The sequence below is a fragment of the Rattus norvegicus genome, chromosome 16, assembly GCF_036323735.1.
Source record: "Rattus norvegicus strain BN/NHsdMcwi chromosome 16, GRCr8, whole genome shotgun sequence".
NCBI lineage: Eukaryota > Metazoa > Chordata > Mammalia > Rodentia > Muridae > Rattus > Rattus norvegicus.
Window position 1 is genome coordinate 74,236,804 of NC_086034.1, and position 144,179 is coordinate 74,380,982.

The 144,179-nt window shown below is 43.5% G+C and overlaps 1 protein-coding gene and 1 long non-coding RNA gene across 3 annotated transcripts; one reads left to right on the forward strand and one right to left on the reverse strand.

The window, feature by feature from the left end:
- Positions 1 to 21,228: 21,228 nt before the first annotated feature.
- LOC120097515 (uncharacterized) lies at positions 21,229 to 119,602 on the reverse strand. Of its 2 annotated transcripts, XR_010058470.1 has the most exons (4): positions 119,471 to 119,602; positions 113,964 to 114,061; positions 22,294 to 22,390; positions 21,229 to 21,842 (listed from the first exon to the last, which is right to left on the reverse strand). It is a non-coding gene; the product is annotated as an uncharacterized LOC120097515 (long non-coding RNA). The 2 variants fall into 2 exon arrangements; XR_010058469.1 differs by lacking the exons at positions 113,964 to 114,061; positions 119,471 to 119,602 and adding an exon at positions 112,845 to 113,949.
- On the forward strand, positions 61,541 to 62,834 carry Tcim (transcriptional and immune response regulator). Its single transcript, NM_001115043.1, has one exon. It carries the CDS (start codon positions 61,579 to 61,581, stop codon positions 61,897 to 61,899), a length of 321 nt encoding a protein of 106 aa, NP_001108515.1. The 5' UTR covers positions 61,541 to 61,578; the 3' UTR covers positions 61,900 to 62,834.
- Positions 119,603 to 144,179: the final 24,577 nt, after the last annotated feature.

Consider the following 144,179-nt stretch of genomic DNA (forward strand, 5'->3'; position numbering starts at 1 on the left):
GATAGTGCTCTGTGCAGCATCCTGGTAAGGAGCATGAAATGCAAGGCCCCACTGTGATAGAAGAACCAAAACCTCCAGAGGCTGCGCTGAGCATAGGGCAGCTCTGGACTTGAGCCCCACCCCACCCCGGCACTGCAAACATAGAACAAAGCAAAGGGCCACAACCTTAAGCCCTAAGAATCTATTTCAGACAACATGGATGTGAATGTCATATTGCAAACCAGAAGACAATGGCTATGTCTTGGAAGGGGTGGGATTGGGTCCGGGAGGGGGTTTTGTGGCTTTCTGTGTTATTTTACTGTGATGAATATGGTACCTGTTTCCATCTCATCAAAGAACATATGCGTGGTTCTTTTTTTTTCATGTCTTTAACACTTCCCGAGTGTTTGCATTTTACAAAATGAACGCAAACTATGCCATACTAAAGAGTCAGAGAGAAACAGAAGAGTGTGGCACTCCTGTGACTCCCTCAGGTGTGCCTTCAGGAAGCAGCAGGTGCTCGGAGAACCGGACTCACGGTTCTCTAATTTTCCCCTTCTTGATAAACATTAAAGCTAACAAAGCTACCCCCAATGGTCTATCCTCAGACCTGTTGATCATATCCTGTTTATCTGTCATCTGAAGCTTCCATTGCCTTGGGCTTGGGAAGTCTCAGTGAACGTTGTTGCCTGAGCCATTTACAAAGTGTCATTAAGTCATTATAAACCAAATGGAGACATGTTCATCTAAAAGGCTGAGTGTGAGATTGATTTCTTAGATGCAGCATCAGAAGATGTCTCTCCCGTCTCCTGGAAGGCAGTAGAATAGATGGCAAACCTTGTGCTGACTGTGCTTTAAAAGCTTCCCGGAGCTCTGTTTGTTCTGCAAGGCAGTTGCTCTTGCTGGGCTAATTCCTGTGCTGGCTGACTTTGGCTGACCTTGGGCTTTCTCTGTTTATCCCACTGAGAGGAGTTTCTATGTTAGGAACAGCCTTGCTCTTAAGCTCTTGGCTTCTCCTCCTGATGGTGTTTGCCTTGCTTGCATTCCGAAGTCCTTGGAGGGAGTGAGTGGTCACCACAGGCTGCTTCCCACCTAGGTTTCTTTTGCTTTGAAATTCACAGTTTAAACCAGAAGTCAATGGAAACAGGTAGCTTCAAACACACCTCCCATTTTCCCTGGAAGCACGTTTCTCAGGTGTATCAAATGGGTAATCTTTCCTCCCAGCTCTCCCTCCCTAAAAACACTATCAGTTCCTTGGAGTTCATTCCTTGCCCCTTTTGTCCCGTCATTTCTCTTAAGAAGCTTCCACCCTGGTGCTCCAGGGAGACGTCTGCCAGTCATTAAGGATCAAAGCATACCACACACTCTCAAAACCTGAGTCCCTGCCCTCCCTCCTCCCTGTGGAGAGTAGAGCTAATTCTGCTGTTCACCCTTTGAGTGTCTTCTTGCTCTGAAGCTTCTGAGTACCACATAGGTCACAGCTGCTTCTGAGTTTGTCTTCTCGATTTCCAGTCAAGTATATGTATGACCTTAAGAAGTCCCACAGGAGGGAAATGTAAGGGGTTTCAGTGTATGTGTGTGTGTGTGTGTGTGTGTGTGTGTGTGTGTGTGTGTGTGTTGGGGGGGGTGTGCTGAATTCATCCTCTGGCACCAACAAAGAATTGAATGACCCGGAAAGGGAAAATTACAGCTTTCCACGCTTGGGATGGGAGAAATCAAAGGCTGGAAGTTTGCAAAACAGCTAACTTGGGTCCCTCTCTTCCCCCTACTGGACCTGTGGCTTCGTACCAATTTTGCTTGCAGTTTTCCGGGAACCAGAAGCAGCTACCCCAGGAAGCCTCCCTACATTTTCCCTACCTATCTAGCTTCAATTTCAGAGGTAGCTTATCCATGTTTTCAAGTTTGGGAATAGATAGGTGAGAATAAAGACAATGTTTTCATTATGGAACATACGTGTGGATTGGAGAAGCAGGTAATCAAGTAAGAGGGGGAAAAGTATGCATTAGTGCGTGCAACAAACAGAGGGAGGCACCCAGCTCAGTGTCCTGAAATCAGAATTTTCAGACACCAGAAGCGAGCACTTGGGTATGACCAGCAAAGCTCTGGGAGCCTGAGGCCAGCACCAATCAGAAGCAGGGATTAAAAAGTCTGCAAGGATGGGACAAGCTTCTAGAGGCTCCAGGCAGCTCAGTAGACATTGGTCTGCAGTGAGCCTTAACACGTGTGGGCCACTATACTAGCAACAAGGGACCATTCCAGTGACCACGTCTCCCACCAGGACCTCCTGCCTCTGGCTTAGCATTGACTTTGGTGACCATTGGATGTCCTGAACCCTGGTTGACCTGACTAAGCATACCTGAGACTGTGGCTAGCTACCCCACCAGTGGGTGTGAACAAGGTGGCCTACTGTGCACTAGGCAGCTTGTTGCCCCTCTACCTACTGTCTGTGAGTGCACTCAGCCTCCGGATATTGATGGCATCTCTTAGAGCTAGACTGTTTGGTTGTGGGGTTTGTTTGCTGTGAATTGCTTCCCTTCCCCTGATGTGTGAACAATAAAGTGTGTATTTGAAAAAGAAACACCCAACTGTAGGGGTTTGTCTGGCACTGCTTGTATTCAAGTGCTAAACTCTATAACCCAACTCCTGGTTTCTCCAAGACAAGCAGATCCTTACCTACACCAGCTTTTGTTGTGTAAACCATAATGTAAAACTATTGGTTGAATAAAGACGTCTACAGTCTGTAGCTGGGCAGAAGAGAGGTAGGTGGTAGGTAGGGCTTTCGTTCCTGGGTTTGTGGTCTAAGGCCAAGAAGAGAGAGGAAGAAGAAAGAAGTTGTCATGGGGTAGGTGGATCCTGAGTACATGGCCCTGAGGACCAGCCTGTTGGAGTGAGTGGCCCAGGTGGAACATAGCAAGTGATGTTTCAGGGTTACTGACAAGAAAGTAGACAGAAATGGAGAGAGGATTGATATCAGCCCAGCTCTAATGCTTTAAGGGTTATTATAAGTATAAAGGTCTTGTGTCTTTATTTGGGAACTAAATGATCTAAGGTAGTGTAGAAACCCCTAAATAATGTTTACCACAACACCTGACTGTCTGCCCCTCTGCGTTACATAAATTATGCCTGAGGCTCTGTGTTTGTATGTGTGTGTGTGTGTGTGTGTGTGTGTGTGTGTATGAGAGAGAGAGAGAGAGAGAGAGAGAGAGAGAGAGAGAGAGAGAGAGAGAGAATGGACATAGGCATGCATGATTAACATATAGAAATCAGAGGACAACTTTTGGGGGAGTAGGTTTCAATTTGCGTTCCAGGGATGGAGGTCAGAGGTCAGAGGTCAGAGGTCAGGCTCATCCAGTACCATCTCACAGGTATTGGCCCCCAACTATTGCCTATTTATTTATATTTTTTGAAAGGGTCTCACTGTGTAGGTAGCTGCAGCCAGCCTGGAACCCACTGTGTTCCCCAGGCTGGCTTCCAAGTTGTCTCAACCCTGGCGCCCAGTGCTTGGATCACAGGTGCATGGCATTACATTCATTTCAGCTTTGCTTTGTTGGGGTTTTTGTTTGTTTGTGTTTTTTTTTTTTTTTAACAACAGTCTGAAATTCTAGACCAACCCGTGGGAAGTGGGTGATATGGGGAGAAAATCTGGCTTACAGGCAGAATTGAAAGAGCTTAGGCCAAAGTGTAGAGCAACAGCGTAGAGTTAAGCTGTGGTGCCCACGCCCCTGCTTTTGAGAGGCTCCATTCCCAACTCCTAGAATGTGCAGATCATTAGTAAATGGCAAAGGAAACATTCCAATGCTTCTAAGGCCTTCCCTTCTCGTCTTAAAGCAATCGCCACAGTATCTGAACCTGCTTTGAGCAGTCCTTGGCTCTCTGTTTCTGCTTACCCTTTCACTAGGGACACTAGCAATTGATGGGAGAACGCTACATTTTAGTCTCCTTCACACTTGGTGTCCCACTCCATTAAAGTCCTGACTAGTTGCCATAGCTTTACAAGAAACTAGATTTTAATGTAACTCTGCCCATCCTGGCTTTCCAATGTTGTGAAGAATGAATTTGAAACATGTGCACTGAAACATTCGCATTCGTTGGTACAATTTGTATTTGTATTTTGTATCAGTTGATTCCTCCTTTTGACATAGAGTGTATTTTCAGGCTGAATTTTTTTTTCCTGCTGTGCACTGTATTATAGAGAGATGCACACATTAAGTACTCATAAGAGTTGGTAGTAAATCCCATGAGGATGATCTTTTACAATATTTCTGAAGGTCAAGGCACTTCTCTAGGTCAAATAAGTCTTCCGTTTACAGCATTGCACGCATTGTTCCGGGCATTGCATGTGGCCCTCCAGAGCGTGGATTGGTAGTAAGGGTTGTTGAGACTGGTGGCTTTCCTTTTAATGAATACCTATAAGTTTCAGATGAAAGCGATCATGTCCATTCGCCTTCTGCCTATGATAACCACAGCCATGTATCTGTCGGTGTTGTCCGAGAAGCTTCTAACTCACGCCTGTGTTGTGGAGTGAGAAGAATCCATTTTCATCTTGACTTGTGTATTCCTTGGTCACTGGGACACTAAACACCCATTTCTCCTGTAATTTTAATGACGGCTTACGTTTCTCCTTTCTCGTTTCATTCTTTCTCTGTATTGCCAGCTCATCTGTGAATCGTTTGAACACTGTTTACTCTCTGCAGAGTTCTAGGGAAATCCTTTTTGTTATTTTATTACAGAATTTTTCTATGACTTAAAATTATATTTCTATATCCCGTGTTCTGTCCTACAAACTTTAGAGTTAATTGAACTTACCAAATGCACAGGCATCTTTCCCAACACCATTGAGTGTAGAGTTCACGTCAGGTAAGAATCTCTCTCGGAAATTGGGGCTCTGCTTCTGAACACCAGAAGCCCTACAGCTTCTCTACAGCCCTATTGGCGTGTTTCTCATTCCCTGTTTTGATATTTTAAAGTTTGAAATACGTCTCGACATTTAATAGGATAAGAATTCTCCTGGTTTTTGTTTTCAAAGTTTCCTTGGTGATTCTCAACATTTCTCTTTTATTTGAAGTTTTAAAATAATCTGTCAAGTCCTGCAGGACTCTCTCCTCCTTTGCTCATGATAAATGTCTCTGCTTGATAAACTCCTCTTCAACACAGTTGCCAAATGTGTTTGGGTAATAAACCTCAAAAACTGCAGCTTTTCTGGGTACAGAATTATAAACCAATTAAATCTTTCAGTAGTTAGACATTTCCTCTAGTTGAATTTAGCTACTTTTCTTTTTTCTACTGGATATGTTGAAATGTTTCTAAATGTACAGGCAATGGAATTTTTACTGTGTACCTTTAATTATTATTATTATTATTATTATTATTATTTTATTTATTTTTTTTTTTAGGAGCTGGGGACCGAACCCAGGGCCTTGCGCTTGCTAGGCAAACACTCTACCACTGAGCTAAATCCCCAACCCTTAATTATTTTTTAAACTTGACAGACAAGTTTATTTTGGCAGCTCAAAATCTTGGATTAGAAATAAGGGTAAGCACACAAAACCAAAAAATACAAATTTCTTTGTGTGTATATTTTTACACCCAGAGGCTTTTCTTGACTCTTCCCACTGACGGTTTATTAGGTCATTGATTATATCAATAGGAACATCTACCCTATTTCCAGATCTTCAAGTTTAAACAAATTTCCAGCAATAGGAACTAACCGAGGGAATTATTTTTACTCAGTTTCAGTGACTTCCATCTCTCCTTGGCTGAGTCCATCACGGTCATCATCACTGTGGTGACGCAGAAATTCTTGGTGCATTGGGGGAAGCAAAGTTCTTCATCTCGAGGTAGCTTGGGGATAGGGGTGGGGGAACAGAGACAGAGACAGACAGAGACAGAGAGATAAGGACAATAAGGAAGAGTATACCCTCCACAGGAAAGGCCCACCCAAGAGTTCATTCAGCTATAAAGTCATCAGAGAACTAACTCATTGATAAAGTTATGGCTGCAGAATCGGCTCACAGACTTTTCACACTAGTACAGTCAACTGGGAATCAAGGCTTTAACACACAAGCCTTTTGGAACATGCTTTATATCTAAATCATAATGTTCCCCAAAGAAAAGAAATGCTCAACCATGGGGGCACATTTGGAGCCAAAGTGCAGCTTGGTTTTCATGTGGGTCTTCTACATGAAAGTAGGAGTGGAGTGGAGGCTGTCTTGGTCTCTGTTCCCTGCCATTGGATCTACTTACCCCTACCTAGGTTGCCTAGTTGGGCCTCACTGGGAGAGGATGTGCCTAGTCATGTTGGGACTAGATGCCCCAGAGTAGGGTGGTATCCATGGGGGTTCCCCTTCTCAGGAGAAGGGGAGGGGGCAATGGGGGTGTAGGGATTTGTAAGGGTGGAGCTGGGAAGAGAGGAGGGAGGTGGGCTGTGATCGGGATGTAAAGTGAATTTTGAAAAGCAGGAAAAACAGAGAAAGAAGAAGAAAAATGAGAAAAGAAATGCTCAAAGAATGATAGGACATGTCAAGATAACATAAAAATTAACTAAAAAATTTCCTTCCATCTAATTGGATCCAATGGTAATTTGAGAAATTGAGTAAATTATTATTTAACCCCCAAGAGGAATCATAAGAACCCATAAAGACTACAACTCTACCTCAAAAATGAAAAGGAAAAGGTGGATGAATGAGTTAGGAATGTTCTTGTTGACAGAAGAATGGCAATACCACATACAGAAGTCGTATGCTCAGGAGGTCACCCTTGCATCACTATTGGAATAATTGTTTTAGTCAAGAATCAATACTGGTGGGGAAAAAAAGGTGATCAAGATTAGCATGAGCATGAGACAGGTGTGGAGAGAATGACAGCACTGTGTCTTGACATGTAGCCCAAACACTTTCCCTGAGTCCAGCCAGAAAGCAGCTGCAGGAAGCCCCATGCTGAGTGGCCATGACAGAGGGCCACTGCTCTTCCAAAGCGTAAGAATCAAGGTGAAAAGAAAGTGTGGAGTCCTTTGAATTAAGGGAGTATGAAGACCCAGGGCAGAATTCATTCCACCTTGGATCCAGGAGGAGGGGAAATGGAGGATACTAGAGCAGGGTAGAGCTCTTGCTTAGCATGTGTGAGGCCCTCAGCTCATTCCTTGGAACTACCAAACTAGACAAAGAGCCACCATAGTGTGAATTCCCTGATATGAGACACTGTATTCTTGTTTTATAAGGGAACATCATCTTGGCAACTTCCTCTCTAAGTGCAGAAAGCCACGTACAGTAAGCCAAGTAAGGTAGCATACCTACCTTACGATTCCAGCACTCGGGCGGCTAAGGCGAGAAGGTCAAGGGTTCAAGGGTGACCTGGGCTACCTTTGAGATACTGCCTCAAAGTGGGTGGGCTGTGCTTCTGCCTCTTATGTGCAAGGCCCTGAATTTGATACAGGGGAAAAAAAAATCAAGTTCACAATGCTTTTATACATGGGTGGTGGGAGGAGCCTATGGCGGGCACGGTGTAAGCCTAAGATTATTTTAAAACAGTCAAGACAGATTCCTATAATGGGCATCATTGGCCAGTGTCCTCCATCTAGGCACAAGAGCCAAAGTATGCAGATGGTGAAGTTCCCGGCACAAGCTGATGACCAGAGGCGGAATTACATGCTGTCCCCCACCACTGAAGGATGATGGAGTGAGCTTAACAAAGGCCAGCTTTCAGAGATAGGATCGCCACAGAATGCTGGCAGAGCAGGGATATGGTTTGAACAAAGGCGTAGCTCTGGCATTTGCCCTCTGAAGACAGGCAAACAAATGCCTTTGTAACCCTGTCTCATTTATAACAAAGGAGATCCCAGAAAGGTCTCAGGTCAGGCCCGTCTGCTTCAGAAAGCTCAACCAGTAAGTTCACGTGTCAACGAGTCAAGATCCACGTCCAAATCTAACCAAGGCTTTCCCATACCCCAGGGCGTGCAACCAAGTGAGGTTCTAATGAAACTCCCCTGTGGTGTTTCAGAAAACCGAGGAAGCATGGCGAGGCCTTGGGGACAAGTCACACTAGTGTGTCCTGTCTGAAAGCAAACAGAAATGATGAGTGGGCTGCCCTTAGGGGAAGCCAGCAAGATGGCTACATTTTCTTCTTCTTCTTCTTTTTTTTTTTCTTTTTGCATCCAGTGACAGTTTTACGTAAACAGGAAATGGAGTTGTTGAAGTTTTCTTATTACTGGAAATGTGCACATGATTGAAGAAAGATGTTCGCTGATTGTTTTTCCCTTGGGCTCTAAGAAAAGAAAATTATTTTCGGCTTGTGTCCTATGACATTTTATCGTCCATAAAGGGCTGCTAATGAAGGTTCCGTGTTTATGAAGGCAGTCAGTTTTATAAAGTCCTCTTTCACTTTCTTTGCCTTGACTCTGTCAAAACAACCGAGTTCGGCTTCTGAAGAAGTCAGGGGCTCTGTGGGAACCAGCGGCAGCTGACCCCATAAAAACCTCTCTGACCCAATTCTTTGCTCTGTTGCCCCTGCTCTTTCTACTCAGTGCCTCACGTCTGCATTCATTTACTGTGTCCGGCCATTCATTTAAGGGTTCATCTATGTTCAGCAAGTAAAGCATTTACAGACCACCTACAATTGCTCACTACTGCTAGGGATCCACTACAGGGAAGGAAGAGCAGCCCTGGTGGTGAGCTTTCTCATACTCTTATGCAACCTAAGAGAAAGGAGAATTCCCTGTTCAGAACTCATTAGATTTCTAGGTTCTATGAACTCAAGCAGGTGAGAGCCCCCAGCCTGGTTTCTTTCCAGAGTAGGCTATTTAAAAAAAGGAAAAGAAGGAGAGAGGTGGGGTGGTTGGGACTGGCATGGGGAAGTGGCCGCTCCCCTAGAGTTTGACAGCTCAGCGAGGTTTGGACAATGAGACAGGAAAGGCATAGTCCAGACAAGGAGGGCAGGACAGGTACAGTGGTCGACTGTTGATAAATTCAAAAGTTGTTTTACAATCACCATTCGTGGTTCCATGCTGGCATTATAAAGACGTTGACACAAAGACCTGGCCTCTCTTCTCTCCCCTCTATTCCCTGACTTCATGCTCTTTTCCCTTCTAACCCATTGCAGACAGTAGACACACTGTGTGATATTATTAAAGGTTTTATATCATTTTACTGCAACCTGGGAATTAGCTTGTATAAATGAGGTACAAGGTCACTCCTGACCGTGACTGTCCCCTTTGCTATCATGACCAGTTCCTCTAGGATTTGATAGCAGAGGGACCTAGCTGGCTCCTGAAAAGTTTCAAGTTAGATAAGGGTTAGAAGTTGATCTTCTCTTTCTTCAGCAGTGAGAACCACCCCTTCCTCTTTAGATAGTCAGAAGCCTGTAAGCCAGCCTTAGCACACACTTGAAATAACGAGGAGAGACGGAGCTCGGATCCTATACGATCGGATGCAGAACTTGGGTTTCTATCCTCACACCTTTGCCCTCACCTTTTTCTGTATACGTGGACAGCCTTTGCTTTTATGCCTAATTTTTGTGGATTTGAATGGATTCTGCCGCCGCGTTAGACTGTACGTCTGCCGTACCACAGGCCACAGCCCATTCCCTGCCAGCGTCTCCAATAAAGTCCAAGTATTGTCTTTAAACAATGAAGTCTGGAGTAGAGGTAGATGTGGGCACAAGGCTGCTAACTGAACATCTTTCCCATGTTGGAAAACAGTCCCATCCTCCCTGTGGTCAGTTGCTGGTGCTAATTTGTCAGTTCCTATCCTCTGGAACAGACGTGTGGTCACTGTGACACTGACGTCATCGTCACAGTCCCTTCGGGAAGACTTGCAGAGAGAGAGAGACTTTCTATTTTTTTTATCCCAGTTGATTACAAACTTTTTAGTAGTTTTTTTTTTTTTGAAAGATTTCAAGGGAAAACTGCCTTTTTGAAGATTCATTCGCAGGTTTGGATATGTTTCCCCTTGTTTTGAAACTGTGTCTTCCATAGGGTTTCCCCACAGTGTTTAAGGCAATATTTTAACCTTTAGTAACCACAGAAGGCTGAGCATTATCTCTTCAAAGCAACCCCTTAGGGCTTGCTAAGTGGGAAGGGGTTGGGAGTTACCAGATGTAATATTTGATCTGAGACCGTCTCGACTGTGGAAAGCTACCATTCCGTCCTCATACTTAAACATCTCTTCTTTGTTTCTGAGAAGCGTGGGCCCGGGCGCCCTTGGCACCCTAATTCCTTGGAACAAGCTGCTATTGTTTTTGAGTGTCTACTACTCTGGAATCCATAGTCCATAAATTAAACACAATAGAGAGGGAGTGGGCAGATGACTGGAACCATTTTCTGAATCCTTGGAACTGCGTACAGCGGAAGAGTCCTGACTATTAATCACCCAAGCTGGCAAGCAGTTTGAGCTCCCTTTATAAACACCCCACACATAGGTGTACGCGGCCTTTGTCTAGCTGCTCCTCGGAGTGGAAGAGTCCGCACAAGCAGCTGGGAACACAGTGAACCCTTCTTGCCTCTGAGACACGTGAGGTCATATTTTGTTGTTGTCTCGTTCTGTTTTAAATGGGCTGTTTTAGAACACTGAGCGATTTACAGAATGCCCAAAGGCAATTTAGATACTCACGCCTGTTCTCACCCAGCTCCCCACCTTACAGAGATTTCCTATTGGCAGGTGTATTTGTCACCATTTACGAGCAGCATGAGCATTTGGACTGCCTTGCTTTGTATACAGTAGGCAAACTAAAGAGTCAGTTGACGAGCTTTTCTGTATGTGCAGACGCTGTTTTAATCATGTCCACCCACCCGTTCTGCACCTAAGAACACCTCCCCACACACACATCACCTTTTGCTGTCCCTTACAGTCCCCCTTCATTTCTTTTGGGTCCCTTTCCCTTCCCAGCACAGCTGACTGCCATCCATACACCGGCAGTTTGTCTTTCTGGCTCTCTCTAATTTCACTCAACATTCCATTCTCCAACTTGATCCATCCGTGTTGCAACCTACGACAGGATCACATCATTCTGTAGGGAGGTGTGCTTCTCATCGAAATGATACATGTATCCACTCATTCACGGAAGGGCATCTGGGTCAGTTCTGTATTTGGGCCACAGCAAAGAGTACTCAAGGATCGGTGGACGGGAGTGCTGCTTTGGTCTAAAGCTCTCCTCCTGTTCGAATAGACACCCTGGAGGAATTGGTAGACTTTTAGAGGACTGAGAAATCTCCATACTATTTGCAATACACATACATCATCATTAAGTGAAGACAATATTTGACTGAGATTCTTTTAATTCCCCCAATGCTCTGAATCTTTAGACTCCAGGATAGGTGAAACTTGATGGTCATGTTCTTCTTGGTTATGGTTATTTCTAGAAATTTCTTTTCTTTTCTTTTAAAGTGTAGCAAAATCGGAAGTTGCTGCTTTCTCTTGCCTTGACTGATCATGCATTTCAGGACAAAAGACCACAGCGATTAAGAGACTCCACAGTGTACCTTCCTGGTCATACCCTGTGAAGGAAGCACACTGTGACATTACTTACTGTGACTGAACCTTGCCCACCTGGATTGAGGGTTTTTCTGCCTTCATGGTGCTCAGCCAGCTGCCTCCTCCCACCCCACTACCTGGCACTCCCTGGGCAGAGTCATTATGTGCCCCACCCTGACAATAAAAGCATGAGGCAATAGGGGACACCCATTTAAAGTTGAATTATCTGCCAGGTTTACTGAGAGTTTGTCTTAGTTAGGGGTTCATTGTTGTGAAGAGATACCATGACCACAGCAACTCTTATAAAGGACAACATTTTATTGGGGCTGGCTTATAGGTTCAGAGGTTCAATCCATTATCATCATGGCGGGAGGCACTGTCTAGGCAGGCATGGCGTTAGAGGAGCTAAGAGTTCAACATTGTGTTCTGGAAGCAAACAGGAAAAGACTGGCTTCCAGGCAGCTAGGAAGAAGCTCTCAAAGCCCACACCCACAGTGACACACTTTCTCCCACAAGGCCACACCTCCTAGTAATGCCACTCCCTGGGCCAAGTATATTCAAATGGCCACAGAGTTCTACATAGAAAGTTTTATTTCTTTTTAGTTATTTATCCAACCATTTGTTACATACTTGTGAATCTGTGGATAGTTAGTTTTTTTTATTTTTTTGGCTTCCACCCAATACTACTATTTATTTCTTTGTTTGCTCAAATGGCTGTAGCACAGTGGTTCTCAAAGGGAGTGACCCTTTGAGAGGTCAAATGACCCTTTCATACGAGTTCCCTAAGAACATTAGAAATATAAGATATATGTATTATGATTCATAAACTTAGTGAAGTTACAGTTACGAGTTAGCAATGATTTTATGCTTGGGGGGGTCACTATAACATGAGGAACTGTATTAAGGGGTCTCAGTATTAGGAAGGCCAAGAACCACACAGTAGCCTTTGTTCCACCAGTATGGGATTTTTGGTTCATTTGATAATTTTTCCATTTTATAGCACTACAAAGTAATCCAGGCTCACCTTGTTTATTTTCTACCTCAGTCCAAAATTTCATTGAGGATTCCTGGTTCCTTCTGGAAAATGCTCTTGGACACTGGGGGTTGGGTGTACGTGTCCTCACATGCATTGGTTCAACAGCATTTGCATTTCACATGAAATTTCTGTGTCACTTTATTAAAATGGAAACTTGTCCATTAACTGTTCTCCAAAACTCTACCAGCTCTGGGATTTCATACAATGCAAGCCCTGTATTATCATCTGTTCTAAGGTTCTTAAAATAGCTGGGGAAATCCAGCCCAGTCTTGGCCATGAGTTGAAAATAAGAAATTCACAAGGGTAGTATAAGAATTTCTCTCTCTCTCTCTCTCTCTCTCTCTCTCTCTCTCTCTCTCTCTACTTACCTATCTACCTACCTACCTACCTTCCTAGTGTCTCAACTGCTACTAGTCTAGCTTCAAATTCCTATGTAGCTAAGACCAGCCTTGAACTCTAGATTCCCCAGACACTACTTCTCAGAGACAGGGATTATAGGCATGTACACCATGCCTGGAATTTTTTTTTTGGCCTCTGTGTGTGTGTGTGTGTGTGTGTGTGTGTGTGTGTGTAAGACAGAGTAGTACAATATAGTTCCTGGTTCAGTATCCTTCCTGCTGGGGTTATAGAAACCTGATGCCTAGTTTAAACTACTCTTCTGTACCAGCAGTCAGCAACCACATTTCCTTGACTATAATTTTTTAAAATATCCTTTTCACCAAAGTCAAGATAAAGTGAACTTGCTTTGTATAGTGAATGCTTTCATTCCTTCATTCTAGGGTCAGTCTGGAGGTGAATAGAATAGGGTTTGGTATCTGATCACCCCCATCTCCCATCCAGACTCCCTGATATTTATTCTTTTACTTAATAAGTAATGTTTAAGCACTCATTGTTTTGATGAAGACAAATCGGAATGTTCAGAGTTCTAGTTAGAGTTGCCACATACATAAAGCTTTCTTGTACACACAACAATCATTAATTCTTCTCACTGTATCGAGTGTCAGAGATTCAGAAAGGTTCAGTATAGGTTCTTCCTGGAGGTCTTACATGAATTCATGGAACTGGCAGCTCGTTCCTGCTCAAGAAATGGAGTTTCTGGGACGGAAAACTTGAAGAGCCATCTCCTTCCTCCCCCATCTTTTATTCTATCACCCCCACCAGAGCTCCAGGTTCTGGAAGATAATCAGGGGCAAGAGAAAAATCTGTCCCAGCATGATAACACACCAGACAACAGATGATTATAAGTGACCACAGGCAGCAATAGCTGACACTATAAAGTTCAGGAGCAGCCAAAGGATTCTTCAAGCACCAAAAAAATCTATACTATGGCCATTTTCAATAAATACAAACAAATCTAGATCATCCTTCATAGATGATTAATGGATTTCTCTAAATATCTTGGGTTCATCTGTGCATTTTTTCTCTTTGCTTTTCTGTTTATAATACAATGTTTCTTAAGGCTATTTCTATTGCATGCAAGTCTTTGCCCCTTCCTCAACACCCAACACTCACTTCTGAGATATAACTGACTTGTCTCCCTTTCTTTCTTCTCTTCAGTTGGCTTAAGTGCCTCATATCATCACTGAAAGCTAGTCCTGCCTATTTCTGGATTCCCCTTTACTATATTTTAAGGTTCAGTGAGTACATTTGAAAACTAATTTAAGACAGCATAAAACATCTGTAAATGTTCTTGAATAAATTCCCAAAGGGTTTGTCTGTAAGTCATGGGATTCAATAACATTTTGGTCAGTCCTTTTCAGCCACTGGATTTGTTTCTAAGTTTGGTACTCAGTTTAAGCCTTGGGGCAGCTGAGCTTTTATTTGATGCAGTGTTCGTGCATAAAGGTTTTCAGTGTGTTTCTCTTCTTTCTATATCATTGAAGTTTACTTGTGTATGTGTGGAGGGGGTTCAGGTGCGTAAGTGCCCTCCCATGTCTGTGGAGGTCGGAGGACAACACTGAAGTCATTTCTCCTGATGGGGCTTAGGCTCCAACCCAGGCCTTTGGACCAGCATGAGAGCACATCTAGCTGCTTCTGGGTCTTCTACCTACTCTTTTCCTTCTACTCCAATTTAGAAACAAATTTAGATCTTTCACTTTTAAAAGATGTGCGAGTCTAACACGTGGTTGTACCGTGCCAGTTGGACATCAGTGTTTGAAAGAACTACGCTGAAGACCAAGGGGACTGAGATGACCTAGCAAGCAGTGGGGAAGGGCAGTGGCAAGCAATGGGGGTGGGAACAGCTGTACCTTTGGCAACCATTGCCTGAAGTGGGGAAGGACAGTAGCAAGCGATGGGGGCGTGTACAGTTGTATCTCTGACAACCATTGCCTAGTTGTTTTACTTTTCTTATTTCCCTGGGCTGGAGAATGACTCAAGAACATTTCTTTACTTGTGGAACTTGGAACTTGTAGCTCCTAATATGAAGTAAGTAATATGTTTCTATCTAAGAAAATGTTCTGACTTAGTAGAGGCTATCTAAGAATAAAGGAAACTCACTTCTCCTGGAGGAGAAGCAGACTAGCCTTGAGCAGTTAATGCTCATCACTCCTCTTAAGGGAGGTCGCCAGCTTCTAGTGTCATAGTCACTTGGGGTGCATCTTTCTCAGAACTAAACTATGACTATGTGATGTCTGTTTCTTACTAGAATATCAGAACTTTCCTTTGGGGGTTACTTTTAGCATCTCTCTCTCTCTCTCCATCAATTTCACTGTACCAGGTGTTCAAGCATTTGATGATAGAATGTTATATCTATAGACACCCTATTCAAGGAGTTGATGAGACCTCTGCTCTCTAGGATCATTCAGCACACAGTGAGATGGTCCTGTGAGTGAGGAAAGTGTGACTAAAGATGGGAGTCACAACACTGTAGCTACACTGGCACTGTGACACACACACTTTCCACAGCAACCAGGAGTAAAACGGAAATGATTCCCCGATTTGTCTCCCTAAGCATTAGTGTGCACGCATGTTCCAAGTGGCAGGTCACGCTCATTCCATGACAGCGCTGCTGCTGCTATTACAGCTACTGCCCATTGCATTCTTGTGGAGATGTAAATGAGACAGAGGGAAGATTCAGACATCGAGTCATATTAAAAGTTATGCGATGAAGGAAGGGAGCAGAATAGAACCCTGGGGTGGGGCCAAAGGAGAGAACTCAGGGGATACCCAGCGATGAAGGGGGATGATAAGAAAATGGCCGCACTTGAAGGAAGTGGCTCGCAAAGCTGAGCGCCGAGCATCTGGGACCTGGAAACTCCGCCCTGCACCAGCCTGTGCTTTCAGTTCAGCTTCCTACGGCTCAGTCCTCAGTCTGTCTCTTACTAAACCTGCTACTAAAACAGCGAGCCAGCCGCTCCCGTGAAAATAACCGACTAAGCAGATGCACTGCGTGCGCAGTTGCTTCCTCAAGCCTTGTGTAGACTGACAAAGAAAGGGACCCGGCCCCCGGAGAGCTCTCCGTATGAGGTAGCTCCGTCACGCAGTCATGGTGTACGTGAAGTAAAAATAACACTGAAGAGGACAGTAAATGACAGTGAGGAACGTACATACTCAACAAGAGCTAACCTGGTATGAGCCGAGCTCTGAGGTGCACACCAGGGAGATGCTGGGGTTGGAGTGTGGCAGGGGCGCGGAGTGACACAGCCAACGCTGGCCAAGCCTTCCTCTCGGATGGTGTGAAGGTGAAGCATTAATTTGTTAATACCTTAAGCAGGCTCCCGCATCTTCCAACCCGCCATCTTTAGAGGCCTCTGCCAGCTCCCATCACGGCCTTCAACAGGGGAGTGCTATGGCATTTTGCCAGGACAAAGCACACCTGCAGAATATCTTTTTCCTCCTCCTCCACAGTACTTTTATAGCATCATTGCCATAAGTGCTGTGACTGAGCACAGATCCCAGGGTTAATGCCTCCGAGAATATTACGAGTGTAACTCCACATGCGCCTAGCCAACAGGTATTGGTCTGAAAAGAAGGCCCAGCAGAGAACTGGAGAGACAACTCCCTCCCCTTGCCTTTAAATGCAGTGAACCCAGCAGTGAACCATTTCCTCCCTGGAGGGAGCAGTGTCCAACTTGTTCCAGAAAATTGAGGATGATAAGCATAGAGTTCTCCCATCAGGCAAGGAGCATCACCAACTCCAATGGAACCAGAGTCTTTGCCTGTGATTCCAAATGGTGCTGTCAGTTATTCATCTTAAGGAACACTTCGTGGGGGCATGGTTTGGTAGCACTTCCAGAGCATCACTGAACACTCAGAATACAAAATAAAATAAGAATGTGTTGACAGCAGAAGCCAGCACCTGGAAATGAGAGGCTGACAACAACCAGGACCAGGCAACAAAATGTCTGAAGGGCCATAAAATCTCAGGCACATTGGTTTCTAACTCACCTCAATGCTCTATGCTAGCAACAAGGCACCCTTCCAGTGACCATGTCTCCTGCTAGAATCTCCCGCCTCTAGCCTGGCTCTGACCTTGGTAACCTTTGGCTGTACTGCACCCTGATTGATCTGGCCAACCACAACTGATGCTGTGACCATCTAGCCTCCATTGCTCTCAAGGGAGATCTGCTACAGAACCAGTACCCACTCACTGTCCTTCCCCCCCAGTCAATATGAACATGCTGACCTGCTGTGCATTGGGCAATTGGACGGGGACCTGCTGGTGCTGCTATGAATATGAATGAACTCTGCCATTGGATATTATGGCATCTCTTAGAGCTAGATTGTTAGGTCGTTAGCTTCAGTTGCTGTGAATTGTTTCTCTTCTCCTGATGTGTGAACAGTAAACTGTGCATTTGAAAAAAGAAACACCCGACTGCTGCCTCTATATGACAAGTAGGTTGAGTTTAAGACAATAGACCTTTTTTGGGATTTCTAGCAACAACGATGTAGCTTTAATCTGTTACTCTGGGGAAGCATGCAGTTACTCAAAGTCTTGTCTAATGCTTATTTTTTATTTTTTCCTATTGGAGCAAGTTGTTATGTCTGACACTGTATCTCTCATGGTTCACTAGTCCCTATGAATTTGTCAAGCAGCTCTCTTTAGCTTGCTGGGTCCTCTTCCCTAGGTTATTGCCTCCTATTTCCAGTCATTTACAAGATACACATTAGGGTATCATCTATTAGGGGTATGCAATTGTGTTACCACCTCTCCGCCTTCTGTTTAGACCACTATCTAACCTTTGGTAACTTAGATACTGTTGGGGAGGCAGGGCTTTTAGGGTGGGCATTAAGAGGAAAGAAGTGGATTTGGGCAGACCTTATCCAGTGTGCCTGTTGTCTTGAGTTATGCAGGAGGAATTTTCTGTTTTGACGCCAGTGTCTTTGCTTGTGCACGGCCCCATCTGAGGTCTCCTGTTGATGCCTTCAGACAGTGTCATCCTGCTAGCTTAGACAAGGAGGAAGTATTCAGATTGTGATTTATGAAAATACTTCAACTGCGTATTACTTCTACAAATGTACCCCTTCTCTACAAATGAGCCCAAGATGTGTCTGGATTCCAGAAATTATTTAAAGTGGTAGTCAGGTTTGGTGGCTCACACAGGAAGTCCAGCAGCTGAGAGGCGGAAGCAGGAAGATAGTGAATGTCAGAGTAGCATGGACTATAGTGCAGAACTGTATCTCAGAGAGAAAACAAAAGCAAAATGAAACAAAAACAAACGAATAATTTAGATCAGTAATTGTATGGAATGAGAGTCTTCTATTTTCTTTCTTTCTTCTTTTTCTTGAGACAGTCTTGTTATGTTAACCCAGGTATCCAGGTTGGCCTTAAAACTCACAAGCCTCCTGCCTCAACTTCCTCCCAAGTGCTGAGATTACAGTCATGTACCACTACTCCAGTTCAGTGTATTTTTTTTTAATTACTTCAAAACTCATTTTCATTCTGAAGTGAACATCTCCTTTGAGAAACACTGAGTATCAGGGTGAAGCACAGATTCTAACTGCGGTTTTGTTTTCTGTTTTTGGTTTTGGATTTTATTTTGCACAAACAATGGAATAGAAAAGAATCACGTAGTTTCTTTGAGAGCCATGGCCCTTCTGACCCCCAGCCTTAGGCTGTAATGACACCTGTGACCTAGAGTTGCTGAGGAATAAAGGAGCTAACAAATACAGGGTGTTCATATCTGTGCTCATGACCATGTACTCTGCTGCTGTCACTCCAAAGCTAACGAAGGATGAATAAAGACCCTCTCCCATTTCACCCAGCCCTTCACACATCTCACATCCCTTCTTGACCATTCATACCTCGTCAACACTTGCCCTCTGATGACTCTCCAATGACATCATGCTAAACAAAAAAGGCTTGCACACCTGGACAGACTAGCACAGTTGTGCAACAAACAAACAAACAAACAAACAAACAAACAAACAAACAGTGGCGAGATAGTGAAGAGCCTCCAGTGGGTTGCTGTGGGTTTTACTGTGTTGTGTGTAAACCAGGAGAACTCTAGAAATCAATCCACGCTGATAATGAAGGCTAGAGTAGTGATTGGCACAGATGAAGAGTGAAGACTGGTCCTCCCGATTCAGACACTAACACTTCAGATCAGCGCAGAAGCCACTGAGACAAGGGACTGGATGGGTCTCTCCATCAAACAAAATTCCATATTTCTGACATAATTTATGTCACAGATTATGAAGCTAGCCAGTTGTCTCTCTCTCTTTCCATCTCTCTCTGTCTCTCGCCTTCCCTCCCTTTCCCCCTCCCCCTCCCTCTCTTTCTCCCTTTCTTTCTCCCTCTCTTTCTTTCTCTGTTGCATAAGGGTTTTATTAAATAGGTATAAAAGCTAAAAGGAAAAGAATGCAGTAGGAAAAAAAAAGACAACTGTCTTCTCTCTTCCCTTCTCTCATTTATCAATCCAAGTTGCAGGAAGAAGTCTCACCTTAGCAATTTAAATATGCCCGCTTTTATTGTCAGTGCATTCTTAAAGTTTGAGGAGCCCTTCAAATAAAAACTCCAGCTATGAAAAGAGACTCGGGTAGTAGTCAAGGATGTGACCTGCATTTAAAAGAAGCAGGAGCTCCAGTCAAAACAGAATCCTTACCTTTACTTGGAGGCTCTCCTTCCCTATGCTCTACCTTACATCTCAAAGGCTTCACGGGCTGGGGACACTGGAGTCATAGCTGTCCTTGCTAAAGACAGGCAAGTCTTTAAAACACTAACATACACACACACACACACACACACACACACACACACACACACCACACACACACACACACGCACAGACACACACAGACACACACACAGACACACACACAGACACACACAGACACACACACAGACACACAAACAGACACACACAGACACACACACACAGACACACACATACAGACACACACACAGACACACACACACACACACACACACACACACACACACACACACACACACTGTTTTCTCCTTTGGAATTCTCTTCTAAGATGCTACCTATCACTCAGAGGCCAACAGAAGCTAAGAGTCACCTACCAAGAAAAGATATATCTTGCTTTATATTTTGAGATCCTTATTTATTTATAAGTCGAATCTGTATTTGAGAAAGCGTCTGTCTCTAGAAGTCATTGATACTGAGGCACAGAATGTAGCATCATGCCTGTCCTGGGTACACAGCTCCTCTTGAACCTGCTAAGTGAAGTGCTGTTCAGTTGCTACATCTCCTGCTCATGTGATGGACACGCTCTATGGGCCTTTGTACGTCCCGTGTTTCCTCCTTTATAACTAGGGGTCAACACAACACCAGAATGTGCAGGTCTCTCTCACATGCTTCTTCTTCTTTGTGTTTCCCATGTTCTGCAACCTAGAAAATGTGTATGAACTGTTATTCCAGATGCCTGTTAGGGAAGAACAAGAGGAGGTTGGTTCCATTTCAGACCCAGGATATTTGAATGTGAAGTTTATCAATAGAAATCAGAAGAATTCTCATTTTAGTACGAGTTATGAAAGGCTCTATGGTACCAAACATCTTTCAGTTTACCTGTCAAACTTTGGTTTTCAAACATCCCTAGTTAAAGCTTAAATCACCCTTTCTGGGATGGGGAGGGATGGTTTTCGACTTTAGCGGTGAAGTTAAAGAGCAAAGTAATATTAGTTCCATGCTGGACTCTTAGGAACTCACATCAAAATGAAATAGAAGAGATCAACCTGCTCATGATTTCCCTGAGGACCAAAGGCCTGGTAATTGCTAAAAATGACTCCCCCGCCTCAGCACAGACATGCTCAAGTGCCAGGAACTCTCCCCTCAATGCAGTGACTCCTTCTACAGTTACCCCACCAAATGGTGTTTGTTTTTTAATAATTACTACACTGGCTGCCAAATTTGATATATTTTTTTAAATCTCCACTATTTAGTGATATATATTTGGTGACCAAGGTCTAGCTCTGTGTAACTCCTCCTATCCTTCAGTTTTACCTTATTTGCTTCAGAACCTAAAATGGTAAACCCTTCAGGTGTTCAAAACATACCCTGAAGATCCACAGAGTTGACCTGGACGGGGGCAAGAAGCACTGAGGGGGGAGGGGCTGCTGATCTACTAACAAACGTGTGCACAGAGAAAAAAATGAAAATCCAGTATGCATAAGATTTCTGTTTGAAGCTTGAGTGAAAAGAAAGAAATCATCTTACTGTACATGTCTACCAAGTGAAGATCAGTTAAAAAGCCCAGTGTGTGTGTGTGTGTGTGTGTGTGTGTGTGTGTGTGTGTGTCTATATTATGCCATATGATGCAACTACCAATCGAGAAGGCAATAGCTTACTAAGTGGAAACTTCTTTTTTAATTAATTAATTAATTAATTAATTAATTAATTAATATTTCAAATGTCCCCCTCCAGGTTTCCCTTCCCAGAATGCTTCACCCCATCCACACTCCCCTAGTCATTGCGTCTGAATGTTCTTCCACACACTCACACCCATCCACCTCGCCCCATCTTCTCCTCCAGACATCTCTGTTCTCTGGAGCATCAAGTCTCTACAGGATAGGTGCACCCTCTCCCACTGAGGCCAGACAAGTTAGTCCTCTGCTACGCATGTGCCACTGACGATGGAGAAGCTCATGTATGCTTTGGTTGGTGGGTGGCTTAGTCTCTGTGAGCTCCCAGGGGTCCAGGGAATGTTCTTCCTCTGGGGTTGTCATCCCCTTTACCTCCTTCAGTTCTTCCCCTCACTCTTCCATAGGAGTGCTTGACCTCAGTTCAATGGCTGGCTCTAAGTATCTGCTTCTGTCTCAGTTAGCTGCTGGTAGAGCCTCTCAGATGACAGCCATGCTAGATTTCTTATATAAATTCATGTACATCAAATGGTTCTCAACTTGCAGGTCGAGCCCCCTTTTGGTGGTTGAAGGAAACTTTCAAAGGGACTGCCTAAAGCTATTGGAAAACACACAGATAATTACGTTACAATTCATAACAGGAACAAAATTACATTTATGAGGTGGTATAAAGAATAATTTTATGGTTGGGGTCACCACAGTATAAGGAACTATGTTAAAGGGTCACAGTATTAGGAAGGTTGAGACCCACTGAGGTATATTATTTTGAAGGAAAAGATTTATATACATTGTGTTGGTTGGATTTTATCAACTTGACACAAGCCCAGACATATCTGGGAAGAAGGCACCTTGATGGAGAAAACACTTGCAGAGGACTGGCCTGTGTACAAGTGTATGTGTGTGTGCTGGGGGGGGGGCTTTTATTGATTAATGATCAATGTGTAGGGTCCAGCTCAGTGTAAGTGTCTTAGTTAGGGTCTTATTGCTATGATCAGACACCATGACCAGCATGTTTTATAAAGGACAACATTTAATTGAGGCTGGCTTACCGGTTCAGAGGTTCCATTATCATCAAGGTGGGAACGTGGCAGCATTGCGACATCCAGGCAGGCATGGTGCAGGAGGAGCTGAGTTCTACATCTTCACCTGAAGGAAGCCAGGAACAGACTGAGCATCCTCAGGCAGCTAGGAGGAGGGTCTCCAAGCCCACCCCCACAGTGACACACTTCCTCCAACAAGGTCACATCTTCTTTTTTTTTTTTTAGAGAATACTTTATTAGTTTTTGTAATCAAACCCACGTAGATAAGACCTTACATATTTAATACAGTGCGTTACCCCTGTACAAATGGAAAAAACTTAAGTTCAACATTTCTAGACCAATATGGCTGTTAATTTCTGTACAGTGCCAACTCAACACAGTAAACGGGGATACTTTTTTCCAAAGTTGACAGCACAGCTAAAGTTTCCAAAAATTCAAATTATATATCTGTATATATATATATATATTTATATTTATATAAAAAGACCAATAATAGCAGTGTGTTATGCATCAACAGCAGCAACAGCTTTTCCAGGTTCTGCAGTCATCTGAACAAAACTGTAGAGACATCCAGCACACTCCATTAAAAAAAAAAGAAAAAAAGTAAAAAAAACAAAACCCAAGAAAACAGCACAGTTCTGTTACTCTTGTGGTACCTGGCAGCATTTTTTTTTAAATTAGCTTCTCAGTCATCATCTGGAAAGAAAACATTCTGAGCAACATCATTAAAAACAGCTCTGATAAAGCACGGTCACTACTATGTATCATAAAGCAGGTACAAGCTATTTTACATCCACAGAGGTATGATACAGTACTGTCCTACATCTATAGTACTAGAGGATACAATTTAAAAGGCATTATTTGAGACTTGATTCTACTTTTCCAGCAGAGGGCCCAAAGGATGGTGTGACACAGCTTTGTAAAGAAACATACTCTAGACAGGATTTCCTTTCACTAGTGGCACAGTTCTAAGGATTCATTCTCTCCATGAATGTCAGCTAAAACCGTTATTAAAAAAATGAAATATCCCTAAAACAAAACCGTATAACCACCGGATTCACATGAAGATGACCTAGTGGAGACAAGCTGGACCTCACCTTACCAATAAGCTATCAAATCTGTTATGTTTAAACAGTGAGACCTCCAAGGAAGGAGATGCCAAGTAGTGCTTCAAAGCTTCGGATCACAATCAAACACAGCATCATTTTCAACAGAAGCAGAAGCTCATCTGAATATGCTCAAGGATGCTGACATCAACATTTAATCATCTGCTCACTCATCCAGGAAGAAGGGGAGATCAGTTACTACTGTACTTTATTGTGTTCAACCAAATCACCATGTTACAAAAATAGCAAGCTGCCATAATAAAAAATAAGGCTCCTCTATCCAGCACCAGATAGCATCATTTTACTTTCAAGCCTAGAAATTGCACACTTGTATATAAACCAACCGAAGATGAGGATTAAGAGTTCATCTTGGTGGATTTTTCCTTTGATGAATATGAAGTGTCCTTCCTTATCTTTGTTTGATGACTTTTAATTGAAAATTGATTTTATTTGATATTAGAATGGCTACTCCAGCTTGCTTCTTCTGACCATTTGCTTGGAAAGTTGTTTTCCAGCCTTTCACTCTGAGGTAGTGTCTGTCTTTGTCTCTGAGGTGTGTTTCCTGTAGGCAGCAGAATGTAGGGTCCTCATTGCGTATCCAGTTTGTTAATCTATGTCTTTTTATTGGGGAGTTGAGGCCATTGATGTTGAGAGATATTAAGGAATAGTGATTATTGCTTCCTGTTATATTCATATTTGGATGTGAGGTTATGTTTGTGTGCTTTTCTTCTCTTTGTTTTGTTGCCAAGACGATTAGTTTCTTGCTTCTTCTAGGGTATAGCTTGCCTCCTTATGTTGGGCTTTACCCTTTATTATCCTTTGTAGTGCTGGATTTGTAGAAAGATATTGTGTAAATTTGGTTTTGTCATGGAATATCTTGGTTTCTCCATCTATGTTAATTGAGAGTTTTGCAGGATACAGTAACCTGGGCTGGCATTTGTGTTCTCTTAGGGTCTGTATGACATCTGTCCAGGATCTTCTGGCCTTCATAGTTTCTGGCGAAAAGTCTGGTGTGATTCTGATAGGTCTGCCTTTATATGTTACTTGACCTTTTTCCCTTACTGCTTTTAATATTCTTTCTTTATTTTGTGCGTTTGGTGTTTTGACTATTATGTGACGGGAGGTATTTCTTTTCTGGTCCAATCTATTTGGAGTTCTGTAGGCTTCTTGTATGCCTATGGGTATCTCTTTTTTTAGGTTAGGGAAGTTTTCTTCTATGATTTTGTTGAAGATTTTACTGGTCCTTTGAGCTGGGAGTCTTCACTCTCTTCTATACCTATTATCCTTAGGTTTGATCTTCTCATTGAGTCCTGGATTTCCTGTATGTTTTGGACCAGTAGCTTTTTCTGCTTTACATTATCTTTGACAGTTGAGTCAATGATTTCTATGGAATCTTCTGCTCCCGAGATTCTCTCTTCCATCTCTTGTATTCTGTTGGTGAAGCTCGTATCTACAGCTCCTTGTCTTTTCTTTTGATTTTCTATGTTGAGGGTTGTTTCCATGTGTTCTTTCTTGATTGCTTCTATTTCCATTTTTAATTCCTTCAACTGTTTGATTGTGTTTTCCTGGAATTCTTTCAGGGATTTTTGTGTCTCCTCTCTATGGGTTTCTACTTGTTTATTTATGTTTTCCTGGAATTCTTTCAGGCATTTTTGCGATTCCTCTCTGTAGGCTTCTACTTGTTCTCTAAGGGAGTTCTCCACGTCTTTCTTGAAGTCCTCCAGCATCATGATCAAATACGATTTTGAAACTAGATCTTGCTTTTCTGTTGTGTTTGGATATTCCATGTTTATTTAGGTGGGAGAATTGGGCTCCGATGATGCCATGTAGTCTTGGTTTCTGTTGCTTGGGTTCCTGCGCTTGCCTCTCGCCATCAGATTATCTCTAGTGTTACTTTGTTCTGCTATTTCTGACAGTGGCTAGACTGTCCTATAAGCCTGTGTGTCAGGAGTGCTGTAGACCTGTTTTCCTGTTTTCTTTCAGCCAGTTATGGGGACAGAATGTTCTGCTTTCGGGCGTGTAGTTTTTCCTCTCTACAGGTCTTCAGCTGTTCCTGTGGGCCTGTGTCTTGAGTTCACCAGGCAGGTTTCTTGCAGGGGAAAAGTTGGTCCTACCTGTGGTTCCAAGGCTCAAGTTTGCTCGTGGGGTACTGCCTAAGTTCTCTCCGCGGCGGCAGCAACCGGGAAGATCTGCGCTGCCCTTTCCCGGAGCCTCCGTGCACCAGGGTTCCAGATGGTGTTTGGTGTTTTCCTCTGGCGTCTGGACGTGCGCAGAGTGCAGTCTCTTCTGGCCTCCCAGGCGCACCCGCCTCTCTGAAGGTTCAGTTCTCCCTCCCACGGGATTTGGGTGCAGAGAACTGTTTATCCGGTCTGTTTCCTTCAGGTTCCGGCGGTGTCTCAGGCGCAGGGGTCCTGCCGCTCCTGGCCCTCCCCTACGGGAGCCCAGAGGCCTTATACAGTTGCCTCTTGGGCCAGGGATGTGGGCAAGGGTGGGCAGTGTTGGTGGTCTCCTCTGCTCTGCAGCCTCAGGATTGCCCACCTGACCAGGCGGTGAGGTCTCTCTCCCCAAGGTCACATCTTCTAATAGCGCCACTTCCCGAGCCAAGCATATGCAAACCATCACAGTAAGTCAGTGCATACCTGGGTGGGTGGTCCTGGGTTCTACAAGAAAGCAGGCTGAGCAAGCCATGGGGAGAAATCCAGTAAGCAGCGCCGCTCTGGTGACCTGTGTATGAACCCCTGTCCTGACTTGAGCCTTGGAGGATGGACCGTGATGTGAAACTGAAACTGTAAGCTGAAATAATCACTTTCCTCCCCAAGTGGCTTTTGGTCACTTTTTAAAAATTCACAGCAATAAAAATAGCGAATAAGACATACATTTTTCGGCTGGGGATTTAGCTCAGTGGTAGAGCGCTTACCTAGGAAGCGCAAGGCCCTGGGTTCGGTCCCCAGCTCCGAAAAAAAGAACCAAAAAAAAAAAAAAGACATACATTTTTCTAGATATACACAGAGAGATAGAAAGCTGACTGTGAATTATTGGTGTATTTGGCTGATGGGATAGTAAATGTTTTCTTACATTTTTCTTTTTTCGGTTTTTCAGCTGGAACATTTTATCCTTTTCTCCCAAACCAATATATTGTTTTTCAAATTAAGACAAGAAAGGGGTTGGAGTGATGGCTCTGCGGTCACTAGCACTGGGCAGATGCTCTTCCAGTGGACCCGTGTTTGATTCCCAGCACTCACGTGACAGTTCATACCTGTCTTTAACTCCAGCTCCAGGAACTCCAATGGCACATACACACATGCAGGCAAACTATGAATACACATTGAAAACTATTGATAGGCTAATGGAAAAAAAATTAAAGAGTAAGACACAAAGAGGTGTTTATTGCCTCATGGCTATTCCGAGTGCATTTTAAAAAATGAATTCTGAAGATGAAAATGTAAAATACTCAAGTAAACCCTTTACGATCAGGCAAGGAAGGTTTGAATGCTGGCATAGGTTAGCAATTCCAGTTCTTGGAGATCACAAGTTCCAGGTTATCCTCGGCTACAGATTAAGGTCAAGACTAATGTGGGCAGCTAAGTAAGACCTTGTCTCAAAAGTTAAAAAAGAAGGATACAGACACACACTTATAGGGGGAGGGAGAGACAGAGAGAGAGAGAGAGAGGGAGACACACACACACACACACACACACACACACACAGAGAGAGAGAGAGAGAGAGAGAGAGAGAGAGAGAGAGAGAGACTGTGGGAGACTGGGAGATTGGAGAAAGAAGGACAGAGGCAATAGGGGAAGTAAAAGGAAAAATATTTTCAGATTAATCTGAAAGGAGCAATGTGCCACAGGTTAAAGAACATGTCAAAGGTGATAGGAAAATTGAAGATGAATGCTTGTAGCGGAGTCAAACCATTAGGAAGCATCAAGGGCCTATTGCTTGGGGTGTGTATAAAATGCAAGATGTCTGCCCTTGTGAAATGCTCTATGTTGTAGCCTTCCAGGTTCTAAAGGTTGGCCCGACAGCACCCACCTCTGTCCCTTTTCCAGTTGAGAACACTGGAAAGGTCAGAATTACATGTCAGATTTTCCTTCCCCATGAGGCTTGGGCTTAAAGGGAAGATCTTGATGGGGAAGGTGACCACCCACTGGCATACTGTCCCCTCTCAAGTTTCCTCTCAGGAAGCTTGTGCTTTGTCAAATGCCAGCCTGGGGCTTTGTGGCCAGCAGCTGCACCCCAGACTGTGAGGCCCATCATGGAAAGCAGAGCCTGCATTCGTGACATGTGGGCTGCATTTAAGGCGTGTGTCAGGGCCTCATGCCTGTGTGTAGGTTGTGAGAAGGTCAGGACACATCTGGTTCCAGTTTGTCCTCTCAGCCTGAGAAGAACAGGAAGAAATGATGCTGGAAGTCACCACTGCCATTATTAGGAGAAGAGTGATGGAGCCTCTCTTACAATGAAACTCAATATCTCCTCTCTCTCTCTCTCTCTCCCTCCATCCCTCCCTCCCTCCCTCTCCCTCTCATGCATATATAATTGAAAGTACTTTCTATATAGTACATTTTGTTCATGGTTTCCCAGTCCTCATCTTCTTCCAGATTTTCCCCACCTACCCAACCCTATGTTCTCTCTCTCTCTCTCTCTCTCTCTCTCTCTCTCTCTCTCTCTCTCTCTCTCTCTCTCTGGCAAACAAACAGACAAAGAAACAAATACTTCTGAACAAACCAGAATCCAAAATAAGAAACAAAAAAAGGACCCTTTCAAAACACACACACACACACACACACACACACACACACACACACACACAGAATTCTGTAAAAACAAAAATTGGAAATCACCATATATGAGGTTTGCACTTCTAATTTTCATTCATGAGAGTTTATGAAACTCAATATTTCAAGGTACAAACATGAAGTTAAATCTTTAGGTTTCTCCTGGTCATTACCAGGGCAATGCTATTTGGAAACATGCCTCTTAAGCTGATAGTCTTACTTAGGTTTATTATTTCTTTCTTTTTTTTTTTTAAAGGCAGGTCTTTATAAGGTTTAATAGAATTATATCTTTTGATTATAATAGAATTTTATAGGTATAATAGAATTATATCATTTGAGTATAGGAGGAAATGATTTTGGAGCAGAAGAGTCACAAATCAAAATTAGACAAGATTACCCATTTCCCCTTGACAAGTTTACAGGTAGAGAGGGCATTTAGTCCTTGAGGTACGACAATCATGCCTATCGTCCAGCAATCCTGTAATCCGACCGGCCTCGGATGTAGAAACATACCCAAGACTGCGGCATGGAAAATACGCGAGCATGCCTGTGCCCCCTCCCCCGCTCCGTTCCCGCGGGATTGGAGTAGCGCTGGGTCGCTGACGCCATCCTCACGCCTCTGGTTTGCATCAGGTTTATTATTTCAATGAAGCACCATGACGAAAAGTAAGATGGAGAGGAAAGTGTTTATTGGCCTTACACTTCCACATCACAGCTCATCACCAAACCAAGTCAGACAGGAACTCAAGCAGGGGAGGAACCTGGAGGCAGGAACTGATTCAGAAGCCATGGATGGGTGCTCCTTACTGGCTTGCTCCTCATGGCTTGCTCTGCCTGCTTTCTCATAGAATACAGGACCAACAGCCCAGGCATGGCACCGCCCACTACGAGTTGGCCCTCCTCAATTGATCACTAATTGAGAAAAAGCCTTACAGCTGGATCTCATGGAAGCATTTTCTCAATCTGGGTTCCCTACTCTTCGACGATGTTAGCTTGTGTCAAGTTGACATAAAACTAGACAGAAGAGTGATGCTTCAGTTTTTTAAAGAACTAAACAAGCACATTAACAACATATCCTTAAGGTCTCACTGCTATCTCCCCAACTGTGACTACTCCACACCTCACACCTCATTCTCTCTGGCCCTGCACAATTATCATGGGGATGGATACTCAACATCTTTATCTTCCTGCCATAGCTCTGTGTTCGAAATAATCTCCCCTCATTGGATTTTCACCCTAGCTACACCCTTCCATTAAACCCAAGAATCTCACCAGCAGGTGCTAATTCTCGAAATCCACACCCTTGACATCAGGGAGACCCTGTGTCTGTCTGCCTCTCTTGGTACTTGTTTTCATAAAATCCCACCATCCACCCACCCTGCTCACCTTGGCCTGGTATGCCACAGAGACGACTTTCTTGTCTTCTCTGCTTTTCCTTCTCAAACTGGTCTCTTGGTTGAATTAGCCAGAATCACCTGATGGCTACCATCCCAGTCACACTGTGTGCTGCATCCTTAAAGGTATACACACCAGCCATCATAAATAGCATGTCCAGATCTGCAAGCAAAGTAGCCTTCTCCAGTATGCCTGCCCTGCCTCCTATCTTCAGCCCCAAAGGCTAAAAGCATCATTCTCATGTTTTGCACCTCTAACTCCTTCTAGCTCCATGTTTTCTCTCAAAGCCTTCCTATTTCTTTGAAACCACTGGCTATACACATCCACTCCTCCCCACTACAGGTCTTCATCATTGCAATTCTGCTCAAGTTTGTCCTCTCTGCACACAGCTCAACTGGTAAGCTCAATTTCCCTAAAATACTGTGTGCGTCGGATCATCTACTTCTGAACAATTGACTAATGGTGAGTGAAAAATGCTGTGTTTACTCCTAGAGTTCTCCAGCACCCAGCCCTGTCTGTCCTATCTGTCTGCTCTCATGACAACGTTTTAATTCATGACCCTACCCTGGAACCAAGCCAGACCATACTCTGTAATTGTGTTCTGCTCATCAGTTCATGACTAGTGCTCTAAATATCATCTGTGTTTGAGTTGGCCAGGGCCCAGGTGATTTTATCATAGATTTAAGTATATATTTTTTAAACTCAATAGCCAGGGTGAAGGGTTTCTCTTCCAGACTATTGGGAAGAATTCTAAGCAAAGAGTGAGTTCACGTTCCTTCTTCCTGGGAGCTGCTGCGTATAAATCACGTAGCAATTGCCATGAATCGAGCATCCCCTACCTCACATCTGAGTTCATATCAGTTTGAAAATAAAAAATTTCTTCACTCATTTGCATTCTCAGTAGGGAAGGGGTAGCTGCGCTCTCCTGCTAGGTCAACCTCAAGGGGCCTTTATGCACACAGACACCTCCTGTTCAGAAGCCAGATAATGCCAACTTCATCCTGCTTAGGTTTCATATAAGCTCCCAACATTGCTGGGATAAGTGGGACAAATGGAGGTGTGTGTGTGTGTGTGTGTGTGTGTGTGTGTGTGTGTGGTCCCTCTTTGCTTTTGAAGGCCAAACGGATAATATGTGGCACATATTTTAATGTTGGATATTTTAAGTCTGCCCCTCCCCCAGCTAGCAAGATACACACACACACACACACACACACACACACACACACACATATATATATATGCTTATTGAGCTTTAAAATATTCTGGTAATATTTAAAAATTCTGTACAGAGTGATAATCCAGCTCTGTCCCTACCATGCAGAATCCCAACCCCCAAAGCAATGAGAGCACATGAGAGCATTTACTCTCTAGGCGGCCAGCAAAAAGAGGGAGAGCCCTGGACTCAAGGCTGCCTCACTGAGGACCAAGGATTAGGATAAAGAAGTGGGGTGATCTAAAGTAAGGAACACCTAGTGACTAGAGGCCAAGAAAGGCGAACTCACTGGTAGTCTGCATTTATTTATTTAGTTTTTATCAAACGTCACAGCTCTCCATAAAACTCATGATCAAAAGACAGTGGCTTTAATGTGATCTGTAAATAGGGCTTAGGACCCCTGATGTCCAAAGTAGGCTACCAGACTCTAGTGAGACCCAAGTGAAAGGGCTGGGTTCAACTAGTTTGAGCGAGATGAGGACATCTCCAATTTCTTCGCTTGAAATAAAACAAACACATGAAATTATCGTTAGCAGCACCACGGAGGTCCTACCCTGCAGCTGGGCTGGCAGATTCTATTGCTTTACTGGGCATTGGGTGATTTGTAAACCTTGAGGAAAGCTGGGAGGCCAGCCTTCGATTCAGCTTCTCTGTGTATTTTAAAACAATACAATGCGATCCTCGGTCTTTAAACTTGGCCATGAGGGGAAAAAATGGTAGGCACCTCTTACAATAGAAAAAGAAGTCATTTCATCTGGGGACTTGGTTACAACTGGTTATTAAGGACCTCCTAGTTTAGAAACTGATTTGAGATGGTGCCTAAGGCCATTTTGCAAAGTGAGGTGACACAATTTGTGTCAAGTTGCAAAATATGCTGTAATTTACAAAATAGCCTAGAAGATCTCTATGGACAGTAATAAGAACAAACAGAGCCTGGTACTCAGAAAGACAGGGTCAGAGGGTGATGAGTTCCACACTAGCCTAGGGTCCACTGAGGTCCTGTCACCAGCCTAGGGTCCACTGAGGTCCTGTCACCAGCCTAGGGTCCACTGAGGCCCTGTCTCAAACACAAGGGAAGGGAACAAAGAGCAGAGCACACATACATGAACTAGCAGTCAGACTAACGTGCTGAACACACCAGCATCTTAGGAGACCCCAACACCCTTCCCCCAACGGCTGTGCTTGCTAATGATGTGTATCCTTTATTGGGGAGTACAGACTCCCTGGGCCCCTGGTAGGTATCTCTGGGGGGACCTGCTTTCAACTTCTCTTCCTTCCTTTCCTTCTATCCCATGCCCTGTTTTCACCCTGCTGGAGAATGAATCCCAATGAATGATCTGAGAGAAGGAAGCCTTGTCTGTGGCCATGCACCAGTGTCCTGGGCACTGATCCCTGCGGTTGAAATCGGAGAGAAACAAGAGGCATAAAAGGAAGGTGTCCCTGGCTTCCGGGCCTCCGGTGGAGGAGAGCTGGGGACCTCTGCAGACCTCTAGTGACTTTTAAAAGATCTTCAGGTTATCTCCTACCTCTTCCCATGTTTGTCTCTAGATTCGATTTTTTTTTTTTATCTCTACTGGAATCCCCTCAAGGATTCCCAGACAAGCTGCTCTCTGCACACGAAAGTCTGTATCACATTCTTTAAACTCACATCTGGCCAAACAGAGCCCAGCTTCAAGACTCAAGTCAGTTCCTGTAGCTGTGAGGTGACCGTGGCTAGTGAAACATGTGCGCCTGCTGTCCCCCTGAGACCCAGCTGGCTTTTCTTTGCTTCTCTGTTCTGTCTTTTGAGGGCTAGATGCACACTTGAGTCCATCTATTATTGATCGACTGCATATTGGAGTTACCTAGAAAAGCACTCCTTGCTCGAGTCTGTAACAAAAGACAGTCCGCGCTGAACAGTGCTTGCCATCCACGCTGACCACAGCAAGGGACAGACAGAGATCACCCTGATCAACACGGAGCTTTGATCCTCTACGCCTCCATTAGACCTGCTGGACCTTGACCCTTGTCAAGCAGGAGAAGGAGATAAGATGGCCTCCTCTCCGTACTCCAGGGCCGGCTGTTTTAAGAAACGATGGGGAACGGAAGTGGGCGGTCTGCCTGTCAGGAACTTCCTTTAAGACTCACATTCTTGCTTAGAGTGAAGGGGTAAGTGGAGAGGTGAAGGGTCATAGAGTGCCATCTTCCAATGTACTAAGTAAAAAAGCACCACCTTCCTCTGGGTTCTGCCTGACCTGGGTTCAGGGAACACTGGCACAGGTCGGTACACTGGCTTCAAGTCTCCTCTCTCCACTCTTCCTGCGCACAGTCTATCCTCATTCTCCAGATGTTTGATCAGGGAGCCCTGTCAGGAAAAGAACTGAGCACACTTCTCAGCTTGCTTTGCTACATATGTTCGGTTCCTAAGTTATATGCGGAGGGCGGAGGGCGGAGGGCGGAGGGTGGAGGGCAGAGGGCGGAGGGCGAGGGAGGAGAAAGAGGAGCACAGTAGGGTTGGGGAGATGGCTGAGTAGGTAGAAACACTGTCGTACCAGCAGAAAGATCTGAGTTTGGATTTCCAGAACTCCCGTAAAAGTCTGGTGTGACCATGTTTGCACCCATCACACCAGCGCTGCGGAGGGTGACACCAGAGGATGCCTGGGGCTTTTTGGTCTCATAGTTCCAGATTCAGTGACTGATCCTGTCTCAAGGGACTGCTTTCCACAGCTCCCTCCCCACTCCATATTTTTTGTTTGTTTGTTTTGGGAAAATTAATCCCTTGCTTTCTTGAACTCTAGATGCTTTCCCAATACTAGGAAAATAAATTAACAAATCAAGAAAGAAAATAAAGTACTCTAGCCCTTTGCCACAGCTTGCATTAGCATTTTCATTTTCATTTCCGGTATTTCCTATGCTTACTGTCGGTTACAGTCAATTAGAAATTGATTTGTTTCCCGAAGCGTTCTTCTACACCTAATACATCGTGAACGCTTTCCCATGCACTAGTCATCCTTGGAGGCTATACCGTGTTGATGTATGATAAGCTATGGAGTAAATGGTCCATCCTATGAAGAGTCCTATGATTTAATAAACAGGTATTTCAAACCTTCATGCAGGGAGCACTCACAGTGCTTTGAGAATCTCTTACATAACACATATTTCTTACATAACTCCACGGTGCTGTTGCTGATTCGAAAACACAGACTTAAAGAAGACTCACCTTTATCATATCCCTTCCAGCTATGATGGGGCAGGTGTGTGTGTGTGTGTGTGTGTGTGTGTGTGTGTGTGTGTGTGTGTGTGTTTGTGTGCATGTGTGTATGTGTTTGAGCATGTTTGTGTGTGTACACGTATGCATGTGCCTGGGTGTGTTTGTGTGTGTTTATATGTCTGTTTGTGCACCTGTGTCTGCGTGTGTGTACTGCTGTCACAAACTTCTAGGTTGGATCAGTGAAGATTGCCATATACCTTATCAGTTATATTTTTATGGATGCTGAGGGCAAATACTTTTCCACAATGATTATCATTTATTTGCATTTCTACTTTTACAAATTACCTATTAGCATTTTATCTACTGCAGTTCAATATTGGCTTTTATGCTTAGAAGCTCTTTATATATGAAAAACATTGCCTCCCCCCTCCCCCTTCAAATGATTCAACTATAGAACTCTGTGCTTCACAAAAAAAGACCAGAGTCACGTGCACTGTACATGGTGAAATACTTAATGTTGTTGGGGGAGAACTGTCAGAAACCAGGTCTTTAACATGTAACCAGGGCCCCAGCTGGAACTGATTCTGCTTCTTCGTCCAGCTTGTAGACGGCTTGGTGTCTTCTCATCTCCAGTCATCTGTGTCCCGAGGTCCAGCACTTCCCTAGAGTCTTTTTCAGAAAGAAACAACAGAAGAAAACAACTTTCCCCGTGTTGCCTAGTAACCAAACATACTCCTGGATGGTTTATGATTCTGACACGTTATATCAACAAAGAATTTCCAACACCACAATAGGCCAGGTTCTCCTACAGTGTTATTAACATAATCCTCTAGATAGATTATGCAGATCACACACAAGCCGTCTGACAAACAAGATGTCTATGCAAAGTGACAAGGAGTAGGTAACTTGGAATGTCGAGCACGGCCATTTTCTTCCTGGGTGAAGTCAGTTCCTGGTAGACAGTTCTTAGCAATCTACCACTTCTATTTTCATAGCCTGTGCATTGCTGAGAATGGTTCCACACTCATTGTCTTCGCTTTTTTCCGTTGTTGGGCTCTTTAAAATCTCATAGACCTTTGCACTGAAAAGCTTGGGCCCAGCTTCTTGGATCAAGCGAGTAGAACTATTAAGAGTTGGGCCCCGGTGGGAGATCTTGTGGTTTTGGAGGCTGTACCCTTGAAATGTATAGGGGTGTCCTAGATTTTCCTCTTCCTGTCTCATTCTTGAGCATGAGGTGAAGTACGTTAAGGCAAAGGGGGCCACAAATGCAGCAGCGACAGTTCCCAGAGCCTTCTTTGAGACCTTCAAAACTGGCAGCAAAAGTAACCCTTTCTTCTATATAAGTTGATTGGTTTGGGTATTTAGCTACAGTATTAGAAAGCTAACAGTTTTAACACAGTCTCTATCTTTCTTATTCACACAAGATCTAGCTGAGATCTAATTCAAATTATCTTGTTTAGGACCTCAACTGTTTTAAATGTAAAATTCTACCGAATTAAGCATTTGAAGGAAGGAGGGCAAAAGAGATAATGTCTCTCGTGGTCCCCTCTCAAAAGGCTTTAAAACGAATCCTCTCCCCCAGACCCATCTCTGGCGAAGTGAGTCTGGTTTCCCACACGGATCTAACTGAGATCACCTAATAAGTCACAGGACACCTCACGTCTTTGGAGTGTGAAAGGAAGTGAAAGGACACTTTGTAAATATCTTTATTTTTCTGTTGTTGTTTAATAAGATGCAAAGCCATCGGCTCACCCACTGTTGTAAAGGCATAAAAATGCTAATGTAATCTTTATAAGTCTGTTATTGCCTCTCTGAGAGGGATATAAAGTAAGCAAGACCTACATCAATACAGCAACCTCCAGAGTGTTTGACAGGATGCCCCTCCTCGTGCCTGCCGCTAGGCACGGATAACAGTAAACAGCATATGTCAAACATCTGCATCCGCGTCTTGTCATTCTACTCCCAGTTTGCCTTCTGTCTATATTTTTCTCCCCCGAACTACAAGTTATTCAATTAATTTATACAAGTTATTCTTTAATCTTCTTCTACTTAATTGGTACACAAGTTGAGCATATGTTTCCAACATGATTAAAGAATTACACTGTGCGTGGCCCTTTTACTCTTTGGCTTGTAGAAAACGTGGCCCTCGCTTCCCTAAAGAATGTAATTTCTCAGAGTCTGAAGTCTTGTCTCCAACTGACTGCATGCACATACATGGGCTCTCTCTTTTCTCATTTTTAAATAACATAGTACGAAAAAAGTTTATTGCATACACTTGCTTTGCCTCTCAAAGTTACTAGGACACCCCACAGAATATTAGCAAAACAAGAATAGCTAAAATGATTGGACACAGTTACATGTTAAATTCTTTGACTTGAGATGAACCTTTGGGATTTCCCATGTGATGGAATAATCTTTGTTCTTCACGATGGATTCCTCAGACCGCACTTTTAAGATCAGTTACGTCTTCCAATTCCGGGGGGGAGCAAAGAGAGATGGGCACTGAGTTCAGTGGTGACTATGGGGACCTCGGTAAAATCTCTGGCCACTCGATTTTGGCGGCAAAGTAAAATACAGAGAGATGCACAGGTGAGAAATGGATCCTCTGACTGAAAGGAAAATATGGGTAAGTCAAAAAGTTTGAAACGGGAGGCACTGCATCGCTGTTCAGCCACAGAGAGGCAATTTCCAGTTTCTTTCGCCAGCTCAAGGAAGAGTCTGTCTGTCTTAGCATTTCTGATTCAAGTCACATCGGGGACAAACGCTTAATGGCATGGAGACTTTCATCTTCAAGCTCACTTTGATGTGAGAGCCAGGGTCTGCTATGCATGAGTAATGTGAGAATGATACGAATGTATAGGAAGACGAAGACAAGTGTCTCATCAGCCAAAGGCGCTCTGTAAGCTAAGTATGGAATTACTACTGCTTTTCTAGTGGGAAGTTGCTAGATCCAGGGATTTGGCATGGTTATTACTCCAATAACTGTGCTTGCAGTTGAAGCCCTGGAATAAAGGTATTTTTTGGTGGCAATAAGATGAAGATTTTTCCCAATCCACCCTTGCTTTGCATGCTGGGATCGTAGCAGACACTCCCCATGTAACACCCAAAGGCTCAACAGGTGATTATTGAAGGAACCTTTAATATTAGAATGTGTCAAGATGACAGATGAGAGAGTTCAGCCAAGAGGGCACCCTGGGAAATAACCAAGATGTCAAGTAAAATTGAGTCCTTCAAAATTAAACAAGCAAAAAAAAAGGGGGGGGGGACAAAAACCAAAGGGAAGGAGTCATTGGGCCTACAAAATGTTAGGCAACAATATGCTAGGAAAAATTAAAGCAAGCGAATGAGGAGATAGAGTAAGAGGAAAAGTAGATCTTGTCAACTGAATTCAAAGTAATTACCTTTGAACAAACAGTGATCACAGGTACGGGCTGCCCAGAACGGACGAGAAGAAACGTCAAGTCTACACAGCGGATAAGAGCGAGAATCCCTGTCCACCACCACAGGCCTCTGCTGCCAACAGGAAGGCAGAGCAGAGCCAACAACCGGGCCTAAAACAGAGAGTGGTTCGCCAGCCTGAGTGCTGGAATCCTTACTCATTCCTGGTTGCCAGAACCTATGGAGGTCTAAGTATCTGACTGTTTTCAAACGACGTGACCAGTCTGTGCACGCCAGCATGCACTGCTGCAGTAAAGACAGCAGCTAAGCACAGAGCTTAGGGGAGGTTCTTCACCAAATATGGGAAGGGGACTGAGACCAGTAAAAGATGTGTGTGTATATATATGTGTATGCTATATATATATATATATATATATATATATATGTGTGTGTGTGTGTATATATATATGTATATATATGTATATATATATATGTATATATATATATATGATTTGTTTGTTTTATATGTGAGTACACTGCCATTGTCTTCAGACACACACCGGAAGAAGGCATCAGATCCCATTACAGATGGTTGTGAGCCACCATGTGGTTGCTGGGACTTGAACTCAGGACCTCTGGAAGAGCAGTCAGTGTTCTTAACTGCAGAGCCATCTCTCTAGCCCCTCTAAACATCTTTATATTAAACTTTAATTGTGTTGTTCATTTGCTTCATAAGCATATTAATAATTAATGAACATACCACATTTCCCTCTGGCTCATTTCATTCAGCGTGTCTCTGAGCATATCTGAACAATTTCCCAGCAGGCCAAGCTCCAATACCTTCCGCAGCTCCCCCTCTATCACATGAATCTTTCCATATGCCTGCTGCTTATCTACTCTATCTGGGTAGGCAAATATCATGAGGTGTCCTGCCTCACAGCTCTTTGGGCTCAGCTCTGGTTTTGTTGGTTTATCAGAAGCCAAACCTCTTCTACCAAAACGCTACTGGTGATCCATGCATGCCTCTTGCCCGGACAGACTTTTTAATTTACTGTGTTCTGCCAACTCGTGATCAGCTTGATTCCAAGATTCAGTGTGCCCTGTTTCTTGCTTGAATTGATTTTTTCACCTTCTCTCATGATTTGGAACAGAGGCTCTCAACCTTCCGGGTTGCAATCCTGTCGGGGTTGAATAGCCCTTTCACGGGGGTCGCCTGAGACCATCAGAAAACATTATGATTTATAACATCGCAAAACTACACTTAAGAAGTAGCAATGGGAGTAATTTAATGGTCAGGTTGGGGGGGTCACCACAATACGAGGAACTGTATTTAAAGGATGCACCGTTAGGAAGACTGAGGAACACTGGCTTAGAACCTACACAGACTCCCAACCCTCTGGTCACCATCAGCTCTTCTGTAAAGTCTATCATTCCTGCAAGCACACACTCTGGATCCGCCCTGGTCCTCACTTCGTAGTTATGTGACTGAAGAGGTGCATCAGTCACGGGCCACTATCATGGGCATCGTTTAAGGCGGGAGCCGCGTCTTAGATACTTTTGCTTCCTTTGTGAAAACTAATGAGATAATCGATGAACCCGGGGCATTATAAATCATTGATAACTTGCACAGTATTTTTTTTTAATATGATGAAGTAGATGATCAACCTTGTGTAAATTTAGGACGGAATATGAAACAGGGATTAACATCTCTTAGTAATAACGGAGAGAAGGTTGGGGGGTATGGCACACTGATATAGGACTCATCTATCACGCAAGCAGTTCTGGCTTCAATCCCAGCACCGTCAATAAACAGCACCACTGAGAGCAGCGGGTGAAGATGGCAGGTACCTCACTGTGAAGACGCAGCCATGGGCGAGCACAAAGACGCCTGTGCACACCGAGCTACCAAATGTCTAAACAGCAGGAAAACATGTGCCCACGGTGCCAATGACATCATTTTGTAGAGGCCATCTGCAGCATGGTATGAGTGTTGGGAAGACTGTCACCCAACTCCAGCAGGACAATACAACGTTCAGATGCGACCAGAGACCTCTGGGAGGGAGAAATGCAGGATTTCCTCTGGCTTGTCAACACCGTGAGTCACCAGCTAGCTTACACAATAGGGGCATGCACAGCCACTCAAAGCCCCCCCCCTTTATGCAAAGTATGTCCTAGGCCCTCATACGTGAGATTCCCCAGGCCTAACTCTGTGCTTCTTCAGCCTCACAGGAAATCTGACAGTCTTTCCTATAGCAGTGGGAGGTTCGCTGTCAACAGAAATGAAGAGAGTTTTAACCCAGGCTAGCCCTTCAGAAGCCATGGGCGATGAGGGGAGAGGCAAATAACACGTGGAAGAATTGTCCCGGACCACCCAGACCCTGCTACACAGGATATGTCAAAGTTAGACAGAATCAACCATGGAACTCAAATCTGAAAACTCCTAAGTCTAAAATAAATGCATGTTCCTGGCATGACTTGCTTTATACCCAGGATGCAAAGCAAAACTATGACTTTGAATTCGCATTTCTGAATCCACAAGAAAAACGATGACCTCTGGTCATGTAAACCCCCAAATCAGGATAAAGTCTCATGGTCTGTGATCATTAGCCATGTTAATTTCCTAGGAGAAGTTGAAATTCTCAGGCATTTGCCACACAGGGACTGCTTCATGATTCCAGCAGAGCTTAACATTGTGTCATTGCCACCTATGTTTGGCTGCTAATTGCAGAAACCCCAAACTCAAGGCCCCAAACAAGTCAGGGATTATTTCTTTCTCTGAACAGATGCAGGTAGGTCAGTGCTAAGCTCAGAGCTCTAAGATTACATTAGGAAATCAGGAGTTCTCAGAGTGTGACCCAAAATGACTGGACACCCCCCCTCCCTCTCTCCCTGCCTGCCTTCCTTTCTTCCTTCCTTCCTTCCTTCTCTCTCTCTCTCTCTCTCTCTCTCTCTCTCTCTCTCTCTCTCTGTCTCCTCTCTGTCTGTCTGTTTTTGGGGCTAGGTTTTTTTCTGTGTAGCCCTGGCTGTCCTGGAACTCTCTCTGTAGACCAGGCTTGCTTTGAACTCACAGAGATCTACCTGCCTCTTGCCTCCTGAGTGCTGGGATGAAAGGTGTGTATCACCACTGCAGGGGGGCTCTGCAAAGGTTTTCTAGAGGAACGCTCTGTGATTTCCATTTATTTTGCACTCAGAACCCAGCCACGTGGTGCTGTGCTACTGTTGGTCCTGGGGAAGCTTACACAGTTAAGATGCTACTGAAGCTTTGTTATGGAAGGAGGGAAGAGAGGGTTAGGGGAAGTGTCCGTGTGGCACCTCCCAGCTCAAAGCCAGTTTAGATGGTGTGAGATCTCTGAAACAGTGCCAGGGCAGAAACTCTCCTGTCTGCCTCGGAACTGAGCAGTCTGCATTCCCTTGCTTTTAAACTTTTGAAACCACTCTTCATTTAATCAAGAGCTTTTTTAAAACAATCCTTAAAACAACAAAACCCCTTTAGTGTCAAATAGTTATAAAGTAACCAAGTGAGCGTCTCAATGTTGCCTTGGTTCATTAATTAAGGAGTTGGTGATATTTTGTTACAAATTGCTTGGCCTAGCAATAATGAGGTCTTTCAAAGAAATTTACACATGTAGATTTGCAGGCAGTTCTATTTCTTTGGGTATTTTAAGGGAAGACCTAAGTTTCCTGGAGTTTTGCTCAGTTTGAAGCTCCTCCTTTAGAGATGGTGTCTTACAGTTTGCAAGGCCAAGCAGAGCGAGAGAGCTGAAATGCCACCAAGACAGCACTTCTCTCTTCACATACCAAAAGCCCATTTGGATTCATATTCTTCATTATGCTCTTAGGTCTTACATGGCACAAAAATGAGATTTTACTCTTTTTTTTTAAATTCCATAAATGGGGAACAAATTTCCCCAAAGCCCTTAGGCTCACGTGTTTTGTTTCCTGTTGAGCCTATACTAACGTGTGCAAGGTTTTATCGGCACAGCTTAGAAGGAGTTTGTCTATTAACACGTACCCACAGATGTTGTAATGAAGAATCTGCCTATTCCATAAGCATTGTTCATAACCCCCAAACCATTACCTGTAGCACATTCACAGACATGTGCAATGTCCACTGAATATGGTTTTATCAAGAAACATGCCCCAGATTAAGTGTGTACTCATTGGTTGATAAAAATGTGACTGTATCTCACAAGCTCAAACCCCATACCTCCCCAAATCAGCCACCCCTATGCACAATCCCAGGACATCTTGTGACGTCATAGAATAAAACCACTGCCACTGAAAATGAGAATTGCCTTTGTCTGGGTCTGGGTGGTCCTCGAGAGAGCCCTTTCTCCACACAGTAAGGACAGTGCACAGAGAAAATGTGGTTTCACATTTCCTGCCCCATGTGGTCCAACCACCCACATGGCCAAACTCAGGAGAGAGAGAGAGAGAGAGAGAGAGAGAGAGAGCGCTCCCCAAGGGTCTGTTCATTTTTACTCAACACCATTATTTTACAGAATAAAGATTATAAATATTATATTTTTATATTATAATTTATAGGATAAACATACCCATTATGGACCATATAAATACAATATAAACAACTGATAAGTCCTGGAAATTCTCAAGGAACTTGGGATCTAATAGAATAGCAACAAAGAGAAGGGAAAGGGAGGGAGGGAGGAAAGGAAAAGAAGAAGAGAGGGTCATGTGTGTGCTCTCGCCCTTCTTACCCTCTGAACTCTTGGCAAAAAGACACAAGAGGGGCTCTGCATGTGTGAGCGTGTGTGTGTCTGTGTGCCTGTGAGGAACTGTGCATGCCATGTATGTGAATGTGTGTATGTCCGTGTGCCTGTGTAACATGCTGGTATACTCATTTTGGGTGAGCTTAATGATCATTGTTGAGGAAGAATCATGGGTCTCAGGCTTCAGTCTCTGTGTCTTGCTTGTGCAGTGTCTTCTGTGTAGTCTTGGGAAAGCTGGGTTTGTCTTTCTGTCCAATTTGGCTGTGAGTCATTTCGTGTTATCTTGTAATTACTGAGAGTGTGACTTGAGAGCCAGCCTTGTCTCAGTCTGTTTAAACCCTGTTGCTTACCTAAAGTCACTAGCAACTTATCTTGTCACACACTGCTTTATTAGGAACTCAAGAGAGGATACTGGGTTTATAGGAAGCATCAGACTATTAATTTTTAATGAGAATCCAAAATTCATCATAGTCTTTCTTTCTGGTGTCGCATAGTAGGATTAATTTGCATTCAAGAAAAACCAAATATGTGTGAAATGGGAGCTTGTGGCTTACAGTGTTCATTATGGAACTATCTTTTAGAGCAGTGCTACAACCCTTCCGTCATGTCGGGGTAACTCCCAACTGTAAACGTATTTTTGTTGCTACTTCATACTGTAATCTTGCTACTATTATTAATCATAATGTAAAATCTGATATTCAGAATAACCTGACATGTCATCCTGTGAAAGGGTCATTCAGCCCCCATGGGGGTTGTGACCCACAGACTGAGCTAGTGACCACTATTCACAGGCTGAGATGTTCTAGGCATTCACTGATGATCGCTGATCTGATGACCACTGCTCTAGGCATTCATTCACTGATGATTGCTGATCTGATGACCTCTGTTCTAGGCATTCACTGGTGATTGCTGATCTGATGACCTCTGTTGTAGGCATTCACTGATGATTGCTGATCTGATGACCTCTGTTCTAGGCATTCACTGATGGTCACTGATTTGATGACCACTGCTCTAGGCATTCACTGATGATCACTGATCTGTTGACCACTGCTTTAGGCATTCATTCACTGATGATTGCTGATCTAATGACCTCTGTTCTAGGCATTCACTGATGATTGCTGATCTGATGACCTCTGTTCTAGGCATTCACTGATGATCGCCGATTTGATGACCATTGCTCTAGGCATTCACTGATGATCGCTGATCTGATGACCTCCGTTCTAGGCATTCATTCACTGATACTCCACTGAGCCAGTGACCACTGTTCTAGGCTTCCACTGATGTTCTGCTGTTTGAATGTGGTGCTTTCTGGAATGAATGAGTTCCTAGGTTTCTCTCCCTTGAAAACAACACCTGGATTTAATCCAACATCTATTTCTTGCTTCTAAGAATTCAGTCTTATATATACATAGAAAGCCAGGATTTAGTCTTATGTATACAGAAAAGCAACCCATGAAGACATAAAGAGATAAAGAAAAAGAGCAAACACTCTGGCAGGTGGAGGGGTAAATTAAGGGAGAGATGGCAGGGAGAAAATGGAAAAGGAGGAAAAGGAGGGAGAGGAGGAGAGGGGGAGGAGGAGGAGCAGTGAATCTCATTCATTGCTTCAATATTAGTATTAAATGATTAAAGCAGTGACCCCAAATTTTAAAAAGCAATAATAAACATGAAACATCTATTAAGGCAAACAAAACAAAACAAAACAAAAAAACAATAAAAAACCCATTGAACAATAAAATTTACAAACACTGAATATCTCCATATACTTTCTGAGTGCCGATGCTGAAGAAAGCTAAGGATCTCTGAAATGTCAGCCGCCAACAGACAGGGAGCATCACAGCCGGGCATGTAATATGGGAAACAAGGAAGTGACCGGTCTCCTGAATTACACCAACCCAGACACCATTGCATCAGCCGTCTTCATCCAAGGAGGGTGAGCTCCTGGGAGGCTCCCGAGAAGACCATGTTCCAAAGCCATTTCCAGCATGATCTTCTGTCACGTAAAGGAGCTAAGACGTGTTGCCTATCCAAGCTTCAGATGGTTATAGCTAATCACGCCTCTGAGTAGACAACCCAGAGATTACAGGAAAATTACTGCATAGAACCAGGTCTCTCTCAGACCCATTACACAAAAATAATTTTAATGTATTATTATTTAAAATGTTGCATGTATGCATGTGCATATGTGCATACATAGGATTTAAAGAAAAGCTATAAAGCCATCTGTAATAAGAAAAACTATTGATATTTTTAAAAAGTAATAGCAATGGAGCTTGTTATAATTGCAACATTTTAAAGGTTCAATAGTTAAAGCAGGAATATTTAGGGGGAAGGAAAACAAGGCGTCCGAAGGGAGACAGACAGGGAAGGATGAGTTAGAGAAGGTTTAACTGTACCAAAGTGTTGATTCTCAGGTAATGGTTAATTTAACTAATAAAATTTAATATAATTAATAAATGAAAGAAAAAAGGAAAACGTAGACAAATGCCCCACTTTGTCTCAACTCTGTGACTGTAATGGCTTCTCCAAATCACTTTCCTCTGAGCAGGCCCAAATGGACAAACTCCTTCCCCACGTAGACGCTTCTGTGAGTGCTTAAGCTTGCACTCAAAACTCTCTCTGCCTCAGCCATGAAGGTGCAGGGAGCTGCTGCTGCCCACTCTGCTGCCCACTCTGATATCATCTGCATCACCACCCCAGCTTCCACTTCTCTGTCCTTCCCTGTCCATGCCGTCCTCACTGCAGACTCTGCATTGGCTGTTATCCTCGATCCAGTGAGCTCCTAGGACCTGATTCTTTCTGATTTCCCTTCCTAAATAGTCCCAGACACTGTATGCGAGCACACACTCCCTCAACAATCAAACGGCCTGTTTTATCTCCAGGATGAACTTACAGTGACCGAGAACAGGCTGCTCCTCCATTTATCCGTCAGTGTAGGTTGATGGTTGTGAACCTACAGGTACTAGGTCATACCTCAGCGAGGGCAAGAATTTCCCCTCACCATTTCTACAACTCTGCCATGCAGACATCATCTACCATATGGCAGACTTTCCACAGAATGTGGGTTCAGTCACTTCATCTCAGGGGTATTCTTTCCAACATGCGAATTTAATAAGACATAATAAAAAGTATTCATATACCGTCTGTGGCGTTCACCTACTGTTTATAGTATCCACACACTGTAGTATTCACAAATTGCGTATAGACTTAAAAATCCACATACGGGAAAAAAATCAAGAGTAAAGTTATAAAACAAACATCAAACAAAGTAAGACTCTTTTCACCCATGTCTGTCAATACTGGTTAATATATTTTGACTAAGAAAGGAGGACATCAGTCCCTCCAAAGGGACTGACAAACAACTAAGGAAAAGAATACAAGTATTATCGACCATTGTCGACACGGGAAGAACTGACCTCGCTTCTATTAGCAAAGGACGTGCAAACAATGAAGTGTGTTCATGTATGTTGGTTGTGCACACGTGTAGAGAGAGCACGATGTGCCTCTGGAAGGAAGTCAGAGCTGTCACTGAAGCCTTCAAAACGTCCATGCATTTTATCCCTGTGGGCTTTATCAAAATCAGATTTAAGAAAAAGATTTGTGGACAGCAGTATTTACTGGTATCACTTACAAATCATCAAGAACACAGGTTCTTAACAATGGAGAATGTGTTAATTGTCACGTGTTGGTGTAAGTAAAGCACAGCAGCCATTTAAAACCACACTTATGAAAACATCACAGATAGTGTGCGTGTAAGCCACGGACGTTTATATTGTCCTGATCATACAATGTCTCTCTGTTTCACAATGCACATTTTCTTGGTAAATGTATCGTTTCTATGTGTTTATATTTTATGCATATCCATGCAAAGACAAGTGAAAAAATATAATCATGTATAATTAGTTCCCATTTGTGGCTGGAAAGACTGACTAATTTATATTTGGAATAATATTTTTGTGTGGTTTATAAGGTGACAGAAGCTCTTATTACTTTGCATTAATTAAAAGACAGAAGACAAATTATATAAACACCAATGGTGGCATTTCAATTTGGAAAAATTAGGTTTCTTCAGTTATGAGACAAAATAAAAGACTAGGGTAAAATACGGAGTATTTTCACATAATGCACTGTTCTTCCTTATTTGGTTATTGATGTTTAAGTCCAAGCATTCATGGTGTAAACGGCACTGTTGTCTATACCATACACCCCACAGCTGATACAAAAGCCACATCACAAACAGTATGATAAAGAATTTCATTCAGAGATGATCTAAATTGAGTTCCATTTCTGAAGCCAACAAGTCCATCATTCATTCAACAGACATTTCATTCACCACACAATATTCAGGCAGCCATCTAGATGTTGGGGAACACAAACGATGTATGTACTTTCAAATATGTACCTTTCATAGATATAGGCATTACAGACTTAAGTATATGGGTGTGAATACCATAAATTGGTGTACTTTCTGCGTGGATTGGTACCTGAAATTATTTCATAGGGTGATGTGCACTGTGGGTTAAACAGAGTTATGGAACGGCCACTTGGGGAGAATGCTTGATTAAACTCTGAAGTAGTTTCCCCCACAAACTGAATAGCATAAAACAATGCTTCACTATCAGCCCTGGGGGCCAGAGGTCTGGAGTCATGGTGCTTGTAAAACACAGAAGAGAAATGTTATTCCTGAAGTTTCCCTGACTTTGCCTCTGTCTCCACAGACAGGAATTGTCTTAAGGTTTCTGCTGCTGTGACGAAACACTGTATCCAAAGCAACTCCTGGAGAAAAGGGTTTATTTGGCTTACACTTCCACAGCCCTATTCTCCACCAAAGGAAGTCAGGGCAAGAACTCAAACAGGGCAGGAACCTGGAGTCAGGAGCTGATGCAGAGGGCATGGAGGGGTGCTGCTTACTGGCTTGCTCCCCATGGCTTGCTCAGCCTGCTTTCCTACAGAACCTAGGACCACCTGTCCGGGGATGGCTCCACCCACAATGGGCTGGACCGTCTCCCATCAATCATTCAATAAGAAATGCCCTACAGCTGGATACTATGAGGCATTTTTCTCAATTGAGGCTCTCTCCTCTCAGTTGACTTTAGTTTGTGTCAAGCAGACATAAAACTAGCCAGCGCAATGATGCAGTGGGAGACACATTCTAACAGACACAAGGGAAGCACAGAAAATTTTTAGAATGGGAATTAAAAACTTGGATTCCGCTAAGGGAAATGGGAAAGAGATGGGTTAAATCCTAGATGGGTAGAGCCGACCAAATTAAACCAATTAAAATTTTAATTAAATTAAAAGAGACCAATAATTTAAACAGGTTTGTAACAAGCAGCATACTTGAAGTAATTTTAAAAAAATCTTCCAACTAAACAAATTCCAGGGGCTGAGGTCCCTTGGCTGTCTTCTCCCTGCCACTGCTGACCTATACCCAGCCTGTGTCTTCTGGGTTTAACTTGCTGCCAGACGTATGAAGGAGAGGAAGCCATGGCTACTGGGTCAATCACATTTCAATTCTCCACAGCCCAGCCTTTCCTTTAGCTGCATCAGGAACCCAGGCAGCACGAGGGAGACCCAACCTTGCAGCTGCTGCACAAAAGCCTGCCCCACTCCACCAACTGCAACACACACCACACACACACACTTCCCTTTGGTTTGAGCCGAGCCTTCCTTGGTAAGCCTGCCAAGAATTGCAGTACAAAGTGTGGACACTGAGCCTGCCTAGCCAGGAGGAAAGTCCGGGAACGGGAACTCAGCGTTCTGAAAGGACTTTAAGGTTAGACAAACAGAAAGTTGGAAATGAGCCGCAAACGGAAGACAGAGAACCAGTCTAGCTCAGGCGAATGTAATTTGCCAGAATAAAGCACAGAGCTCGTTCGACAAGCCGAAACAGGAGAAGGTTCTCACTACAGGCTTTATAATTTACTGTTAGGTGCTCTCCGTCACGTGTGGAATCTCGTAAGTACATCATCAGTGATTGAGCATGGAGTAGAAACCACAGCAGCTAAGGTAATGGAGACTGTGCTCACAGACTGCAGACAGCTGGCAGGAAGGAAGTGAGGTTAACAGGCAGATGGCCACTCTGTCATCCTCAAAGCCCTCAAAGTTATCCTCATCTGCCTGAAGATAAGATATGCTGAACCTCTGTCTAGCTGCAGAGGGAAAGGCAGTTGCCTGGGAGAAATTGGGAATCATGACTGGGATACAAGACTCTGGCTCCCCAGTCACACGCTTTAGCAGAAAAGCTAAAATCCACACATCTAGTCGGCGAGGGGCTGGAGAGATGGCTTGGTGGTTAAGAGCACACATTGCTCTTCTGGAGGACTGGAGTTTAAGTTCCAACCCCCACGTCAGGTGGTTCACAACTGCTTGCAACTACAGCTGCAGGGGATCTGAGGCTTTTCTCTAGTCTCTGTGAGCACCTGCAAACATGTGGGGCACACACAGACATGCATGCATGCACATACACACACACACACACACATACACACACACACAAAATCTTAAAATGATAATAATTGGTGGTAGGTCTCTCAAACCACTTTGTGTCCCCTGAAACATACCTCACTTACTCTGATCTGTCAGTTATCTGAATCTATAAGCAAACATATTTCACAACCTTTTTAAATAAGGGTTCAACCTCCCCTCTGGGCTACCACCTACCAGAGGTAGTGGAAAAGGAAGGTTATTAGGGCACAGGGGAAGTGGACCTGTTTAGAAATAGTTCTTTGGGGTGATTCCAATCTTTGTTGTTCTCAGTCCAGTCCACTAGAAAACACCAAACATGAACCAGCAGCTGCAGTCCAGCCCGCTCTGCAGGCACCACTCATGAGTCAGCAAGGTCAGTTCAATCAGAAGAGACCGCCAATTGACCAGAGTCTGTGGAAGCAGCAAGAAGCCACAGGAATTGTAGGAGAAGTTCTTTGGTGAGTTTCTCTCTACGAAGTCTCCACAAGTGTGGCTCAGTCACACAGTGTCAAGTGAATGATACATTGTGCATTGTCAGAGAAGACTGTTAAGGCAGAGCACAGTGAACCAATGCTTCAGCTCTCATTGTGAGTCATCTTTATATTCTTTCTAAACACCATGTATCCTTTTACATTCTTGCTATAGCAAAAACATCCTTTTCCCTGTGTCTGCTTCAGTAGAACACCATTATAACCTAGCTGAGTCCACAAAGAAACCAGAAATTTCCACCTTACGGATCTACATGACAGAGCGCAGGATACTCCTCTGCCACATTCACCCCAATCCGTTTCCTCAAAGACTGAAAGGATTGTTTCATGTACATCTGAAGTAAAACTTAGAATGCAATAAACCAGACATGACATTTAACAAGATTTGAGAACATGTGTAGTATATTATAACTTGGGAGGGAAAAGGCAAAAGCAACAGGAATGGATGGAAAGACAGTTTAAAAAGGAAAGGAATATTGAAAGAATTGAAGGTCAGTGTGCTCTAAAGGGCAGGCTACTGATAAATGGTGCTCGTTTTTCAAAACAAATAGAAGTCAGAGAGTGTGTGGTACTTCCTCTGCTTGGGGAAGGACCCATGAGGCACCCCAACTTGCTCTCATCTCCCTGTGACTCTGAACTCGACAACACACCAAAGACACATTCAGGTCTCTTCCACGATCGCCAACGATGCTTTAAGCTGTCTTAACTCAAGTTTGTCTGTAGAGGGAAATGCTTACACTTGGCAGCCATCACAGAACTTGCTTGGAGGTTTAATTCTCAGACTCATGAATCAAAATAAAAACCAGTAAATTAACATATTTTCTCCTCAATGCTTCCAAGAGAGGTGGCTGTTGTGTGTCCGGGCATGTGTCTGATATACTTTGTCTGTCAGGGCTTCCCTGAGTCTCCATCCTTGGTCAACAGGACCGCCATTTCTCTCAGTGACTGTCTCCTCCCACTGCTCTGGTCTTGCAGCTACTGTCATGTTATCTCATGACTGGGAAAGAAAGAGTGTCGTGACCCAGGGGTTGTTTCTTTAGAAGACATCAGAGTCCATGGGAGATGTGTGGAAAGTAAGTTTTGGAGACTGGACAATGGGACAGGGGAAGGAGAAAACACATGATCACACTGCCTGATGCACTTAGGCAAGTCTGCACTCTAGTTGAGGGGACTTTCAGAGTAATCTTAAGTCATTGTATGGATGGCCCCAGAGTAAGAGTTTCTGTCACTCCAAGGTTCTTCTCTTTTCATGTCATTGATGTCCTTACAAGTGGTCCAGTGGCTTTTCAGACTCTGAGCTGTGGCCCATTAGACAGAGTGTCATCATTCTGACTTACAACATGTCTTTTATAAAAGAGAGAGAGAGAATAGATAGATAGATAGATAGATAGATAGATAGATAGATAGAATAAGAATAGGAAACAACACAACACAGTTGAAAAGCTTCTTTTTAAAATTAGTGTTTCAGTTCCCATGTTCTTCAACTATATGTATATTACACATGTATGTATTTTCTTATATGTAATAGGAAAATGTGATACTTTAAATCTGTGTATAACTTGATACAGGCTCTGGTGTGAAAAGAATAATATAAGATAAACACTACCTATGCCAACAAAGAATCCATGTTTACAGCATGCTGACTAGCCACTCCTGAATGCTCTCAGTCCACAGTCTTTCACTTAGACTGTGTTCAACAAGGCAGGGCTCTTGCAGGGTAGCCCAAATTTGCCTGGCATGCATCAGCCCCTGCATTTTGAGTCTTATCGTTCTCGCCCCTCCTCCCTTTGGCAAGTTAAAATGTGTCTTCCTGTGATCCCTCTTGTGGCAATGACTGACTTCTAGCTGATGTACCTCAGGAGCTGCAAGGCCTTCTGGGAGAAGACTCCCTAGCTGGCCCTGCCCCATCACTCTTAGGCAGCTCCTTCATGAGTACGCTGCCCAGGGGTGGTGGGAAGCCTTAGCCCATGGCTCACCTGTCTTTTATTTACCTGACTAATTATTTATCTTTAAAACAATTATAGGTGGAAATCAGGTGTGTGGTCGGCATTAGAAAAAATGTTTGAGTCAGTTTCTTAGAGGAGTTGAACCTCTCACCCTTGTCCTAATTACAAAGTAGCGGAACAAGCAAACATGGAGCTTAAAAGGACACGATAATGTAAGAACCATCTTCAGGGCCAGGTCAGCTGCTGAGCCCAGCAGGACGTGAGCAGTCTCGTCTAAATGGAGCTTGTGCATGGCCAGCACCTAGTGTCCTCTGCTTGTTTTATGCCTCTCTACCCTAGGCTTTTATTACAGCAGTAACTCCATCCATAGCATCCCTCTAGTTAACGTCTAAAGAGTTTTAACTCAGACACTCAGAAGGAGAAGCTGGGTGTGACAGTGTGTGGCTGCCATAGTAGATAGCATGGAGCAGAATTGGGCATGGTGGGGGGAATCGCGTGACTTTTGTGAGTTTCGGGCCGACCTGCACGGTGATGACGCCCTGTCTCAAAACCAAACAGAACTAGTAACAGACGAGAGCAGCCAACAGATGGGCAGAATGGCCGTTTCCATTCTTGTTTGGTTCCTGCCTAGTTCTCTGAACTTCGGTCCAATTTCAGCCACTTTGCCTCTAAAGAAAAGCCGGTGCTCTTAAATAGTGGTGCGTACTTGTATCTTTCACCAGCGTTTAAAAATTGCCAGGAAGCACACGTAATTTTAGCGCACATTCAGAAAAGTCATCTCAAATTTCTATGTATATGTGTCAAAAAGATTGTGAATTAAGCTGCAGGGTTCCAATACAAACGCTGTTTTGTTTTATTTTGTTTTAAAATGTTCCTTTCTTGAGGTTATATATGGCCCCTTTTTATCTGCCGGCACCGAATACATGGCCCCATGGTTTCTGCTGCAAACATCTTTCCAAACATCCAAAGTGAGAAGCATTGTCCCTGCTCAGGGTGGTTCTACCCACAAAGCACTTTGTAGTTTCAAAGGCCGGGCTAAGGCCAGCACTTAGGAGGCAGACATGGGTGCATCTCTCTGTTCAAGGCTAGGCTGCTCCACAAAGTGAATTCCAGGACAGCCCAGGTCATACAGGAAACCCTGTCTCAAAAAAACAAAAACAAGGAAGAAAAAGAAAGAAGGAAGGAAGGGAAGGGAAGAAAGAAAAAAAAGACAGAAGAAAGGAGATTGAAAGAGAGAAGAAAGGAAGGAAGGGAGGAATTGAGGAAAGAGAGAAAGAGAAAGAAGAAAGAAGAAAGGAAGGAGAGAAAGAAGGAAGAAGGAAAGAAGGGAAAGAAAGCAAGCAAGCAAGAAAGCAAGAAAGCAAGCAAGCAAGCAAGCAAGCAAGAAAGAAAGAAAGAAAGAAAGAAAGGGAGGAATTGAGGAAAGAAAAAGAGAAAGAGAATGAAGAAAGAAAGAAAGAAGGAAGGTGAGAAAGAAGGAAGGAAGAAGGAAAGAAGGGAAAGAAAGCAAGAAAGGAAGAAAGAAAGAAAGAAAAGAGAGGAAAGAAGGAAGGAAGAGGAGGTCAGGTATGTTCGTCTGCTCTGACACGAGGCCAGATGTGGTACCCCACTTAGGAAAATAAAGTACAGTAAGGAGATCTTTATGCATGGTTGCGGGTACCATCTGTACTCATCAGACTCCGAGGCACGCACCAGCGATCCTTTTTTCTCTAACCTTCACTTTGAGAATGGTGGAACTAGCATAGCATCCCATAGCCAGATGTGCACCTGGAGTGGGTGGGCGCTCTAGTGGGTAGGAGGAGATTGCTCATAAAGACTTATTTCAGCTGTGGTCACAGATTGCAGAAACACACGTGCTGCTATAGATGTAACAAATATCTCATGCTCACTTCCTTTGGAAAACAAGCTGGTTTATGTTCACAAGTGTTTTCTTTCTGAAGTCGCTATAAACACCAGGGCTCAGTATTTGAATCTGGACAGCTAATTAAAATTTTAAAAAGGAACAGTTTATCTTCCGTTTCTATTTGAGGAAACAGTTCAAATATAGACTGATGGTTTAACCAAAGACAGCTGTTTCATTTCACATGCAAAAGCATCGTTCAAAAGGAGGAGACATTTTGTAAAAAAGAAAAAAAAATTGCCTTGTGCTGTAATTCTTTCCAATAAAGTTGGGTATTTTTTTTCCCACAGTTCCACTGAAAGGGTTTATAAATGCATTTGGGTCTTAGGTGAAATTTATTATTTCCTTTCTCAGATGCAAACTAAATGTCAGGCTGAAATTTTCTAAATAAAACTACTACCCTTTGTTGTAAGGGTATGATAATTGAAGACTGAGAGCGTGATTAACAAATCATCCTGGAAAAAAAAATCTTTGCTAACTTTAAAAAAGGATTAGCCACAACTATACTCAGGAAAAAAAGAAAAAGAAATCTGGAATGGGTTTCATATAAGGACGTGGAATACAGTAAAACCCCCAGACCAGTTGCTAAGAAGAATCATCGTTTTTTAAGTATAAAAACCTGGAACAGATTGAACTCTGGATAAAAAGCCCCCGTATGCTACCTGCGCAGCTCTCTCTGACTAAATCTCAACTGCTAAATATTTTAAAGATTTTTCTTAAATAAAATAATTCAAAACAACATAAAATGAACTGGGAAATACTCTGGGTCCTGGGTTTACATGTGAATGGGGTAAAGACAGCTGTGACAGGACTGAATTCTTGACTATTGTTATTGGAGAAAGAAAGAGTGGGAATCTTAGGGGCTTCTCCTCTGAGCCTTGTTCTGTGGCCCAGCTCACGTTCTGGTTGTGCACAGGCTTTTGGTATACCGTAAACATTACTAGACTTGGCTTCCTCCCAGGTTCTGCCAACTCTCAACTTCTTTGTCTTATGCTGCTACCAACCTGCCTAGGAGCCGGCCCTAGCTTTACCACCCAATCGATGTGCAAGTATCCTTGAGTTTATTCCCCAAATACGTTTAGGAGGAGTTGATGACTCCCTGAAGACACAATTGCTCTCTTCAGTTGATTTGGATAGTCCAGTAGTCAAAGCAATTTTTTTAAAAGATAAAATGTAAAAGCTTGAGCCACTCCTTCTGTGGTGTTGGATTTAAAAGCATCTGTTGGATTCACAATGATACTATAGAGTCTTAGCATAACCTCCATCTCCCTGTAGCATCTGAGCCCTGCTAGCCACCAGCCTTAGTTTTCTCTCCTCTCCTCTTTGCTTTCTATTTTCAGGGCATCTTGTCCCCTATGTCCTTCCCTGCTTCAGCTCATGTTGACCCCAGGACCATTGCTTTCTTTCCCGCTCCTGCGGAGACTCTTCTGGCTAGATCCTACATCTACAGCAAGTCATTTTACAAGCAATGCACTGCTCTGCTAACCTGATTCTCAGTGTTGCTTGAGAGAGGGTCTCTCTTCGTAGTCCTGTGTGGTCAGGAGCTTTCCATGCAGACAAGGCTGCCTCTGCTCCCTAAGTGCTGGTATTAAAGGTGTGTGGCATCATGTCTGGAAAACTTGACCAGTTTGAACAAACCTTTCCACTGGGCTTCTCACTCCGCCGCACTTCTACCCTGTTACACGCTCACCTGTTTGCTCAACATTTTTCAGGATCTGCAAAAAAGAAGGGCAGAACCCATTTCCCCCCAGTGTACTCCTAAAGCACATGGTACATTACTGAGCACATAGTGGCTGTTCGCAACTACAGCGAGTGAATCTATAAACCATCGAATGAGTGGAAGGGTAAGTGCAAGGGAGTTGGGTAGAAATGTCAAACTGTAGGAGATACATGAATGGGGACACAGTCAAGAAGCTTCGTCATGGCAGGCAAAATGCAGAATTTGCTGAGAGGAAGTGACAGGTCCATAGTTGGTTCTGTCATTTAACAGGCTCCAAGACGCTGGGAACATTCTTCTTCAACTTCTGGAACATTCCATGCTTTTGTGTGCAAATGGGAATCTTATTTGTATGTGAAGAGAGTTTGTATCAGATCGAGGAGCGACTCTTCTTGTCAAGGCCAGAATGCTTGTGGTTAAGCAGCTGAGGCTTAAAGTTCAGATTCCAATGGTTTGCCTCTACACCACGGCCCTCCTGCTTGCTGTGGTTTTCCCTACAGGAGAGGTAAATAATCCAGGGGAAGAGTCAGAAAATGTTTTCAGAAGGGAGTTTGGAGATTAAAACACTGACTGTAAACAAGTTGGGGGTTCACCACTTGTTCAGTGTCTCTGAGTTCGTTGCTTCCCTGTGGAGCAGTCAAGGGCCAGTGTCACCTGCCTATCTTCTGTGCTTTCTGGAGGGATGGCATACACGGGAAAAAAACAGGTATACCGACTTAGTAAGTGCTTCTTTCCCTGTGTTTTCTAAATCCCTTCATTTGAGCCCAAAACTAATCATGCACGTTTGTTGGTGGCAAACATTTAATCCCTTCGCACAACAAGCAAATACTAGAAAATTAATGTCCAGAAGGAATTAGCCTGGCCACACAGAGTTTCCTCATCAACTCTTGTCTTTATTGCAGGGCTTAAGAACTGTCAGGCATCCAGGTACAACCCTGGGAGTCCCCTTGAGCAGCTTTTCAACTCTGTCTTCCACCTCAGTAGCTGAGAATAGTTTACACAAGGAGCAGGGGCGGGGAGAGGCAGCGCAGGTGCAAAGGGCTTCCCAACAGCGGAGTTTCCCTTGGCAAAGTGCGTCAACTGGCTTTGAGTCACATTTCTGGGCAACAGAAACTGACATTGTTTTCCGGAGGACAGGCTTGTCACCTAAACCGTTTTGAAATTCCGTCCTGTCTCAAATCCATGCGAACACTTTTAGGCAGTACTTCGTGGGTGCTGCTGCATGGCACATATTTTAAAAAAAAATAAAATAGAATTCACAAAGACAGAGCTCTGGAATACTCTGGCATAGGGTTCATAGGCTTCAGAGTCAAGGAGTTCTGAGTTCATGTCTTCATAGCTAAAGGGCTTGAAGAGTGTGTTCGATTCTGACTGCTGCAAATAACAGATCACCCCAGATTTCTCCCCCATAAAAGAATACAAAGTTGTTACTAGGAAGCCTGAAGTCTCAAGTCAACCTTCGGGGACACAGTCCTTCTGGGTTGCCTGATAGGGAACCAGTGAACTGGAAAACCCGTATTCCTTCGTTTGTGCCTCTTCCTGCTATTTTGAAGTCAGTGTCCGTAACTTCTGATCTTCTGCCTCTCTTTTGTAAAAGACTTGCCGTTCAGTGGACCACCTCCTGTAATAGGATGACTCTCTACACCTCAAGATTCTCAGCTCGCGTCTGTAGACTCTCATCGGATAACGTGATGTCACACGAGCAATCAGGTACCACAGCAGCTCAGAACAGCCCTGTTACTGTGCATGAGTGCTATGGGTGTAACCAACCACCTCCTTATTGCATCTGGGGCACTGTGCCAGGAGGGGGATTCATGCATGTTGTGTGAACATGCTCAAAAGCCAATGACCGTGGATGCCATCGGCTCTAGGCTGCTGTTTGGCTAAATGGATATGGTGTCAAACTGCCTTCTAAACACTTATATTTATGCTCATAGGTTAGTGCTGCTAGAGGCAGAGTCAGCTCTCCTTAGAGAAGCTTCTGTTTGTAAGAGGAGACAGTTAAGGCAGAGAGTCACGGCTGGACGAGGTGTTGAGAATGTGGACGGTTGCGTGCCCCCCTCTAAGAGGAGCATGGGCTTTGGTCTCTACAAGGCTCAGGGAACATCACAGACAAGGAGGGAGAAAAGGCACAAGAGCCAGAGAATGGGGCTGAGTAGTACTGTCAGGTGCTATCTTCTGGACATGGCTGGGTGATTGTATTCATGAACTCACAGTAGCTGCACTCGCCTGCAGGAGATTAAGCCAGGAAACATTGCATCATGGAGAGAGGAGAGGATCGTGAAGGCCCCACCCTTCCCTGGGGAGCAACTGCCAGTTAATGGTTGCTGGGGTGAGAGAGAAAGTAATATTCTTCAGTGGTGGGATCACTGGTAAATTGTGTGTGCATTGGTAAACAAACAAACAAACAAACAACAACAACAAAACCCTGTTCATATTCATGCCTGCGGCATTAAATAAACTCAAGTCACTAGAAAATAAAAGTAAAACACCAGAAAGTAAAACACAAGACATGGGTAAGAGAGGACTTAATGGGAAGAATAAAGTATTCAAAGAGAGTGGGAAATGGGCATAAGAGGGAAGAGAAGGGTGAAAATAACCAACCTACGGTATATCTATGTACAAAATTGTCAAAGAATCCAGAGGCTGGAGAGATGGCTCAGTGGTTAAGGCCACCGACTGCTCTTCCAGAGAACCTGGGTTCAATTCCCAGCACCCACATGGCAGCTCACAACTGTTTGTAACTCCAGCTCCAGGGAATCTGACACCCTCATGGAGATGCACATGCAGGTAAAACATCAATGCCCATAAAAATAAAAACAAATACATTTAAATAAAGTTACCGGGGGGGGGGGACCCCAAGAACAATGTCATAGGTGCTGGGTAGAGAATGGGAGAGCATTGCCGGGATGGAAAATGCAGGAAAAAGACTTGGTCTCAGCTTTGGTGAGAGGACAGAGTCAAACGGGCTCAGCTTGGGAGGAAGTGAATCTGCAGAAAGCATGCATGCCTACAAAGGGGTTGGAAACAGGCACTGGATGGTGGTGATCTCAGCCAATACCATAGATGCTCACAAGCGCACTGGACCCCTCACTGCTGGAAGAACAGCTGGGGTTTCACCATCTCCTGTTGAAGGTCTCCTGACTCACCTGCTCCTTCCCCAAGCTATCTATGTCTCCTGTGGGGCCCGGGATGGGGTTGACAGCTTATCTGGGAAGGTCTGGCTTCGACATCTATTGGAAGTTTGGCTTGCTTGTTCTTGTGCTGGTCTTGTGAAGTCACTGTGAGTTCCCCAGTGCAGTGGACCTGATATGTCCAGAGGAGACTTTCACAGACACTCACTCCCTGTAACCTTTGGTTCTTAGAATCTTTCTGCTCCCTCTTCTGCAATGTTTCCTGAACCCTGTGTGGAGGAGGTAGGATAAAGATGTCTCCTATAAGGAAATACGGAGACAAAGTGTGGAGCAGAGACTGAAGGAAAGTCCATTCAGAGACTGCCCCACCTGGGGATCTGGCCCATATACATCCAGCCACCAAGCCCAGTCACTATTGGGGATGCCAAGAGGTGTCTCCTGAGATGCTGTGTCAGAGCATGACAAATAGAGAGGCGAATGCTCACAGCCAATCATTAAACTGAGAACAGAATTCCCCTTGGAGGAGTTAGAGAAAGATTTGAAGGAGCTGAAGGGGTTTGCAGCCCCATAAGAACAACCAACCAGAGCTCCCAGGGACTAAACCATCATCCAAAGAGTACACATGAACAGACCCATGGCCTTGTTGGGCATCAATGAGAAGAGAAGCTGGTATTGATACTGCCAAGGCTGGACCTCCCCACCCCCAATGTAGGGGAATGTCAGCAGGGTGGGGAGGCAGGAATGGGTAGGTGGATGGGTAGGTGGGGGAACACCTTAACAACTTTAAGCAGGGGGAGGGGGATAGGATAGGTGGTTTATGGATGGAAAACCAGGAAAGGGGATAAAAAAATCCAATGGGAACAAAGGCTAAAAAAAAAAAGATGTCTCCTATAGGGATGAGCGCTCCACAGTTACTTAACCCCTGCACTCTGATCAGCTGCATTCTCTATTCATGGCCATTCATAGCAAACTCTCTGTTGAGAGTTGGAACTGCACTAGCAATCTACCGATGCTGGGAGTTAGACAAGGTTTCATCTTTTTAACATGACAGATGTGTGTGCCATATTTCTTATATAGTCATACTAAGATATATTATCCTTCGGAGGATAGGTCTAGGCTGAGTACCATTTGGGAGCCATCAATAAATAGGGCATAATAGAAAGTCAGGCGTGTATACCAATCAGCTCACACAGCGCTTAGCACGAGAAGGCTGGAGCAGCTTTGGTGAGTGATAATAACTGAGTTATATAAATTTCTCCTCACCACGCCTCAATAGATCATCGTTTCCATAGCAGCAACGACCCTTCCTCATTGGCTGGAAAACCAGACAGGCACAAAGATAAGTTGTAGGAGTGAGTCCACAGCCAGGGACATCAGAGTGTAGGGTTTCCTCCTCTCCGTGGGGAGGCTGGAGCGTGCTTCTGAAAGAAGGGTCTCTTCACAGGCGCTTGCAGAGGAAGTCACCACAGCTTGAGTTGTGCCTCATTCTCCGCCTCTGGCCCTGCAATCCTCTTAGCTCTCCCTTCATGGTAGGTCCAATGAATTCTAGCTTTTTTTTTTTTTTTTTTTTGTCTAGGCGACCTGGAGGTCTCCTAGATGATCTCCTTGTTCCTCCCTCCTGGCTAAGAAGTGACAGCTCATTTAAAAAAAAATCATAAACAAAACCATCACGTTCCTCTGCTCCAGTATTTCCAGAAGCCAGTCACCCCATACGGAATCAGCTAATCCAGGATGAGATTTTTTTTTTGAGAATCATAGTTTGGTCTGCTGTCTTCCACCACCTTCTCTTCCCACCCCAGGCTCCTCCCATCATGCCCCCGTTGTTCACTGTGTTCCAACCACACTGGCCCCAGCTCTTCGCATCTGTGCTGGTCGCCAGACCTCTGTTCTTACTGCTTTACCAGCCTGCAGTACTCTTGCAAGGATGGCGCTCCAGTTTACTTCCCTCCCCCTGTCAGGTCTGCACAGGTCAGCATACTTGCATGGGTTAGTCTCATGTCAACCTGACACAAGCCAGAGTTATCTGAATGGAGAGAACCTTAATTGAGGAAAATGTCTCCATAAGATCCAGCTATAGGGCATTGTCTTAAGGAGTGATGATGGGGGGAGGGCCCAGCCAGCCCACTGTAGGTGGGGCCATCCTTGGAGTCATGGTCCTGGGTTCTCTAAGAAAGCAGGCTGAGTAAGTCAAAGGGAGCAAGCCGGTAAGCAGCACCCCTCCATGGCCTCTGCATCAGCTCCTGCCTCCAGACTCCTGCCTGTTTGAATTCTTGTGCTCTTTTCCTTCAGTGACGAACAGTGCTGTGGAGGTGTAGGACCAAATAAACCTTTTCCTCCCTACATTTCTTTGGTCATGGTGTTTCATTTCAGCAGTGTTAACCAAAAGACGACACCCTTCCTGCCTAGCTTCTACAAATCCCAGTTTGTAGAAGTCCCCTGCCCTCACGTGCTCCCATAACTCTGGTGGATATTTATCCCAGTGGATATTTCTTTGAGATAATATGAAGATTATGTGCAAAGATATCTCATTCCTTTCTCCTAGTAAGGCACAAACTTTATTAAGGTAAAATAACGATTTTATTTCTATTTTATTAATTTAATTTAACTTTGAGACAGGGAATTCCTGTGTAATTCAGTCTGTCCTGCAGTTTGCTAGCCTGCCTCAGACAGATGGGGTTGTAGGTCTGTGACTTTCTTGACTATATATGAAAAAATATAAAAGTCCATTCTGGTTTCTTGGAGGACCAGAAAGTACAGTAGAGGTTTGGTTCCTAAAGAGGAATCCCTAGGTCAGATGAAGGTAACCGTTTAGCATGTAATAGCTGTACATATCTGTGGATAGCAAAAGTAAGATGTTAAAACGTGTAATGAGGATGGCATCGTTCTAATTATGCTGAGTGATTCCAAAGTGGCCCTGAAAACAAAAGGTCAGCTCATTCCTTGTGGGCACTGAGTACTCAAAGCATCTTCATTAACCTTTGACCCCTGCTTTTGGATAGCTGTTGCTGTCACTACCCACACAAGATAAGAGCTCCCCCCTGCCGCTATTACTGTTTAAATTGCACTTTCTGGCAGAAATTGCATATTGCACTCACACACAGTTTGTGACTCCTGGTTTCCCGCCGAGCCGTGTCAGTATTCTGTCAGCAAACTTTAGCTCTAGAATCCGATGTCCTCCAAAGTATTTTCTCTGACTCCCAGGCCCTCGCTCCACAAGCCACAGTTACCCTGAGAGGGACAGGCAAAAGGCACACAGACCTAGGCCGTCAGTGTCTGGCCTGCACTTTAAAAACTTCTCTAAGGGGTTGGGGATTTAGCTCAGTGGTAGAGCGCTTGCCTAGGAAGCGCAAGGCCCTGGGTTCGGTCCCCAGCTCCGGAAAAAAAGAACCAAAAAAAAAAAAAAAAACAAAAAACAAAACCAAAAACAAACAAACAAAAAAAAACCAAAAAAAAAAAAGACAACTTCTCTACAAATCGAAACTCTGCTGAGTTTGGCAGGACTCTTTGTTTCAATTGTTGGTGAAGATTTTTGAGCCTTTTCTCTCTCCTGGTTTCAGCTTCTGGAAGGAAGAGACGGTTTGTAAGGACAAACGGCCGTCAGGGATGTAAAGAGGGAAGCCCCCGTAGCCAGCTTCTCCAAACACAACTTTGAAATGCATTCCAGCATCCGGAGCCAGATATTTGGCAACGCAACTGTTAATGTTCTGTGGTTTTTCCTCCCTGGGATCAATGTGACGTCACCAGTGTAATTTGAGTCCGGAGCTCTGTTCACACTTTAAATAGCAGTCCAGGGATTGATTTTACAACAGACTTCCCTGGAAGTGCCCAAGCTGAGCTGTGAAAGACCCACATCGATGAAAGCAAAACCAAGCCACCCAGCCACCAGCATGTCCACTTCTCTTCGAGTAAGCCCGTCCATCCACGGCTACCACTTCGACACAGCTGCTCGCAAGAAAGCTGTGGGTAACATCTTTGAAAACATAGACCAGGAGTCCCTGCAGAGGCTCTTCAGGAACTCGGGAGACAAGAAGGCAGAGGAGCGGGCCAAGATCATTTTCGCCATCGACCAAGATTTGGAGGAGAAAACTCGAGCCCTCATGGCCCTGAAGAAGAGGACAAAAGACAAGCTTCTCCAGTTCCTCAAACTGCGGAAATACTCCATCAAGGTACACTGAGCACAGCAGGATGGCTAAGGAGCTTATCCACCAATGAACCTTTAAAGACCCAGTGAGCCTGCCAGTCTTGGCAGGGGCAGTGTCCCGCACAAAGGCTTGAGAGCTTCTCCCGACAGGACTCCGAGGATGGAAGGGACATACCTCACCAGCTACACAGACTCCCAACTCCTTACAGCCCTGAGCTGTCCCACTGGGAGCAAAGTGCCTTCAGCAGGTGTTGAGAACTCTCGCAGCAGGAAAGGAGCAACACAGCCTGAGAGAATGGAGGCACGGACCAGAACTTGCAGAACATGGCATTTGTGGGGACTGAGTGCACGCATCCAGGGTCCTGGGAAAGGCCCTAAAACTAAACTCAAACCTAACTTGGTTTTTGTTCTTGTTGTTTGGTTTGTTATTTTGTTTTCTTTCTTTTTGAAAAATATCGAAGTGGGTAAGGAGAGGGAGGAAAGAGAAGGAATATGAACCGTAAATGGTTTACTGAAGTTTTGCTTTTTTGTTTTTTAACCCGAATGTCTTAAAATGTGGCTAAACCTCCGTGCTGTTTATGGGGTCAAGATTTTTACAGATCAGTAATTGACTGCTTGCATTTCATACAATGCCTAAGACAGTGCGCCCCCTGGTGTTAAAGTCAAAGAACTGGATGCCTTGCCCAGCATGGTGGTCGTCTATGGATTTGTACACATTCCAAAATGGTTTGCCCAAAGTTGAAAGAATGGGGCCCTTCATAAATCTGAAGGACTGTGAACGATTTTCTAATGTTTTTTTAAACTTTCTGGCTAATGCTAAAATATAATCTAATTAAATGTCCTACAGACACCGTAGCGAGCATTAGGATATGAATATGAGAGATTGTTTAGAAGGATGCTGTGGTATTTTTTATATAATTTATTATACATTGTAAGTGATACATAGCCTAATAAATTATTATCAACTTAGCTTCTCTTTCTCCGTGATGATCGGTCCCGGGGGAAAATATAGGACGGTAAATTCTGATCATTGTAAACTTTTCTAGGGGTTGACTCTAAATCTTTCAGAGCAGCTGTATGCTGATTGCCAAACTTTTCCAAAGCAAATTATTGCTCTAAGTGTCTAGAGAAGTTTCTCAACCCCATTTTAAACCCCATGGCATAGATATAGCTGCCCACAGAGTAATTTAGCAACGTTACTCTTCTATATCCATTATCTATTTCCATGTTTGTGAAATTTCTCCTACAGCAGATCCATACCCATTTGTTTCTTCCTAAGCAGTATGTTTTGAAGTTGGAGTGAATTATGATAAAGTTTCTGTGGGTTATTCTAGCATTATTATCTCTTTCCTTATGCCAGCCTAACTTATAACAAAGCGTTTGTAAAGAGGCATGCGCCCGTGCCCACTGTGCTTTCTTAACAGAAAGGCAAAAACCGTTTCCAGAAATTCAGGAGACCTACCAAGTTTCCTTTTTTTTAAATGCTGAATATACCATATCAAAACAATTGAGCTGTCTGAACTCTTTCAGGAGGGTCGAAAGCCAGATTTTATTTTATTTTTCAAGTTAATGAAGTTATTTATTTACATCTGAATCCCAGCTTACCAACCTCTTCTCCTCCCAGCCCCTCCCCACCCCACATTGCACCCCTTCTCACAAAGTGGGGAAAAGCAGGAATTTTAATTACAAAAATTATAAAAAGAAAAGAAGGTAGTTTTTAAAAAATCTATATTTAGTTATTAATTATTGTTATTGAAGGTCATTACAAATTAATACATGGGACTCTTATCTAGGCTTATAGGTCAGTGTTAGATCACTGACCAGCATGGACAAGACCCTGAGGTTCAGTCCCTGGAAATAAAAAGAAAAGAGGGAGGGGGAATTATGCTAGAAGGTGCGTGTGAGCGCCTGTGATGTGTGTGTATGTGTGTGAATGTTGTGATGTGTTTGTGAGTGTGTGCGATGTGTATGTGAGTGTGTGCACATGTGTGCCTGTGTGTAAGTATACGTGTGAGTGTGTGATGTGTTTGTTAGTGTTTGTGTGTGTGTGTGATGTGTGTGTGAGTATATGTGTGAGTATGTTTGTGAATGTGCATGTGTGCATATGCATGTGTGTGTGTGTAAGAGAGAAAAATGCCCATGTGCATTATCTGAGAGGATTATTTATCAGCTTCATCAGATTTTCAGAGACAACCATGATACTAAAATAAGGCCCGAGAGCAGGTTTCACTTGGCCAGAATCTGCTAGTGAAAGTGGAGACTGTAGAGAATCCTGTTTCATTCTCCTGCACACTGAGCCAGTTACTGCTGCCAGTTACTAGTCCTGACGGAAAGCATCACGGGAAATCTTCAAGCTGCCCTTCATGGGCATGGCTGCCTATGCTTGAAATCCTACCACTCAGGGGCAAGAGACAGGGGGATGGTGAACTCGAGGCCAGCAGCTGTCTCTCAGTAGAATCGTGTCTTAAGATCAATTACTCCATCCCTTCCTCCATGCATTCCCATGAAGAGAGCACATCTCGGATGCTGGACTTGGACCATGGGTTTAATCCCCCGCATGCACTCGGAACTCTGTTTTCTACTGCTGCTCTTTTCTGTGGTGTGCAGCGTTGTCTGTCTTCACCAATGCATGAGGGAGAAAAACAAAAACTCCTCCGGTAGCTTGTTATAAGCTCTCTCCCCTCTTCTGGGAAGAACGGAGTGGAATCAGTGGGATGGTGCAGGATGATTTTTAACTGCATAATAAACCCTAGCAGTGTCAGGTAGAAATAGGCGTTATCAGGAAAGAAGAGCTGTGGGGTCAGAGAGATGGCTCAGCAGTTCAGAGCACGCGCTGTTCTTACAGAGGACTGGTTTTGGTTCCAAGTACACATAATTGCATGACTGGAAACTACCTGTAATTCTAGGGATCTGATACCTCTGGCCTCAGCAGGCATCTGTACCCACTCGTACAACCCACACACGGATACACGGGTGTACAAAAGCCAAAGCAAAATTTAAACGACGTAAAGGAAGGATTATTTCAGTTCTGAGACAGGGAGGGCCATCTCGACTGTAAGAACCTAGTGTAATAAGAGATAATAAAGGCATAAAGGGCTTGGTGGCTCATTAATCCGATCACCTCACTGGGATCATAGTAATCACTGACTTCTGCTGACGTATGATACCGATGGCCAGATAATTCTCTAAACGCTTTTGTGAGATAAGAGATAAGGGAACGCAGGTCTGCATTGGTGAATCCCTGTGCACAAAGCTTCAACAACTGGGGGAGCTTGCTGGTGACGTACAACTTAGGAAGGTTGGCCTTCATGCCCTTAGAGAGAAACTTTGACTCTGTCACCAGGAGAGACCCGGCTCCCCTCACCCTCTGTAGTTACTGACTCACCAATCAACTGGGGAGATGGGAGAGCGTGGCTTCTGTCAGCCACTTTGTCTCACCTGTCTATCTGCTTACCATGGAGTTGGGAGGAATCTGTAGCATATGGGATTTGTTGGGAAAGGTCTAGGTTTTTGTGTCTAGCTACACATTCTTCTATTGTCACAGGTGATTTGAATGTCATTGACATTTCCTTGAAAAGCTGGATCTGCTAACTTATAAGAGAGGCCACTGCCTGGGTCCTTGTAGAGCACACCAGGCCCCTTTCTGCAGCCTGGCCTAGGTTTTAGATGGCCCTTTGTGCATGGGGAGCTGATTGGGGTGGGGGTGTTGAATTTGTACCTTATTTGCTCCCCCAGCAAAATGTAGGAGGTAAAAGTGTGGGCCAAGGCCAGAAAAGACATTGTTTCCTGTTAAAGGGTTGACAAGAGCGTTGAGACAAACAGGAGGCAGACATTGGAACAACCCTGGTTGTGACTGTGCATGCTTATTTGTGTGTCTGAGCATGTATGTGTGTGTCTGAGCATGTATATGTGTTCTCTCCGTGTGTCTAAGGATATCTGTTCTTGTGTGTGTGTGCATGTCTTGGTAGTCTGTCTTTGTGTGTGAGTGTATGTGTGTGGTTTTATGTATGTGCATCTAGGTGTGTGCACCTATGTGTCTGAGTGTATAACAAATGTGTGGCTGTGTATCTTATGGCTGTATATGTGATGTGATGGAATGTGTGTGTGTGTGTGTGTGTGTGTGTGAGAGAGAGAGAGAGAGAGAGAGAGCGAGAGAGAGAGACTATGTTTATCTGTGTAGATGCATGACATGTCTGTGAGCATTTGCACATATGCATGTGCCTATATATGAGTGTACATATATGTAACTGAGTGTACATGTATGTATGACTACATTTGCATGTATGTGTGGCTGTGTATCTGTGAATATGTGTTTTTGTCTATGTGTCTGTGTGTTTATGTGTGTCTTCATGGCTGCATATGTCTGTGAATGCATAGGATGTCTGTGTGTGCATGAGTCTATATTGTATGATCCTGTTGGTGTTTGTGTGAATGCACACATGTACCTTTATGGCTCTGCATTTGTGTGTATGTGTGTCTATTTGTGTTTGTTCATGGAAATGCAAATGTATGTATCTAAGTGAGCCCAGGTACGTTTCTGTGTCTGTGTCCATGTGAGAACATATGTTCCTGTATGTGTGTCTGTGTATATATCTGTATTCATTTGTTTACACATTTGTCTGTATGTGTGAGTGAATATTTGTATGTCTTTGTCCAAAGACTGTATAAGAATGTGTGGCTTCATCTAGTTCGTGTGTATGCATATGTGTCTAGAAGAGTACATATATGGATATGTTTGTGTGAATGTGTCTATGTATGTATGTATGTATGTTTGTATGTATGTGGCATATGTGTACATATGACTGTGTGATGTATGTATGTATGTATGTATGTGATATGTATCCATATGACTGTGTGAGAAAGTATATTCACATGTGTACTATCTGTGTTTGTGTGAGGCATATGTATGTATCTGGGTATATGCATATAGGTATATTTGTGTTTGCACATGTCCATGTGGATATGTGAGACTATGCATTCATGTATGTCTTCATGTGTGTATCTGTGTTCCTGTGTATGTATGTGTGTATCTGGGTGGGCACTCATGATGTTCTTGTGTCATATGTATATGTCTGGGTGAGTGCATGTGTATGTGTGCTGCATGAGTGTATGTTTGCATGTATATCTATAGCCGTGTGAGCACGAGCATGTGTGTCTGATTGCATGTGTGTGTTTACTGAGAATTAGCACATAGTCCTACTCTGGGAGAAGCTTCAAGATTCTGTGGAAGAATAGCAAACAAAAGGGAAACCCTTTTTGCTGGCCCATGGGCATATTGTTCACGAAGGCAGGAGTGAGTGAATCCTGTTTGAGTCTCCTATCGATTGTGACCCGGGGGCGTAAGCAACAAAGAGTGACCATTAGAAGATGACCGAGCCTTTAAGGACACGTGGGATTGATTGTCCTGAAAGCCATAGAGAAGTATTGGAGACTTGACACGTGCCAGTAACGCTTGCCACCTGGGCGTGCACATCTGGCCTTGAAATACAACCTGTGATAGCAGCTGAACTCACAGCTCGCCCAGATCCCTCTGGAACCCCGTGGCCTTTTCATCGTGCCACGGAGGAAAAAGGCATTGGGGACCTTAGCGACAGCAAACTGCTACATGACAGCTACTCCTAACACAGAAGAAGAAAAGGCTGTGTGGTGAGGTGGGAAAATGGCACGCACTGCCTGGCTAAAACCCACGATGGTGCTTAGATCATGCGTCCAAGTCTGACTATTACACTAGTACTGTGCATAAATATTTGCCTATTTCTAGACATGTGGAGTGTCTGTCATAGGCCCACTACAACAATTACATTTCAGTGTGAACAACCATGGTCTGTAGATACAGTTCAGACACCTGCTAGCAAAATTACCTTACAGAAGTTTGGCACTAAACATCACGTCCCTGTAAGGCTTTGTGGAGTCTAGAAAAAGCAGGTTTCTTCCTGTAGCAACTTTCCCACTACACACCTCACCAAACACTGCAGACAGGGCTGTAGGGGCCCAGAGCACCCCTCACCCCGCACTCACACTCTAGGCTTCGTTTTTCCACCTGTGGGCAACAGCAGTACACAAATACCACCAGATTAAGAAAGGAATTCAGGGGAGGGAGAATTCCCAACTCTTCTTAGACAAATTCCTTTCTTGCTGCTGTCTGTGACTGGATAACTCCAGGTTTTATTCTCATAGGGTGGTTTTATCCCCAAGGGCAATGGTGAACTGTACCTGACTGGCCTCCCGTGATCGCTGGCGTTCCTCCAAAAGCAGGAATTTCTCTTAAACACAATAAAACCCCAGTGAATAGTTTTGGTCATTAACAATGTCACCATAGGCACAAGGTGAGGGAAAAAGGCCTTGTGTAGGTCGCCTGTACTTTCAGACCCTGTCCGTTCTGGGTGGCTGGTGCCCTCACCCAGGCTGGCTGCTAATGTTTTCCCTCATTTCCACTACTGAGAAAGGGCGGAGTCTCTGAGCCCATCTCCACTGTGGGTAGAACTGTTATCATCTGCGTGCCTTCCTGATCCCAAACCCTCTGGTTATAAAGCCCAAGACAAGACATTCACGAGGTTCCATGAACAGCTGTGGAAAACATGTTTTACCAAGCCATTTCCTGGGTTACTCTGCATCTTCTGTCCCTTCATAACAGAAGGCAGGAAAAGGATCTAGCTCTCCTGGCTTTGTGGCTTTCCTTAGGACAGTAATTCTGTCATTTACTGAAAAGTCATGGCTCATGTTTTGGGGAAGCTCTGTGTTGGTTGTAATGATCACAGTCGGCAGAGATTGATCTCCCCTTCAGTCTGATGAACTGCATTCTCTTCGGATTTAGTCTGACATTTGGCATGCGTGTATGTTTATCAGGAAAAGGTTTGGTTTCCAGCCACTCTCTCTCCTCACCCTCCTTATGGATAGCTCTTAACACCACTGAAAGGCTTGAGAGAACCCTATTAGTCTTGGGGAGTCGTACCCCCTGATACTGTGGGGTACCCAGGTCCAGGCTCTTCTCCAAAAGCTTATTCTTATCAGAAGGTCTGGGGAACACTTTAAAATCCAGGCTGGGTTTAATGACCCAGTTTCAGGGGATGGAGCCTGCTATCTGTGCATGGCAATAGTTCCTCAGGTGGCGGTGGTACAGCTCAGTCAGATTGAGAACCATCGAGCTAGATCTAACTAACTCGCGTGCTCACTGTAAAGACAGGGCGCATTTCTATTCCTCCATGCATCTCCGGGGCTCTCCATACAGTTGGCTAACAACTGCCCTGAGGCGAGATTTGACCCTTATCTTGCGATGACTCACTCTTATCATATCTAATCCAAATAATACCATTACCCTGACTTTCTGTTCCGAGGAATCTAGCCTGATTGTACCAGTCCCTAGTGATTATATCATCGATGAAACTCCCCAAAGGGCATAGTCTTAGTGATCACTACGCTTTTCAAAACACCAAGGGGAATGTCTTTTTTCCTCCTCACATACTCCCGGCTTGCTGCTATTACAGACTTACTTCAGACAAGTTAGTCTTTTCAAAAGGACCACTTAATGGTCCTTACCAGCAGCCGGTTAAGTGAGTTAGTGTATCAGGGGCTATGGGACCGCTTACCCTCAGATGCTCCTCATCCACAGAGACCCTACAGGGAGGATGGGAGAGGACCTGGGAGACTCAGTCAGGAAGACAGGACTCCTGAAGTCAGCACTGGAAAAACAACCAGCAGCGACAGTATGCTGAGGGACAAAGCTGCTCTCTGATTTTTCTCACTTTGATCCTTTCTGGTGACACCTAGATAGCTTTATGAACTGTATGGCAGACAGACCATAGGGTTTATGAAGATCAGGGTTCTAGTCCTGTGGCAGCCTTATTTAGTTTCATGGGGTTATTTATGCTCTGTTCAACCCATCTCATTAACAACTTATGGTGATGACAATATAATCGTTTAGTTTGTTGGGACCACCACTGTTTATGGTTTGAATCTGAAACATTCCTGGCTTATGTTTGGAATACTTATTCTTGAAGAGCGGAAGTATGTTGAAAGGGCGTGGGACTTTTAGGAGGGGGAAACATCTGGTAGAAGTAGGGTGCCATCAGTGGGCACTCAGAGGTTAGAGACTCTGGTAATGGTATACACTCCATTTTCCAATAATGCTCTCCCTCTGCCGTGAGCCCCACCATGTATGACTGTACAGTCTGAAACCATGAGTCAGAGTAAACCACCCCTCCTTAAACTGCTCTGTCAGGGATTGGGTCATAGTGACATAAACCATAACTAATACAACCATTGACTGATGAGCTTAAACAAGAGAGATTTATTTCTTCCCAGTTCTGGAGGCTGTGTGTGAGGTCAGGGCTGCTGGTATCTGGGGCTCCTCTCCAGGTAGACAGCAGGCTCCCAAGTCTTTCATGTGCCCTTCCCTCTGTGTCTCCAATGTCTAAGCCACAGATATACTGGACTAGAGGTCAGTCCAATGACTTTAACTGGCTTTCCTCTTTCAGGGTCTACCACCAAATATAGTCATACTCTGAGTCATTTCAACTCATGGATTTTCACTAAGGGTATGCCATTCAACTCAGAACACCTCCGTACCTGTCTTTCTTGATTGCGGTAAGTGTAAAATAATAACCCATGTGGCATTTGAGCTCTTGGTTAAGTGCCAGAAAGGGTGTGTGAGCTCTGCTCTTGGTTAAACATTACAAGTGCTTCCAGTGTAGAGCTTAACATAGAATAGGCACCTCACAAGTGTTTGTTTAGTTTTTAACATGAACAGATAGCACTTCAACACCGGTATTTGTTTGTGGTATCAACAGTACTCTTTGAATGTACCTTGGCATTTATCTCCTTGGTCCACCAAAAAAAGGCCTGTATCTACTGTGACCCGTCAGGGAGAGCCATGGTTCATATTGAAAGAACTGTGTGAGAGACAGCATTCGGCCAGAGTGCATTTATTGCCACTCCTAAGTACTTTGCCTGCTCTCCCTTAAGCATGGGCACTTAAAATCCTTCGGTGGGAGTGAACAAGTTCCCTGACCATCCAGAAAACAGCTTTGCTGACATTCTGGTCTGTTATTTTTGATAGAGTCTCTGTATGTCTTGGTACAGATCTAAGACAGCTGAACACTGTGTCCTGGCCTCTTCCAGTTTGAGTCCTATCCCAACCAGTTACTGCCACAGCCTGGGTGTTTCGTTCGGGTGAGCGTGACGAAGGCATTGGCATTCCTCCACAAGGAAAAGGCTGTGCTGACCACAGAAGTAACTCTATACAGCCCACCTTATAGGGAAAGGATTACAGAATCAATGGAATGGCTTAGGTAGCAACATAAGCTGTGATTAAGCAGTGTGGGAACTGGGGAGGTGAGCCTTGCTGCTGCTTTGCCAAGAAAGCTTTCCTGGTTGTTGATTTTACTTTGGGGGAAATTTAATATTTGTGTAATTTCTTTATAGTATATCTTATAGTGTCATATATATATATATATATATATATATATATATATATATCACACTATGTTATCCAGAATAATCATTTAGTAAGATAACTTGATTAAAATAAATCAGTTAGATAAGTGTTGGACATTATATAGACAAAATGACAATTGGAATATCTGATATTTTGGTTTAAAACTTTTTACAGTCACAGTAGCCATGAACGAGGGTCTTTCTCACATCTGGAGATCAAGCCTAGAATGTGAATTTTTTTCTCTTATTTTTTCTTTTTTTCGGAGCTGGGGACTGAACCCAGGGCCTTGCGCTTGCTAGGCAAGCGTTCTACCACTGAGCTAAATCCCCAGCCCCGTGAAATTTTTTTATTCCTGAAAGATATCAATGGGCCTATATCCCATTGAATGGATTTCAAATTTGCTCTCCCCCTCAATCTCTTTACATTAGTTTCATGTTATCTTAAAGAGATGTAAAAGGATTGAGTTTTCCTTTGAATTTTAAAAGTTCACTGATGCTTTCAGAGAGATCTGTGAAAACACAGCACAGATGAGGCCCAGTGTTTGCTCGAGGCAGCCTGGGATGTGTCCAATACAGTACCACTCAGAGCCTTGCAGCTAAGCTAAGAAAGAGCAGAGACTCAACATTCTGGGGACCACAGATGGCTCGGGACGACATTCCCTCTAAGAAAACACACCATCTATAATATAAACAGTGCCTCCTGATATGTGAATTAATGGGAGAAATTCGATCACTAAATTACAGGGGGAAATGCCAGTGAAGGCAGAGGGAGCTGGAGAGCTCCTTGGACGCTTGCCCTACCCCGGGCAAGCTTTGCAGGACTTTTCACAGCAGAGCTCACCTCCTGATCCCTGAGACATTCGGACATCACATGTAACAGGTCAATCCCACAGGTAGTAACTTGAGGTGAATACTACTGTGCTTAGCACGTATGTGCCTGAGTGCTTTCTTCTGATCTGGGCCAATGTCACTGTTTGCTGATTCTCTGGTGCATGTGTGGTCAGCTTGGCTGGATGATATATGGTGACCTCATTCAGATAGATGGGGACTAGCAGACTCTTGGCCCCAGTGTCTTAGTATCTACCTTTTTTTTTTCTCAGATTAGCCTTTGGTGCTCAACCACAGCACTGCCATCTACACGTCTCTCAGCTTCTTCCTCTGTGTCTGGCTCATTGCTGGATACTCTGTTCACTACAACCCTTCTCTGTGAGATTAGCTCCTTACCATGCACCCTGAATAACTCCCCCTACAGCTCGGAGAGTCAACATCCTCCCTGAGAAGATCCAGATTAGTTGGTGGAGCTCCATCATTCACTTGGGAATTTTAACTCACCCCATGGCTAACTAATGCAGCTTTCAACCTTCTACCTCTATCCCTGGACCATTCTCCCATAATACCTTTATATACTGAAGTGTTCAGAAAGCATCGATTATCATTTTCCTATAAGCCCTCAGTGAAACAGGCAGAGCAAAGACTTCCCTCCTGTCCTCACGTTTCTATGCCAGCGTCAGTGCAGTTAGCAAGTGTCAACAGGTCTCAGAACAACTGTACTGTCTCTGTGCCATTCTCCATATGGAAAGTGTAGGTGGTGTCACCAGACCTCTGAACTTGTTCCCTTCTTAACCTCCTCCTGGAAAGGTTTTAAAATTAACTGCCTGTTCTGTTCTGGGGGACAGCAGGCCTGCTGCGATGCTGGCCTAGGGGAGACAGACTGACTCAGGACGAAGAATTAATGGAAGCTGGCTCCTGCAAGCAGGAAATGCTTTGATAGGCCCTTTCCTCTTTTTGTTACACGAAGAGCCTTGACAATGGGCCCCACCTCGGGCAGCTGCTCTCACCCCGGTGATGAGTGCAGCACATTTTCCGAGTCAGACTTGGAGTCTGCACCGGGCAGTGCTCAGGAAGGTTCAGTGTCTGGGTCTGTCCTTGAGCTTCTGTACTGGGGAGGGCGGAGGCTGCAGCTTGAAGGCAGACGGGGAACCCTTGGCACACGTTTCAGGAAGTCCATCTGCTGCTGTTGTTCCTCTGACCTTTAGCTAGAACCTTCCCTAAACTGGAAAGAAACTACCAGAAATGAACTAACGCCAAACCAAGTTAGGCTCTTCAAAACCAAGTCGAATTAGCAAGTACTAAGTGAGTATCACTAAATGCTTGACTGGGTATGCTATTAGGACTATACAGGATTACTCAGAATTTCCTTTGACCTTTTCAACATCGCTGACAGGCACATACTGTCATCTCCATTTAGCGATGAGGAGACCAAGCTCACTGAGGCTCACCCGCCTTTCCGAAGCCTATCTGATTTTATTAGAAAAAATAAGGTAAGTCTAGGACTCCATCCCAGTCCTACACAAAATCTCATCATGACCCCTGACGAATCCCAACTTCTGAAATTATCATTTTTTATTCTCCATTTCTGTATTAAGTGTCTAAGAGACTCTTAGACAGGTGGGAGTAAAGGAGCCTGGCTCCGACGGTCTAGCTCCATTCTATGTGACATTGTGTCAGTTACCTAACTAAGGGCCATCCAGCACCTTCTGTGACATAAGGAATGAGACTTAAATGGAATTTTAGCCCTGCTCGTTCTTAAATTACAACAGAGTCATAAACAGTGTGTGGATTTTGTGGCCATTTGGGTAGCTACAGTCAAACAGTAACAGGAGTGACCAGGGAAGCAGGTGTCACCAAGGACACCGAGAAAGAAGAATCCTTGTCCACACTAGCTGGAAAATATGCAGAGCAGCATGGTAATTATTTAAAAGCTTTGCTGTAGAATGACCACATGGTTCACACACACACACACATACATACATACATACATACATACATACATACACACATACACACACATGTACACACACACAGATACACACATACACATATATGCACACATACACATATATGCACACATACACACATATGCACACATGCACACATATACACACATACACACATATACACATACACACATATACACATACACACATATACACATACACACATATACACATACACACATACTCATACAAACATAATACACATATACACACACATACACACATATACACATACACATATACACACACATACACACATACACACACATACACACATATACACATACACATATACACACACATACACACATACACACATACACACATACACACATATACACATACACACATATACACATACACACATATACACATACACACATACTCATACAAACATAATACACATATACACACACATACACACATATACACATACACATATACACACACATACACACATACACACATATACACATACACATATACACACACATACACACATACACACATACACACACATACACACATATACACATACACATATACACACACATACACACATATACACATACACACATACATGCATACACACACATACACTCATACTCACACATACACACATATACACATACACACATACACGCACATACACACATACACACACATACACACATACACACATATGCACATACATACACATACTCACACACATACACATATACACATACACATTCACACATATACACACACATACACACATACATATGCATACACACATATACACACATACAGACACACATACACACACATCACATACACGCATACACATGTACATATGCACACACACACACACACACACACACATCATTTACAGTAGCCAAAGACAGGGTCAGTGCACACATCCATGGATCAATGGAAAACCAAGAGTTAACATGTAAATGAACTGTGATTCCACCTTAGAATTCTGACACACAGCCGACCTGGGTGAGCCCTGAAGACATCATGCTGAGGGAATTAAGCCAACCACAAAAGGGCAAATCCTGCTGGATCTCATTGGCCTGAGTAAGGCACACAGAGGCGGGGAAGTCAGTTTGGGGCTGAAGGAAATAGAGAGTTGAATTGATCTGCAGCTCTATTTTAGGAAGAAGAGCTCTGAAGTTCAATGACGATTGATATGGATACGAATGTGCCTTGTGTCACTCAGCGCTATATCTAAAAATACCTAAATGGTAAATAGATTACATTATACAGATGTTCCTGGGCATACAGTTGTAATCCCAGCACTGGGGAGGCTGAGGCAGTAGGATGTCCAATCAGGTCAGCCAAGACTCCATGCTGAGTCCAAGGCCAACATGGAATACTAGTAAAACTATATCTTTAAAAATCTAAATAAACAAACTATAGTTTAGAATAAAAATGAAGTTAAAGTTAAGGTATAGATTTTAGTACCCATGCTCAAGAATACTTCCCTTTCTTGAAGTATTAGAGTCATCTAATTACATGGTTATTTTTAGGGATTTTTAAAACCTTATAGCTTCTATAAGCAAGAACTGTAAGTAAGCCATTCATCAAATTCTGCACCGAAGGAAACAGGCTATATGGACACGATTCTGACCCAAGATCAAGATGCTGGTCCATGGTGCAATTCTGTGTTTGGAGAAGTAGAACAGATCTGAGACAGTTAGATCAAGGCAATGCTACAGGAGCCCAGCCAACAGGAATAAAAATGGCTACTGAAGAAGAAGAGCTGTGAGCAGTCTGAGTGGCCAGGGGCATCTACAGAGCATGCATGGTAGAGTGGTGTGAGCAGTGCCACTGGGGAATGCCAGGCTGGAGAAAGGAATATTCGTGTATGTGTGTGTGCGTGTGTGCGTGTGTGCATGTGCACATGTATGTGTGTACACATGTGCATGTGTGCATGTGTGTAATGTGTATTCAAAGGCAGGCTCTATGTTGCTGTGGCTGGCCAGGATCTCACTTTGTAGCCATGTAGACCTGACTAGCCTTGAACTCGTAAAGATTTGACTGTCTCTGCCTCCCAAGTGCTGGGACTGAAGGATATGTCACTATGTGTGGCTTAATTTGTGCTTTTTAAAGGCCTTTCCGGCTTTTTTCCTGCCAGGGGGTAGCAACAGCATACAGAGTGAGTCTCCCCAGGAGGTATTGTTGCTGACTAGATTGGAGATGGCAGAAACGGACATGGATGTAGTAGGTAGATTTCAGAGATGATTAGGGAGGCAGCATCAACAGACCTTGGAGATGCCAGTCATTCCACAGTCCTGGGGCCTCTCAGCATCCACTGTCATCCTATTTCTCTTGAGGTACATAGACCTTGCTTCTCAATGTGCCCTTTACCCGACAGCTAGATCTTGCTTTCTAAGGCCTCCCTTAGAAAGGCCTGAGGGGGTAGTCAAGTGGTGGGCCTGTGAGTTTAATGCCACTCCACACACGTTACTTCTGCGTATCTCAGAGTTTTTATCACCGAAGGATTTACTTGGTTTCAGAGATCTTCATGACTTGGGGCTTGAGTTATAGTTGAGCATCATGGTGCCAGTGGTTGGGGACAGGGCAATCGAGAAGACTCCTGACCTAATGCGTACAGGAAGTCCAGAGAGGAAAGGGCTGGGAGTCACGGCGAACATTTAAAGGCATGGCTCCGGTGACCTACTTCCTGTAATTAAGTGCTACTTCCTCAACTTTCCACCACTCTGGAACAGCGTCACCAGCCGGGGACAAGACTTCAATATTTGGGCCTGGTATGGTATGGTATACAGAGATAGGTCAAGAGTGGACCTTAATAATTCTCTGCTCAAAACATTCAACACCTACCCACTGCCTGCAGAATCAAGTTCGATTTCCTTAGGTCAGCATCTAAGAGCCTTTGTTGGGTGGATTCAGTATTTGTCTGGGATGCTGACCGGGGCAAGACTCTCAGGCACCAGAGGGAATTCAAACCCAAAGATATCCAGCGTGAAGCCGTAGATGCTGAGCTAGTGAATACATGATGAACAGCCATGTCGAGCCTCTGGTACCGACCTGTGCGGAACCAGGGAAGGCATTGCTCTCTCGGCTAATGATTGCATTGTTTCTTGAGCGTGAGTTCAGCAGATGTAAAGGTGAATAGGCCTGCTTTGAATTTTGACAGTGGAGTTAGGGAGGGGAGAACGAGGGTAGACACATCTACAATATAATGTAATAGCAGCACCAGCTGAGAAGGGGGTTTGCAGACGCTCCCTAGGCAACAAGGTGTTCGCTGCCTAGAAGCTACCCACAGCCCTTGACTGAAGAAAGCCCTTCTCTTCCTTGGCTGTTTTTTAGTCTCTCTACCCTTGTCCCTGCTGGGTTCTGGAGTGCTGGCTCTGGCTGTGGATCTTGCAGTAGGCCACAGTCCCATCTGTGTTGGGGTCCAGTGCTGCTCAATCTTTACAATGCAGATTCTGAATCCTGCTGATTCGCTTTTCTAAAAAGCTTTGGGTGATGCTGTCCGTGGGTTGGGTTGACAATGCCAAGAATAGAGGTAGTTCTGTGACCTCCTGGAGAGGTCACCCCACTACTTAACACTCCCTGTGTTCACTAAGAGTGAAGCTAGCTGTCTTCTTGGGCGAGCTAGCGTCCTATTGGGTATCCCAGGCTGCTCTGCAGCTCTCTAGCTTGATCCAGCTTTCTGAAAGGAAGGACTGCAGGTGTGTTCCGTCCCTGCCCTCCCAGTAGGAGCTTCATTCTAAGTCTTTTCCTTAGGTGAATCAGAGACTTGCTCTGATTCACCCAGATCCAGATCAGATGGTAGGTCCATTTGTTACAGGGTTGGGCTTTAATAAATATTTGCTCGGTTGAATTTGAATTAAGATACTGCTGCATGTGGATAAAATGTATACAAGCATATGCCTGCATCTTTATTAGTGTGTGTCCCTGTATGAAATGTCCTTTTCAATGAGTCAGAACAGACAAAGCAAGTCACCTTGAGTTGTAATGTAGACTGCAGTTATCAAGGTAAGGAGTCACGGACAATAGGTATTTGATGAAGACTCTTAACTTTTTTTCTTGCTGGTACTAGGCCTCCAGACACCAAGCTGTGTCTTGTGCATAGTGAACAATCAATAAATGTCTTTCAAATGCTAAATGGAGAAGACACTGAATTTCATTTCTGGGAATAATCACAATTTTAATCCCTGGAAAAGGAAGTGGCTAAAATTGTGTTAAGATCTTCATTTTGGTAGGATAAGGGAGAAAACAAAAAACAAAAAAGAAATAAATGGTGTTCTGGGCATTTCCTGACTAAAGAGAAAGCCAGAAAAACGATAATTTCCTTCTATATAGTAAGTTCACATTACCTTTTTCTTTAATGAAGAACATTTTCATCAGTAGCAACAAAATGAAATGTGAGACCTTTTCCCGGGCGAATTATCTTTTCTCTTAGCATTCCAAATTGTTTTAGATCAACAAGGCTGCGTTTTGTTACTATTAAATATCAAAAGGGAGCCACTTCATTGCAAACATGAAAGTCCTTCCCGGGTCTCTTTTTAATTCTGCTGATGAGGAAGATTTTTGCAACTCTACTTGGTACCAAAATAACCCTGTTTTGCTGACCACTAACATCTTCATAGGGCAGGCGATGATAATGAACTCTGAACACAGGAAGTTTACCATTTGGCTGGACTAAAATAGACCACTACAGAGACACCTCTCCCACAAAGTAAACGAGGCTAGAGTTTTCATTTTCTTCACACCATAGCCATTAATGGGCTATATTAATATGGTAGGGCAGTCACATAATTAATACTTCGGAAAACATTGCTTTATTATACTTGCTTTGTTTGCATATTTTAAAATAATTTAAAACGTTCTATTGCCTGCTAAGTAAGCATCATGGTTGGACTTGTGGGAAATGAAGGTGAACAGATGGGTTTGATGCCCACGTTTTCCTGTAAAGAATGAAATGGCAACTTGGTAATTCTTCAGTGATAACTTAGTAGCAGCTTGGAGCTGGGAATCAGGCTACGCAACTTAGTAGCAGCTTGGAGCTGGGAATCAGGCTATGCAGTGCGTTCACTCTGCAAGCGTGTGTCTTCTAATGTGCACAGTTAGGGGTTGGGATTAAGGCTATGTCTTGTTTTGAGTCTGTAGTTTTGTGTCACTTAATTTGCACAGTGTAGTCCTTGTAGATTTCTGTTGCCGTTCAATTTTACAGACCAGGGGGAAGGAACTGTGCTTTGCCTGAGTTCCTATGGAGTTAATGCTGAAGGTGAAAACCAGACTCCAAAGTCATCCACTTCATTCCAGACTAAGAGTCGGTCAGATAGCTGCAACTGTTGTATTACGCTATTATGTCAGCATGCAAAACATATACTATACAAGCCTGTCTGTATTTCTGATTACAGAATTTTATTTCCTCAATAAACATTTCCTGAGTTTCAACTATGCATTTGATGTTCTCATTGCTAAAAATAGACAAAACACAATGCACTCAGGAGAAAGAGACAATTTAAAAACAAATGCAATTTGAAATTACTGGTGTCCCATTCTTTCCCAAGCAAGGATATGTCAATTTCCAGTGATTTAGATGAAAGGTATTCTCTTACAAAGAGAAGAGGCATATTTTATACCAACTGTTCCAACACAGTGCTTTACAAAGGTTGCTTGTTTGCTTTCTGGCCTTTTAACTGTACTGTCGATTCAGCTGTCTTTCTCTTCTTTCAAGGGAGACCTCTGAACTTGAGAGCAGAATGTCTGCACAGAACTGAAGTGAGCGGGGCTGAAGGAGCAGGGCTCTGAGCCCCTAGCCTGGCCGTGTCACTCCAGGCACAGTAGACTGGTCATCTAATCGCTCAACTTCACGATCCTTACCAGAGTAACCAAATAGACATCGCCCATTTCAGAGGCTCATTCTTCAGTAAATGAGCCGACAAGTAGCTACTTAAGTGGTTTCTACTCTTCCTGTTCCAGACCTTTCCCTCTGATTTAAATTTGAAGATGTCGGGACAGGGAGAAACATGACTGTTTCTGGGCCAAGGGCTGTCCCTCTTTGTGACTTAGGTTCCTTTTGTGTACATTCTGGTTTAGATTTTACCATTGCAGTTTATCACTGAGGAGAATATTTTACAGAGTGTCTTGGGCACACTATCTCTGTCAGCTTCAAACTACCTCACCAACTCAGAATGCCCAGACTTCTGGGAGAAATGCCCTTGGGTAAAGATCTTCCCCACAACACAGGACTCTGCTGAGCTCATAGCCAAGCAAGACTGATGGCCTTTCAGAGGTGCTGCGAGCTAACAGGAAATGATTCAGGAACCAGTGGTGCGTTTGCCTTGCTGCCCCTGTGCTGGCATGAGGGTGCTTGCCCTGACAGCCTTCCCTGAAAGGCTTACTCAGTTATTCCACAGGCTTTGAAAATTGTGAAATTTGGGTCTATTCTTTGTCTTTGGCAATCTCCACCTGCAGAGTGGGCAGGTCTAAAAGCTGCCTCTCTGTGAAATCCACTGTGTTTAAAGATTCCTTTCTCTCTGTCTCTGTCTATCTCTCTGTCTCTGTCTCTCTCTCTGTCTCTCTCTCTTTGTGTGCGTGTGTGTGTGTGTGTGTGTGTGTGTGTGTGTAATGTGGATCCTACTGTCTGTTAGGTTCTGTGACAGAAAGCTCTGTGAAGAGAGAAAGGCAGCTTTGGGGGACGAGATGGGGAGCTGGCGCCTGAACTTCAGCACCTGGCATTTGTGTTGTGCCCTCAGGACAAGGCAAAGTGACTCCCAAAACTCAGGATAGCTGCCCCATGGAAGGTAGACAGGATGAGGGAGAGAATAAGGTGACTTGGGTGGCAATGAACATCAAGGAGGTGGCCGGCCAGGGAGAAGTTAGCTTTTGTGGAAGGTGTGGCTAGAAGTGTCTTAGAGGCCAGCTGTGTCTTGAGGCTGCAGCGGCAGGGCTTGGCAGGGCACACTGTAGCCGTGCAGCTACAGTAGGTTTGTAGAAGGGCTCAGGCAGGCGGCCTGCAGTGTTGCAGATTGCTCATGACCCTCGGAAACCTCTTTGCAGAACTGGGAGAGCTAATCCTGTTTATCCCTTACTCCACTGCCATTTGCAGTCACTGCAGGGTACACCACCCCGAAACAGGAGACTAGGTAGCACCCAGCACCGTGAGAACCCAGCCTAGTCAGTCAGTCAGTCAGTCACCATAGACGTCAAACAGTAGGCCTTTGCGGGGAGTAGCCATGTGTGACTAAGTAGCAGGGACTCTTGGTGGCTCCTGCAAGGGGAGGGCGTGTGTTCTTCCAGAGAAACACTTTGCCCTTTGAATGTGATTAGCAAGACAGGGATGGTCTATTCTTTAAAGGTCTCCCAGTGACCAAATTTGGCCTCTGAGAACTGAACTGCGGAACTTGGGATGAGTCATGTCTGTTTGCCTTACTGTCTGTCATTAGTTGTTATGGAAACGTCACAGTTCAGTCCAAGGGTTCAGATTTTCCGAAATTGGCCTCAAACTAATCTATAGTTTGGGCTGCAGATAAGTTTGTTTCCTTTGTCAATCTTCGATGACATCCTGCCCTGTTCAAAGCAGGAGCTGAGGAATTCGACACTGCCCCATGGGGCCAAGCCTCGTCTTTTCATCGAGGTAAAAATGTCCTCCCCTGTGTTCTGCCTGGAGCATGGTCATGGTATTTAAAGAAGTTCCAGATTGCTTCCTGGTTATCTGAGTGGAGGATCAAAGCCGTTCCCTTGTTTTACACAGAAGCCTCCACACATGCGAAAGGAATGTCAGAGCTCTTCCCATTGTCTGTTTTGGTTTCATCCAAAATCTCAGGCCAGATCTGAGTTAGCTCTGGGCATTTCTCTTGGGAGGTTACTCTCTGTTGAGAGATTTGGCGAGTCTCTCTTCATCTGATTCCTTGATTGTATCTGCAGATCTCTCCAAGTCAGACTCAAGGAAGCTTCCAGAATGTATGGTTTCTTCAGGAGGCTGTTAGAACCAGATGCTCCAGGCCTCAGAGTCTTGCAACCCCACAGCACGGTCACTTGAGTGGGGAGAGGATTTACCTTTGTTCATTGCCCGCAGTGTTGAGTTCTAAGTTGCCATTAACACTCTGCAAGCTCAGGGGGGACAAAGAGCAGGGAAGGTGGTGGAGACACTCACCCTACATCTGTATGAGGCATCGCAATGAGAGCTGTATTTTCTACAAATTAACACATGCTTAAAAATGGTAATTAAAAAAAAAGACTACCCAAGGCTCGCATGCAAATTATACAATGATAAAGTCTTGTCTTTTTCAGTTAGACTCATTGGTTGGTAGTCACTACCTAATTGATATAAGGGAGCCACTGTGTATGACTACAATTTGGATGGATTTACTGTTTTGTTAAATTCACAAAGAGACAATAAACCAGATGGAAAAGAGACAAACATGGACTGGAACAACAGACACATCTACTCCAGTGTGGAGACTGAATCATAACTGTTTTCCCCTGTCTTCTGCATCCCATGGAGGGTGAGGAACCATTTTAACAACCACAGATTCACGTTCACTGCTAGGCGTTTGCTCTCGTCATAGGAACCTGGTCCTGTATGATGTCTCAGCCTGTTATTTCTATTGATACAGAGTGACCATGCATCAGGCCCCTGCTCCTCTCTCAGGTTGATTGGTTCTCGTACCTCTCTGACAGTGATAACCTCCAGGAATCACCTAAGGGAAACACTCATCAATGCTGGTATTGGTGCTAGCTGTGGGAAAGGCCTGGTTCTTGACATGTAAGGCATGTTCTGTTACTTCACACTCCAGATTTTGGGTAAGGATTGTATGTTGAGTTTTCCCAGCCATGTTTTGGGGGCATATTAGGCAAAGAGCCTACCTTTGCCAAATTTAACTAACGACCTCTCACATGCAATTGAAACAGCTTTTTCGGGTCTGTATTCTGTGGTGTCTGAAGGAAAGAAAGCCGATAGACACCAAGCCATGGAGCAAGGGCACAGACAGGGCTGTCTTTACCCTCTCTGCAGGACCTCTCTTCTCCTTCAGTATCTGCAGCCATGCAGAGCGACTGTTGGGGTAGAAATCTCAGTTTGGGTCTGGACAAACCACACCAAGCCAACATGGTTCCACGTGGAAAGGTTTAATGAGAAAAGAAGAGTAGAAGAGGAGAGGAGTAAAGGCTGGCAATGAACACAAGGAGGGAAGGGGTGAGGAATGGGGAGAGAAGGGACAAAGGGGAAGAGGGCAAGAGCAAGAGAGAACGAGGAGGGGGCAAGCAGCCTCTTTTATAGTGAGTCAGGCATACCTGGCTGTTGCCAGGTAACTGTGGGGCGGAGCCTAGACAGAGTGCTAACACTGACCTCCAAAGCTATTCTCATCATTTACCAGACAGTCCCCCACAGATAGGATGTGAACCCAAATTCAGACCAGGACTCCCAACCAAGACCTTGGACTGTGGAAAGGAAGTTATCATCCTCTGGTAAGAAAACTATAGGTTAGAAAATTAGCACCCAAAGTCCTGAGAGAGGCTTCAGACCAAGGTCTGGTTAGCAAAGGGCCAGGGAGTTCATCCCAGACTTGACACACTGTCTTTAGACTCACTGGCACATCGGCTTCTAGCTCCCATTTGTCCTGGCTTCTTCTGTAAGTTTAATGGCTTAGAGTTAAGTCTAAGATCTACTGAGCAGGATCTGTGCAAATGTGTGTCTTTCTCAGTGCTGGTTCACTCCTCTGTGGAGCTGAGGTACTTCAACTTTTACTGCCACGAGAAACAGAGAACTCACTCGGCACAAGGCCTAGAACGTGGTAAGAGCTAATACAGGCACCTCCCCTCCATTTTCCCTCTCCGTAGATTAAAGTACCGTTATTAGTCAGAAGTTAAGTAGTCACAGAACATCTCAAATACTCAGCCATCAGTGATGAGGCACAAAGAGGGATAAGCATTCAGAATCCTGGTATTAGAACTTACGAGTTAGAAGGGAAAAAAGTAGCAAAATTAATCTGTTGACCCAACTTTGATTTTTATGAAATAAACTATTCCCAATTCCAGGCTGCTGAAGTGTAAGAGGTAGACTTTGGGCTGGAGAGTTGGCTCACAGTGAAGAGAGCTACCTGTTCTCTCAGAGGACCTGGGTTCAGTTCCCAGCACCCCCATCAGATGGTTCACAACCTCCTGTAACTGTAGTTCCAGGGGCTCCCATGCCCTCTTCTGGACTGCGGTACCTACATACATGTGGCATGCACTCACACAGACACAAACATCCACATAAATACAGTAAAGTGAATCTTTAATAAAAAGGCCATGTTAACAAGGACACACCCTCTTCAGTGGGTACAGTACTAGTATAAAATGAACTTATCATAAGCCCTCCACTGAGTTGGTACTCTGTTGCTTGGTGTGCTCTTGGAACTTTTCCCCTATAATTTATACCAAAATATTAGACTGAAAATAAATGTGTTGTTGACATCAGTAAGCACAGCCATGCAGTCCACTGATATGAGATCTGCAGTGTGGTCTATCCCGAGTTTCACATCCATCATCCCATTTGATTCTGGAGTGGTTCTCAGTCGACTGTCAATGATTTTCCCATTTTGTCCCAATAGCAACATAGCCACTGATCTCTTCTACCTCCATAGATTTCCCCCATTCACTTGTGCGGAATCATGTGAATACAAGCCTGTGATCTTCTGTGTTTGGCTTCTTTCACTTAGCAGGACATCCTCAATCCTCCCGTTTGTGGGAACAGGCATTACCTCTGAAACATGTATCCTTTTCATTTGTTGCAAAGTGTGGCTAGACAACACTCCACCCATCTAGGCATGGTTTGGCTCATTTCCGTTTGTTTTAGTCAGGATGAATAAGGCTATCACGAAGTCGTAGAATTTCAAACCTACACGATGCCATTTCATTTACGGAGCCTGGTCCCTCTCAAGCTACTGATATGCAGACAAAGCATTGCAAAAGTTAGACGGAGAGCCTGTGTCTCGCTGCTTCTCAGGAACCAAACTTTAACTAGAGCTCAGCTCTTCTAATTACTGTATGGCAGCAATTCCCATCTGTATCAATAGTTTACAAGGGTTTAGAGACAAGGCTTTATAGTAACAATTATGTGCATTCAGTGATAGATAAGAGACGGTTTCTGCAACCTCAGCAACCCACAATTTCACAAAATTGTAATTGTGTGTGCTTTTATTCATTTCTGAAATTCTTTTCTTAGCGCAGACACACAGGGAGTGTATAATAGGAAAGTAACTGGTGCATTGAAAGAGCTGAACTCACTGGATATAAACGGTCAAGCGACTTAACGTTGCTTCTCATTTTCCCTTTATGTCTGTTCACTGCGATAGAGTTTTCACGCCCCCCCCATACTAGATTAAAACCTTGAATAGTCCCCAAGAAATCAAAAGCCCCAAAGTTTTTTTTTAATCACGAAGCAATCCTAACTCAGTATTTACAATGCTCAGACTGTGTGACCCTGAAAGATCCCATCTTCTCTACCCCACCCCACTCCACCCGAGGCCTGAGGAGAGCTTGCAGGGCTGGAGGGAAAATGTCCATGGGTGCTAAAGAATTCTGACAGATGCTGCAAGAAAGTGGTGTGCTGCCCACTGGCGTTGGAGGTGTTTGCAGCCTGATCCAAGAGCCTTCTAGTGCTCTCTGCCTTCCCTGGATAGTTGCAATGTTCTTAACACGTCTAGCTGCTGTTCTCTGGCCAGTCCCATCCTAGATCCTCACGGGATACAGCCATACTTCCCTGCTAAAGCTGGGTCACCTTGCCTTCTGGAGACCCTAGTAGAAAGCTCTGTAATGTCTTTTTTTTCATGAATGACTCACATTTTGCTCACTGGAATTTTTATACTTTCCCCTCCCTCCAAAAGCCATGGCTTCTTTTTCCTTTGTTCACGCAGCAGTAGAAGATCATGTTTACCTCATCCTTTGTTTGTTTAGAGCATTCAGTCCAGCTCTACCCTGGCTGCTGTATGTACTTAAGGGCAACCTGTTTAGTCTGTGGATCAGTTTCTTTTAAGTCTGTGTTGGGCTTTATATCACTGTGGCAGAACATGTCCCACCGACAGTAGAAAGGAGGGGAGATTTCGCTCACAGCTTAGAGCTTTCAGTCTGTGTGGTCAGGCTTCATGCAGTAGGGTGTCTGCCCTTTCTGACAGCAGGAGAAGGAGGTGGGGAGACTCTTCACTTCCTATTGAGCAAGAGTCAGAGTGGAGCAGGGTTAAGCCAGGTTGATGCGCCCTCTGAAGCACTGGAGTTGTTTTCACATAACCAAAACCCAAACCATCACGATTGCAAAACCCCAAGCATTTGAAGTTTTGTGCTGTGGTCTGTTACCTCACTAACATTCCCACGATTTCATGATTTCTTGATGCCACAAATCTAATTTCCAACGTGCGGCCTGGTTTCACTCCTACGCTGTCTGGAAAGCAGGGCGATTCCGTGAAATAATGCTGATCTTGAGCCAAGCTAGCATCGTGTGACAGTGGACACTGTGTTAAGTGTTTATCGGTTCCATCTCACTGACCTCTTAACAAGTCAGTGATATGGCCATTGAGATCCTAATACAGAGGGGAACAAAATCTTCAAAAGAAGTGGCAATGGTCTGTTCAGTCCCTTACCCCAACATGGCTTCAGGCACAGAGACAAGATGGACGGTGCAGAGCAGATGATGCCATGGAGACGGGAATGAGATAGACAGGGCATAGTAGATGCTACCATGGAAACAAGATGGGCAGGGCATAGTAGATGATGCCATGGGAACAAGGTGGGCAGTGCGTTATAACTAACGCAGAGAAAGGGCAACTCTAGCATTAACTCATGAGGATCTGAGTTTGATCCTGGAACTCAGGGGGAAAAATATCCCAGCCTTGAAGAAGCAGAAGCCCATAGTTCTGTGGATAGCTAGCCTAGGCTAGACACTCTCTTAAAATATGATGTCTGGCTCCTGAGCAAAGATAGCCAAGGTTGTTCCCTGGCCTCAACAACCACATGCACATCCATATACACACAAAGAGAAAAAGAAAAAGGGTTCATTTGCCTGTGGGAGAGATGCTTGACTCTGGTGCCCAGTCTAAAGGTTGGCACAGTGTGACCTTTTATGAGGGTCAGAGATTGACAGAAATTTAGGTTAAAGGTCATCACAAATAAGATTTACTCATTAGGGTAGATCTGTTAAGTCTCCATTACCTACATTCAGAACTTTCTTAGAGGGAAGAGACTTGAATGTTCTTAATGAAAAATCAAATCAAATCAAATAAAGGAAGTGACGGTTACATTTGATGGACTGCAATGTTAGCAGTAGAGATGGAAATAGGAGTCCAAGCTGAGAAATAAAGGGCTGGAGGTCAGTTCACAAGCCAAACACTTGAGGGAGAAAAGTTAGAAATAGAAACAGACCAGAATCCAACAGTTAGGAACCATTGTCTAAGTTCCCCATCATTGTTACTTTGGATGTTTTCTGTTGCATTTCCACGTAGAAAGTGATGGTTCAAAGCTTTATTTCAATATTTCTCAGCGCTTGCCTTGAGAGATACTGAGTACATAACAGTTCATCCTAGGGCAGAAAAGACCCGCCCCGTCCCAACAGGTGACGATGATGCTTAAAGAGGCAGGGGAGACAGGAAGCAGGCTGAGTATGCAGAAGTGAATCTGCAGCTTGGAAGAACTTCATTGGTCAGCTTAGTCCTGAGCAGGAACCTGCCCTGTCCCTTGCTGGTGACGCAAAAGGGATTGAGATCATTTCCTTCCCTTAGAAGATGATGTCATCAGATTTATTGGGCATTTTTTGTACTATTTCTGTACTATAACTGTACTATTCTTATATACAACCACACCACAATCTCTTCTATTTTAGTCATGGGGGTGAAACTTAAAACAGAGACACAGTACCACTCTCACACTGCTTAGTTGTGGAGAAGGTTATAATAACCAGAGTGCATTGTATTTTGTTGCTGTGGTAAACCCTGGGTTTACAGGAGACAGTCTATCACGGAGGAAAGCCAAGCAGGTATTTTAGGCAAGAACCTGGAGGCAGGAGCTGAAGCAAAGACCATGGAGGAGCATGGTTTCCCGGCTTGCTCCCCATTGGCTTGCTCAACTGACTTCTTTATACAACCCAAGCCCACTAGGCTGGGCCCTCCTACATTACTTTGCAAATGCTTCCCAAACATGGTGAAGGGCCAGTCTGTTCCAGGCAGCTGTTCATCTGAGGCTCTCCCTGTTCCCAGGAGCCTCTAGGTTTGTATTAGGTTGACAACGGAATCTCACAATGATCAGTAAGTTAGCAACACATCATTCATACAGTGATACGCTCTCAGAATGACGTCCCACAGTGGGTCTCTTGATCAAGTGACACATGCTTGTAAAAGATAATGGCTGCTTTCTGGTAACAGTGTAAGTGTGGTTTTCTAGAAATAGCTCCCCTTAACTCTTTAGAAATCAGAGTTTGCTGTGTCCAGTCTGATAGCAAACGCTTTCGTAAGGTGCTCACATGGAAAGTGGGCAGAGTTAGCTCTTTCTGCGGCCATGGTCTTTGGATATACTCAGTTTACACTAGAAAAGTAAGACATTATTGGATCTGGAAACTTGTATCCAGGTTCAGGAGCTTCCCCAACCAGCAGCTAAGAATGAGGACAAAGGAAGAGTCTTTTTCCAATTCTTTCTGGAGAAACTGTCATACTTATCATGCACATACTTCTTTTCTAGGAGTCGTGATTTGATTTTTTTAAGGAAGAGATTATTAGACTGAATTCTACTAGAACTGATGGAGTATTTAAATCTATACTACTTTATCAAGGACTCAAACAAAATTCACGAAAAGTAAATTACTCCCGGGCAACCAAGAGTTAACGATGTAGGAGTACTGTGCTGGGAAAGCCTGAAATACAGTAGAGATATGATTGGATAATGTTGACCCAGGGGTATGGGTAACATTCTGTCTTCACCACAAGATGGGAATCTCAATTTCTTTTATAAAGGAAAAAGCAATATTAAAATCTAAAGAATTGAAGAATTCATCAAACCTATATTGATTCTCAGGAAGCAGGTAAGAGTTTCTGTATGAGGAAAACCGTAAGCAACCCCTCCCCCAATGCCAGTACAGAGTTGTTTCAGTTCAACAGACACCAGCTGTCAGACAAGCATTGCTGTGGACATTCCCCCAGTGGACAGGTACAGTTTATTCTATTTTGCACCAATGAGTTAGCAAATGTGAATAATCGTTAGTTATAAAAACCTCAGTCTAGTTAAGACATACAGACAAAATCCGAGTAAATCCACCAAACAGGAAGGCAGACAGAAGCAATGGCCTATGACACTAACAAGCAAGGACTGATGTTTCCTTAGGACACCAATGTCTACTGAAGATCTTTATGAGGTTTTGGCCCTTCTGAAATTGAGAATTAGAACAACCTGAGATGTAAAGAAATTACTTATATAAGTGTCTTAAGGTTTCTTTTGCTGTGATAAACACAAGTGACCAGAAAGGGGTTATTTCAGTTTATATTTGCAGGTAACAGTCTACCATGGTGGGAGGTCAGGACAGGTACTCAAACAGGACTGGAACCTTGGAGCTGAAGCAGAGGCCATGAAGGAGTGCTGCTTACTGGCTCTCTTCTCATGGCTTGCTCAGCCTGCGTTTTTCTTTCTTTTCTTCCTTCCTTCCTTCCTTTCTTTCTTTCTTTCTTTCTTTCTTTCTTTCTTTCTTTCTTTCTTTCTTTCTTTCTTTCTTTCTTTAACATTTAGGACCTGACCAGGGTAGGGTGAAAATGTAATTCTTGGGTGTTTTCTTAAGTCTCCTTTGCACCCAACCAACAGGGTGTTTAACATGACTAGACAGCTACTAACCAGCAAAATGCCTCATTACTTGCCATCTGGTCTTACCCTGGCTTGCTCTAGTCCATGTGTACCCTCATGGCTGCTCTCTCATGGTGGTGACCTCATGGCCAATCTTTTTGATCGATCCACATGATCTCTCCACACTTCTTTCTCTCTCTTTCCTCTTCCAGTCCCCCTTTCAATTTCTTAAGGACCTCCCCCATTGTGATCAGAAGTTCTACCTTACACTCTCCTGCCCAGCTAATTGGCTGATCAGAGTGGAAGGAAAACAATTTTTACATAACATGGAGATTAGAGATACTTGATCATACCATTGTCCAGACTGTAACCAGATGTCTGGGCACAGATTATCTGAATATCTGAATACACAGTGCACAAAACCATTCCCCAACAGTGGAGGGCACCAGCCTCAGAGATCTTGATCCACCCATGTTAATTATTAATCAAGAAAATGCACCACAGACTTGCCTACAGACAAATCTTATAGAGGCATTCTGTCAGTTGAGAGTGTCCCTTCCCCAATGACTCTAGCTTGTGCCTAATTGGCATGAAAATGACCAACACATGTAAGTAAAATAATATATTAAAATATATAATTTTAAAGATAAATTGTAAGATTAAGTCATTCTCAAAACCTTTTTAAGACTGTCATATGGGGAAGCTTAAAGAGTGGAAGAGATCTTTGCTAACTATACTTCAAGCAGGTTAATTTCTAGCATACAGGAGAGCTGCATTCCTTTTTTTAATTGAAAATAGATTTTCTGGCATAGCATATTCTGATTACAGTTTCCTTTCCACCTCTTCTACAAGTTCATCTCCCCTCCCTTCTGGATCTACCCTCTGTCTCTCCTTAGAAAATAAATAGGCTCTCTGCTCCCAAACCCCGTGGGAGAGAGACCTCACCGCCTGGTCAGGTGGGCACTCCTGAGGCTGCAGAGCAGAAGAGACCACCAACACTGCCCACCCTGCCCACATCCCTGGCCCAAGGGGACACTGTATAAGGCCTCTGGGTTCCCGTAGAGGAGGGCCCAAGAGCAGCAGGACCACTGCGTCTGAGACACCGCCAGAACCTGAAGGAATCTACTGGATAAACAGTTCTCTGCACCCAAATCCCGTGGGAGGGAGAGCTAAACCTTCAGAGAGGCAGACACGCCTGGGAAACCAGAAGAGACTGCACTCTGCACACATCTCTGACGCCAGAGGAAAACACCAAATGCCATCTGGAACCCTGGTGCATGTAGGCTCCCGGAAAGGGCGGCGCAGATCTTCCTGGTTGCTGCCGCTGTGGAGAGCTCGTAAGCAACACCCCACGAGCAAACTTGAGCCTCAGGACCACAGGTAAGACCAACGTTTCTGCTGCAAGTGACCTGCCTGGTGAACTCCAGACACAGGCCCACAGGAACAGCTGAAGACCTGTAGAGAGGAAAAACTACACACCCGAAAGCAGAACACTCTGTCCCCATAACTGGCTGAAAGAAAACAGGAAAACAGGTCTACAGCACTCCTGACACACAGGCTTATAGGACAGTCTAGCCACTGTCAGAAATAGCAGAACAAAGTAACACTAGAGATAATCTGATGGCGAGAGGCAAGCGCAGGAACCCAAGCAACAGAAACCAAGACTACATGGCATCATCGGAGCCCAATTCTCCCACCAAACCAAACACTGAATATCCAAACACACCAGAAAAGCAAGACCTAGATTTAAAATTATATTTGATCATGATGCTGGAAGACTTCAAGAAAGACGTGAAGAACTCCCTTAGAGAAACACAGGAAAACATTAACAAACAAGTAGAAGCCTACAGAGAGGAATCACAAAAATCCCTGAAAGAATTCCAGGAAAACATAAATAAACAAGTAGAAGCCCATAGAGAGGAGTCACAAAAATCTCTGAAAGAATTCCAGGAAAACACAATCAAACAGTTGAAGGAATTAAAAATGGAAATAGAAGCAATCAAGAAAGAACACATGGAAACAACCCTGGATATAGAAAACCAAAAGAAGAGACAAGGAGCTGTAGATACGAGCTTCACCAACAGAATACAAGAGATGGGAGAGAGAATCTCAGGAGCAGAAGATTCCATAGAAATCATTGACTCAACTGTCAAAGATAATGTAAAGCAGAAAAAGCTACTGGTCCAAAACATACAGGAAATCCAGGACTCAATGAGAAGATCAAACCTAAGGATAATAGGTATAGAAGAGAGTGAAGACTCCCAGCTCAAAGGACCAGTAAATATCTTCAACAAAATCATAGAAGAAAACTTCCCTAACCTAAAAAAAGAGATACCCATAGGCATACAAGAAGCCTACAGAACTCCAAATAGATTGGACCAGAAAAGAAACACCTCCCGTCACATAATAGTCAAAACACCAAACGCACAAAATAAAGAAAGAATATTAAAAGCAGTAAGGGAAAAAGGTCAAGTAACATATAAAGGCAGACCTATCAGAATCACACCAGACTTTTCGCCAGAAACTATGAAAGCCAGAAGATTCTGGACAGATGTCATACAGATCCTAAGAGAACACAAATGCCAGCCCAGGTTACTGTATCCTGCAAAACTCTCAATTAACATAGATGGAGAAACCAAGATATTCCATGACAAAACCAAATTTACACAATATCTTTCTACAAATCCAGCACCACAAAGATAATAAATGGTAAAGCCCAACATAAGGAGGCAAGCTATACCCTAGAAGAAGCAAGAAAGTAACCGTCTTGGCAACAGAACAAAGAGAAAAAAAGCACAGAAACATAACTTCATATCCAAATATGAATATAACAGGAAGCAATAATCACTATTCCTTAATATCTCTCAACATCAATGGCCTCAACTCCCCAATAAAAAGACATAGATTAACAAACGGTATACGCAACGAGGACCCTGCATTCTGCTGCCTACAGGAAACACACCTCAGAGACAAAGACAGACACTACCTCAGAGTGAAAGGCTGGAAAACAACTTTCCAAGCAAATGGTCAGAAGAAGCAAGCTGGAGTAGCCATTCTGATATCGAATAAAATCAATTTTCAACTAAAATTCATCAAAAAAGATAAGGAAGGACACTTCATATTTATCAAAGGAAAAATCCACCAAGATGAACTCTCAATCCTAAATATCTATGCCCCAAATACAAGGGCACCTACATACGTAAAAGAAACCTTACTAAAGCTCAAAACACACATTGCACGTCACACAATAATAGTAGGAGATTTCAACAGCCCACTCTCATCAATGGACAGATCATGGAAACAGAAATTAAACAGAGACGTAGACAGACTAAGAGAAGTCATGAGCCAAATGGACTTAACAGATATTTATAGAACATTCTATCCTAAAGCAAAAGGATATACCTTCTTCTCAGCTCCTCATGGTACTTTCTCCAAAATTGACCATATAATTGGTCAAAAAACGGGCCTCAACAGGTACAGAAATGTAGAAATAATCCCATGCGTGTTATCAGACCACCACGGCCTAAAACTGGTCTTCAATAACAATAAGGGAGGAATGCCCACATATACGTGGAAATTGAACAAAGCTCTACTCAATGATAACCTGGTCAAGGAAGAAATAAAGAAAGAAATTAAAGACTTTTTAGAATTTAATGAAAATGAAGGTACAACATACCCAAACTTATGGGACACAATGAAAGCTGTGCTAAGAAGAAAACTCATAGCGCTGAGTGCCTGCAGAAAGAAACAGGAAAGAGCATATGTCAGCAGCTTGACAGCACACCTAAAAGCTCTAGAACAAAAAGAAGCAAATACACCCAGGAGGAGTAGAAGGCAGGAAATAATCAAACTCAGAGCTGAAATCAACCAAGTAGAAACAAAAAGGACCATAGAAAGAATCAACAGAACCAAAAGTTGGTTCTTTGAGAAAATCAACAAGATAGATAAACCCTTAGCCAGACTAACGAGAGGACCCAGAGAGTGTGTCCAAATTAACAAAATCAGAAATGAAAAGGGAGACATAACTACAGATTCAGAGGAAATTAAAAAAATCATCAGAACTTACTATAAAAGCCTATATTCAACAAAACTTGAAAATCTTCAGGAAATGGACAATTTCCTAGACAGATACCAGGTACCGAAGTTAAATCAGGAACAGATAAACCAGTTAAACAATCCCATAACTCCTAAGGAAATAGAAGCAGTCATTAAAGGTCTCCCAACCAAAAAGAGCCCAGGTCCAGACGGGTTTAGTGCAGAATTCTATCAAACCTTCATAGAAGACCTCATGCCAATATTATCCAAACTATTCCACAAAATTGAAACAGATGGAGCACTACCGAATTCCTTCTATGAAGCCACAATTACTCTTATACCTAAACCACACAAAGACCCAACAAAGAAAGAGAACTTCAGACCAATTTCCCTTATGAATATCGACGCAAAAATACTCAATAAAATTCTGGCAAACCGAATCCAAGAGCACATAAAAACAATCATCCACCATGATCAAGTAGGCTTCATCCCAGGCATGCAGGGATGGTTTAATATACGGAAAACCATCAACGTGATCCACTATATAAACAAACTGAAAGAACAAAACCACATGATCATTTCATTAGATGCTGAGAAAGCATCTGACAAAATTCAACACCCCTTCATGATAAAAGTCCTGGAAAGAATAGGAATTCAAGGCCCATACCTAAACATAGTAAAAGCCATATACAGCAAACCAGTTGCTAACATTAAACTAAATGGAGAGAAACTTGAAGCAATCCCACTAAAATCAGGGACTAGACAAGGCTGCCCACTCTCTCCCTACTTATTCAATACAGTTCTTGAAGTTCTAGCCAGAGCAATCAGACAACAAAAGGAGGTCAAGGGGATACAGATCAGAAAAGAAGAAGTCAAAATATCACTATTTGCAGATGATATGATAGTATATTTAAGTGATCCTAAAAGTTCCACCAGAGAACTACTAAAGCTGATGAACAACTTCAGCAAAGTGACTGGGTATAAAATTAACTCAAATAAATCAGTAGCCTTCCTCTACACAAAAGAGAAACAAGCCGAGAAAGAAATTAGGGAAACGACACCTTTCATAACAGACCCAAATAATATAAAGTACCTCGGTGTGACTTTAACCAAGCAAGTAAAAGATCTGTACAATAAGAACTTCAAGACTCTGAAGAAAGAAATTGAAGAAGACCTCAGAAGATGGAAAGATCTCCCATGCTCATGGATTGGCAGGATTAATATAGTAAAAATGGCCATTTTACCAAAAGCGATCTACAGATTCAATGCAATCCCCATCAAAATACCAATCCAATTCTTCAAAGAGTTAGACAGAACAATTTGCAAATTCATCTGGAATAACAAAAAACCCAGGATAGATAAAACTATCCTCAACAACAAAAGGACTTCAGGGGGAATCACTATCCCTGAACTCAAGCAGTATTACAGAGCAGTAATGATAAAAACTGCATGGTATTGGTACAGAGACAGACAGACAGACCAATGGAACAGAATTGAAGACCCAGAAATGAACCCACACACCTATGGGCACTTGATTTTTGACAAAGGAGCCAAAACCATCCCATGGAAAAAAGATAGCATTTTCAGCAAATGGTGCTGGTTCAACTGGAGGTCAACATGTAGAAGAATGCAGATCGATCCATGCTTATCACCCTGTACAAAGCTTAAGTCCAAGTGGACCAAGGACCTCCACATCAAACCAGATACACTCAAACTAATAGAAGAAAAACTAGGGCAGCATCTCGAACACATGGGCACTGGAAAAAATTTCCTGAACAAAACACCAATGGCTTATGCTCTAAGATCAAGAATCGACAAATGGGATCTCATAAAACTGCAAAGCTTCTGTAAGGCAAAGGACACTGTGGTTAGGACAAAACGGCAACCAACAGATTGGGAAAAGATCTTTACCAATCCTACAACAGATAGAGGCCTTATATCCAAAATATACAAAGAACTCAAGAAGTTAGACCGCAGGGAGACAAATAACCCTATTAAAAAATGGGGTTCAGAGCTAAACAAAGAATTCACAGCTGAGGAATGCCGAATGGCTGAGAAACACCTAAAGAAATGTTCAACATCTTTAGTCATAAGGGAAATGCAAATCAAAACAACCCTGAGATTTCACCTCACACCAGTGAGAATGGCTAAGATCAAAAACTCAGGTGACAGCAGATGCTGGCGAGGATGTGGAGAAAGAGGAACACTCCTCCATTGTTGGTGGGATTGCAGACTGGTACAACCATTCTGGAAATCAGTCTGGAGGTTCCTCAGAAAATTGGACATTGAACTGCCTGAGGATCCAGCTATACCTCTCTTGGGCATATACCCAAAAGATGCCCCAACATATAAAAAAGACACGTGCTCCACTATGTTCATCGCAGCCTTATTTATAATAGCCAGAAGCTGGAAAGAACCCAGATACCCTTCAACAGAGGAATGGATACAGAAAATGTGGTACATCTACACAATGGAATATTACTCAGCTATCAAAAACAATGACTTTATGAAATTCGTAGGCAAATGGTTGGAACTGGAAAATATCATCCTGAGTGAGGTAACCCAATCACAGAAAAACACACATGGTATGCACTTACTGATAAGTGGCTATTAGCCCAAATGCTTGAATTACCCTAGATGCCTAGAACAAATGAAACTCAAGACAGATGATCAAAATGTGAATGCTTCACTCCTTCTTTAAAAGGGGAACAAGAATACCCTTGGCAGGGAATAGAGAGGCAAAGATTAAAACAGACACAGAAGGAACACCCATTCAGAGCCTGCCCCACATGTGGCCCATATATATACAGCCACCCAATTAGACAAGATGGATGAAGCAAAGAAGTGCAGGCCGACAGGAGCCGGATGTAGATCGCTCCTGAGAGACACAGCCAGAATACAGCAAACACAGAGGCGAATGCCAGCAGCAAACCATTGAACTGAGAATAGGACCCCCGTTGAAGGAATCAGAGAAAGAACCGGAAGAGCTTGAAGGGGCTCGAGACCCCTTATGAACAACAATGCGAAGCAACCAGAGCTTCCAGGGACTAAGTCACTACCTAAAGACTATACATGGACTGACCCTGGACTCTGACCTCATAGGTAGCAATGAATATCCTAGTAAGAGCACCAGTGGAAGGGGAAGCCCTGGGTCCTGCTAAGACTGAACCCCCAGTGAACTAGATTGTTGGGGGGAGGGCAGCAATGGGGGGAGGATGGGGAGGGGAACACTGATAAGCAAGGGGAGGGGGGAGGGGGATGTTTGCCCGGAAACCGGGAAAGGGAATAACACTCGAAATGTATATAAGAAATACTCAAGTTAATAATAAAAAAAAGAATATTAAAAAAAACAAAAAAAGAAAATAAATAGGCTTCAAAGGGATAAAAATAAAATAAAATAAAATAAAATAAAAAGATAAGGTCTGATTAAACAAAAAACTACCACATTGGAATTGGATAATAGAAACAATGAAAAGGAGAGAGCTCTCCCCCAAAGGCACAAAAACCTGAGGCCCACTCATTCCCACACTCAGGAATACCACAGAAACACTAAACTGGAAGCAATATTATATACACAAAGGGCATGAAGGTAAAAAGAGAAAAGAAAAGTATTCAAATGAAATAAAATAAGAATAATACAATTATTATAATAGGATGGGCCCTAAGGTGACATTCTGGGATGAGGACTCTCTGAGGATGACACTGAGTCCATCTTCTGTTTGGCAGCCGCTTACCCTTAGGAGTATTTGCTTGGAGGAAACTAAGTTTTCTTCAACTTGTGGTCATCATTTGGAGATGGCTTCTGCTTTAGGGGTGGGGCATGTGCCCACTCTATTTAGCTCTAGGACCCCATCCGGTGCAGGCTGGTGCAGACCTGTGCAGACGCTTGGCTTGCTGCTTCAGTTTCTGTGAACTCTTGTATGCATCAATCTTACTCTTTTAGAAAGCCTCATTTTCTTGGTGTCCTCCATTCCCTCTGACTCTTATACTCTTTCTGCTACTCTTCTACAGTGGATGTGTGGTGATCATAGTACTGGTGGTGGTGGCTGTGATGGTTATGATGGTGGTGGTGGTGATCATGGTGATGGTGATGGTGGTTTTGTTAATGGTGGTGGTGGTGGTTGTGATGGTGGTGGTTGTGGAGATGGTGGTGGTGGAGGTTTTGATGGCCCTGAGCCCCAAGGGAAGGAATTTAATAAAGACATCCATTTAGGACTGAGGGTTCCAAGGTCTCTAACTGCATAATATTTGGCTGTGGGTCTCTGTATTTGAAGAACTACAAAAATTAAACACTTAAGAATAAAACTGCCAATCAGTAAATGGACGAAGGACAAATAGTTAAAAAGAAAGAAAAAAAGGAAAGAAGAAAAATAATAGAAAAGAACCACCGCCCCAACATGGCCCATAAATACTTCCTTCAAAAGTATTCACACCCTTAGTTAACAGGGAAGAGCAATGGCTACCATCAGGAAACAATTGCTGGTAATGGTGTGGAAGAGGGAAACATGTATTAATTGCTGTTCAGGGTGTAGACTAGTTTTTACTTCCATTTCTATTATAGAAATCAGTATGGACATTTTACAAAAGATTAAAAGTAAAACTACTTGATGACCTGACAATCCCAGTCCTGGGCTCAGACCCAAAGGACTCTATCCTGCCACAGAGATGCGATGCTTTGCACATCCATGGTTGCTACTGCTCTGTAACAATTGCAAGGAAATTGGATCAGATGTCAAGAATGGTAATGAAAACATCACACACACACACACATACACACACACACACACACACACACTCAGACACACAGAAGAATGTTACTCAGCTCTATAGAAACATGAATTTATAAAATTTGGAGGAAGTGGCTACAACTAGAAATTATAGGCAATATAACTCTACTAAGAAATGCAAATAATGTTTTCTTTTGTATGTGGATCTTAGAGTTTAATGTTCATGTATGTGCATAGATAGGGCATGAAGCAAGGTCACCCAAACAAAAAAAATGTGTTTTTGAGAAAGGTAATGAGGTCAAGGGATGCACATGATGTTAAAAAGAGAAACTGAGGAGAGAAGACACCAGAGGGCCAAAGGGAGGTGGGAGGTCAGCGAAACAAGTTTGAAAATGCCATAATTAAATGCTGTTTAAAGTATCCTTTACGTTAAATAGATGAGGTAGAAGTGTGTCCTACAGGACACAGTGTCTGACCCAGTTCCTACACAGTTTAGGACAGTGCAGGGTTGCGGAGTTTTATCCTTCAAGAATCTGATTTAGCCCGTATTCAGTCGGGTCTAGGAGGGCACTGAAAAAATACCATATTGATCATTTCATACATGCTTGTAATGTATCTTGAGCCTATCCACCCTTAATTCTCCCCTTCCCACCCCCTCTGTCCGCTAACATATTCCCCTTTATGGCCCTTCATTTCTTTTATAACCCACTGAGACCACTCTGTACTATCTGCACCATCATGGGGCTGGGGCCATTTATCTAAGCATGGATGACCCACCAGCATGTACACCCCTAAGGAAAAATGACCTTTCCTCCCCTAGCTCAACAGCCAGCTTGGTGTTTGGGTTCACGAGTCCCTACCTCATCTGTGCTAGAATGTCAACAGGCTTCATCTTGTACTGATCTTATTCAGGTAGACGCCATGAGTTTGTGAATATGCAATGGCATGTGAAATCACAATGGCCATGCAGTACAAGTCCCAAGCTCCCTGCTGTGTGGCTGAGTTCAAATCCAGTCTGAAGCATTTGGTTATTCCCAACACAGTGATGTCACTATCGCACGTGTAGGCACCTCTTGCTGGGCAGGTTGGTATTGTAGCATGCAGGGCCCATGTCTGGGTAGGTCCTTGAATGAGTTTTCTCCCCCGGCAGACGCATAGCCCCTTCTGGCACTGTGAAACCTAGCAAGTAGGGAGAGATTTCCTGGTCAGTTCTAGCTTGGTTCCTCTACGACCTGCAACCACAGCGTGTCACGTCCTCAGCCAGAGGTAGAAACACCTTTTAACAGATCTCCTGATGCTGCAGTCATTGATGTCTTTTGGGTCACACTCTTAAGACCTGTTTTTAGAACTGATAAATATTATAGCTAATCTTAAAGGTTTATTATTTTGCTCACCTAGGTAGTTATGAAACCGATGAGCCAGGTTAATAAAATCAAGATTATTTTACACGTGAGTTAAAGACAGCTTTCCAAAACAGTTACATATATTTTATCTCCTTTGATCTGTAAAGCTGTCCTACAGAGAAGATAGGGCAGGAGATTTTAATCTCTGTAGGATCCTTTGATCATTCATTTGTTCATTCATTCGTTCATTCACTTAACCCATTTGCGTTGAGACTTTTTGAGGTATTCAGCTTTAAGTAAGACGTGCTAAGATCGAGTGGTGAACAAAGGTTTGCGTGGGGCTTGCGGCTGAGAACAGGGCAACTCTTACCCAGTAGTAGTAATAAGAGCATTTTGTAAACAGCAGAAGGCACGGGGCGAACGTGACAGGGGAAGCACACTTTGTATTATAGGACAGGCAAACTGCTTCCCGTCAGCTGCCACAGTTACAGTCTGTAAGGAGCAAAGGCTGTGACAGTCTCTGTGTCCCCTGCTGCGCGCTGTCTCTAAAGATGCACTTTGTCAGGAAGTCACAAAGTCAGGAAAAGAACAGGGTACTGAGATCAGGAAGTGCTGCTGTCTGAGACTGAATCTAAGGAAGGCCCACACCCTGGAGGTGGGGCTCACTGTGCACCAGAGGCTCTCCACGGAGAGCCATCCTTCACTCTGGATCCTGGGGGATGCTATCAGTGAGGAGAAGGTCACCACCCAGCAGGAAGTTCCCATCCCAAAAGCCATCAAAAAGGGAGGAAGTGCAGTTTTGTGAGATTCTGCCCCGCGTGTTAACCATTTGTTCTGACACAGTGGTACTTACCATTCCTTTCTTGTATCTAAGTGAAGTTGAATTCACGGAGGTTAGATAACACAGCGGAGATCACACATCTTAGCAGAACTGGGTGAAAATCCGTCTTTGCCTGATAGCAATGTCAGTGTGACCTATAGCTCACAGCCAAGAAGATCCGGAATGCTCAGGAGATGACCTTTACTCTCAGAAGACTATGGTTTAGGAGTAAATCTGTATTTCTGGTATAAGCATTAGGTAGAGACAATTCTGGGTATTTACGGGAGGAATTATCAAGGGCAAGTGAAGACAGTCATGGATGTGCAAAATGTAGATGCTGGAGCCCTGGCCTGAAGGATCAGCTCAGCAGACATGGTGTGGCCTGACATGAACCTGACATGAACTAACTCTCTCTCTCTCTCTCTCTCTCTCTCTCTCTCTCTCTCTCTCTCTCTCTCTCTCTCTCTTTCACACACACACACACACACACACACACACACACACACACACACAAACACACACACACACACTTTCATGCATGCACAGACCCAACAACACAATCCACACTCATGCACACACCGCAGACACACACACTTTCAAACAAACACACACGCTCACATACTCAGAGACACGCGTGTGCACACACGCCTTCTTAACTATCCTGAAGTCCACGCAGGTCCTGTTCTATCAGTTTGGTTATTTTCAAGTTGGCGGAAAGTAGGTCAGCAGGGCTGGAAGAAATACAGAAATAGACAAGGACAGATTGTAACATTTTCATGGGTAATCTTATTATACAACTCATTTGCTCAAACATTCCATGCTTATCAAACCCAGAGGTGGCATTTGTAAGAATCTTGATGTTAGGAAAGAAAGACTGTCCCACATCTCTGTCCTCTCGTCATCCAAGCCGATCTGTCTGTATATATTGGTTCTTTGAAAGAATGTTTTCCCTGACACTTTATAGTTAAGGATCAAGTACTGTGATTACCACACTGTGGACCACGGTGCTCACCCAGCCACCACCAGTACCTCAGTGAAGCCTCATGTCAAAAGGTCAAAAACCAAGAACGGATGGTAAGAAAAGCAAACTGCCTGAGAACAGAAAAAGTTCTAACAAATAAAAAAAATAAAAACTGATGAAAAAACTGGAGGAGATAGAGCAGGGGTCCCCAATCTTCCTTATACTGTGACCCTTTAACACAGTTCCTTATGTTGTGGGGAATGCCAACCACAAAATTATTTCATTGCTACTTCGTAACTATAATTTTGCTATTGTTAGGAATTGTGATTTAAATATCTAGTGTTTTCCAGATGATCTTAGGGAACCCCCTGTGAAAGGGCTGTTTGATCCCAAAAAAGGGGTTGTGACCCACAGGTTGAGAACCATTAGAGCAAACATTAAGAATATTTCTTAGGAGTCAGAGGGTCAGGAAATAGAACAAAAATATGTAGGGTAGGGTTGGGGAAATATGAATAGTCACTGGAGGATCCCAGATGCCATGGAAACCAGAGGTTCCCAGAACTCAAAGGGGGAGGGTTTTAACAGAGAAGGGGGGATAGAACCTTAGAGACCACCTCCAGTAGACAGGCACGGCCCCCCGTAGTGGAATGGGGCCACCCACCCATCTCAAAGTTCTTAACCCAGAAATGTTCCTGTCCAAAGGAAGAACGAGGACAGAATATGGAGCAGAGACTGAAGGACGGGCCATGCAGAGTCTGCCCCACCTGGGGACCCATCCTGTCTGCAGACACCAAACGCAACACTGTTGCTGCTGCAAAGAGACACTTGCTGACAGGAACCTGATGTGGCTGCTTCTTGGGCAGTTCAGCCAGCAACTGACCAATACAGATGTGGTTGCTTGGAGCCAACCATCAGACTGAGATCAGGGAACCTGGTGGGGAAGCTGGCAGAAGGACCGGAGGAGCTGAGGGGAATTGCAGCCCTATTGGAAGAACAACATTAGCTTAACAGAGAGCTGATGGCCTTGTCTGACATCAGTGGAAGGGGAGGCCCTTGCTCCTACCTAAGGAGGTTTGATGCCCCAGTGTAGGGGGATGCTGGAGGGCTGGGGCAGGAGAGGGTGGGTGGGGGAGCACCCTCATAGAGGCAAAGGGGAGGAAGGAGAGGAAGGTTATGGGTTGCAGGGGAGGCATGTGGAGGGTAACCAGGAAGTGCAATATCGTTTGAGATGTAAACAAATGTAATGATTAATAAAAAAACAAACAAACAAAAAAGGGAGAATACTTTTTAGAAAACAGAGCAGAGAGGTGTTTATAATAATAGGTAGAAAGGGCTGGGGATGTGGCTCAGTAGCAATGTTCCTACCAGGTATGGACAGGGCCTCAAGTTCTATCTCAAGTACAGATAACAAAAGGTAACAGAGAAGAAAATATTAGGGGAGAGGCAGGCGAAGGTAGGACAAGGAGCTGAGTCACAGTCGGCAGACTCAGTCAGCCCTGGTATCCTGCGTACCGTGAAGACCAGGGATCCGTAGCAAATTCCACACAGCTACCAGAAAGGAGTTTGGAGGTTCTAACCATGAAGGGATGATGTTCGAGCAGACGGGATCTATTTGCTCCCATCTAAAACCGCATAGTATGCACATGCACTGAAAGATTACACGGCACCCTGACAATAAGTTCTGGTTTTATGTTTTGATGTATTAGTTAATTTTTTTTAAGACATAGAAAACTAATGCAGAATGCCCATTATATAACTCAGTGAGGAAACGCAGACAGTGGGCAGAAGGGAATTTCTTATTAAAGGGATAACTCAAGGCAATTTTCCAGAACCAAAGGAGGTTTGTTTTTAAATGTAAATGATCTATCAACTATCAAGCAAAATGAATGAATAAAATGCAAAAAGCTCTTATGCTATGATGAATAGTTATTAAGGGTACAGCTCCTTGAAGATCTCAGAGAGATGCTACGTTAAATTTTTTTGTAGGTTTTTACGTTAAAAACAATGGTTAACTTCTGCAAAACTAGCAAATGCTATGAAACCTTCAGGTGTACTAACATTTAATCCAGCCAGGTATAAGGAGAGAAGAAAGTAAGCTCACACAGGCGTGAAAACCTGTTTTCTATAGACACTTGTGGTTGAACTTCCTGGGAAGCATTCTCCTGCAGGACCAGGTATTACAAAGAAGGAGAAAGGCACAAGGTGCATGGAACAGGAAGTCCCCATATGGGGCCGCCTGACCCAGTATTGACCTCTGCAGACAACACAGAAAAATAGAACGGCATTTTTGTAAAGGGATGTTAGGTCAGAAGAAGACCCTTTGAAGTATGTTCTGTCTTTTGGAATGGTAAAGTATTTCAAAAAGGGAAGAGAATACAGAATGCGCTAATCTTAGGACTTTATGAAATGAAAAGGTTTCTGTTGGGGGAGGGGCGAGGAGCAAACGTCATTATCGGTTAATGTAGACAATGTATCAGATGCTAGTTAATGTAGACAATGATAAACAGAAGCTTCTCATACCTCAGTACTCATCACCTACCCAGGCACAGAGTGAAGCAACCTGGGTAGAGCCCATGTGTTTTCTATACATGCCCACCTATAATTACGTTAAATTGGTAAATTTCAGGTTTATACACAGTAAATAAAACATGCCACATTCTATAGTGACGATCATTAAACCTTGTGGACATTGTTAGGTAAGGCAAGGGCTATTTCTGTTTATAAATACTGAGGTTCTGTGACAGTCAGTCTGCCAACCGAGAAGGCTTTCTAATGACCATGGGAAAATAGCCTATACAGTGTGGATCTGCCAAGACATGGCATCCATCAAGGTCCAGGAAAGATTTGATGGGACTGTCTGGGAAGAGGAGGCCATCTACATTTTATTTCTAGAGCTTCCAATTCATTATTTTCAGGTCTGTTGGTCGTAGGTCACTGAAACTGTAAAAACAAAGGGGCGGACAGCCATTATGTTTAGTTAGGCCGTCCGTGTACCAGAGAATCTCCTAGCTGATTTACATGTTCTTACTCATTTAACTTCCACAGCTACTCTCTGAGGAGGTCTTGTGCTCATACCACAGGCTGGGAACTTAGACACACAAAGCTGAGGAGCCATGCCCACTCCCCTCCCTGGCCCCCGAGATTTTACCCTGAGTTTAACCTTTTCCTGCATTGCCCCTCAGGCTGGCCAGCATGAGCGATCTGATGGAGCATCTCCATGAATAGAAAGGAGGGAATTAATGTTTCCTTATGTGTTTTCCTTGGAGTTATGGAAGCAGATACACAGGTAAAGTGACTCAGATAAAGGTGATAGTGCTCTCTGTTTAGGGAGCATGAGCAGGAAGTTATGGGCCTCTTTCTCCTTTTAAAGTTATATGCCCAAAGTGGAGAACAGCAGAGAAATACAACAAACTATATAATATATAATATGATATATAATATATAATATAATACACAAAAGATAATATATAATATAACTATTATATAGTTAGTTATAGTAGACATAGTCATTAGCCATCTGATTCCCTTAAAAAGTTAACTTGTAGACTATTTCCTCTAATGGCCTAGTTGCTTAATTTTCTTTGGTTTAAAAAAATGCTAATGCTCTTGGAATTGTTTTAGAAAGTATTTATTGTATTCATTGTTGTTCTTCCTATGGGGTTGCAAACCCCTTCAGCTCCTTCAGTCCTTTCTCTAACTCCTCCATTGGGGTCCCTGTGCTCAGTCTAATGGTTAGCTGCGAGCATCCTCATCTGTGTTTGTCATGGTCTGGCAGAGCCTCTCAGGAGACAGCTATGTCAGGCTCCTGTCAGCATGTACCTCTTGGCATCCCAAATAGTGACTGGGTTTGGTGGCTGTATGTATATGGGCTGGATCCCCAGGTGGGGCAGGCTCTGAATGGCCTTTCCTTCAGTCTCTGCTCCTAACTTTATCTCCGTATTTCCTCCTACAAATATTTCTGTTCCCCCTTCTAAGAAGGACTTAAGCATCCGCACTTTGTCGTCCTTATTCGTGAGCTTCATGTGGTCTGTGGATGGTATCTTGGTTTTTTTGCGATTGGGTTACCTTACTCAAGATGATATTTTCTAGTTCCATCCATTTGCCTATGAATTTCATGAAGTCGTTTTTTAATAGCTGAGTAGTACTCCATTGTGTAAATGTACCACATTTTCTGTATCCATTCCTCTGTTGAGGGACATCTGGGTTCTTTCCAGCTTCTGGCTATTATAAATAAGGCTGTTATGAACACAGTGGAGCATGTGTCTTTGTTGTATGTTGGAGAATCTTTTGGGTATATGCCCAGGAGTCATATAGCAGGGTCCTCAGGTAGTACTATGTCTAATTTTCTGTGGAACCTCCAGACTGATCTCCAGAGTGGTTGTACTAGCTTGCAGTCACACCAACAATGGAGGAGTCTTTTTCTTGTCTCTGCATCATTGCCAAAGGCAGGAATTAAGGCAAGATAAGGCTTGGCTTAGTTTTAAGTGGTAATTTTTTGTCTCTGGAGCTGAAAGCCTCAACTAACATTAGAGCAAATCAAGTGTTCTGTGAAGTTAATCACTAGAGAACTATTTTGGGTAAAGAAATCCCACTGAGAGGATTTTTCATATTCAAAACATAAAAGATAGAGTTAATAATCCTGATAACTTTGAAAAAAAATAGACAAGATTTGTGACCAAAGTATATTTAAAAAATATTAACAAGAAAAGAGTTTCTCTCATGTTTTTACAGCTGATTTATTTGAGCCGTTTATATAAACATTCAAGCCTGTTTCTAAATATGTAAATGAAACAACCAAGTAGAAAAACACATGCTTTGGTGGCACGGGCTTCGCTGAACAAATTGTGAGGGAGGAACTCCGAGGAACAGTAATGACTCATAGGCAGATAACTCACAACTATTTAAACATCTGGGAGAGACTAGACTGAAACCATGGAAGAATATTGGTCTTAAGACACCAATTTTCTTTAAGCTCAAGGAAAAAACAATGTAGCCAATAATAAACTTTTAAAGACAAACCCAGGAGCATTCACATTTTTTTTCAAACTAAAGAAAATTAAGCAACAGCTTGTAGAGACTAGGCCTTTAGAGGAAATAATCTACAAGTTAACTTCTTAAGGAAATCAGGTGGCTAATGAGAGGTTCCCATATGCTCAAAGTCACACAGTTAATGAGTGGCCAAGGCAGACTCATAGGCCAGGCTTTCTTACTTTGATCACGGAGCAAACTCATGGTCCAGGGCACATCCCGCAAAGTATTGATGGAGACAGTGAGAAGCTCATTGACCTGGCTGGGTGACTGAGTGTTGAGTGAGACCTTATGGGTGTTGAGAAGCACAGTGCCTCTCAACTTCCCAGTGCTGCGACCTTTTAATACAGGTCCTCATATGTGGTGATCCCCAACCATAAAATTATCTTGTTGCTACTTCATAAATTCTGTAATTTTGTTACTGTTATGAATCATAATGTAAATGCTCTTGGAGATAAAGATTTGCCAAAGGAGTCGCAAGTCACGGTTGAGAGCCCCTGATGTAGTTGTTGAAGAATATTTCCAAGAAGCATTTGATATAAGCAATTCTGGAAATCTGTGTGAACAGTCACTAAAAGACCAGGATTGGAAAGCTCTAATAATTTGTGGAGGTTTATTTCTTTATTATAGATAAACAAGTGGTTCTTTTTTAATACCAAACTTTACAATAGTAATATTTATTTTTCTTAAAGAAGGATTATAAATCTGGATATGCGTGAGGCCTCACACAGCCTAGGATGTCAGACCCTCTTGGATAAGATCTCATTAAATATTCCTATGATTTGGGTTGAACAATTGTTAGGACGGAAAACTTCAGGAAGAGCGGTGACCCGCAGAGGACATTCAAGACTAAATTGCCAAATGTCTAATAATTAGCAAGTAACATACCTATCTGAAAATTAAAAGTAAAAATGGCTATATTCTTACAAAGAAGCCACTCAGATACCCCTGATTGGAGGCTGCCCCCACCCCAAACACACACTCTGATAATTTACATCAGTGATCCTTAGCCGAGGCCCATTAGAACATCGTTGGTGGCAACAATTGTTCTATGTAGGAGGCTAAATGAATCAGCTTCGAGGAAGTATGAGAGACCTCTCTTTTATGTTTTGTAAAAAGTCAAAAAATATTAGTATTTTAGAGTTTTTGGTCATAGACACTCAACTGTGACATTGTTGTATGAAAGCAAGTATAGCTAATATCTACAAGAATGTGAGAGAGAGTGTTCCAATAAACCTTTATTGACAAAGACGGGTTTAGCCCAAGGCAGGGAGCTGTCAGCCCTTCATGTAGTTACTTAAAATCATGTCTGCCAATCTCAGCCCTATGGACAGTTTAGCCAAATACTATTTGGTGGGCATAGCAGTCTTGAGTACGTGGTTGTCACTACCCCACCTACCGTCTACTAATGCCTGTAGCACCTTTGTCCCTCAACTGCTGGGGGGTGTGACAACCAAAGATGTCTTACTGTGTCTCAGCCGAGGGCCATTGGCTTAAGTTAAAGGAGTGTGTGCTTGGGAGTAAAGAAGGTTCAGAGTGTGTGTACGAGTGGCATAAGCTGTTGGTTAGCCATATCAAATGTCCCTTCCCTCTGTGGTCCTAGAAAACCAGGGTTTCCCCTGGTGACTCAGAAACATGACTCAATATGCATTTGAGTATTGAAACACCACTTTTATTTACAAATACAACTTCTATAGCGACCAACTGGTCTTTGTTATGTAAACCGAGGTCCTAATGTCTGTTACTAAGACATTTGACTACTAAATGTCCTACTTTGTATAATCAGCCACCCCTAAAAATCTCTGTGTGGGGGGGTCTGGGTAGGTTTGCTGATCATTTATATTTTATTCGGTCTGTTTTTTTTTTATTCAGGGTGGCATATAACAGTCTATAGAATAATATCATATCTATGCTCATCAGTCCTCCATAGCAGTGGTTCTCCACCTTCCTAACGCTGTGACCCTTTAATACAGTGTCTCATGTTGTGGTGACCCTCAGCCATGAAATTATTTCTGTTGCTACCTCATAAGTGTAATTTTGCTACTGTTACCAATCGTAATGTAAATATGTGTTTTCCAGTGGTCTTAGTCAACCGTTGTGAAAGGGCAGTTAGTTTGACCCCCAGAGGGACCATGACTCTCATGTTGAGAAACACTGCTCTGTGGTACTCTGCTCACCGAGCTCTGAGACTGTGCCTTTAAGGATGCATGAGAACGTACAGCTACTGAGATTCGTCAGCTGTGTTGGGAGATTTCAAAACATAGCCAGGGCTAAGAGCGACTTCCAGAGCTATGCTGTGACGCCTGTTGCCATGTCATCTCAAGAGCTGGTGAGACATGACCAAACTGCCCTGGGGTGGCAGGAGAATTCAGAAGTCAAAACAAATGCCTCAGAGGATCTGGCCCATTTTGTTTGTGTCATAACAGGGAAAGGTCTTCATGTTTGTATCGCCTTGCATTTGCTAAGGTGATGTGGGAGTGAAGGGAAGAGCAGGTGCTCAGGGGTCTTTGCCATGGTGTGCGGTGGCCAGAGAAGGCAAGTTCAACGTCACTTTCACAACACTGCTAAAAATTGAGGTTAGCTTTTTGCAAGCTTGCTGTTTAGAGATGCTTCTGGAACAGAAAACCGAAAGAAGTTGACGTTCCTCTTGCTCTTAAAACTGTTCTTCCATGTTTGATTGTAGGACTTGGGGGCTCTCAATTCCCCAGATAAATAATTCTATGCTGGGGAGTACAAGCTGTCCGTGTGAATCCTGATCTTGGTAAGAAAGATGACCCGAAGCTCTGGGTCCAGAACGGCCCCAAGGTCAGGACTTGAGAAAAGAAGCTTGAGTTCTGTACTTTAGTGTCGGAGCTGGACTGTCTTCACTGTTCCCTAGAGAGAAATGCAGCCACCCGCAAAAAATTGTCAGGTCACCATGGCATTGACTTCTAAGCCAGCTCTCGTTGTAACCAAATAAATGACTGGTAAGCTATCTGGAACTGGAAGAAGAAATCAAACTCAACACAAACCCCATAAGATGCCTGTAGGCCATTCCCCAGACAATGTGGAGATCTAGAGATACTCAGCCCAGTCCAACAGGAAGATAAATAGTCTTGCACTTGTTACCACAGGGCGCTGTCAAGATGGTTAGGAATCCCTCAAGGCCTTTGTTTGTTTTTCCAGAGAATTTCATTCCCTGACATATGTAGTTACAAATTTTGCTCACATTTTGTGGCCAGAACCCTCTTGACAAACAGCCCTTCCAGGGCTGTGATTGCAGACAAGTAAAAAGGAATTCACAATCTGAGGGCTCCCTGAAGAAAGTCTACTGGCTTCGTGCCCCAAACTTAGTAACAGAGACTAGGCTATTTTTAGATGCGAAAATTTGCCTGGTTACACAATTGGCTTCTTTGCAGCCATTAATAGAATTAATAATCAGAGCTGGGGGTAAGGACCAGCAGATGTATTTCTTGCTAGGCCAAATAAAAAAAAAAGCCCTGAAGAATCTGGACGCCCAGAGTACTTTGGCCTTTAAAGGAATCTGTGCTCCTGTGGATACAGGGAGCAAAAAAATATAAGTGCTTGCTGCCCACGGCAGCTCTCCTTTGAAGATGTGCCCAGAAAGGTGGATGTACAAGTCACTTCCTACCAACTCTTTACAAACTAAGTGCACAGAAAACCTGGAACAAAAGTATTTTGCATACTCAAATTTATCCATGTCAGAAATCACACAGACTATACCTAATTGCATGCATTCATGCACATGTAAATCCCCACCCCCCAACACATATCCTCTCATGTGTGTATGTGAGCATATCCCTTTTTGTTTGTCAGGAGAAATTACCATCCAATAAAACATGTTCTTTTCATTTTGTTTTGGCAACCGTAGAAATTGCATTTAGGTTACTGCCTCACCTTAATATCAATAACTTTAGTAACTTAGACTATAGGCTTCCTGTAAGAAGAGAGAGAGGGGGAGAGGGAGAGGGAGAGGGAGAGGGAGTGGGAGAGAGAGAGAAAGAGAGAGAGAGAGAGACAGAGACAGAGACAGAGACAGAGACAGAGACAGACAGAGACAGAGAGAACCTGAGTCAGATTCAAGTGTACAACTTCTATTTCTGACTTCACTAGAATTTCTCAGCTTCCCTGTAAGCAAAAGGATGTTACCGGAGTCATTTTGTCCTAAACACGACACCAAAATACCAACCAGGAAAGAGTTTTTAGTGCTACACTCAAACTCATCATGTTAAGCATTGTCCTATGTGAAGAGGAGGGTATTCACAGAAAATCCAGAGTCAGAAATGGTGGGAGGAGGGAGCTTGCTTTCCTGGGCTCAGTTCTCTAGTCTTTTCTTGAAACCAGTGGTTCTCAACCTCCCTAGTGCTGCAACCCTTTAATACTATGTCATGGTGACCCCCAATCATAAAAAATTATTTTGTGGCTACTTCATAACTAATTTTGGGATTATTATGAATCATAATGTGAAATCTGACTCCAGCAGTCTCGACCCACAGGTTTAGAACCAACGAACGTTTCTTTCTGGTCTTTCCGGATCCATTTTCATTTCTCTTGATAGAACTTTTGTCTCCTCCGTGAGGATTTCTCTGAGAAATCCATCTCACCACTCTCTCTTTCCCACACAACACAGACTGACCGGCACTTTGTCGCTGCCCATGATGGTGGTCCGGTGACTTTGGTTGTTTATCTCACAGTTATTCCAGGCCATGATCCTCCTGCTCTCTGAGTGCTATGCTTTGGGCTGCCATTTTCAGCCCATTCACAGAACTCCTTAGAGCACACACCTGCCTCACCGGCCTCCCTCCCTTCCTTGAACTTTGATTGTCAACAATACTGAACAGCACTAGTTCCCTGAACACATTGTGACACTGTCACTCCTGTGACGTTGCCAAACATTTTCCTCTGCTCCTGGCACACTCTGTCCCTAAATCTACCCAGCAGGGTTGTGATTGTCTCTGCTGACCTGCAGACCGCCCTCTTGTAGCCTCTCTGTTCCAGACAAGCTGCTATCACTTCTCCCATACTCTTCTCTTGCAATGGTCAGGGTTTTCTGTTTATTTTCCCCCAAACCTCGAGACCATAAAACATAACTTATGCAGCCATGATACCAAGTGTTGGTACAATATTATATGTAAGAGAGGCTCAGTGATTGCTGAGAAGATAGAACAGTAGATGTGGGGTGTTAGCATTGCCTCTAGGCTCCACCCAATAGTTACCTAGCAACACCAGGCACCAGTCAGGCTCCCCTATAACTGTTCAGGTCTCCATCTCTCTCTCTGTCTCTCTGTCTCTGTCTCTCTCTCTGTCTCTCTGCCTCTCTCTGTCTCTGTCTCTCTGTCTCTGTCTCTCTGTCTCTGTCTCTCTGTCTCTGTCTCTCTCTCTGTCTCTGTCTCTGTCTCTCTGTCTCTGTCTCTCTGTCTCTGTCTCTCTGTCTCTGTCTCTCTGTCTCTGTCTCTCTGTCTCCATCTCTCTGTCTCCATCTCTCTGTCTCTGTCTCTCTGTCTCTGTTTCTCTGTCTCTGTCTCTCTGTCTCTGTCTCTGTCTCTCTCTGTCTCTGTCTCTCTGTCTCTGTCTCTGTTTCTCTGTCTCTCTATCTCTCCATTTTCTTCCTCTCTCCCCACATGTTCCCTGCCAGCCTCTTCCCTTCTTTCTCTCCTCCTGTTCTTCTTTGTCCCCTTTCTTTCTCTGCCTCTACTCCCTTTCCCTTTCTCGTCTTCCCCATGTTCCAAATTAACTTCATTCTATACTAGACCTGTCCTATGGTTGATACGGGGTGGGGGGAGATACCCTAGCCAAGCCCGCAGAGGCATCCCCTCCTCCACATCACGCTGGTGTTTAATAAAACATACCGTGGGGAGGGACACATCCACTCCTGTGAGTTGGGCTCTGCTCCATACTCCTTACACAAAGCTTGCTATGCCACCATACTTTCCACACGCTTGGTCCCCATCTGAACACAGACAGTGCTTGGACTTCACCTCCCCATCCCCTCCCCCCATCAGTTATCTCTTTCTTGCTCCTAAAACACAGAAGCACTTACTGTACTTGTTCCTTCCTTTCAGAAGGTCGTCGCCATGGCTCCATCCTGGCAAACCCACCACAGTCTTGCGGCTGCTGACAGGGCCACTTTCCCCACCAAAGGGTGCTGTGCCATGAAAGACGGAGGAGGCGGCCAGCCCTTGAGAACAATGGAGAATGGGGTGGGGAGACTGTAGGGGAGAGGAGAATATCCGGCCCAGATGGGGCAGAGTGAGCACCACATCCACATGTTCAAGGACACATGGGGGCACTGTCTAGCTCAGCACTACCAAGGCAGTGCAGGCTACCCCATAATTATCACGGTGATCTGAGAACCCTCTAAACAGTATCTTTACGCTAGTGAAGCTTTATTTATTTCCTCTGAATCCTGGCTCTTCAAAACACAACCACCTAAGTAAATAAATAAACGCTAGCCACCATAACTGTAGCCCCATCATCCTATCAAACAAAACAGAACACAAAGGCTATAAATAAATGCCAGCCTCCTTTGGGTCACTTAAGCCCACTCACTAATCAAAAGCTTAAGTAATGTCCTCACATATTTATAGAGCTGAGCTGGCCATTGCCACTGAGTCACCTTGGAACCAGATGCGTAATAGAGTTGAGCAGAAATTGATAATAGTATTTAGGCCACGAAATGCAGGCATCTACAGACACACCGCCTGGCTAAAGCATACGTCTTCAACACAGCCGACCACTTATTGATCTCTTTTCAATAGGTGATTGTCAATTATATGTAGCTGATGGCTCCATTCCAATTACATATCAAAGACTTAATGAACCACCATAATTCATAAATCTACTAGACCGTTGGGTACATAAAGGTTCTTAGAAAACACATACTCCAACCTATAATTCTACAAACTGAGACCTAAAAGGGCTGGTTTGTTATCCTCAGTCACTCAAAGTGTAGCTAGAATTAATCCAGGTCTTCTTAAGGAGACTTATGTCAGTATATTTTCCTTAATTCATAATGCATACACCAAGGCCTGTGGAATGCTAGGAAGAGTGCAGCCTGTACATACCATGTACAAATAGAACTATCGACTGCAAGATGAACTGAAACAATGACCACAAATGCAGTTCAGTTAATTAATTGCCCAACAAAGACAGAGCAAACCTTTGGAAGGGTGTTCCAGCCAGCTCCAATCCCACGTCTCCTGGCACTCCTGTCTTCTACTCGATCCATTTGCCATGCACGTTTCTTTCAATTATTGCCTGAAAAGGCAAAAGGTGAAAACTTTTATTAGTGATGCCCCAGTAGGTTATAGGGAATGGTCTGGCCTTTGGCAATGGGATGGATAGGGCGCCCTCTTGTGTTGCCTCAGTGGAATGGATTCTTCGGCCTTCAAATCCCTCTTGCTTTAGCAAGGGGTTTGTTTGAAAGACCAATATCCACCCCACCCGCTCACTCATGGCTCTGCAAGCTTCCTGTATGTACTAAGGACAGGCTAAAGCCGAGTATGAATATCTACTCTGCATATTTTATTCCAGATTTTGGCATTTTCATTATCATACACAGAAACCGAATTTAAGAATAAACACAGAAGAAACGGACTCAGGCAGGTGAAGGGGATTGCAGCCAAGTCTGATGACCTGAGTTTGACTCCCCAATAAACCATATGATGAAATGAGAGAACAAACTCTCACAAGTTGCCTTCGGACCTCCACACACTGAAGTGTGTGTGTGTGTGTGTGTGTGTGTGTGTGTGTGTGTGTGTGTGTTCCTCTAACTGGGTAGGAGAGAGAGGGGGAATATGGAGAGAGAGGGAAGGAAGGGGCATACATAACAGGATATTTGAACAAGTTACAGGAAACACTGTTTTAACTTACACACCACACACACACACACACACACACACACACGCACGCACGCACTCACGCAGAGTCAGTGTGCTAATTTTCCCCTAGAGCCATAGAATAACAAAATTTCCAAGGCCAGGTATGGGAAGTCTTTCTTTAAGTTGTTGCTCAGGGTCCCGATATCGCTGTGTTAAAAACATTTTGACCAAAAGCAACTTGGGGAGGAACGGTTTTATCATCTTACACTTCCGGGTCACAGTCCATCCCTGAGGGAAGTCAGAGCAGGAACTCAAGCAGAAACCTGGAAGCAGGGACTGGAGCAGAGACCATGGAGGATGCTGCTTACTGATCTGCTCCCACCAGCTTGCTCTGTATGGTTTCTTATAGAATCCAGGACCATCTGCTCAGGGGGGGCACCTCTCACAGTGAACTGAGCCCCCCTTCATCAATCTAGGAAATGCCCCACAGACAGACATGCTGCCCCAGGCTAATCCGATGGAGGCAATTCCTCAAATGAGTCTCCCACTTCACAGATGACTCTGTAACTTGCGTCAAGTCAGGGGTGGGGATGTGAAGGGAGGGTTTAACAACACAAGAAGTAGAGTCCAAGAAATGTCTAAATTGACCACAGTGTTTGATTGCCTCCAAAAAAAAAAAAAAAAAAGAATGAAAGTAAGACTTTATTGCAGAAGACACCACAAAAATTTGGACACAGTACTTGATAGAATTAAGCTGGGTCTTATCTGAATTCTTCCTCCCTGAGGACCAGCTCTTATCGGGTCTCAAATTGCTGTGCAAGCTGCCAAGGGAGAAAAGCAGTTAATGGCTGTGCTCTGCTGCAAAGCTTATGAACCACGACAATGGCGGGCACAGCAAGCTATCCCCAAGGGTGAGATAGTGGCACTTACATCCTGGGGACAACCAACAGCTGTTTAATTGGACAAAAGGGCAACTCGGTTGGAGGGAATTCCTCCCCAGTGCTGTTAAACCTGCCTAACTACTTGTGTTTGGGGAAGCCTGCACCCTAGAGGACCTTAGGGTAGCAGGCTGCTACACTAACATTTTCCTAGAGCAGTGTAAGTCCTCACTGCATTCTAAATAACTTTCCTTATACTCACAGATATGTTTATTTTTAGTAGAGACTGTTACAGAAATACACAACTGGCTGAAAGTTTGAGAACTTTCTATGGGGTGCCCAGCCCCCCTAGGACACAATTACAACACAGCTCTCGTGCACCAATGGCTAAGAGAACCTGAGAAGAGTGGGAATGGAGACACCGTAAGAGACAGAGGACCCGGGTGTCTACCGTGCAATGGTGACTTCTGTGTGTGACAGAGAAGCTGCACCCATAAAATCTCAATAGTACTGGTTAAACAGGATCTGGAAAATGTCAAATGAATCCACATACCGACATGGACGGGGACTGTCACAAGGCTCCACTCCCTGCTTTCAATCTTAGTTACTGTCTATAGTCCTCTGACCACAGAGAATCAGGCAACAGATGCAGTAAGCGGCATATATAGTATAATATATATTCTATTATATAATATTATTATATAACATATTATACATTGATATATACCATATATAATATACATTATGTACAATACATTATAGTATATATAAATATATAGTATAATATAAATATATTTTATATATAGTATATATAAAAATAGCATATGCCATATATCATATATTAGACTACTGATATATCATATATAATATGTATATTATACATATGTGTATAATATATAATATAAATATATAATATTATATATAAAATACAAGATGTAATATATCAACATATACTATATACCACATATGAATATATTATTTACCCTATATTATAATACACTATATCTGTTTTATACATGTAGTAAGTGGGTCTCAGAGTTATGACTGTCCATACAAATGCATACATACCTAGAGGAATTTGCCATATAAAAACATTGAAACTTTATAAATATAACTTTCTTTACTTTAATGTATGTGTATATATGACATAATTGCACTCTCACTGATTATAAGAATAAACTAGGCATAATATTCCTCAGCATGACTTTGAACAGAACCATGGGATAGTAAGATACAGCACAGACTGCCACGAAGTTAGCGCCATTCCATGGATTCATGTATTTTCTCAAGAGTTTCCCTCATTAGATGACGTCCAGTCACTCCTGTCTGAGTAAGGTGTGCACTTTCCAGTCACCAGGAGGACTCACTCTCCCATTCGCATAATCCTCAGTGACTACCTGAAATTTTCTTCTCTCTGTAGTGCGTGTGTGTGTGTGTGTGTGTGTGTGTCTGTGCGTGTGTGTATATGTGTGTGTATGTATGTGTGTGCATGTGTGTGTATGTGTGTGTATGTGCGTGTGTGTGTGCATGTGTGTGTGTATGTGCGTGTGTGTATATGTGTGTGTATGTATGTGTGTGCATGTGTGTGTGCATGTGTGTGTGCACGTGTGTGCATGCATGCGTGCACGTGTGTGCATGCATGCGTGTGTGTGTGTGTGTGTGTGTGTGTGTGTGTTTGGTGTATTGAACAGTATATGCTGTGTGTGATGAACACATACATATTAATGTGTAGGTAAGCATACAAAAAGTGATGCAAAGGACTTTGGGGCTCTTTTTTATTGTTCTCCGCCTTTTTGTTTGAGAACAGAACACTTATGTCCTTGGCTAGGTTGTCTGGCTAAAGAGCTCTCAGAACCTGCCTCTGCCCCCAGGTCCTGGGGTTGGAGGCACACGCAGCCACGACCAACTTTTTACACAAATGCTGGGATATTGAATTCAGATCCTCTTTTTCAGAGAACTGAGGCATTTCCCCAACTCTTAACCTGCTGGTTTTTGTTCATTTGTTTGTTGCTTTTGTTCTTTTGAGACCAGGTTTCTCTGTTCAGCCCTGGCTGTCCCGGAACTCACTCTGTGACCAGGTTGGCCTCAAACTCAGAGATGACCCACCTCTGCTGGGATTAAAGGTGTGTACCACCACTGTCAGGTACAGAGTCCTATTTTTATGTTACTAGTTTATTAATAAATATTTTTATACAGCAGCAATTTTTTCCTACGCAAACAAGAATGCTCACAGAATTCATTTGCAGGTAATTACTTTATAAGAATAAAGAACTGCCAATGTGTTTACATGGTTCATTTGACGGCAGCTCCAGATGAAGAGCTGGACCCTCCCTTTGTCCTTGTGCCCTCCTCAATTTCACAAAGCTCTTGGCCCAACCGGACAGGCCTGGGAATTTGAGGATGATGCTTCATTATCATATTGAAACTGCAAAAGACACACTGGAGCCTCAAAGCCCAGAGAGCTCTCCATGGGGCAACACTGAGTTCTTCTAGCTGCGTTGGCCCTGGGCTATTTATTGATGTAATGACAGGCATGCATTTGTGCCCAAAGCAGGAATAACAGATTAGCTTCCTGTAGCCAGCATGAGCCTATGTGATCTGGGGAAGGGGGGGATTAACGAGAGGCAAATGTACAACTTTGTTAATATAATAAGCACCTTAAACATATTTTTGTGTCTTTATGTTCAGAGAACATCTGAACCCAGATTCAACGAATGTTGGTTGCTTTTATTTCCTGCAGGGAGGGAAGTTTTCTTCCTTCCTTCCTTCCTTCCTTCCTTCCTTCCTTCCTTCCTTCCTTTCTCTCTCTCTCTCTCTCTCTCTCTCTCTCTCTCTCTCTCTCTTCCTTTCTTTCTCCTTATAATATACTGTAAAATGTAAAATAAAATAATGTAAACTCAGTTATTACTTTCTGAGGTTTCTTTTTTTAAAAATCTCAGTAGTTGTCACCTTTCCCCCTTATCAACCACCTTTTATTTTATTATCTAATTAGCCAGTGCTGAGGACAGACAGCAGGTCTCACGCAAGTTAAACATGTGCCCCATCACTGAGTTACACACCAGGCCCCAGGGGGTCCAGTTTCAGAGCCGTGGGATTGGTAATGGGACTTAAAAATAGCCCGAACCTTTGCTTGATGTTCTGCAGAAACTTAAAAAGGACTTGAATACAACATCCAAGGTGACGTCATCTGTCCCCTAACGTCCCTCGGGGAAGTCATATCCTGCTGCCATCACTGTGAATTCGTTCTTCTCTCAGTAAACATTCTGGGCTTTTAATTCCGTTTCTATGCTCCATGTGGCTTTTTGTTTCCCTCCAGCACCTTGAATCCTCTTTCTACTGTGTTCCCAGCTCTTACACTGTAAAAACTCTAGCCTCCTGGCCTACGCCCTTAACTCAGTCAAACAGCACTGCTCAAGCATGTGCGAGGCCCTGAGGTTTATTCCTAGGTACCACAAAAAAAAAAAAAAAAAAAAAAAAAAAGGAGTAAGGAAATAAGCAAGCCGATGTGTGTGTAGGAAACAGGAGAGAGCTTCTGAACGTGGGAGCTGACATCAAAAACATCAAACTCTGTCCTGGGAAGACTCTGTTGACGTCTTCACAGCTAAGCCTGTACTAATGTGCCGAATAATTCTTTTTTTTTTTTTTTTCGGAGCTGGGGACCGAACCCAGGGCCTTGAGCTTGCGAGGTAAGCGCTCTACCACTGAGCTAAATCCCCAACCCGTGCCGAATAATTCTTAAGGAGCAGCAGACAAGGTAGTAGTGGCATTACAGATACATGTGCAATAAAAACCGGATGTTAAAAGATTATATCCGGTTTTCCTTTCCCGGTCCTGCTCCTGGAATGACGACTCTGAGACTAATTAGTTATTATTAAATGCCTAGGCCATGAACTTTGGCTCACTCCCTGACTAGTTCTTAACTCGTTTAACCATTTAAACTCTTCTATGCCTACCGCTCGGTTAGTTACCTCTCCTTCTGTCCCTGCTTGCTTCTTCCTTGGAGTCTTCCTGAGTTCATCCACATCATTATGTCAGTCTCCTCGGTCTCCTCTTCCACCCATCATTTGGCGCTCTCCCGGAGTCTCTCTTTTCTCTCTTACTATTTCCCAGAATTCTCTCTTTTCCTGCCAGTGTCCCACCTCCTGTTTCCTGCCTCAGCTCATTGGTCGTCAGATATTTTTATTGACAGGTGATGTTTATAAGAAATTTTCTCTACAAAAACCAACGTAGAGGCTACCTTCAAAGAATCAAATAGTGACACAGAGGCTTAGTGATTAGGCCTTCCGTTGGGCATTCTCCCAGCTACCCTTACCTAACTAATCCTGGCACTAGGTCTCACCACATGTCCAGCCCTACCTCTCTGTTCTGCTCTGGTGCCTCTGTTCACCTCAGTGTCCCATGGCTGAATCTCCTGTCTCTGATTATTCTCCCAAAGTCCCTCTCTCTCTGCCAGAAGGTGAGCCCTCCGCTTCCCATTCAGCCGTCAGGACTTATTACAGCCAACGAGATACAATTCTAGGTTGCCTTAGGCAGGTGAGAAAGAAGGAATATTTACAAAATGGAAAACCTGGTGGTGGGCCATAGGAATGGCAACACCCTTAGTGCTTCTCAGTAGGTGCCTCCCCCCCCCCCCCCCCCCCCGTTCTGAAGTCACTGCTCTTGTATTCGGGTGACATGAGCCTTGTTTGCTCTTGAATTTTCACTGCCTCGCTCTCCCGGGAGCACATTGTGTTTTGGTTTATCTCAGAAGCATTTTGATTCAGTCAATAAAGACTGCAGCATTTCCCTGATGGAAAGGCAACAGCTGCTCCGCGGTGTGTACACCCACGGAGCAGAGGGACTTCCACAGTGCCGAGGTAACTCCGTTGTTCTAGTATAGCGTCTGCCTTTCTCAACTCTTTGAAACTGCCCTTATTACAGCACCGGAAGATCGATTTTGTTGCACACAATTATATAATGCAGGCTCATCACTTTGAAAAGTCCTGATATTTCATAAATAAGGGCTAAATAAAGCATCTAGCGATCTGCCAGCCTATTAACTTCTATATTATGCGTCAAGGTTTTTTTTGCATAGAATTTGGAGGCAAGCTTGCTACAAATCACTTGGTACAGTTTTGAAGAACCGAGAGCAGTTTATTCATCACGATTTTGGAGGCGGGGAATCTAAGCTCAAGCCACCAGCCACGATGACCACAGCCTTCCCTCACGGGGGGGGGGTCCCTTTCCGGGTATCCTCTCAAGGTGGCAAACCCTCAGAACGCTAGCTCACAAAGGGGTCACCCCATTCTTTGTACTGGTGCAATTCAGAAGGCGAAGGCATTCTTTATAACTATGATCTTTAATGTTCCCCAAACGACCGTGTGTCCAAGGGCCCTAGACGGGTATCAGTAGGAGGTACTAGAAACGCTCAGGCTTTGATCATTCTGGTCACATCACAGGTAAATGTTAGACCTCAGCACCACAGCTTCAAGTCTCGCTTCTCTGGGTTAAAGGGCAGCCCGGGGGGTTGGGGATTTAGCTCAGTGGTAGAGCGCTTGCCTAGCAAGCTCAAGGCCCTGGGTTCGGTCCCCAGCTCTGGAAAAAAGAAAAAGAAAAAGAAAAAGGAAAAAGAAAAAAATGAGCAGCCCGTCTCTTTCCCTGCCAAGTGCCTTGTGCTACATATCATGTACCACATACTCAGTTGTGATTTGCTGCCTCACTAGAGATTAAAAAATAAATAAATAAATAAATAAATAATAAATAAATACATAAAACAGAAGCAAACAACCATGGCTGAAGCCTCTGAAACTGTAGACCTTTCCTCTTTTTAAATTGATTACCCCTCTATCATTTTGTTACAGTAATGGAAAGATGATTAACACAGGAGAGATCATACAAGGAGAGCCTTTTGCCATAGCCTCATTTTAACAATGTGGAAGGGACGGAGTATAGAAGACCCGTAAGAAACATACATGAGGCAAGCGTTTGAAAGAAGAGGAACCACACAAGGAGTGTTATTTTCTTGTCCTGTACTGGTCTGTGACCACTGCATTTTAGTAGGCGAAGCTCTACTTGGCTTTTGCCACCATGGGGTGTGTGTGTGTGTGTGTGTGTGTGTGTGTGTGTGTCCTTTTAACAGTGTGGGGTCCAGCACAGCTTCTGGCTTATAACAATAGTTCCATATCTAATCAAAAGAACCAGGACATATCCCCCCAGGCACGGCTAAGGAAACTGGTAGCTTTAGAAACACTACTCAAGGCAAAAGCAAAGGACTTTGAACTGTGTCCAGTTTGTGAGTGGCCAATGGCTGGACTTGGTAACTCCCCATCACTGGTAAGGCTTTGATGGAGGTGGAGGACTGCATGGGCAGGTAGACAGGCACTTACACAAGCTTGTGGAACACTGGCAGATACAGAAAAGAAGAGCGACATGTTCAGAACGCCAGCAGGGCAGGCAATTTAACTGACCTTAACATGGGTAAGCACACACTTAAGTTTGAGACTGCCTTGGTTTACCCAGAGAGACCCTGTCTCAAGAGTCAAAACAAAATTAAACACAACCACCGCCACCCACCCACATATCCAACAATGAAGCAGTCATTATTGATACAGAGTTTCTCTGAGGTAGAGTGTGGCTTCTCTGATTCCCTCCCTCACATTACTTGAGAGCAATGGGTAGCAGTGTGGTCAGCCACTGGGTAAGAACAGGCAAAGGCCTACCTGCTTATGAGCTGTAGGCTGAGGACACAGGGCTTTCCCTGCAGTTACTCTAAAGCCAGAAATTATATATATGTAAAAAACCCATATACATTTATATATTACTATTTTATATATTATTATATAATACATACAATTATATATAATTGTATATCTTACAATATAATTTAAATTATATAATATATCAATATAAAATTATATTATTTATATACTATTAATTATATAATACATTCACATTTATTATACATATATTTTCTTACACATATTTGTATATAATTCATATATTTAATACATAATATATAATATATTAAATATAAATATATATTTATATATAAAATAAAATATAAAAATATTAAAAATATATATTATATCTTTTATAAAAATATATAAATGCATGAATATGTTATAAAAATATATATGGCATATAAATATACAATTATAAAATTATATAAGAATAATTTATATAATTACATAAATTTTATAAATTTAGAAATTTATATAATTATATAAACTTTGTTTAAGTATATAATTATATATTATATTTATTATACAATATATATTTAAATATAATTATAATTATAACATCAAATATTATATATATACCTACATGTTTAAATTAGAATACAAGATTCGAAGTAGAGAGAAGAGATTCTATAAAGGAAGTTCAGCTGCACACATTACCATGCTGAATCACTTTGCTAGCATCACAGCATGGCATGACTGTTGTAGTCTCTTTGCTGTCTGTTTTGTTTGATCATGCTTTATTTTGGTTTTCCCCAGTTCTTTAACCTGTCCTGGAATGGAAGCAAGAGCCCAGTTAGAGCAGTAAGAACCACCAGGGGGCGCTCCCACCCAACAGCAAGCCAAATGGAGCAGGGAGGCTGGGTTGTTGTGGGTTTTGCACGTTTTTTGTTCGTTCGTTTGTTTGTTTGTTTGTTTTGTTGTTGTTAAATCTTTTTGCCAGATTCCAAAATCTGGCAAAAATTGCAGGCTCTTAAGTATAGTAGTGTCTCCCTTAATATGTAGAATTTCTCCAACCACTCTCTATTTGATAAAACAGTTAGCACTTGGCAGGATGCTTAACACAACCAAACATTTCAAACTGAACACATTTAGTCTTTGTTTTCAAATTAGAACTCCCCATTTCTTCAAATAGTTATTGAAAGGTTTGGTCAGTCAAGTGATAAATGTCAAATATAATGAACCACTTTTGCAAGCTCTCCAACCTTTCATGACCAACAGCATTAAGGGAGTGAAGTTTGTGAAGACAGGATTGAACTCACTATTAGCAGCATGTAATTCAGCTATTATCGCTCGAAATGAGATGACTTAGATAGCACTTCTGTTTTGAAACATATTTGGGAATTGACCTCCGTGATCAATTTCATATGTTCATTTTAGAATTTTCTCTATTAACAGGCAGTTGGGTAATAAACTCTAATCAGGAACCGGACAGTGGGCTACAAACACGAAGTCCAAAAATCAAAGCCGCATTAAAGATGATTTCTTTTCTCAGTGCCGCACATTTCTCCTTACCCTCCGCTATTGAATGTGCAGCACAGAAGCAATTTAGCTAGTTGTTAAGTAGGCCTAATATATATGAATCTTGAGCTGTGCTTCAGGTAAATTAAGGCCCCAAGAAGGAAGTTCAGGGAAGGTGCTCTGTGGACCTTGGGGTGGGGGAATATAGTTCAGAGGTAAAGCATTTACCTAGTATGCATGCTGGAGGACTGGGTTCATTCCCTGGTAATGCACGTCCCAAAGAAAAACAGAGAGGAAAGGGAGCCATTCCTGCCCACTTAAGACACAACCTAACAGTCCAGAGCAGAGACTGCTACCATTTACCAAGCTCCTGGAGGAAGTCATGCAAAGGAGAGTCTGCAGTGTGGGCTATCTTTCTTGCGTCACCCTTTCCAGATTAGAGGGTATCAGATTGAAATTGCCATAGAGGACAGAGAGAAGGTAAAAACAGGGCTCTCAAAGGCTAGATAGATGCCATCACCTTGGCAATGGAAGGGCTGTGTTGGCCGTAGCTCAGGCAAGACAGAGTTGTTTGTTTCTATGAATGATGTGCACAAAAGCAGCCATAGGAACCTGAAAATCGGTTTCTGTGAAGGAGCTTGCTAAGGACAGCCATTGCAATTTCTTCAGAAAAATGCTAGTCCATTTTCATTTGTTTCAGCAGATCATCCATTGGGAAGCATTGTGTTCACCAGTGTTAGGAGAATAGCAACCTCACCATGCTTTGAACACTTTCTCCAGAGTCCTTTTGAGGACAGATGCATTGGATCTATTTGTATTCCTGTTATCATGGAACACACCTTACAAAACCCTTTGTGTTCTAGTTTTCCTGTGTTCATTATGCTTGCAACTCAACTGTCAGCAGAACCAGAATTAATAGAATACCGTTGGTAAGAGTAAGATCATGTTCCTAATGATGTAGAAAGGGAAGGTACAGTAGATTGTGATTTTAAACATTTCAGAGGGCCATATTTCCCCTCCTAAATACTAATCATTACAGGATGCCTGCTTTCTCTTTATTGCAAATTCAATTCGTCAAGTTCTAGTGTAAAAATCCAATCTCAGTGATTCATCCCTGCAATGATACACAGGCCAAAGTTAACAATACTTACTGAGATTTATTCAATGCCATTCTGGGGTGTGCTACAATCTCTTCCTACCCTCATGGTGTCTCAGTGCTGGAGAGAGAGACATAAGGAGTCCTTTTTTGATGTTTGTTTGCATTTCTTTTAATTATTGTGAGCTTGAGAAAGATCCAAGGTTTGCCCTCATTTTCTTCAGCTTTAGGGTAGGGATTCAAATGGGCTACACACAAAAATTTTACCAGCTTTCCCATATGTGGGTCTCCTCTTACGGAATCATTAAGCCTTTAGTTACTCTCATAAACTCATGCATTTTAAGCAGAGCCTCATTCCACATCTCTGCATGTCATATTTCTGTCTTTCCATTAAGCTGGCTGGCTTACTATAGAGAATGTGAACATTTAATCTCAGGCTGGTAAAAAACACCTCTGGGAAACACTGATCCAGCCCCGTGGTCAGTTTGACTCCGGAAGTGCCAGGTCATACAGTTTTCTTGTCTTCCTGCAAAACCTTGAACATAGAAGTGTCTCTCTCTTCACTGTAGGAGTCCCTGGAGTGCAGAAGGGGAACTGGCCTTGATATCTTCCCCAGTTCAATGTTCCTAGACCTTGACCTTGAGAGATACTGGGAATGCAGCAATGAAACTCTTACTATATTGGATTTGAATTGGCTTCCCTGGTTCTCTCTCGGGTGCTTCCATAAGCAGTCCGGGTGGAGGTGGGGCATCATGAATATCTTCTGATTTGTAATTGGAGCCGGCATGATCAAGACTGTACAGTTGTTGACCACAGAGGGCAGCAGCACCCGCTTTCAGCATTTGCTTCAAAGTGGCTGTAACAACCCCAGATTAAGAGGGCCGGTCAGGGACTTCAACTACTGTCCACCTCTAATGTAGAGTAATTAGATCTTAATGGGTCCACACCTTGCCAATTGGGTGGAGAGAATTATACTTGGACACATTATGTGCTTCTCATTCAAATGACTCCCTTAATCTGTTTTGCCCACGCTGCATGGTTGCATAGCACAAGGCAGAGATCTGGGGCCCCAGCAGGTCAGTTACAGTCACCATGCCACTCTGTACACATTTGCAGATCATAAACATGGCTCATTAGTTTCTCAAAGGCAAGAAAGTTTTCTGGCAGCAGACATCACTAAAGCAATGAAAACCATGTCCTCATTCTTGAAGAACAGGCAGCATTTACCGTCAAATTAAATTCTTCACGCACGTGTGCGCCTCTGACAGATGCTCGGGGAGAGCTGAGGTAGAAAGGGGTTCTTCCCCCACTTGAAGCCTCTTGAACACATCCCTTCACTGTGATAAATCCTATTCTCTCACCTGAGAAGGTGACACTTCCTGGCAAGTGAGGCTGGGTAAGTCTTCTAGGGCTCTCCTGTTTTGAGAGACATTTCCCACAATGACAAGAAAGGTGTGGGTTAGATTCTGGAAGCAAGCTCTGTCATCCATCGGGACATCCAGGCTTCTGTTTCATAAATCAACTGCCCAGAGGAACCCAACAGGGAGAAGGTGAATCAGGTTTCATTCCAGCCACTACGGTTCCTCTGGAATTAGTAAGGTCAGTGAACAAACACAGGTGTTGACAGGGCTAGTTAAGCCTCCACAAGCAGCCTTCTCTACTGTGACCTAGTTAGTCCCTTCCAGTGGTAGCCATTTCCATCCTCCCAAATGTGCATCTCATTCAAATGACTACCGGGATTTGTTTTGCTCACTCTGCCTTAATGTATAGCACAAGGCAGAAGAAAAAAAAAAAGTAAGGACAAATATAAGTGGCACATGGACAGGCTTGTTTGCAACACTATCTCATTGTCCCAAGTCTTCTGCAGGCTTCCCCTGTCACCATCTCCATCGATGTCCCCCTTTGGACACCTTCTGGCTTACTTTTTAAAATAAGACACCGCAGAGGCATCCAGGGTAAAAGGCAAGGGCTCTAATTTAAAACGCATACAATTCAATAGAGACGATTAAATGAAACTCTTAATAAAGGCACCTTGTAAAACCGGACAAAAGAGACACTTTTCAAAACCCTGTACCATTGCCAGGTACATGTCTAGATTTAAGTCACCACAAATATTTGTTCTCGCAAACCAGAGCTCTAGCGTCCATGATGGGGGCTAGCTCTGAGCATACACATTAGTGAGATACAGTGGTGGGGGTAGGGGTGGGCATGGGAGGAGGAAGAAGAGAATAGATGGTGGAGTTGTGGGACAAGGGGACAGAGGAGACACTGTTCTATGTCTGTTAGGTGTTCAGAGACAACTGAAAATAAATACTTCTTTTCCACTCGGTCCAAAATCCCATCTAGAAGTATGTAAGCTTCCCTAGATGGGAATATGCAAATAAAACACGCATGTCACCATCACAGCCGTCACCAACAACACTACCTATAAAGCATGCAAGACCAATGAAGAGGAGGCTCCCCTACTGAGGAGAGAATGTCAGGGGGTTTGAGGGAGTTGAGATGAAATGAGCTCTATCATGGAGAACCAATTTACACCACACCTCAAGTCTTCCCACGTCTTCATTAATAATGGATTTAAAGCAAATGGCAGCGAGGACTCAGAGAGTGCAAGCATCACCCCGTGATGAAGCAGGTGAGTCCCTCACTGCGAGCGTCCCTCCCCCAGTAGATTCTGGCATTTGCATGCTGAGTTACACAGCTGGGTTTGAAAGGTGAGAAGCATTCTTCCTGCTGTGACTTCAGACCAGCTCCCAGAAATGCAGCCCAGGTGTGTGTGTGTGTGTGTGTGTGTGTGTGTGTGTGTGTGTGTGTGTAGGGGTTGTCCTCTCTTTCACCTTGCCTGCTTTCTGCTGTGCTGACTGGAGCAGTGAGCTGTCAGATCTACCTAGAGATAGCAAATCTGGTCCAGACAGTTTGGAATTTCCTTCTAATAGCTCACCCTAACTGAAACAAGCTAAACATAAAATAAGGGTCCCCGGGGAAAGACATTTCACAGATCTGATTGGAAGCAGAACAGGTCACAGGGTGCCTTGGAGCCTGGTGCTGACAGAGGTAGACAGCTGCAGACAGACAGTGACATTTCTGCAGCAGGGGTGGGCCCAAGTTGCTCCTACCTTCTAACAGTGCCTACTGTGTGCACGCTAGGCCTTTGAGGACTTAGAAGAACTTATATTTGGGAAAGTAATTCTTTATCCCTTCTCTTCTTGGGGGCCAGAGGGCCACATTAATAGTGGTTCTCAACCAGCTGTACGCATTTTTATAGGGAATGCAGCTGTTGGGCCCTGCAGAGAGCTGCTGTGTTAATGTTGAAGTGAGTGTGTGCATGTGAGTGCATGCCTGTGTGTGTGTGTGTGTGTGTGTGTGTGTGCGTGCGCGCGCACATACATTAGGTTTTGTACACATTAGGCTATATTTTAAAGTTTTGGTGACTTTGATATGTCCTTCTAGTCAAATACTTATCAACTATTAATAGTAAAATAAATTCCAACATTCAACTCTGCATCTCTATCCAGAACATTTGAAAGGAAAGTTAGAGGTAATAAGAAAATCCTCAGTGTTACAGGGAACCCATCCCAGATGACCACTCACACAGTCAATAACCAACTGACAGTCTTTAAGCCACCTGGTTGGAACTACGTTCAGGTGTTTGAGACCCAAGTGTCGTGCTGAGAGTTTAGAGTGCAAAACCACATCCTGGTATCTCACTGGGCAGCTGTAGGGGTTTTGTGAAAGTGAGTGGTTTAACAGAAGGTGAGGTAAGCAGTTAGCTGGAGGAGGAGGTTTGCACAAGCAGGCAGTTTAACAGAAGCTAAGGTAAGTTAGCTGGGGCACCTTGATCTTGGGTTTCTAGAATAAAGTTGGGTAATTTTCCATAGGATTCTCCATCAAAGAGATCAAAATCTAGTTAAACCTGAATTGACTTTAAGGAGAACATGAGAAGGAAGAATTTCTGCACTGTCCTGCTGTGTCACAGTTGGAGTTGGAACACACCTACCTCAGTTAGGAGAAAGGTTAAACAGTGAAATTGTCAAGAGACAGCAGCTCAAATGTGGTATGAGGCAGCTTTCCAGAGCTGTGACAAAATCCCTGGGTTATAATGAGGCAGAGCATTGCGATCAAACACTCAGGGGAGCCCAGCAGTGTGCTTTTGTTGACCTGGAGGGAGGGAGGAGGGGAGGGGGAGAAAGGAGAGGAGAGGAAGATTGGAGGAGGGGGAGTGGGCAGGAGGGAGGGGCAGAAAAATGACAGTGGGAAGGAGGGGGGAGAGGGAGAGAACTGGAGTTTCAATATCTTTAAGTAGAATCTCATGACCAGGCCTCCTTCCACTAGCCCCTCCCCTTAATGCCCATCCCCACCCAACGGAACACAAGCTGGAGATGGGTCTTCAACACATGGGCTTTTGGGTGACATTCAGGATGCCAGCTATGAAAATTGCTCTGAAACTTACCTGATTATTGGAAGTTACCTTTGGATAGTCACAATTAGAAAGAAAAGGCAATGTCTTACAGAGTATCTCTTAATGCCTTTTGCATAATATATATATATATATATATATATGGATCTGTGCATGCATATATACATAGCGTATGTGCCTGCATATATATACAGCATATGTGTGTGCATATATACACAGTGTATGTGTATACATAAATATGTGTGTATACATATATAGGCATATATGAATGTGTTATCTATGCATATATAGGTATGAATGTATATATGAGTGTATATATGTATGATTCTTTGTAGTGCTGAAGATAGAACCCAGGGCCTCCTACAAGTGGGTAAGCTAGGCCACATCCTCTATCTCTAACATGCAGAGTGAGTTTGTCAGTGACTATCTTGTACACACAAATGAAGCACATTATTTTAAATATGACTTTATTTTACACACTAGGAGGCCAGTGATTGTTGTGCCTTGTAGATTCCTTTGCTTTAGGAGAGTAAGCTGGCTATTCCTGAAATCTCATATCCTCTTTCCTTTGGCCATTGTGGCTGTCCAGGAGGACTAGCTTTGCCAGATTTCTGTGCTTTGGAGTTTGGTCATGTGACTATGAACTTGCCTGAGAAGGAGGAATTATATGCTCGCTTGCAAACCTGTAACTTCTGTCATCCACTTGCACGTGCTCTTTCTGGGACAGTACGCCATGTCCTGTGCAGGCAATACTCTAAGGCAGTGGTTCTCAACCTGTGGGGCCCTGATCTCCACAGGAGTGATATGAAAGATGTCCTGCATATCAGATATTTACATGACGATTCACAGGAGTAGCAAAATTACAGTTATGAAGTAACAATAAAAACAATTTTTTTTTGGTTGAGAGTTCCACAACATGAGGAACTGGATTAAAGTTCACATATAAATGTCACAGCTTTAGGAAGGTTGAGAACCACTGCACTAAGGGATATGGTCAAGCAGTGACTTGAAACCTGAGTCCTTGAAGCCATAGTTGGCAGAGTTCCCTGAATAGGCCTGAGATATGCACAAGAATGAAAGGTATTTTTTTTAAAGCTACTTAACAATCAGATACATATTTTAAATCTCTCATAGACATTTTCAAACCTGTAAAACTTTTTAGTTCCTACAACTAGGAGTTAAACTTAAGGCATGCGTACTCTATGGTTTCTGTTGTGTTTTGTTTTCTTGTGCAGGAAATCAAACCCATGGTCTTGTGCCCACACTCAGCAGATTGTATTATTACTATTGCTGTTACTTTGACAAAATATCCTTACCAAAGCAACTCAGGGATTAGATCATAGTTCTGATATTCCATCATGGCAGGGGAGGGAAGTCAGGGGATGCTTGAGGAAGCTGGCTGGTGGCTCTGCTTCAGGTCTGGAGTCAGAAAGCAGAGAGCAAGAGCAATAAATGCTGGTGCTTGGTTAGATCTCATTTTAAAACATAGATTGGGACTCTGGCCTGTGGAATGGCTCTGACTGTAGACTGTTAAGGTGGATCTTCCTACCCCAGTTAACCTAATTCAGATGATTCCTCTCTAAAGTACCAGGGGCCAACCTAGAGCCTCTGTCATAGTCAGAGGCTTATTTCGTAGGTGATTCTGGATCTTGTCCACTTGACAACCATTTAAAGCATCTCACACCTGCTTTGTTCCTTATTCATGCCCCCAGCCCCTGACTGACCTTTGTAATTATCCTTAGAAAAAGAAATGTTGCATAATGTCTTGTTTCCAGTTGTGCCTGTGATTCTGTGGTGTGTGTAAAGCATTTATAAAATTTATTTTGTACAGCATTTATAACATTTATTTTGAAAAAAAAAAAGTTGAGACATGTAGGATCACAAGAGTGACTTCAGAAGTATGTGGGTGCCTTGATATGTTTAACTATTAAAAATTGGATTCAGTTATTTGGCAGGGGGGGACGCAGGGCACTGTGACTGTTGGAGGACATCTTCCCAGACTTGGGTCTCCCTTCCGGCATGTGGCTCCCAAGGATAGAATGTAGCTTGACAGACTTGGTAGATAGACAAAGCCTTTACCCTCTGAGTCATGTCAGCAGCCCCCTTCAATTATTGTTGAAGATATCCCCAATCCAAAGCTCATGCTCATGTCCAGAAAGAAGTGGAAAATATCAGGCTTAGCCCAAATCAATTTGTCCTGCTATCTGCTCACCAGAACCTTTGCTCAGAGTGCCTCCCTCCCCTTATTAATTAGCATCAAGGAGTCAGGAGCAACTGAAAACTGCCCCACTTGTGTTCTCACAGCGGACACAACATCTTGGATTGTCAAATGGATTTCAATTTCAGGGGAAGGAAAACAAGGCCCTCCAATTAGGTTTGCCGTTTGTCTGACACTTCCTTATGCTTGGCGCAACTCCTACCGTGCACGGTCTTGCTTTAAAAAAAAAACAAAAACAAAAACAAAAAAATACAAAGCATTTATGTCAGATTAACTTAGGCTAGGACGGGTAGAAAATGAGAAAACAGAAATTTAAAAACAAAATGGAAACAAAACAAAACAAAACACAAAACTTGCCCACCCACTCCCATCTCATCTACTTTTTTTTTTTTTTACCACCTGGAGTAGCGATAGAGAGATACAGGCTTGCCAACATTTAAATTAGATCAGAGTCTGTGCTTGCTGTTTCTGAAACAATGTTATACAAAATAGTGGCTCTGTACCTGTCCACAGCCACTGAAGACCACTTTGCTTCACAGGCAAACAAACAAATAAAGCTACTTGGTTTTCAATGGTGCACCACCATGTTTCCCTTAAGTCCAGGGTCTTACTCACTGGGATGCTATCAGTTAGAAGACTTGGTAAGCTTCTTTCCCCAGAAACAAAGTCTCATCTGGGCCCTGAGGTTGTCCCTGCCCTTGTCAGGAAACACGTTTCTCCCAGTGTGTAGCAGTCAAACACCACCAGCAGCAGGAGGCAAGTCAGACAGAGGAAGCTGGGGCAGACGGCTTCGCCATCTTTCTTGTCATTGTGGTACTTTCTTCACTGACTATAAATGAAGTTATAGAAATCAGAACCAAGTTGAGGTGGGCTGACAGTCAGTGACAGAGGCCACCTTGCATGTTTTATTACCAGTACCCAAACAAACACACTCAGCCCACAACTTCCACTGGAAATTGACTAAAAGAATATATCCGAGACACTACGAACATCCTAGGTGAGGAATACAGGAAAACACTGTAGGACACTAGAGTGGGTTGTGAGTTTTTAGGTGAGACTATGAAAACAGAAGAAAGAAAATCAATGGCAGAAGGAAAGAAAAAAGAAAGCCACGGGCCAAAGAAACAGTCACCGAGTGGAGACTGAGACCCGAATGACACAGAACTTTGGCGTCACTAACCACAGGGAAATTCGGATCAAAGCCACAGTGAGGTATCTAGAAACTGGACAGATCCTGGACAGGCAGACAATCAGGGAAAGGAGCCATGGGCAGATAGTAAAGAAGACAAACTTCCAGTCTTACCCTCCTAATCCAAGACAAAAGCCAGTCGGGCTTTTTCTCCCGCCGGTGATATCCCGCTTTGCGCTGATCGGTTTAGACTGGTCAGTTTAGACTGGTCAGTATGTTCAAGGTTGGTCCTGAATGTGTGCACCTGAAAGTGCTGGACTATCAGCTCCCCTTTCTTTGTCTAAATTGATCAACACAAAATTAGGGGAAGGGGACTCATCCCAGGCCACCAAAACCATTGAAAAATTCCAGCCCTTTGAGGGGAAAAACACACATTGATCCCCCCCCCCCGTGTCTCCTCTGTGCTATGTGAGGATTCTTTCTATGCTTCTCTGTCTGTCCTCTCAGCTGTGTACAGTTTCCCTTCTGATGGGTTTTGTTAAGTGTTTCTGCCTGCTCTGTTCATGGTATTTTTCCTGCTTTTAATTCTTTTTTTTAATTAGTGAAGATAGCACACACAATTAAGGTCCCCAGACAGTAACTCTGTCACTCTAGATAGACCAGTTTGGCGCCCAAAGTAAAGATAGCAGGTGAAGACAAGGACGTGCTAAAACTTAGCTCATTAGCACTAGTTAACAGGAAAGAGTATTGGGGTTCCTCAAAAAATTAGAATGAATCAAATAACATTATGTAACCCACGGGTACTTTACTAGTGATACAGTTTATTTGTCTTAAATATAGTTTATTTGTAAACATTTTACCTAAGACTTTCAAATCGCAAGATCTGGATATTATACTCAGGTGTCTCACGTTTTAAAAAGCTTTGCAGAAGTTGTATCCAGGTCTCCAGTCCCTCTCTCGATTGTGGGATGGTGGCTTTGGGACTGTGAACCATTTTTCTGAGCATCCTCTGTATATAAGATTTGTTTCCTATGGGTAGCACAATGCTGACATTTGAGAATCTTTAGGTTTGGAGACTCAATTAAGAGACATTCAAGTGCACCTAAAGAAGGAAGCATGGGGATTAGTTCATAAAGGGATCAAAAGCCAGACGTTGCTGTGGGATTCTTGGGAGCTTTATGGTTGGGTGAATAGCATACAATATCAAAATGATTGGCAAAACATTGCAATAGTCTAAGCCTATAACTGTTAAAGGGTATACCAGATGTCCCTGGATGCCATAAAGTTGCCCACTGGAAGTTCCAGTGCTAGAATTGGGTTATCTTTTCAGAAGTTGTTGGTCACAGAGACCCCTAAATTACTAAGAGTTACTGCCAATGTTGTTGGTTGCATCTCATGAATGAATGGTAACACCCTGTTACTGAAGAGGTTGCCTGCTTTGGCTGTTGGACTCAGAGAAACAAGACTAGGATTGGCTCTGAGGTGGCTCCTCTCTGGGAGCTAGGCTACTCAGGATGCTGTGGAGAGATAAGCCAGAACATCCACTCAGGTATGGATGCTCCATGCTTTGTGAAGGGCCAGGAGAGATACACTAGCCAGTGTAAGAGTGGCTCAAATAGTCTTGGATGCAATCAACTTTCTGATTAGACTTCAGAATCACTTCATGGGGCAGGGTAGGGGTTGGGGTGGGGAATTCACAGTTAGAACTGTGAACTTAGAGAAAAACCTGTGACCAGGGAAGTCATAGATGCCAGTCATAGAAGCAACTGCTATTGATTGGCTAGGTGATGTACCAGCCAAAGTGCCGACTCCATACACATACCAGAGACAAACAACTAGAGTGGGGCTCTATCTATGCAGCTATGGGGAAGCCCTTATCCATGTTGGGTAAGGCTTTCTAGAGATGTCTGATTGCAGGATGAGTGCCCAACCCTCACCTAGGAACTGTGGTGGAATGGTATCTCATTTTGACATTGAGACTTTAGGAGAAGGGGTGGGCATTGCTTACTATGTCCCTAAGGGCAGGAATTTCTGCAACACTCCTGTTGATGGCGCTCGTTGTCTCGACACATTTATATTCTGTCATACAGCATGCATTTGTGCCTTTTAAGCCACTGTTTAAATAGATTAACACTGAAGAATTTTTTTTTAGTTTATACTAAGCATTAAACAATTAAAATTATGTTTAAAAGCTACAGACACAGTGCTGTGAAATATACAAAGAGGAATCTCTGAAACCTCAGACTACACATTAGGAGACAGAACTAAGGCAAGCAAAGACAATTAACTCCTGCTTTTCTAATCTGCACTGAATTTGCCCATGACGGAAGAGTCTTGTTGAAGGTCACGAACCTGAAGTTTCAGTGTCCTCAGACAGTGGAACTGAGACAGTTTAAAAGAACTGAGACAGTTTGAACGGTTGTGAAGTGTCAGGCCCGCCTGGGTCTCCTGCAGTGTTTGACCCCAGCTGAAACCCTGCTGATGCATGTAGAAGCCTTTTGTTCCTAACAAAGGAATGCCCTGGCCCTGGGTACACACCTGGGTTGTAAGCCTGGGCAATGGTCTGTTCGTTCCTGTCTTTTGTTCTCAGTCTTTGTTCCTGGGGCTTAGGCTGGTCTTCCTGGATTTCTCCCCAGTAAATTTGGGGCACATATTTGGTCTTTTGTTCCTAAGGCCTTAAGCTGATTTTTCCCAGAGTGCTTCCTGGAATTTTCCACCTGGTGAACTTGGGGTATAGATTCAGTGAAAAAAGCTAAAGATCTTGCATTCTTTTAACACAAATGACCCGAGTATGTGTGTGTGTGTGTGTTTTTAATCCCCGCAGGCTTAAGCCTGGCTCAGCACCAACAGTGAAGAAAGGGAGCAGGAAGGCACAGGAAGGCATACAGAAGATTTTAATATTGGTATGGTTAGTATCACGGAGAGAAATGGGAAGGATGGGGGATGGAGTGAAAAGAAAATATCAGTTTCTCAATATTTATCACATTTTAAAGAAGAAAGTCAAGAGCACGGAAGAAAAAAAAGCCCACTAAAGTTGATAACTGAATATACAAGTGGGTGTTATGCACTCCACAGTTAAAATGTTTTGTTGAGGAAAAAAGCCAGATGTAACTAACTTACTAATCTTTTAAATAACTCCAATCAAACCACACTTTAAGTTCTACTGAGATAGACACATGTTTTAGAGTCACGGTTTGAGATGCAGCTTGTGTGTGGTACATTCTGAGTTGCCCAGTCATCACGAGTATCAGAGTCTAATGCGTTTTGATCCGACAAGCTGATCACGCTCGTATTTCATTCTTTACCACGCAGCAGTTGAAGCAGCATGTGGGCTTCCAGTAACTTATATGTCCCTTTTCTGGACCTCTTCCCTCGGGGACTCACATGGGTGGTATGTGGCTGAATTAGTGTGTTTGGGGTTTGTTAGCACAGGCATGTGGATGGCTTCTTTAATTCCCTCAGTGTTTCTGAATAACTCTTCCCTACCAGGATTGGCCAACTGTCTTTTGTTCTGTCACCACTGATGGACATTCAAGTACTTTCTGCCTGGTGGTAACTCAGTGTTTAAGAATCCTCACTGTGGGGAGCAAATGTGCTCCTCAGTGAATGTGTATTGTTGCCATGAGCAGGGCCATGTCAAACGCCCCAGTGCCTCAGACCCATGGGAATGACAAGGCCTATCCTGGATCAAACTCATAAGAATAGCAAGTCCTTTTGCTGGTCAGAGTGTGAATGTAGACATTGTATGCAGAAGGGATCAACCAGAGCTTCCTCCTCCAGGATGGTGGCAGCCTGAGACTGCTCCTCTAGCATGATCCCATTCCAAGATTACCTAACTCCATCCTTCTTCAGCTGTGTGCCATGGCCCTCCCCTCACTGGGCTGTGTACAGCAACTATACTGAGTTACTGGGATGCTGGTGTGTCTCTGTCAGAGGGAACAACCCATCAAAGCCAGCTTCCCCATACCTTGTTCATCAGGGCTTAATTCCTCATCACCAGAGTGAGGTCAATCCCCAAACCCACTCTAGTGGTGTGGAGTGGAGTCTCTTGTTGTTCTTACTTGTATTTCCTTGAGGACTTAGCCTGTTTCCCATCTTTTTGGGAGTGTATTGAACACTTGCCTATATCCTTTAGGCTACTGTATATCCAGTTCTTTCGTCCACTTTTAATTAGTTTATTTGAGTTGGGCTTTACAGTCTCTTTCTCGTTCTGGATTCAGATACCTCATTGAGGATAGTGACATATACCATTTCTCACTCCCTGGGGTTATTTTCTGTTCTGCTTGCGTTATCTCCCCATACATCAAACTCAGGATGCCCCTGCCTCAGCCTCCTGAGTGCTACGACTACAGGTGTGCATCCAAGTTCGAGACTCTGCCAAAGACATTAATTCTTTTACATATCAATGTTTCTTTCTGAAGTGAAGTGTGCTGATCTTTTTTTTTTTTTTCACTCGTGTTTGGTTTGTATTTAAAACTTCGTGCCTACCTAAAGTCACAATGTCTTCCCTGCATTTTTCCCCCCAGGACTTTTTATAGCTTTAGCACTTGCATTTGGGCTATGATTCATGCTGAGTTCATATTTTAGTACGGTGGTGCAAGACAGAAGTCTGACTTTGTTCTTTTGCATATACATGCACAGTCATCTCTGACCATTTGTGAAAAGGATAATTCTGTATCTACCAAATTGTCATGGAAATTTTGTTGAAATCCAACTGACCACAAATAAAAGGTTCATTTGTCTAACTTCTGCCTAGACTCACCCTCCCTTGGTTGTGATAGGGAAGCAACCCAGGGCCTTCAACATGGTAGTCAAGTGCTCTACCACTGGGGCATATAGCCTCAATCCATGGATTTTTCCCCCTACTCTATCCCATTTCACTGATTTGTAATGTCATAGTGATATTCAAAGAGGGAGGAAGGAAAACCCTGTTCATGTTCTCTTTTTTCACATTGGTTTTACTATACTATAACACACACACACACACACACACACACACACACACACACACACACACAAACACACACACACATTAAACTTCCATGAGGATCAGCCTTTAACTCCTGCTTAAAAACAAGATGCTGTTAAACTATGGATTATATTGAATTTGCTGATCAATGTGCTAGTCTGGGTTAGCCCGGACACAGTATGTACATACTACACACGACAAGGAACTGCTCTCTCAGTCCTAGAGAACTACAAGTCCCCTCTCTGCAGACCGAGCAACCCAGAGACCAGGAAAGTTAGTCCATCAGTTCTAGTCTAAGTCCAAATGCTTGAAAATCAGTAAAACTGATAGACAACGTTCCAGTCTGAGTCTTAGTGCAAAGGCAGAAGGAACTTGGGTCCTGTTTGAACAGCCAGCAGCAGAGAATGATTTCATCGTCGTTGCTGAATTGCCTTTTTCTTGTGATAAAACACACTGACAAAAACTGTGCCTCCTTGCTGTGGCCCTACAGTCACAAAGAACTTGCTTTCCCCTTCTGCTTTCCTATGTGACCTGGGAATCTGAGACAACTCAATGAACTACAGGCCTGTACTACGGGCTACTCACAAACTACATGGCATGTGACCTCCCCCTCACTTGGAATCTGTAAGAGGGACCCTCAGCTTGCCTGTGTGTTGAACCCCTTTCACACACACACACACACACACACACACACACACACACACACACACACCACACTATTGTCTATCTGTGGTGCTGATAGCTCCCTTACTCCTCAGAACAATTCTCTTCAGTGTCCCACTGGAGCCCCTTATCTGAGGCATATTTGTTCAATATTTCTTGAGCAGTGTTTGGTACCTCCTAAGATTTGCTCATTTCCCCCCAAATTGATTTAGTGATGGGTGAGTATTCATAGTGTCAATATAAAAATACAGCTCTTACCTAAACACTAGCTAGTTCTGGAGCCAAATATGAACAACCATGGCCCCAGGATGGAATCAGTTATACTGGATTCCATATCCAATGTGGCTGGAGATTTATCAGAGCACAACAAAGAAAGTCACAGATCAAGATAATTTCCAAACTCATTGGCAGAAACACCAGGTAGGCAGACTAAGGGAACATAGGGGACTCTCTGTTGTAAGCCTGACACGCTCAGCTTTCTGCTTGATAGAATCTAGTGTTTTCTTGGCCTAAATGGTTGTACCTGGTAGTCATAAATATTTTTAGGTCAGACAGAGTTCAGACAGAAATGGCTATTATGAGAGCTAAATTTAGCCCAAGATAAATGATGGTTAGACTCTGGACCTATAAAGTTCCAACTTCTCTACAATCATTGAAGTTCTAATTCGTTAATTCATCTTTGTATAAGGTTCTGTATAAAGGACAGTGGGCAGCTTACAACCATCTAACAGTGGTCCTCAACCTTCCTAATGCTACAACCCTCTAATACAGTTCCTCATGTGGCGAGTCCCAATCATAGCATTGTTTTTGCTGCTACTTCACTCAACTGTAATTTTGCTACTGTTATGAATCATAATGTAAACATATGTGTTTTCTGATGGGCTTGGTGACCTCTGTGAAAGGGTCATTTCACCCAAAAGTGGTCATGACCCATAGGTTGAGAATCACCACCCTATAACCACCTATGACTCAGGTTTCTGATGGTCACATGTTCTCTTCTGGTTTCTGGGAGCATTTGTACTCATGTCTGCATGGGTACACGTGCGCATGCATATGCACAACACAGACACAGAGAGGCATACATACACACAGACAGACACAGACACACAGACACAAACAAACACACACATACATCAAATAATATTTAATTCTGTGTCATTCGCAGTGGTATTCCTCTTTTGTCCTGAGCTGGAATAATTCTTTTCTTCCTGAGGCTAACTTAACCTTGCCAACTATATCGATCTTTAAAAATGTAAATTTATGGGGCTGGGGATTTAGCTCAGTGGTAGAGCGCTTACCTAGGAAGCGCAAGGCCCTGGGTTCGGTCCCCAGCTCCGAAAAAAAGAACCAAAAAAAAAATGTAAATTTATGATTTCATTTCTCCTATTATATTCTCTGTGCTATTTCCAGAAGAGTCTCGTTTTCTGCTGTCTGCTTGCTTTCCGTTGATTTCGCTCTCTGTTTTATGTTTTTGAGGTGGGAGATTACATTATTGACTTGAAATCCTCTTTTAAACAGAGGCGTATGCCGTTATGAATCTCTCTGTAAACACTGCTTTCACCGCCTCCAGCGAATTGTGATATGCTGTCTTTTCATTCCCGTTTCTCTCCGAGTATTGTGTACTTTTTTCTGATGTTCTTTCTTTCTGTCGTTTAGTTACTTCTGTGCTTTGCTCCATTCCAAATAATTTTAGTTTTCCAAATGTTTCTTAGGTTGATTTGAAATTTTAACACCATTGTTGCTGGTAAACACAGTTTTTTGTATGATTCCTTTGAAACTCAGTTAGCACTGTGCCATGGCCTCCTGGGTAGGTGTTTGGTGTTCCCTGTACCTTGAGAATGGGCTGAATTCTGCTGCTATGCAGTATGGTTCTGTGGGCTATAGGACTGAGCTGTTCGGTTCCCTCCTGGTTTTTTAGGTAGGTATTCAGCTCTTCTGGTATTATTCTCGGTGGCCTATTTCTTTAATTTTGCTGCCTGTGTTTTGATGCTCGGTGTTTGCTGTGTACATTTAAGACCATCGTGACATCTTCACAAGTTGGCCTTTCTTCTAAATATAAAATATTCTTCTTTGTCCCTAATAATAGTTCTCTCCTCTTCAAGCCTACTTTGTCCCATATCAGTGTTGCACTTCAGGTTTATTTGATTTCTAATCAATACCCATCTTCTGTGAGTTTTCAATAAACTTAAAAACATGTTTTGTCAATTATAGACTTTCGAATGATGCATACTGTTGAGTTTCAGGGACAAGGGGATAAGGTGCATATTGAACACAACAAAGCAGACCCGGCCTCCAGGTTCTCCCAGCATCCCTCAGTCCCTACCTACCTGGCATACCCTGCCCTCAAGCCTGAACTTCCCAGCCCAGGATCTGGGCTGCCCTTCCCCAAGAGGCTCCTTGGCATATCATTTAGACATTTTGGTTTCTCCCCTTTTGTCTTTCTTCTCTCCCCTCCCTGCATTTTCTCTCTCCCTGCATGCACACTCTCTTTCTCTTCCCTCACCTCTCTGTTTCCCTCCCTGTGGCAGCTTCCTTGTCCTTCTTCCTTGGGACCAGTGAACTCACCCACCAGAGAGCAGTTTCCCAATAAACTACTTTATACATACTCTAACCTGGCTCGAATTCGCTCATTTTACTGGCAGAGAAATAACTTATTGCATACATTATCACTTAATATTTCTTTTTGCTCCAAGCCTTAACTCTCAATTTCTCTCTTTTTGTCTCTCTTTTTGTCTCTCTTTTTGTCCCTCTGTCTGTCTCTGTCTGTCTGTCTTTGTCTCTCTGTCTCTGTCTCTCTGTCTCTGTCTCTCTCTCCCTCTCTCTTTCCTCCCTCCCTCTTTCCTCTTCTTCCTTCTCTCCCTCCCTCTCTGTTGAATTGCTATTGCCTAGTGAACCTTTTAATTCCTTTGTTTTCAGTATTGTTAGTGATTATCTATGGGCTTAGTACATCCCTTCAGACAATTCAGCTAGGAAAAGACTGGCTCTACTTTCTGGCACCCGAATCTTTGCTCCAGTGCACCTCATCTCTCTTCTCCTTCCTGGGAACAAGCGTTATTATATAGGTCGTATTTCAAACATTACCGCTTTTTGATTATCTTATGTTTAGGGAAGCAAATCAAACAGCAATGCACTCTTAAAGGCGTTCATCCTGCCTTAACAGTTCCTGTGTCACTAATTTTTACTGATGCTTTTTGTATCTGAATTAGAACTAACACCTTATGTCCTTTCTTTTAGCACAAATTACTCCCGTTACTGCTTCTGGTAGTAAATTCTACTAATTATGAATTTTTAATTTTTATGTTCCTCAAAAGTACTCAATGTTTGCCTCAGTTTCAGGAGGACCAGGGTGAGCTGGACGCTGAAGGCTTGGCTCTAGGACCTTCCTCAGCACTTGAAGCATCTGCTCTCATCTTGTCTCCTTTATGTCTGTGATGTCACCAATCAGTTCCAAGACTCGGCGGGACATCCTCTCTCTCTTCCCAATTTCAAGATTTTTCTCTTTGGCTTTGATTCCATGAACTTTAAGTATGGAAGGCTCTGATCTTATCCTTTGTAGTTTGTTGAGCTTTAAAAAATGTTATTATTTTTAAATCAAAGCTGAGAAGGAATTGGAACTTTATTCAATGGATTGGAATTTATTTCCTTTTTCTCTTTATGTCTGGGACTCCTGTGCACATGCGGTTCCGGAAGCTTCGCTTTTTGTGTGTCTTGTTCTTTTTTATCCTGTCCTTTTTGTTCGCACTCTAGATAATACCTGTTGACCTACATTTAGCTTGATTAATTCTTTTCTTGGCCCATTTAAATCAGGCTGCATACTTCATGGCTGATGTTTTGCTTTTCAACTCTAGATTCTCTCTGCACCTCTCTGTTGCGGCCCTTAAGTTCTTTAAAGGGCTGTGTTGTAGTTGCTGCTCTAAAAGCCCATGGCTGCTGAGTATCTTCCAGGCGTTATTGATCTGATGCCCTCCCCACTTCTCAATGTGTGCTGCACATCTTGATTTCTTAGCACCTTTGTTACTGAAAAACACAGGGTTTAGAGACACCGTTGTGATGATGCTTGTCACTGCTGTGGTTTTCTGTGTTGTGATTGGTTCATGACTTCCCTGGAAGAGTTCTGCAGATTCTGCATTTGTGCAGGGCGTGGCTTCTGACACTTTTCACCTTATGCTTGTATTTTTATCCTTACAGTGGGTTTCCTAGAGTCATGCCTGGGTCTAACCTGGTGCTTGGTTGGGCTTAAATGCCTTGGCTTTGTAGTTTTCCTGTTTGAGAAGGCAAGACTTCCAGCTTCAGACTTTTCAAAACACAGTCCCAGCCTTTAGTTCCCTGAAAGTTGCACATGCCCTGAAAGTTAGCCAGAAGTCAGGGAATGTTTCCTTCCCCGGCATGTGTGTGCAGATGGGCAAGAGTGTGAGTGTGTGTGTGTGTGTGTGTGTGTGTGTGTGCATGTTTCTGTGTTTCTATGTGTGGTGTGTATGGGTGTGTGGTACATGTCTGTGTGCATGTGTGTGTGTGTGTGGTGTATATATATGTATGTCTGTGATATGTACGTGTTGTATGCATGTGTCATGTGTATGCTTGTATGTGCATGTATTATGTGTGCATGTTTGATGTGTATATTTCTGTGTATATGTGTGTGGTGTATGGTGTGTGGTGTGTGCTTGTGTGTGTGTGGTATGTGTGTGTGGTGTGTTTATCTGTGTGTAGGTGTGTGATGTGTGCTTGCAAAAGTGTGTGTGTGTGATATGTGTGTGTTTCTGTGTGTGATGTGTTTTTTATATGTATGTATGATATGTGCATGTGTGATGTGTGCATGTGTGATGTGTATGTTTCTGTGTGCATGTGTGATGTGTGTGTTTGTGTATGTATGACGTGTGCTTGTGTGTGATGGTGTCTCTGTGTGTGTGTGTGTGTGTGTGTGTGTGTGTGTGTGTGTGTGTGTGTGTGTTTGCTGATTAATTTTTGGATTTTACTTTTCGGTTCAGAATTCCAGCAATATCTGGGAGCTGTCTTTAGTTGCCTAAATTTAGATTTCCTTTATAATTCTCAAGCAGCCTCTTGTTAGTGTCCACGGAAACTCACCTTTTATTTGGGCATCTCTATCATAGCTAGCAGTTGTGGCCATGCCTGGGGGTGGCTTCCTTTGTGTCTTCCTTCCATTGATCAGAGCTCTGAGTTAAGCCGCACAGCTACCTAATGTTTTTGAATAGAGATCTTCCCAAAGCTGCGAGCATAAACAACATATTACCCTAGAGATGCTTCTTTCCAGAAAGAGCCCTGAACAGTCAGCGTTCTTTGTCTGTAGCACTGCCCGCTGGTGTGTGCTGTACCACTTGCTGGGAGATGGTGTGTGTGTGTGTGTGTGTGTGTGTGTGGTTAGGCCCGTTAATAAAGTGTTACAGACACCCAGACCCCGTGACTGAGTGTTAGTACTTTTTATTTAACAGATGCTGTTCTGTGATAGGCCAACTGACAGGAATGTAAATCGGATGGTGTCTTAGGGTTTCTACTGCTGGGAAGAGATACTATGACCATGGCAACTCTTCTAAACCACCTTTCATCGGGACTGGCTTATGCTTCCAAGTTTAGTCCATTACAGACATAGACATAGCGCGGAGACAGAGCTGTGAGTTCTCCATGCTGGTCTGCAGCCCGCAGAAGTGACTGTGTGGGGCATAACTGGGGTACGGGAGACATCAAAGCCTATACTTCCTCCAATAAGGCCACACCCACTCAAAGAAGGCCACACTTCCTAATAGTGCCACTGCCTATGTGCTAAGCATTCAAACACACCATGTGACCATTCCTGTTCAAACCAGCACAGATCGCTTTAGTTTCCTTGACTTCATTATTATTTTTTTTAAGGGAGAGAACGTTTACCCAGAAAATATACTGCTCTATAATATGCGTCCACTTGCACTAATGACTCATTTAAGCTAAGGCATGCTTTTAATTTACAGCAAGTTTTATAGAGTCTATCATCTACACTCAGAGTTAGTGGCTAGGGT

Excerpts from the sequence above, each read along its gene's own strand:
- Tcim (NM_001115043.1), top strand. The coding sequence starts at position 61,579 with ATGAAAGCAAAACCAAGCCACCCAGCCACCAGCATGTCCACTTCTCTT.